The sequence below is a fragment of the Oncorhynchus tshawytscha genome, linkage group LG20, assembly GCF_018296145.1.
Source record: "Oncorhynchus tshawytscha isolate Ot180627B linkage group LG20, Otsh_v2.0, whole genome shotgun sequence".
NCBI lineage: Eukaryota > Metazoa > Chordata > Actinopteri > Salmoniformes > Salmonidae > Oncorhynchus > Oncorhynchus tshawytscha.
In genome coordinates, this window is record NC_056448.1 from 7,335,130 (window position 1) to 7,470,748 (window position 135,619).

The 135,619-nt window shown below is 43.1% G+C and overlaps 6 protein-coding genes across 14 annotated transcripts; 2 read left to right on the plus strand and 4 right to left on the minus strand.

Moving 5' to 3' along the window:
• The first annotated feature begins 8,793 nt into the window (after window positions 1-8,793).
• pcsk5a (proprotein convertase subtilisin/kexin type 5a) lies at window positions 8,794-49,990 on the plus strand. The gene is made up of 37 exons (XM_042302115.1): window positions 8,794-9,218; window positions 10,563-10,667; window positions 10,989-11,162; window positions 11,568-11,711; window positions 12,074-12,150; window positions 12,466-12,554; window positions 13,433-13,605; window positions 14,155-14,373; window positions 14,741-14,841; window positions 15,108-15,211; window positions 15,558-15,675; window positions 15,950-16,138; window positions 18,141-18,277; window positions 18,496-18,621; window positions 18,929-19,031; window positions 19,322-19,512; window positions 27,733-27,817; window positions 28,103-28,206; window positions 29,298-29,439; window positions 29,825-29,940; window positions 31,454-31,556; window positions 33,657-33,793; window positions 33,996-34,196; window positions 34,412-34,480; window positions 34,601-34,643; window positions 34,804-34,946; window positions 35,286-35,486; window positions 35,796-35,879; window positions 36,096-36,294; window positions 38,437-38,651; window positions 41,050-41,292; window positions 41,545-41,772; window positions 42,492-42,669; window positions 45,193-45,410; window positions 47,670-47,770; window positions 48,376-48,574; window positions 48,865-49,990. The coding sequence occupies exons 1-37, from the start codon at window positions 9,036-9,038 to the stop codon at window positions 49,305-49,307; spliced, it is 5,685 nt and encodes a 1,894-aa protein (XP_042158049.1). The 5' UTR covers window positions 8,794-9,035; the 3' UTR covers window positions 49,308-49,990.
• Window positions 49,991-50,207: 217 nt separating this feature from the next.
• Window positions 50,208-60,712, minus strand: LOC112219663 (protein prune homolog 2-like). 2 transcript variants are annotated; one of them, XM_024381125.2, is made up of 11 exons: window positions 60,242-60,712; window positions 59,085-59,141; window positions 58,485-58,694; window positions 57,742-57,906; window positions 57,296-57,398; window positions 54,252-54,383; window positions 53,946-54,032; window positions 52,519-52,617; window positions 52,318-52,356; window positions 51,785-51,832; window positions 50,208-51,538 (listed from the first exon to the last, which is right to left on the minus strand). In XM_024381125.2, the coding sequence occupies exons 2-11, from the start codon at window positions 59,137-59,139 to the stop codon at window positions 51,508-51,510; spliced, it is 969 nt and encodes a 322-aa protein (XP_024236893.1). In that variant the 5' UTR covers window positions 59,140-59,141; window positions 60,242-60,712; the 3' UTR covers window positions 50,208-51,507. The 2 variants fall into 2 exon arrangements, with proteins under 2 accessions (XP_024236893.1, XP_024236894.1); XM_024381126.2 differs by having other exon boundaries at window positions 51,781-51,832; window positions 60,242-60,710.
• A 4,176-nt stretch (window positions 60,713-64,888) lies between these two features.
• LOC112214472 (guanine nucleotide-binding protein subunit alpha-14-like) lies at window positions 64,889-75,975 on the minus strand. Its single transcript, XM_024373239.2, has 7 exons — window positions 75,462-75,975; window positions 70,212-70,396; window positions 69,915-70,069; window positions 68,652-68,780; window positions 68,261-68,390; window positions 67,953-68,106; window positions 64,889-65,624 (listed from the first exon to the last, which is right to left on the minus strand). The coding sequence occupies exons 1-7, from the start codon at window positions 75,580-75,582 to the stop codon at window positions 65,434-65,436; spliced, it is 1,065 nt and encodes a 354-aa protein (XP_024229007.1). The 5' UTR covers window positions 75,583-75,975; the 3' UTR covers window positions 64,889-65,433.
• Window positions 75,976-76,482: 507 nt separating this feature from the next.
• Window positions 76,483-84,098, minus strand: LOC112214471 (guanine nucleotide-binding protein G(q) subunit alpha-like). Of its 2 annotated transcripts, none has more exons than XM_024373238.2 (8): window positions 83,954-84,098; window positions 83,257-83,439; window positions 82,045-82,229; window positions 80,681-80,832; window positions 80,209-80,337; window positions 79,809-79,938; window positions 78,741-78,894; window positions 76,483-78,208 (listed from the first exon to the last, which is right to left on the minus strand). In XM_024373238.2, exons 2-8 carry the CDS (start codon window positions 83,390-83,392, stop codon window positions 78,018-78,020), a joined length of 1,077 nt encoding a protein of 358 aa, XP_024229006.1. In that variant the 5' UTR covers window positions 83,393-83,439; window positions 83,954-84,098; the 3' UTR covers window positions 76,483-78,017. The 2 variants fall into 2 exon arrangements, with proteins under 2 accessions (XP_024229006.1, XP_024229005.1); XM_024373237.2 differs by having other exon boundaries at window positions 83,760-84,095.
• Window positions 84,099-85,507: 1,409 nt separating this feature from the next.
• LOC112219660 (heterogeneous nuclear ribonucleoprotein K-like) lies at window positions 85,508-96,241 on the minus strand. 7 transcript variants are annotated; one of them, XM_024381117.2, is made up of 17 exons: window positions 96,084-96,200; window positions 94,634-94,717; window positions 94,178-94,287; window positions 93,771-93,868; window positions 93,577-93,633; window positions 90,973-91,016; window positions 89,833-89,905; window positions 89,598-89,705; window positions 89,227-89,355; window positions 88,664-88,974; window positions 88,327-88,380; window positions 87,824-87,866; window positions 87,294-87,309; window positions 87,062-87,094; window positions 86,862-86,929; window positions 86,388-86,634; window positions 85,508-86,265 (listed from the first exon to the last, which is right to left on the minus strand). In XM_024381117.2, the coding sequence occupies exons 2-16, from the start codon at window positions 94,636-94,638 to the stop codon at window positions 86,431-86,433; spliced, it is 1,353 nt and encodes a 450-aa protein (XP_024236885.1). In that variant the 5' UTR covers window positions 94,639-94,717; window positions 96,084-96,200; the 3' UTR covers window positions 85,508-86,265; window positions 86,388-86,430. The 7 variants fall into 7 exon arrangements, with proteins under 7 accessions (XP_024236885.1, XP_024236884.1, XP_024236882.1 ...); XM_024381116.2 differs by having other exon boundaries at window positions 87,824-87,863; window positions 89,598-89,711; XM_024381114.2 differs by having other exon boundaries at window positions 89,598-89,711; window positions 96,084-96,199.
• Window positions 96,242-103,388: 7,147 nt separating this feature from the next.
• On the plus strand, window positions 103,389-129,653 carry LOC112219765 (BDNF/NT-3 growth factors receptor-like). Its single transcript, XM_024381282.2, has 16 exons — window positions 103,389-103,649; window positions 108,944-109,018; window positions 109,128-109,199; window positions 111,099-111,167; window positions 111,380-111,540; window positions 111,793-111,929; window positions 112,857-112,989; window positions 113,400-113,711; window positions 120,060-120,094; window positions 120,203-120,302; window positions 120,537-120,725; window positions 121,205-121,335; window positions 121,665-121,837; window positions 124,450-124,690; window positions 128,616-128,774; window positions 129,436-129,653. Exons 1-16 carry the CDS (start codon window positions 103,444-103,446, stop codon window positions 129,619-129,621), a joined length of 2,379 nt encoding a protein of 792 aa, XP_024237050.2. The 5' UTR covers window positions 103,389-103,443; the 3' UTR covers window positions 129,622-129,653.
• The last annotated feature ends 5,966 nt before the right edge of the window (window positions 129,654-135,619 follow it).

Genomic DNA, 135,619 nt, shown 5'->3' on the forward strand with positions numbered 1-135,619 from the left:
TGCAGACCCACTTGTCCTGTACGCTCCGGGGCTCGTCTCACAAAATTAAGCCACAGCTGCTTGACGACTGCAAACGACCAAAAACACAGCAGATTCCTCGTTAGTGATGGTCTTCTCATCGTGACATATACAAAAAAAATATATATATATATTGTATATACAGTGGGGCAAAAAAGTATTTAGTCAGCCACCAATTGTGCAAGTTCTCCCACTTAAAAAGATGAGAGAGGCCTGTATTTCATCATATGTACACTTCAACTATGACAGACAAAATGAGAAAAGAAAATCCAGAAACTCACATTGTAAATCACATTGGATTTTTAATGAATTTATTTGCAAATTATGGTGGAAAATAAGTATTTGGTCAATAACAAAAGTTTATCTCAATATTTTGTTTAATACCCTTTGTTTGCAATGACAGAGGTCAAAGGTTTTCTGTAAGTCTTCACAAGGTTTTCACACACTGTTGCTGGTATTTTGGCCCATTCCTCCATGCAGATCTCCTCTATGGCAGTGATGTTTTGGGGCTGTTGCTGGGCAACACGGACTTTCAACTCCCTTCAAAGATTTTCTATGGGGTTGAGATCTGGAGACTGGCTAGGCCACTCCAGGACCTTGAAATGCTTCTTACGAAGCCACTCCTTCGTTGCCCGGGCGGTGTGTTTGGGATCATTGTCATGCTGAAAGACCCAGCCACGTTTCATCTTCAATGCCCTTGCTGATGGAAGGAGGTTTTCACTCAAAATCTCACGATACATGGCCCCATTCATTCTTTCCTTTACACGGATCAGTTGTCCTGGTCCCTTTGCAGAAAAACAGCCCCAAAGCATGATGTTTCCACCCCCATCCTTCACAGTAGGTATGGTGTTCTTTGGATGCAACTCAGCATTCTTTGTCCTCCAAACACAACGAGTTGAGTTTTTACCAAAAAGTTATATTTTGGTTTCATCTGACCATATGACATTCTCCCAATCTTCTTCTGGATCATCCAAATGCTCTCTAGCAAACTTCAGACGGGCCTGGACATGTACTGGCTTAAGCAGGGGGACACCTCTGGCACTGCAGGATTTGAGTCCCTGGCGGCATAGTGTGTTACTGATGGTAGGCTTTGTTACTTTGGTCCCAGCTCTCTGCAGGTCATTCACTAGGTCGACCCGTGTGGTTCTGGGATTTTTGCTCACCATTCTTGTGATCATTTTGACCCCACGGGGTGAGATCTTGCGTGGAGCCCCAGATCGAGGGAGATTATCAGTGGTCTTGTATGTCTTCCATTTCCTAATAATTGCTCCCACAGTTGATTTCTTCAAACCAAGCTGCTTACCTATTGCAGATTCAGTCTTCCCAGCCTGGTGCAGGTCTACAATTTTGTTTCTGGTGTCCCTTGACAGCTCTTTGGTCTTGGCCATAGTGGAGTGTGACTGTTTGAGGTTGTGGACAGGTATCTTTTATACTGATAACAAGTTCAAACAGGTGCCATTAATACAGGTAAGGAGTGGAGGACAGAGGAGCGTCTTAAAGAAGAAGTTTACAGGTCTGTGAGAGCCAGAAATCTTGCTTGTTTGTAGGTGACCAAATACTTATTTTCCACCATAATTTGCAAATAAATTCATAAAAAATCCCACAATGTGATTTTCTGGAATTTCTTTTCTCATTTTGTCTGTCATAGTTGAAGTGTACCTATGATGAAACTTACAGGCCTCTCCCATCTTTTTAAGTGGGAGAACTTGAACAATTGGTGGCTGACTAAATACTTTTTTACCCCACCGTATATACACTGCTCAAAGAAATAAAGGGAACACTAAAATAACACATCCTAGATCTGAATGTATGAAATATTCTTATTGAAAACTTTTTTCATTACATAGTTGAATGTGCTGACAACAAAATCACACAAAAATTATCAATGGAAATCAAATGCATCAACCCATGGAGGTCTGGATTTGGAGTCACACTCAAAATTAAAGTGGAAAACCACACTACAGGCTGATCCAACTTTGATGTAATGTCCTTGAAACAAGTCAAAATGAGGCTCAGTAGTGTGTGTGGTCTCCACGTGCCTGTATGACCTCCCTACAACGCCTGGGCATGCTCCTGATGAGGTGGCGGATGGTCTCCTGAGGGATCTCCTCCCAGACCTGGACTAAAGCATCCGCCAACTTCTGGACAGTCTGTGGTGCAGCGTGGCGTTGGTGGATGGAGCGAGACATGATGTCCCAGATGTGCTCAATTGGATTCAGGTCTGGGGAACGGGTGGGCCAGTCCATAGCATCAATGCCTTCCTCTTGCAGGAACTGCTGACACACTCCAGCCACAAGAGGTCTAGCATTGTCTTGCATTAGGAGGAACCCAGGGCCAACCGCACCAGCATATGGTCTCACAAGGGGTCTGAGGATCTCATCTCGGTGCCTAATGGCAGTCAGACTACCTCTGGCAAGCACATGGAGGGCTGTGCGGCCCCCAAAGAAATGTTCTCTGGCAAATGCCAAACGTCCTGCACGGTGTTGGGCTGTAAGCACAACCCCCACCTGTGGACGTCAGGCCCTCATACCACCCTCATGGAGTCTGTTTCTGACCGTTTGAGCAGACACATGCACATTTGTGGCCTGCTGGAGGTCATTTTGCAGGGCTCTGGCAGTACTGCTCCTTGCACAGAGGCGGAGGTAGCGGTCCTGCGGCTGGGTTGTTGCCCTCCTACAGCCTCCTCCACGTCTCCTGATGTACTGGCCTGTCTCCTGGTAGCGCCTCCATGCTCTGGACACTACGCTGACAGACACAGCAAACCTTCTTGCCACAGCTTGCATTGATGTGCCATCCTGGATGAGCTGCACTACCTGAGCCACTTGTATGGGTTGTAGACTCCGTCTCATGCTACCACTAGAGTGAAAGCACCGCCAGCTTTCAAAAGTGACCGAAACATCAGCCAGGAAGCATAGGAACTGAGAAGTGGTCTGTGGTCCCCACCTGCAGAACCACTCCTTTATTGGGGGTGTCTTGCTAATTGCCACCTGTTGTCTATTCCATTTGCACAACAGCATGTGACATTTATTGTCAATCAGTGTTGCTTCCTAAGTGAACAGTTTGATTTCACAGAAGTGTGATTGTCTTGGAGTTACATTGTGTTGTTTAAGTGTTCCCTTTATTTTTTTGAGCAGTGTATATTGTGTCAAAAGTCTGCATAAACGTTTGACAACAACAGTCATTTTGTTTTCTTCAAAATTGTATGCAATTGATTGGGAAAGGGGGATACATAGTCAGTTGTCCAACTGAATGCCTTCAACTGAAATGTGTCTTCCACATTTAACCCAACCCCTCTGAATCGGCACCCGGGAAACAGTGGTTTAACTGCTTTGCTCAGAGGCAGAGTGACAGATTTGTACCTTGTCAGCTCAGGGATTTGATCCACCAACCTTTCAGGTACTGGCCCAATGATCTAACCACTCAGCTACCTAGCCTTATTTTTTCTTGCAGTTTCCCAATACAGACAACACAGGAAGGAGAACGGAGTGTTTCGTTTGGGAACAGATGTTGTGTGGCAGATGTTGCAGAGACAGAATTGATTTTTCAAGGATTCACAGACACAACCAAACAGCCTAACTGTTTCAGGCTGCCACTCTGAACAGGTTTCAAGCAACATGCCCTCGTGTGTTGATAGATAGGACACTTGGTTGAACATTTGGAGAGAAAGCACTGCCAAGTTCTTGCTGGTGAGCACCTGGACATGGATCCTCACACACACACACAGAGTGACAAAGTCTCTCTCGCACACACACACACACACATTCTGGGACATTGCATCACACAGCCTAATTCAGTTCAGTAGAGGCCCGAGGCTCACCAACTGAACCCTGTATCCTGTTGTGCTCCAATGAGGTATATAAGTGGAAGTGCTTTTGCTGTGCAAGTATCATAGTCTTAAAAAAATATATAAACACACAAACACGCACAATCCCCCTCCCACACACACACACACACACAACCCCTCCAACATACACACCCCAAATGTATAGTGCTTCTCCCAGATGATATTACATGATCCCCCCCCAGAGCAACACAGTTGTTTCTCACCCACACATCCAGAGGCCTTTCCCCATCTCCCTTCCTTGGCTCTGTGTGAGGAGTGTAGAGTTGTCAGTCATTAATCCTGTACAGCAGTGAGCTGTAATCCTGATGACAGAGCAGGGATTACAGAACAGAGAAGAAGATCCGAGGTCCGCCTGGGAGGAAGGAACAAAAGGGAAAGAGAGGAAGACTGGCTCGGAATACATACAAATACACAGCCAGGTTGGACTGGGAAACGGTAAAGGTAACACATTTTGTCAGTGCTGCTGAACAGATAAGGGTGATTCACAAAAGCAGCTCCTCTCTCACATCAATTCGGCTCTGCTTTGTCGGTGTGAGTCTAAAGACAGATGTCAGAGTGTAGCGTTACAGTGGCTGAGAAGCAGTAGTGATGGGTTCAAATGGATGAACACGATGTCTGTTTCGAGACACTTCAAAGCGATGCCAGGGTCAAAGTTGGCCCACGCAACGCAATCCAATGCAATGCAGCTAATAGGCTTCACTGACAAATTCTTACCCGAGGCATCAACAAAAGTGCATGAAATCCATGTCTGCCCTTGTACGTGCTGAAGATGGATGCTATTATGAGTCATTAGCCAAAGCTGTTAAAGAATAGAGAAATGATGTCTCACTTTCTTATCAGATGACAACAAATATGGTCCTTCCACTGTACAGCCAATGTGATCCACTTAGACACTTAGACAGCTATACAAAGTATTGTTTGCCAAATGTCTACAAAATGATGAGGAGCAAGCTAGATGTCTTTTATTATTTCCTCACTAGTGCTTTGATTAAATACATCACTAACCTGTAATTCTGCACAAAGATTTTTCTCATTAAGCTGAAAGATGAGGACCCTGTATTGCCAACAATGGAGAGGGGAAACATTATATATTGAATAGTTTGCAGAAGAAAATGGGATTTCATGCAAGATTTGAGCACACACACACACACAAACACAAACACAGTGGAAATGGAAAATAAACTTTTCTTGCCTGCAGGGAGTTAAACATTGCCTCTGCACATCTCGTAGCTCGGCTGGCACAAAGTCATATTGAGGGATTTCAAAGGCAGAACCGCCGCACTTATCGGAGTGCCATCTACATGTGTAGTGCTGCTGCAGTGGCTATGTCACAGGGGAACAGTGAATAATGAATTAAGGACCTGCCAAGTTTGAGTCAATTCAGGCGCAGATTGGTTTAATAAAATATGAGCTAAATTCTCCCCCGCCACCCCCGACATCACCACAGTGAAGAAAGACCAGGGCATTAATCACTATATGTAAATAAAGCCCAGTTAAAGAGGCGCGGGGGGGGGGTATACAGAGTGATTTTTCTGGCTTCCATTATCAGGAGGAAAATGGGGTTGAGATATTTATTGTGCTGTGAAGTGTAATGAATAACTGTCCTAATCATAGGCCTAGACCTGCAGCCATTTGTCACAGTAGCTAGTTAGTTTAATTAGAGGGTTGTGGAGGTAAAGCAACCTGGCCTATAGCCTGTTTATTAGACTGCATAAATGGGAAGGGAAAGGGGATGTGTTCAAAATGAGGGCTAACCCAATTTCTTTCAGTAAGAGCTGTTATTGCTGGTAAAACAGCAGACCCGAAAACGCAATCTCAGACAGAGAAAGTCCCGTGGAACGCGTTCAAGCAATTGAACAATTCTAAGGTTTGAATAATAAGCAACAAATGCTGAAAACAAACCTAAAGACTTTCAGACTGTCAGAACTTCAAGATGTTTGTTTGCATTTGCATTGAACAACTACCCCCTTGGGACCTGTACTCTAGAGGTGCATTAGAGTTAGTATTAAAGAAAAACATTTTAACACCAAATAAATAGGTAGGAGGGCTGATGCCTGAGCTACCCTCGGGGTAGTCTAGGTGCTCAAGAATCCAGTTTGACAATTATTTCCAGGGGAATTTGCAGTTTGTTTGAGCTTAATTTTTCGAAACATCAAAGTCAGTCTCTCCAAGGACATGTTAGATAACTTCAAAGTCCTGTGACTGCTTGCCGAGAGGTGCTTTTTCTTTGTTTTCTTCAGCTTTCATCCAGTTTGTTTTCTTTCCAAAGTGAAATACTAGATAATAAAAACCATGTGCACAGTGCATCACCGACCCTTTTATTAAAATGTGCAATTCAAAAGGAATACATTTAACTGAATAAAGGGAATTCTATTACAACTATTACAACACGCTGCCTACATGATGTAGAAGTATAATGAATGATTCATATCAATAATAAATAATTAGACAAACTTGCAATGGCTCGATGATGAAAGAATATACACTGAACAAAAATATAAACGCAACATGCAACAATTTCAAAGAGTTTACTGAGTTAAGTAATTTAAGGAAAATCTGTCAATTGAAATAAATTCATTAGGCCCTTGCGCATGCACGCTGACTTCGGTCGCCAGCTGGATGGTGTTTCCTCTGACACGTTGGGGCAGATGGCTTCCGCGTTAAGCGAGCAGTGTGTCAAGAAGCAGTGTGGCAGAGTCGTGTTTCGGAGGATACATAGCTCTCGCCCTTCGCCTCTCCGGAGTCCCCGTATGGGAGTTGCAGCGATGGGACAAGACTGTAACTACCAATTGGATATCATGAAATTGAGAAAAAGGGGTAAAAAATAATATATATTTTTTTAAGTATCAGAAAACCGGGGATCAGAAAACCAGTCAGTATCTGGTGTGACCACCATTTGATCAGGCTATTGATTGTGGCCTGTGGAATGTTGTCCCACTCCACTTCAATGGCTGTGCAAAGTTGCTGGATATTGGTGGGAACTGGAACACTCTGTCGTACATGTCGATCCAGACCATCCCAAACATCCTCAATGGGTGACATGTCTGGTGAGTATGCAGGCCATGGAAGAACTGGGACATTTTTAGCTTCCAGGAATTGTATACAGATCCTTGCGACATGGGGCCTGTGCATTATCATGCTGAAACATGAGGTAATCGCGGCTGATGAATGGCACGACAATGAGCCTCAGGATCTCTGTCCATACAAATTGCCACTGATAAAATGAAATTGTGTTTGTTGTCCATAGCTTATGCCTGCCCATACCATAACCCCACCGCCACCATCGGGCACTCTGTTCACAATGTTGACAACAGCAAACCGCTCGCCAACACAACACCAGACACACTGTCTACCATCTGCCCAGTACAGTTGAAATTGGGATTAATCCGTGAAGAACACACTTCTCCAGCGTGCCAGTGGCCATCAAAGGTGAGCGTTTGCCCACTGAAGTTGGTTACGACGCTGAACTGTAGTAAGATCAAGACCCTGGTGAGGACAACAAGCACGCAGATAAGCTTCCCTGAGACGGTTTCCAGGCTGCATCACATCCGGCTGTGATTGGGAGTCCCATAAAGCGGTGCACAATTGGCCCAGTGTTGTCCGGGTTTGGCCAGGGAATGCTATTATTGTAAATAAGAATTTGTTCTTAACTGACTTGCCAAGTTATATAAAGGTTCCATTTTTTTTATTCAGTTGTGCAAACCCACAGTTTCATCATCTGTCCAGGTGGCTGGTCTCAGATGATCGCGCAGGTGAAGAAAACCCGATGTGGGCTGGCGCGGTTGCACGTGGTCTACGATTATAAGGCCGGTTGGACATAATGCCAAATTTTCTCAAACGAGGCGGCTTATGGTAGAGAAATTAACATTAAATTATCTGGCAACAGCTCTGGTGGACATTCAGTCAGGCATGCCAATTGCACTCTCCCTCTGTGGCATTGTGTGACAAAATTGCACACTTTAGAGTGACCTTTTATTGTCCCCAGCACAAGGTGAACCTGTGTAATGAATGTGCTGTTTAACCAGCTTCTTGATATGCCACACCTGTCAGGTGGATGGATTATCTCTGCAAAGGAAAAATGCTCACTAACAGGGATGTAAACAAATTTGTTCACAAAATTTGAGATAAATAAGCTTTTAATGCATATGGAACATTTCTGGGATCTTTTATGTAAGCTCATGAAACAAGGGACCAACACTTTACATGCTGCGTTTATATTTTTTTTATTCAGTATATATTTGATCAGAAAAACATTTAAAACATTATCACATTTTAGGAATGGATTGAGACTTCATTGTACTAGTGAATCTAATGTTCATTCAAAGGGTGTCAGGTCAAGGTATTGTACAGATAAATGGTGTTTTCAATGGATAAAAGATAGTTGAAGGGAATATTATTCACTGTATATCAGATGACTTCATACCTCAAAAGTGTACGCCAAAGATCCATATGCCACTGATGTGTAGATCCCAGTAAATGCTTTGCAATAAATCTGCAGGCCTCTGTCTTGAAGTGATCCTAAATGAATAGGAGGGATTGTCAATCTAATTAGGAACTCCGAGTCTGACATAATTACATTGTTAAAAAAAAACTCCCAAGGACAGTGGTGTCAACTCCTCACTAAGAAGGCTACTCATCTGCCACACAAAATAGCCTAGGCCTAATCATACGAGTTAACACTTCTCGGGGAGTAATTGAAATGAAAGTATACAGTCCACATGTCTCAGTCAGTAAATCCTTCATAGGATTTAAATCCTTCATAGGATTCTAGGCCATTACTAATGATGCATCAAGCATTTGTAAATGATATCATTTTTGTCAATCAAATCACTTTGTAAACATTGTGCAATATAGGCCTACAGTTTGACCAATAATAGGCCTATTTGATTTGTGTCACCAACGAGTGACTGAAAGGAGATACTACGGGGTCATTGAAGATGGCAATCTGATATCTAGGCTAGTCTGCATTGTAAATGAAGTTGGTCCTCACTGGTAGATTTCAACAGGGAAATGACATTTCTGCAGGACACGTTTTGAACGCAGTCATTCACCGATAATATTCTATTTTTTTACGAACATAGGTCTATCATAGTAAATTACAACTTCCTCGCCATGTGAAGGCGCTTCAGACGGTGAAAGAAGTCCGAGAGAACTTTTATAACTTTTGAGCGAGATGACACGGAATTTACCTCTTTCAACCGGAATGGTGGCTATTTTCGCTTTTGTTTGGATGGGGAGTCTCATGCCACTCTGTCAAACAATAATATACACAAATGACTGGGCGATCAGGATAGATGGGGCACCCGCCTCTGCAGACAGTATAGCGGAGAAATATGGATTTCACAATTTGGGCCAGGTAAATTCTCCAAGTTTGCATATGATCATTATACTTTTCTACTGTAGCCTACCTAATGTTTCCTTTGCAGAGACAAAGTTAGCATTCATGATTCGACTGCAATGCAAATGGGGAAAAACGTTACACCGGTCTATAGCCAAAGCCAAAGTGAAGTTTAGTGGGTCAACGGACTAAACTCCTGGTGACAGAATTAAGTTCACCGTTTAGTTTAGTCCGCTATTCTTCGGCCTAAACATGATATCTAACTTTACTTATGCACCATCATTACCTTTGTCAAATTGATACATAGCCTAAGTCTATTTTTATTAGCTGTTTCCTTTAAAGTACGCCTATTTTGGATGAAAGACGTTTTCTATCCCATGTGAATGACAAGCTTTTTGCATGAAATGCTGGATTGGATCTGAATCATTCACGGTTGTTTGGCTGGGGCAGACATCAGATTCGTTTCTGAGACTTCAAACAGTCATGTGGCCCCCATATCAAATTAGCCAAGTCATTGACCTTGTAGTGAGCACCCACATCAGACTATCTTCCTTATCAGAAGATGCAGGCCAAAAGCCCTATTTTCATATGACCCAGGCCTACATCTTTTCAGAGAGGAAAGGAAGGCTCAGGCTACAATTTGCCACCCTGGTTCAAGGAGAGATTGAGTTCAGTCACCTCACAACTCAGTAGTTCGATGTATGATATGGGACCAAGGAGTCATCATTTGAATGGGACCAAGGAGTCATAATTTCTACTCATGGATTACAACAGCAGTATGGTCCTAGATAGAATAGCCAAAGCACTACTCTTACTGTTTTGTCCTTCCCTCTATTAGCACCCTGATGGAAACATGGACTGTTTTGTGTAGCCTAGCCTAAATTCCATTCTGTTCAGGTCCAGGCACACATACGTAATGGTGGTATTATGATCAACCTGGGTGTCAGAAAGGAGTGTACCCACAGGGTATAGCCCAGCCCATGGCTCAGTACCTGGGGTTCAGGTTTCCCTGGCCTGAAAGTCTAGTAGGGGTGTAAAGTAACCTTCTCAATGACTGATGTCAATGACAGCTTCATAATTTATCAGCCATTTAGACATGGGGACACAGTTGAAAAAGCGGCAGATCTCGTTAGGATACATACACACGATTATACACGGCAGGTAGCCTAGTGTTAAGAGCATTGGGCCAGTAACCAAAAGGTTGCTGGATCGAATCCCTGAGCTGACAAGGTAAAAAAAATCTGTTCTGCCCCTGAACACGGCAGTTAACCCACTGTTCCCCGGTAGGCCGTCATTGTAAGAATTTGTTATTAACTGGCTTGCTTAGTTAACTTTTTAAAAATTGTTTCCTACTCTGCCCAGATTGGAGACTTGAACAACTTTTATAGTTTCCACCACAGTGGGACGGTGGAGCGGTCCACGTTGTCCAACAAAGACGTTACCGACCTCGTTGCCAAGGAGACCAAGGTACAGTAACTAGATCCCATTGGAGGTGTTATTGATACCCTCCTATATAATTTATTAGCTGCATGACATGCTGCACACACACGCACTCACACACACATGAACGAGCACACACACAAGCAAGCAGTCACGTGCACACAAAAGACATACTCAATTGATGTAAAAAACAAAAATCGATATGAATGTCATTTGACCTTTCACCTGTACGGGATTCACCAGACTCAGCAAACACGTGAAACACCACCTTGTACTGTCTACAGTGTGCATTCCATACTACTGTGAGTAGCCTACACCAGGAGTCCTATAACCTCTATTCCTCTGCAGGTGGTGTGGGTGCAGCAACAGGTGGTCCATTGGAGGACCAAGAGGAACTCCAGAGCCAGTCACATCTACTCCATTGACGTTCGGACGAAACACATTCACCCAGGCCCCATCCAACCTAACCAGACCCAGACACTGGTTTTCAATGATCCCCAGTGGTGCAGCTTGTGGTACATTGTGAGTATCTCTCAGCTGAGAGGGCACAGCTGCACCGCAGACATACAGTAATGGCCGCGTTCCAACACTTTTAAAATGCATCCTTTCTCTTACCTTGAGGTACCCACTAATCTGACATGACATGATTGATGAGAGCAATGTAAGCGAAACAGGTCAGTAATTACCTCAAGGAAGGAAGGAAGGAAGGAAGGAAGGATGAGTTTAAAAGGTATTTTTAAACAGGGTCAAACATACATTTACAAACATGCTACAGGTGTCTATGCAATACCCACATTTGCGCCATTGTTTTGTTTTGTGCTTTGCGAGGACACCTTGTAGTTATAACTATTATTAAAGTAATAGCTAATGATCCAAATAAACAAGTAAACATGACATGTGCTGATTCCCCCCCTCCCCCATCAACAGCACTGCAGTGAGGGCTCCCAGGGCTGTCCTTCCTACATGAACATCGAGGGGGCCTGGAGGAGAGGACACACAGGGAAGGGAGTGGTGGTGTCCATCTTGGATGACGGCATCGAGAGAGAGCATCCTGATCTCAGGCCAAATTTTGTAAGTGCCTCGGGAACCGTCTCTTCTGAAGACTTCACAAGGACATTTATTATAAGCAATTTGGCATATGTCCCGAATGTAAAAGTCCAGAGCTGAGACAATATGCAGTCAAAGCTCTTGGCCCGGAGCTTTTAAAGGTCAACGCAGAGTATTAAAATACAGGCTAAACGTCTTGTCCGCTTTAGTGTTCAGACACGCCTAGTTGATTTGTGAGTCAATAGGCTCTGACTGGTGGAGTATAGGCCAGACCAGGCTAGACCAGACCAGGCTAGACCAGACCAGGCTAGACCAGACCAGACTAGAAGACACTAAAGGCCAATTAGCCACTGACTTTTGTTTTTTTCTGTGTCACTGTATCTTAGGACCCCTTTGCCAGCTATGATTTCAATGGGAATGATGATGACCCCACGCCCAGATACGACTCTAGCAATGACAACAGGTTATTCTTATTTTCAATATACATATTGCTCATAGCTGGGGCTGTGAGTTTTTTCGTGGTAAGTTGATGTGGTCAGGAAAAACTCCAGGCCCTACTTATTGAGGCTTTTTGCAGAATCTTCGCCCATTTTATGAAGCAACTTACATTTTTCCCCACAATTACACTCATATATTATGTTAATATTATATGAATATGCATATTCACTTGTTTGAATGTGTCTATTCTTTGCCAGTTTGATGTTGTACGTATAGCCTGTCTCCTCATACATATGCAACTAAGCTAATGTGGTATACATTCCCTTTTTTTCCGGGTAAGCCATGGGACAAAATGTGCTGGGATGGTTGCCGCGGCAGCAAATAACTCTCAGTGCACTGTTGGAATCTCCTTCAATGCTCGGATAGGTGGTGAGTTTTGAGTTCTTTATTAGTCACGTTTATAAAAACATGAAATGCAGGGGACTCCCGAGCAGTCTAAGGCACTGCATCGCAGTGCTAGAGGCGATACTACAGAGCCGGGTTCGATCACGGGCGGTATCACAAACGGCCGTGATCGGGAGTCTCATAGGGCGGCGCACAATTGGCCCAGAGTCATCCGTGTTAGGGGAGGGTTTGGCCTGGGGGGGCTATACTTGGCTCATTGCACTCTAGCGACTCCTTGTGGCAGGCCGGCTGCCTGCATGCTGACTTCGGTCATCAGTTGAATAGTGTTTCCTCCGACACATCGGTGCGCCTGGCTTCCAGGTTAAGCTGGCAGGTGTTAAGAAGCGCGGTTAGGCCGAGCATGTTTTGGAGGACCCATGACTCGACCTTCCGAGCCGGTTGGGGAGCTGTAGAGATGAGACAAGATCGAAATTGGGGAGAAAAAGTTATTTAAAAAAAAATGTATCTCCTTGGTGCCAGCACATTAAATATGGACAAATACTGTATATTCAGTTCAAGTTCAGTTTTACAAATATTAAATAGAAGGTACATTGTACATTGAAGATGCATACATACTGTATGGTGCTGAAGGTCTCCTCTAAATCAGGCGGTCCCATAGAAATATAATCAAATCAAATCAAATTTATTTATATAGCCCTTCGTACATCAGCTGATATCTCAAAGTGCTATACAGAAACCCAGCCTAAAACCCCAAACAGCAAGCAATGCAGGTGTAGAAGCCCGGTGGCTAGGAAAAAGGAGAGGACAATAATCTCATTCTAGTCGGTCTATTCCTATGGGTGATCCATCCTATGTAGTGAATACTAAGGTTATGAAGGTCCATCCCACTCCCGTATCTGCAGGCATTCGTATGCTGGACGGAGATGTGACGGACATAGTAGAGGCCCAATCCCTGAGCTTCAGGCAGCAGCACATTGATATTTACTCTGCCAGCTGGGGGCCGGAGGATGATGGGAGGACTGTGGAAGGACCTGGTCCTCTGGCTCGCCTCGCATTAGACAACGGCATACGCACTGTGAGTGTGTCTGTCTAACTTCTCTGCGTCAGTACAGTCAAAAATGTATCCTCCACTATGTGTGTGTGCATGTGCATGTGCACATGTGTGTATACTTGTTTTTCTACCTTGAAAATAGGATTTTCAATGGTCAAACAATTTTGCTCCACAAAAAGTCCTGAAATCTCAAGAAAATAAAGCTGTCTGTCTGTCTGTCTGTCTGTCTGTCTGTCTGTCTGTCTGTCTGTCTGTCTGTCTGTCTGTCTGTCTGTCTGTCTGTCTTTGGCCTCAGGCTGTATGTTTACTTCTAGTGCTTATCTTTATCTTCATATCAATATGTAAATAACATACAAATATGAATCATTAGTGGCTCTTCACGCTTGGCATTAATCACAGGGGAGAAGGGTGCCCTTAGATCTAGGATCAGTTTGCACCCCCCCCTAATGTAAACCAACGGTGAAGGGAATACGCAAGAACAACCTTAGATCAGTGTCTAGAATCCAAATCCTATAAAACCTTGATGAAGGTAATTTGACCAAAACTACTACTCCCATGAACCCCCACTCCCAGGGAAGGAAGGGGCGTGGCTCCATCTTCGTGTGGGCGTCAGGTAACGGTGGGCGGAGCAGGGATCACTGCTCCTGTGACGGCTACACCAACAGCATCTACACCATCTCCATCAGCAGCACCACCCATAGCGGGGCCAGACCCGACTACCTGGAGCCATGCCCCTCGACACTGGCCTCCACCTACAGCTCCTTCTCCACCGACAGACAGGGAGCCAAGATGGTGAGTCAAGCTGTATATCGGCCCCAACCCGGCTATACGTGATGAGTACATTTAGATTTGACTTCATTATTTGATTTGATACAATAGCTGCATATGACAGTGATTTAAACCAGTGTCAAAGGTACAGCCACTTCAGCTCTTTTCAGCTGCAGCGCTTGTTTGTGAAAGGAAAGGATGGGGTGAATGTATCCATTCTTTTTTTAAATTTTGCTTCTTGACAGAATGTGTTTGTCGTTGTCACAGGGGAAATTAAATGACCTGAAAGTTACAAAGTGTATCTTTAAAGCCCCGTATGATGTTTATAAGGCATAATAGCACATCTACTGTACCATTTTGTAGTCACACAACAATACTTTCTATCTGGCAGGTAACATTGGACCTGAAACAAGGCTGTAGCAAGGAGCATTCTGGGACCTCAGTCTCCGCTCCAATGGCAGCAGGGGTCATCGCACTCGCCCTGGAGGCCAAGTAACCTACTTTCCTAGAGATATCATCACCGATATCTAAATCTAATGATAATATTATAGGTAACAAGGAGGTTTTCTTGACCACGTGACCTGACCAGGAACAGCTCTGGGCCCTAGTTAAAGGCTAAAACTTGGACTGGTCAGGTCACGTGGTCAAGAAAAACTCATGGCCCTAGTTATAAGCTATTGATAATGTTTTTGTAGTATTACTAAGATAATATGCTATATACAGTGTTGTTGACTTGTGTCTGTGGGACCCTGATCCAGCCCACTGCTGACTTGGAGGGACGTGCAGCACATTATTGTCAGAACGTCACAGGCCAGTCACCTGACCTCCCCTGACTGGCACACCAACGGAGCTGGATACCAGGGTATCTGATTTGATTGAATTTGCTTCCCATATCCTGTCCACAAATGAGTTTGTGTTTCCTTAACGCTTGGCTACAGAAAACTAAAAGGGCTTTCCTTCATTTATAATAATTTCCATTGACATCCAAAACACATACAAGGGAACAATTATTTATGTACCACTACACATCAAACGACAAACAACCACATTTAAGACATTCCTATCTAGATTGACCGACTAATTGCTAGATTGACCGACTAATTGCTTCATGGATGGCTTACTTAAGTCATCGATCCATTCATTTGTTTGTTTGTTTGTTAGTGTATTTGTTATTCCTTCTGTCCATTCATTCAATTATTAATTGGCAGTGAGCCACCTGTACGGCTTTGGGCTGCTGGATGCAGAGAGCATGGTGAAGGAGGCTGAGCGATGGAGACTGGTCCCCTCCCAGCATGTGTGTAAGGAGGCTCCTACCCAAGAGAGCAGGTACTTGACTGACTGCTTCCCACCATGGACACAATCCTCTATTCCCTTTGAAGCATATCCATCTATCCATCTCCACAGAGAATCCATCGGCATGGGAATTCCCTCACAATCTCTCTGTGTTTCGCTCGTACTTTCTCTCTCTTTCTCTGTATCTCTGTCCTTCTCTCTCACTCTCTCTCCCACATTCTCTTTCACCCCTCTTCCGCTCCCCTGTCCCCTCCTCTCTCTCTCTCTCTCTCTCTCTCTCTCTCTCTCTCTCTCTCTCACATTACAGAACCATTCCTCCAGGCCTTGTGCTGAGGTCTGTGTATGAGTCCACCGGCTGCTCCCATCATCCCCTGCAGCACATTGTTTATCTGGAACATGTAGTCATCCGTGTCACCATCACCCACAGTCACAGAGGTGACCTCTCCGTCACTCTCACGTCACCCGCTGGGACCAAGTCACAGCTACTGGCAAACAGGTAAGTCCCTTTTCACACTTCTGAGCCAAGACAAGATGAACTGTATTGCGCTGGCCTGGTTACACATCCACCATAGTTCCTGGAGCTGTGGAAAGGACCATGTGAAAAGGAACAAAGTACAGTTCAGGTTGGCATGATAGTGTGAAAAGGGTGTTGTGCTGTAGTACTCAATACAAGTGGGATTGGTCGCTTCACCCACTCTTAACACATTCAAAATATTTGTTGATGATAGAAACTGGCTGATGTGCCGAGTGACTTAAAGTGATAGTTCACCTCAAAGTTTTCTCACCAAAAAAGTGGTCTAATGTGGAGATAAGTCCATATCCCATCTGCATCCCTCAATGCTAAATGAATCGGAAACATAGGATCTACACAACAGAGGGCATGGGACGTGGACTATTGTGGACATTGGAGGACATTTTGGGACTGAAAACGTATCGATAAACTTTGGTTATGGAGAGAATCCAGAAATGACAGTGTGACATGGCTCTATCCTGTTGTATTTTGGTCCTGGTCAACATTTGCATTATATTACACTATGGTCGTGTTGTGGTCCTGGTCATAGTGGTCAATGTCTTTCAGAGGTCATTCGTAAAAATGCAAATAACTTCACAGGTCTTTATTGTAAAGGGTTTAAACACTGTTTCCCAATGAACCTTTCATGAACATGCACCTGCGGAACGGTCGTTAAGACACTAACAGCTTACAGACGGTAGGCAATTAAGGTCGTAGTTATGAAAACTGAAGACACTAAAGAGGCCTTTCTACTGGCTCAGAAAAACACCAACAGAAAGATGCCCAGGGTCCCTGCTCATCTGCGTGAACGTGCCTTAGGCATGCTGCAAGGAGGCATGAGGACTGCAGATGTGGCCAGGGCAATAAATTGCAATGTCTGTACTGTGAGGCGCTTAAGACAGCGCTACAGGGAGACAGGACGGACAGCTCGTCCTCGCAGTGGCAGACCACGTGTAACAACACCTGCACAGGATCAGTACATCCGAACATCACACCTGTGGGACAGGTACAGGATGACAACAACAACTGCCCGAGTTACACCAGGAGCGCACAATCTCTCCATCAGTGCTCAGACTGTCCGCAATAGGCTGAGAGATGCTAGACTGAGGGCTTGTAGGCCTGTTGTACTGTTGTAAGGCATGTCCTCACCAGACATCACCGGCAACAATGTCGCCTATGGGCCCAAACCCACCGTCCCTGGACCAGACAGGACTGGCAAAAAGTGCTCTTCTCTGATGAGTCGGATTCACGTTTATCGTCGAAGGAATGAGCGTTTTACCGAGGCCTGTACTCTGGGGAGGGATCGATTTGGAGGTGGCGGGTCCGTCATGGTCTGGGGCGGTGTGTCACAGCCTCATTGGACTGAGCTTGTTGTCATTGCAGGCAATCTCAACGCTGTGCGTTACAGGGAAGACATCCTCCTCCCTCATTTGGTACCTTCCCTGCAGGCTCATCCTGACATGACCCTCCAGCATGACAATGCCACCAGCCATACTGCTCGTTCTGTGCGTGATTTCCTGCAAGACAGGAATGTCAGTGTTCTGCCATGGCAAGCAAAGAACCCGGATCTCAATCCCATTGAGCACGTCTGGGACCTGTTGGATCGGAGGGCTAGGGCCATTCCCTCCAGAAATGTCCAGGAACTTGCAGGTGCCTTGGTTGAAGAGTGGGGTAACTCTCACAGCAAGAACTGGCACATCTGGTGCAGTCCATGAGGAGGAGATGCACTGCAGTACGTAATGCAGCTGGTGGCCACACCAGATACCGACTGTTATTTTGATTTTGACAACCCCCTCCAGGGACACATTATTCCATTTCTGTTAGTCACATGTCTGTGGATCTTGGTTCAGTTTACGTCTCAGTTGTTGAATCTTGTTATGTACACACAAATATTTACACATGTTTGCTGAAAATAAACGCAGTTGACAGTGAGAGGACGTTTCTTTTTTTGCTGAGTTTATTATACCGTGGTTGTATTTTGGTCCAGGCCTCTTGACCACTCCACTGAGGGCTTCCAGAGCTGGGAGTTCATGACCACTCACTGCTGGGGGGAGAAGGCATCAGGAGAGTGGAGTCTGGAGGTCCTGGATACTCCATCTCAACAAAGGGACAACAGTGAAACAGGTTTGCCATGCTATACTTTGACCATCATTCAATACCACAAGAATTATACCAGATATCAAATACTGTTACACATGAGTGGAGTCCTGATTTTTTTCCCCCTGATCACGTGACCTGACTAGGAAAGACTTGGGGACCTAGTTGATTTTGGTCAAGTCATGTAGTTAATAAAAACCTGATAACAAGTAGTTTTTTCTTCCTCTCTCTCCATTGATTTACAGGGGAATTGAGAGAGTGGTCTTTAGTGCTTTATGGCACCTCAGAGCAACCATACTCCATGCGGCGTGAGCAAGCCCGCTCGGCAGAGCTGCCAACTGACGGTGATGATCTCACTGAGGAATACAACGGTGATTCACTTTACCCGTTGTCACAGAGCAGCTTTGGAACAAGACGACATACAATTATCACACCCTTTTATAGCTTAGACACCGGAATCTAACTACTAATTGTGGCCTGTATCGAGCTCCATTTGTTTAACTAGTAGCCTACGTCAAAGCTAAGTCTTCAGGCTTCACCAAGTCTTAAGGGTTCCACCACTTTTGGTGTTTGTAAGAGATGCTTTCCCTATTCTGACTGTCTTGCTTTGTCAAATGAATTATTCCAGGCTATGAAAATGCATGATGAGAAATGTAAGTTTTGTTTCGTTCCTTCCAGGCCGATGTGACCCCGAGTGCAGTGAGGATGGCTGTGAGGGACCAGGCCCCCAGCAGTGTGTCACATGTCTACACCTCTTCCTCAAGTTCAAGAACAACAGCAGGTCAAGACTATTCACTCTAAATGTATAGGTTGGAGTCAGTGATGTTGTACTAGGTCTTCCACTCGTGCTTTAAATCATGGGCTGTCCGGCGGCTCATTATTACATATTTTACGAACCTCACTGTTGGCTGTTATCGAGTCACAGATGTTTCTCACAGTAGCCTTCCGGCTTTCCTGCTTTGAACTCTGTAGGACACACAGTTAACACATGCATTTAGTATGTGTCCCATGTGGAGACAATCCTAGTGTTGCACTAAACAATCAACAAGGCATGTGCTTTCTCTCTTACAGGACGTGTGTGTCTGTGTGCCCAGTGGGATTCTGGGGCGACCGGCGTCGCTGTAAGAAGTGTTTCTCCTCCTGTGAAATGTGCACGGGCAGCCGCAGTGACCAGTGTGCTACATGTCGCGCTGGACACTACCTGACCGAGGGAACCAATAGTTGCACGGCAAGCTGTGGTGACAATTATTACTTGGACCATGGTATGTCCCTGTGTGTTCCAAATGACACCCGAATGCCCAAGTAGTGCGCTACTTATGGCTAGACTCTCATAGAATATTGGTCCAAAATAATGCACTGTCTAGGGAATAGGATGCGATTCAGGATTTGCCCCCTACATTGTGAGGCATTCATCATCATTCTACGACAAACACACATCGACCTATATCGAATTTCATCTTAAAAACCTAAACACAATTTGAAGATGCGAAACAAAACCACTTTGTGTTCATCACAGAGGGACACACTTTATTGTAGATGTCAGGTGATAAATCGTGACGAATCGTTAGACTTGCTAGCCAACTCTGCAGTACGTTCACAGGGGGAAGGAGAAAACAATGAATTAGAGCAGTGCACCGGGAAATTTGTCGGATTTTCCCTGACCACTAGTTCTAAAAACAATAATTACAGTAATAAGGCAGCTGAACTCTTACAGCATGTTAATTGTAAAATTGATGGTTAGTATATGTGACCAACCAGCTCGATTTGGTCTTATGTAGACAACATTTGAAATTGTGTTTTTTACATTGGATAAAAGTATAGACTCGGAGCTAGAAAATTGTAGATTATACAGTACAGTTATGGAACAATGGGAAAGTAATTCTGCTTTGAAAGTTGATTCACTTGTAACACCACTTTTGAAAAAATGGCCTTTGAATGTTTAGGTACTTACTGGAGAGCTCTTGTTTGTCTACACCCATTCAGCATTGTTCATGCCCTCTTAAGCCTTAGCCCCACCCATCCCTTTAACAATTCACATGTGAGGCCATGTGCTAAACAAAGTGAATATGGTAGTGTACTAAACAACCAAAGATTTCAAGACTAAAGGCTGGTCTATACCTAATCTATCGACAGGTCTGTAGACATATGTCGCAGTGATATAAAATTTGTTGTTGTCGTTATGAGAAAGCATAAACACAACAACGTGGTCCAAAATAACATAGCTGGTGTATTTTAACACCAATAAACCCATCCGTTTAAAAATGTATTTGGTATATGTCAATCTAGCAAACTAGGCAACTAAAAGCAACTTTCTAAACAATGTTTTGGTTTGTTTCTAGCTTATTAGCTAGCTAACGTGAAGTTAGTGTCACGAATCCCGCTTCCTGAGTCTGTGTTTGCCTGTGTTTCTGTCCTGGAGTGTGTTTCCGGTGTCCTGGAACGCACCCTGTCTGGTTGCCAGGCGAATTAGCTTGTTGGGAGATCGATGTTCACCCGCACCTGTATCCCATCAGTAATCTGCACACCTGTCCTGATCAACACCTCTCCCCTTCAAAAGCTCTGACCTGACATCCATTCCCTGCCGGATCGGTAGCCATGAACATTACTCACCCGGATCATTTACCCCATTCCCGCCTGGTCGTCGGAGGATTCCGCTACCCCATTGGATCCACCTATTTACTCCCATCAACTCACCACCGCTGCCCGCTACGCCACCTGGATATATCTACCCATTCACATTCACTTGTAAATAAATACTCACCTTCTTCCTACTCTCCTTGTCCTGGTCTGCTTCTGGGTTCGATTTTGAAAGAACGTGACAGAACGATCCGGCCAAGGATGAACCCAGCGGACCTGGACTCCGTTTGCCATGCCATTACCCAGCAGGGGAAGACATTGGGACAACACAAGACGGCGCTACAGGAGATAGCGGGTTCAATCCAGAACTTATCTGCTAGCTTGACACAAATCCAGGATCAGCTCAGTTTGCCGGCGATTCATTCACCACCTGTTTCACCCATCTCACCTGCCGTGTCTGGTGCGGTTTCCTTCCGTGAACCCAAGGTACCGACGCCTGATAAATATGAAGGGGATTTGGGAAGATGCCGTTCTGTTCTTATGCAGTGTGGGTTAGTGTTTGATCTGCAGCCCCATTCTTACGCCACTGACAAGGCTAGGATAGCCTTTGTTATTGAACTGCTGCGTGGAAGAGCTCTGGAATGGGCTTCAGCCATTTGGGAACGACAGGAGACCTGCATGGCTTCATACCAGGAGTTCACGGGAGAGATGAGAAAGCTTTTTGACCATCCAGTCCGAGGTAAGGACGCAGCTAAACGTTTGTTCACTCTTCGCCAAGGAGCTCGCAGTGTGGCAGACTTTATGATCGAGTTCAGGACATTGTCTGTGGAGAGTGGTTGGAATGAGGAGTCACTACAAGCGGCTTTTTACCAGGGGTTGTCAGAGCAACTCAAGGACGAGATGATATCCTATCCAGAGCCTAGTGATCTAGACAGCTTGGTCACCTTAGCTATTCGGGTAGATAATAGAGTCCGAGAGAGAAGGAGGGAGAAGCAGTGGGGTCCATCTAATCAATCTGAGACTCGGTTACCATTCGGTCAGGAAGTGGACCAGAACGGGTTGATCATTTTCCTTCACACGGGATTAGTGGAGGAGTCCTGCCGCCAGATCCTGAACCTATGCAAGTTGGGCGGCACGGGTTAACTAAGGACGAGCGCCAACGTAGACGTGAGACCAACAGCTGCCTCTACTGTGGTAGCTCGGGACATTACATCTCCGTTTGTCCTCAGCGCCCGTTAAACTGCTCGGCTCGTTAAGTTTGGGAGGTTTGTTAGGGAGCCAGTTTCAACCTCTCAAGAGCCCTGTCAGACCTCGTTTTCCTGCTACCCTCATAAATAAGAATCAGAGTTTAGCGATTAACGCTTTCATCGATTCAGGTGCGATGACAGCTTCATTGATGCCGACTTAGTGGAACAGCTGGGGCTTTCCAAGGAGCAATTACCGGAAGCCATTGAAGCAACCACTCTGAACGGCAGTATTCTGGCACGGATCACTATGAGGACTGAACCGGTTAAGATGTTGTTGTCGGGGAATCATTCAGAGGTTATTTCTTTTTTCATTTTGCCTTCCCCCCATGTTCCTCTGGTTCTTGGATACCCCTGGCTAAGAGAACACAATCCTTCGTTCGATTGGGTGACTGGTAAGGTAACTAGTTGGATCATTGAGTGCCATGCTAACTGCCTCAGGACTGCCTGTTCTCATGTTGTCCCCAGTCGGGTCAGTGAGTCTGCTCCTCCTGATTTGTCCCTGGTTCCTGAAACATATCACGAGTTGGGTGAGGTGTTCAGTAAGCAGAAAGCTCAGTCACTTCCTCCCCACCGACCCTATGATTGTACAATTAAGCTGTTCCCTGGAGCTGCCTTTCCCAAGGGACGGTTATACAGTATTTCTCGACCTGAGCGGGAAGCCCTGGAGACCTACATAAAGGAGTCTTTTGCTGCAGGTCTCATTCGTCCCTCGTCATCACCCCTGGGAGCTGGATTTTTTTTTGTGAGTAAGAAGGATGGCTCTCTTCGACCGTGTATTGATTATCGGGGGTTGAATGATATTACGGTCAAGAACAAGTACCCCTTGCCCTTGATGAGCTCCGCTTTTGATTCTTTACAGAGTGCTACTGTGTTTACGAAGCTTGATCTACGCAATGCGTATCATCTGGTTCGGATCAAAGAGGGGGACGAGTGGTTGACTGGATTCAATACACCTATGGGACATTTCGAGTACCAGGTGATGCCGTTTGGACTTTCCAACGCTCCAGCAGTGTTCCAAGATTTGGTGAATGACGTGCTGAGGGATATGATCGGTCTGTTTGTGTTCGTTTACCTGGATGACATCCTGATTTTCTCCAAGGAGCTTTCCAGCTACATCCAGCATGTTAAGCAGGTCCTGCAGCGGTTATTGGAGAACCGTCTGTTTGTGAAGGCAGAGAAGTGTGATTTTCACGCCCACACTACATCCTTCCTCGGGTACATCATCTCCAGGGGTGAGATCAAGATGGACCAAGAGAAGGTTCGGGCGGTTCGGGATTGGGCCCGGCCCGGTACGAGATTGCAGCTCCAGAGATTCCTGGGATTTGCGAACTTCTATCGGAGGTTTATCCGTGATTACAGCCGGGTGGCCGCCCCTTTAACTGCTCTGACGTCTTGCACCAGAATTTTCTGTTGGACTCCTGAGGCAGACCGAGCATTTCTGAACTTGAAGAGCCGATTCACCAACGTGCCGATTCTCTCTCAACCTGACACTTCCCGTCAGTTTGTTGTTGAGGTGGACGCGTCTGATGTGGGGGTGGGCGCCATCCTGTCCCAGCGTAGCTCCACTGACGGTAAACTCCATCCCTGCGCCTTCTACTCTTGTCGTCTTTCACCAGCTGAGAGAAACTACGATGTGGGTAACCGGGAGCTTCTCGCTGTGAAGCTTGCCTTGGAGGAGTGGCGTCACTGGTTGGAGGGAGCGGAGCAACCGTTTGTGGTCTGGACTGACCACAAGAATCTGGATTACGTGCAATCGGCTAAACGTCTCAACTCCCGTCAGGCCAGGTGGGCTTTGTTTTTTGGACACTTCAATTTTTCCCTGACTTTCGACCTGGGTCGAAGAACGGCAAAGTGGACGCCCTGTCCCGGATGTTCTCCAAGACGGATGAGAGTGGGGCCAAGACTGAGACGATTCTTCCCCAGAACCTTGTCGTGGGAGCCGTTACATGGAGGATTGAGGAGGATGTGATGGCGGCCCTTCGGACGCAGCCCGGCCCCGGTAACGGTCCACCCGGTCGGTTGTTCGTGCCTGAGTCGGTCCGTTCTGCTGTTCTTCAGTGGTCCCACGCCAGCAAGATAGCTTGTCACCCTGGCGTTGCTCGGACTATGGCGCTACTGCGCAGACGATTTTGGTGGCCTGCCATGGGAGGAGATACCCGGAGGTTTGTTGCCGCATGTCCTGTTTGTGCTCAGAACAAAAGTACCAATCGGCCCAGCTCTGGGCTTCTTCACCCCCTACCTATTCCTCGGCGACCTTGGTCGCATCTGGCCCTGGATTTTGTCACGGGATTGCCCCCTTCTGTTGGGAACACGGTCATTCTGACCATTGTGGACAGATTCAGCAAGTTTGCTCATTTTGTCCCTCTCTCCAAGCTTCCATCTGCCACGGAGACGTCCGAGATCCTGGTTAGGGAGGTTTTCAGGGTCCACGGATTGCCCAGTGACATTGTTTCTGACCGTGGTCTTCAGTTTACCTCTGCTGTCTGGAGATCCTTCTGTTTGGCCATTGGAGCTACAGTCAGTCTCACTTCTGGATTTCACCCACAATCTAATGGTCAGGTGGAGAGAGCCAACCAGAAGATGGAGTCCACGCTGCGTTGTCTTGTCTCCTCTGATCCCACCTCTTGGTCATCTCAATTACCCTGGGTCGAGTATGCCCATAATACCCTTCCTTCATCTGCCACTGGGATGTCCCCCTTCCAATGCCTGTACGGATACCAACCTCCCTTGTTTCCTTCTCAGGAGAGGGATCTTTCGGTTCCTTCTGTCCAGGCCCACATTCGTCGTTGCCACCAGACCTGGCATCGGGCCAGGAAGGTCCTCCTTAGAGTTTCTGACCGGTATCAGATCCAGGCGAATCGTCGCCGTATTCCTGCTCCCGCTTATACCATCGGAGATAAGGTTTGGTTGGCTACACAGGATCTTCCTCTACGGACTGAGTCGAGGAAACTGCCACCAAAGTTCATTGGTCCGTTTGTGATGGAGAGAATCATTAACCCTGTTGTGGTCCGACTCAAATTGCCGGCAACGCTTCGAGTACACCCCACCTTTCATGTCTCCTGCCTCAAGCCGGTTCTCCTCAGTCCTCTGTTGCCCCCTCCTCCTCGTCCTCCTCCTCCTCGGATGATCGGAGGTGGTCCTGCCTACACGGTGCGCCGCATAATGGATTCCAGATGGCGGGGTCGAGGTTTCCAATATCTCGTGGATTGGGAAGGATATGGTCCAGAGGAGAGGAGTTGGATTCCTCGGCGTCAGATCCTTGATGACGACTTGCTTCGTGACTTCTACCGCCTCCACCCTGGCGCTCCAGGTAGTCCGCCCGGTGGCGTTCGTCGGAGGGGGGGTACTGTCACGAATCCCGCTTCCTGAGTCTGTGTTTGCCTGTGTTTCTGTCCTGGAGTGTGTTTCCGGTGTCCTGGAACGCACCCTGTCTGGTTGCCGGGCGAATTAGCTTGTTGGGAGATCGATGTTCACCCGCACCTGTATCCCATCAGTAATCTGCACAACTGTCCTGATCATCACCTCTCCCCTTCAAAAGCTCTGACCTGACATCCATTCCCTGCCGGATCGGTAGCCATGAACATTACTCACCCGGATCATTTACCCCATTCCCGCCTGGTCGTCGGAGGATTCCGCTACCCCATTGGATCCACCTATTTACTCCCATCAACTCACCACCGCTGCCCGCTACGCCACCTGGATATATCTACCCATTCACATTCACTTGTAAATAAATACTCACCTTCTTCCTACTCTCCTTGTCCTGGTCTGCTTCTGGGTTCGATTTTGAAAGAATGTGACAGTTAGCTGGCTAGCCAGTTAAAATAATGACCATATCATATAGTTGACAACGTCTTAACTTGATCTAATTTATATTTATTATTACAGGAAAATAAACTCACAAGTTAATGATGAGCTAATTACAAAAAATGGATTACGGTTGTGAGTGTGACGAAATAAAAGCAGGGCATTCTAACTGAGAATTTTTGAACTTGGAAACTGTCTCGTTGCCTAAACTTATATCCAAATTTGACTTTAGTGCAGGTGATGTTGTTCTTCATATTACCATCTCTGGTAAACACACACTATATCAAAAAAATCTAAGTTTATTTGTGACATGCCCAGGATACAGAAGGTGTAAACAGTACAGTGAAATGGTTACTTGCATTGTGGAGTATTTTGTTTCGTGAAATCTACATTGTACTATTTCTAATACTATTTACTATAGAATTGTATACTGGTACAAAAAGCGCATGCAAAACATATATATATTTTGTTATTTACTATTTATCTATCTGAGCTTTATAACTCATGAGGAAATGTTTAACATAGCCATCTACTTAACATTAACATTCAACAGGGTAGCCCTCGTTCCCGCATACGCATAGCGGCAGTAAGCAAGGGTGCTGAGGGTGCTGCAGAATCCTCTGATATATCAAAATCAAACATAAAAAATTTTTTTTAAATGTAAAAATCCATAAAATGTGTGAACTAGGCCTTTATTACTCCACCCACCTCGCATGACAAGAAGCTGCCCCCATCCCTCCCGCTGTTTGGGCAAAGCGTTTGCAAATGTTTTGTTGTTTGAGTGAGGGAAATTCTGTAAATTTTAAGAGGACTTTATGTATTTTGAAAGATGAGACGTTGAGGATTATAATAAATACTGCTTTGATGTCATAGAAGCAAGCTAAACACCCATGAATCAAAATGTGCACTTCACATTTCCATATCATATCGTTGTTATACCCTGGGTTGTTCTGAACCGAATGAGACTATTTTTGTCTGTTGTTATGAAAATTTGCTGCGTCACGCAACTGAATGCACTCCTTTCTATGCACACCAAAATTATGATCTGTTTGCCTGAATTGCATTTTGAAAGCCTAACACTGTAATATCGTACTCTCTAACTCAGCTAGTCATGTTGGCAATAGAACAAGCCTTCAAATGATGCCCACCTGAGCCAGATTGGGATTTATGAAGGACCATTTTTGGATTGTGTGATGGCTGTGATGGAGGATTGTGCTCCAACCAAATCGACTACAAGTGTGCTTGCTCTAGTTCCTCAACGGCACAGCTAGAAGAGCTCCAAAAACACCTTGTAGTTGAAGACTCTTCTTTGTGCACACTTTGGAGATGTGTGTGGCCACCTGGAGGCAACCAGTTTGACCTCTCACTTTAAACCCTTGTCATTTATTTGTTTTATGTTGCAATTCCCCAAATTCTCCAGTAATATTCTTCTCGTGTTACTGAAGGTATGCAGAATATTTTCAGATTTAATCAACAAATGCGGCAAAGTACGGTCAATGTAAACTAGAAATAAAATCAACAGTATTTTAGACTTGTCAGGTGAACTGTTGTGTCCTCACATTTTGGTCTAATAATGTTCCCATCATCTCCAAACGGTTCCCTTTTCAATTGCCAAGATTGTTAGGCACATGCTTTTCATATTTCTTATGTAAGAAACATTTCAATTTAGCCCCATCCATATAGGCCAATTCCCCCAAGTGTAAAGGGTTTTAAGGATATTATGCTGTATTGTTGTAAAAACCAAGCCAATGTCTCTACTGAATATGTGCTTAATGAACAATGCTTTTACTTCAACTGGAGTGGAATTATATTTGGCAGGTATGAATGCTTGCATTGTTGTTTTCCCCACAGATGCAAATATGTGCAGGAAGTGCAGTGAAAACTGCTTGAGATGCACCTCGGCGAACATCTGCACAGAATGCAAATCAGGCACAAGGTGAACCAATCCCTCTGATGACGCCCGAATTACCAACTCATGCATTTCTTCTCTGTACACAGTGATTCTCCATCTTCGCCACAGAGAATACTAATTTGCACACGCACACACATTCTAAATCTATTGCAACAAAGCAAACTCCTATTATAATGTTTGTTGTATTTTGCAGTGTTGAGAGTTATCAGATAAAACTTCTCAATGAGTGTGTGCGCTCTGGGTCGGAACACAGAGCCCAGATAATGATGAGTCTCTCTCTATCTCACTATCGATCTACACCCCCCCCAGTCTGTTGGGGAACCGCTGCCAGAGGAGCTGTGGACCAGGAAGTTACCACAACGAACAGGAGAGCACCTGCGAGCCCTGCCACGAGGCCTGTGCCACCTGTGCAGGTAAAGGGAGGGGTGACTTGGATCAAACCAAACAGGACCCTAAGCCATATATACAATGCTCAAAAAAATAAAGGGAACACTTAAACAACACAATGTAACTCCAAGTCAATCACACTTCTGTGAAATCAAACTGTCCACTTAGGAAGCAACACTGATTGACAATAAATGTCACATGCTGTTGTGCAAATGGAATAGACAACAGGTGGAAATTATAGGCAATTAGCAAGACACCCCCAATAAAGGAGTGGTTCTGCAGGTGGTGACTACAGACCACTTCTCAGTTCCTATGCTTCCTGGCTGATGTTCTGGTCATTTTTGAATGCTGGCGGTGCTTCCACTCTAGTGGTAGCATGGGACGGAGTCTACAACCCACACAAGTGGCTCAGGTAGTGCAGCTCATCCAGGATGGCACATCAATGCGAGCTGTGGTTTGCTGTGTCTGTCAGCGTAGTGTCCAGAGCATGGAGGCGCTACCAGGAGACAGGCCAGTACATCAGGAGACGTGGAGGAGGCCGTAGGAGGGCAAGAACCCAGCAGCAGGATCGCTACCTCCGCCTTTGTGCAAGGAGGAGCAGGAGGAGCACTAACAGAGCCCTGCAAAATGACCTCCAGCAGTCCACAAATGTGCATGTGTCTGCTCAAACGGTCAGAAACAGACTCCATGAGGGTGGTATGAGGGCACGACGTCCACAGGTGGGGGTTGTGCTCAAAGCCCAACACCGTGCAGGACGTTTGGCATTTGCCAGAGAACACCAAGATTGGCAAATTCGCCACTGGCGCCCTGTGCTCTTCACAGATGAAAGCAGGTTCACACTGAGCACATGTGACAGACGTGACAGTCTGGAGACGCCGTGGAGAACGTTCTGCTGCCTGCAATATCCTCCAGCATGACCGGTTTGGCGGTGGGTCAGTCATGGTGTGGGTTGGCATTTCTTTGGGGGGCCGCACAGCCCTCCATGTGCTCGCCAGAGGTAGCCTGACTGCCATTAGGTTCTTAACTGACTTGCCTAGTTAAATAAAGGTAAAATAAAAATAAAACATGGGTTACAGTGTGCGTCTGTTTGGATGTGTGCACATGTGTGTTATCACAGGTGCGGGCATTGAGGCGTGTAACCAGTGTGCTGATGGGTACCTGATGGAGGAGTGGAGGTGTGTTTCCTCCTGTAGTGTTGGCTTCTATGCCACGGAGAGCAGCCCACAGAAAACTAGTGATGGACCCAGGATATGCAAGAGGTGAGTGAGCTCTGTGTCTTGGTGTAGGTGGATTGTTCATTATTATTATGGCTGGCCTCATTCCAACATGTGTATAATAATAATTTGCTTGTGTTAATACACACGTGTGAATTGTCAGTGTGTTTTTTTTTGCATATTCCAACTCCCCCTGAGAGTGGGGTCACAGCCAGGGTCTGCCATTTTCCAAGGTGACCCCAGAGCAATTTAAGGTTGTGCCTTCCTCATGTGCACATTCACCGATTTTTCACCTTGGCGATTCGAACTAGTGACCTTTCTGTGTGTGTGTGTGTTTTATTGTGTGTTTGTGTGTGTGTTTGTGTCTGCCTATTTCTGTGCACATGTGTCTGTTTATGTAATCTCAGCCAGTCTGCTGGTACCTCCTCAGGTGTGATTCCAGCTGTCTCACCTGTGTGGGAGCGGGGAAGGGGAACTGCAGCAGCTGTGCTGGTGGATACAGTCTTATGGACAAAGTGTGTATGGTCAGCACCGTCTGTGGTGATGGTCAGTCAATCAATCACTCTCCTTAAACTCACTCGTACAACCCAGTGTCTATTCCAGGGGTGAAAGTAAGGCAGTACGGTCCGGTACGGCATCCTAGCAAAATAAATAGTGGGGGTACACCATACCTTAAAACGTGAGCCTATCACAATTATTAAAACAACATTTCAAGTAAACTTATCATTACTGCATGCCAGAGGCAGGAAAAATGAGCGAATGGACATGAAAATGTGTTGTGTAGCCTATGTTCCAAAATGCCATGTGGCTCCACGAGAACACAGACATTTTGCCATGGCAGAGATGAGTGGCCCACACCGAGACGCGCACGGACAGCAGTGGATGCATAAATTCTAGCCTAATGACATTCGCCAAATGTCATTACACTTTGTGGTGTTTTGTGTAACAGATGTCTCTTTCCATTCACCACTGTTTGGAGGCTGGAAATACACTACATGACCAAAAGTATGTGCTCGACGAACATCTCATTCCAAAATCATGGGCATTAATATGGAGTTGGTCCCCCCTTTGCTGTTATACAGTAACAGCATCCACTCTTCTGGGAAGGCATTCAACTAGATGTTGGAACTTTGCTGCGGGGACTTGCTTCCATTCAGCCACAAGAGCATTAGTGAGGTCGGGCGCTGATGTTTGGCGGTTAGGCCTGGCTCGCAGTCGGGCGTTCCAATTCATCACCAAAGGGATTCGATGGGGTTGAAGTCAGGGCTCTGTGTAAGCCAGTCAAGTTCACAGAATCATCTAGAATGTCATTGTATGCTATAGCGTTAAGATTTCCTTCCACTGGAACTAAGTGGCCTAGCGTTCTCCCGGCGTCCGCCAAACCCTGATTCGGGCGTTGGACTGCCAGATGGTGAAGCGTCACTCCACAGAATGTTTTCACTGCTCCAGAGTCCCATGGCGCCGAGCTTTACCCCACTCCAGCCGACGCTTGGCATTGCGCATGGTGATCTTAGGCTTGTGTGCAGCTGCTCAGCCATGGAAACCCATTTCATGAAGCTCCCGGCGAACAGTTCTTGTGCTGATGTTGCTTCCAGAGGCAGTTCGAAACTTGGTAGTGAGCTTTGCAACCGAGGACAGACGATGTTTACACTCTACGCACTTCAGCACTCCGCAGTCTTGTTCTGTGAGCTTGTGTGGCCTACCACTTCGCGGGTGAGCCATTGTTGCTCCTAGACGTTTCCACTTCACAATAACAGCACTTACAGCGACGAATGAATTCTACTTTCACCCCTGGTCTATTCAGATAGTGTATCATATAGCTACTGTGTTAGTGTAGGTCACACGTTATATTATTATTACAAAGTAACTATACATATAACTAATTAAACGTAATCTGATCAGTTTCCTTTCATTACAAATCAAATATAGTTGTATATGCCTCATCTGCAGTTGCTAGGTACAGCTGAATACTTACGTTCTGTATTAAAATATTACAGGGTAATTACATTGAATTAGTGCAACGTAAATGTAAAATGTTTTCTTTGTGTTTTGCATGCAGGAGAGTACCAGGATAGCCATGGGAAGTGCCATGCATGTGACGCCACGTGTCTGAAGTGTACAGGCCCAAAGTCCGAGGAATGTATCAGCTGTGGCCCCTCTAGGTAAGTCAAATCAAATCAAATCAAATTTATTTATATAGCCCTTCGTACATCAGCTGATATCTCAAAGTGCTGTACAGAAACCCAGCCTAAAACCCCAAACAGCAAGCAAGGCAGGTGTAGAAGCACGGTGGCTAGGAAAAACTCCCTAGAAAGGCCAAAACCTAGGAAGAAACCTAGAGAGGAACCAGGCTATGTGGGGTGGCCAGTCCTCTTCTGGCTGTGCCGGGTGGAGATTATAACAGAACATGGCCAAGATGTTCAAATGTTCATAAATGACCAGCATGGTCGAATAATAATAAGGCAGAACAGTCAGGTGGAAGTTGAAACTGGAGCAGCAGCATGGCCAGGTGGACTGGGGACAGCAAGGAGTCATCATGTCAGGTAGTCCTGGGGCATGGTCCTAGGGCTCAGGTCAGTTGAAACTGGAACAGCAGCATGGCCAGGTGGACTGGGGACAGCAAGGAGTCATCATGTCAGGTAGTCCTGGAGCTCAGGTCCTAGGGCTCAGGTCCTCCGAGAGAGAGAAAGAAAGAGAGAAGGAGAGAATTAGAGAACGCACACTTAGATTCACACAGGACACCGAATAGGACAGGAGAAGTACTCCAGATATAACAAACTGACCCCAGCCCCCCGACACATAAACTACTGCAGCATAAATACTGGAGGCTGAGACAGGAGGTAAGTCTATGGTGAGGACTGTATCAACTATGGCCCCTCTAGGTAAGTCTATGGTGAGGACTGTATCAACTATGGCCCCTCTAGGTAAGTCTATGGGGAGGACTATATCAGCTGTGAGCCTTCTAGGTAAGTCTATGGTGTCTATGTAAGGCCATGGCGAGGACTGGATCAACTATGGCCCCTCTAGGTGAGTCTGGTGAGGACTATAACAGCTGTGACCCCTCAAGTTAAATAGATTTCCATACAGGAAGAGATGGGGCGGAGCAGATTTCCCAAAAATGGAGCAGATTCTTATTTTCTCCGCCTTGGCTGAGTGGCTTTCACATGCATGAGCACCGCCGATCGCTCCGCCTGGATAGAAGTCCGCCCCCATCTAGCTGCATTGAAAATGAATGGCATCTCCTCTACCGCTTCATGTCTTTAGAGGGAAACTTTGGGATTTTGGCAATGACTCCCTCTATATACATCCCCACAGTTACAGTAGATTAACTCGTGGATGCCATTTTTATGTCACTGCGTCCAGTATGAAGGAAGTTAGAGGTATCATGCTAGCAGATACCCATAGACTTCCAGTCATTGTCATTACGCTAACGCTAGTTAGCAATGGCTCACAAAACTACCTCTTGACTTCCTTCATGCTGGACACAGACATAAAAATGGTATCGACTCACCTAGATGGGCAATAGTTGAGACAGTCCTCACCATAGTCTTACCTAGAGGCCTATAGTTGATACAGTCCTAACCATCGACTCACCTAGAAGGTTCACAGCTGATAGTCTTTACCATAGAATAACCAAGAGGGGCCATAGTTGATAAAGGGCTTCGTTGCCAAATCCCAAAGTATCCCTTTAATCTATGGTTAGGATTGTATCATCAGTGGTATCATCTGTGGCCCCTCTAGATGTGTCTATAGTCTGAGAAATATATAGATATACTGGAGCAGATGTCATAACAAAGAGGTTGATTCAGGTGATATACTGTACAGTTCAACCTTGGATATAAAATGCTCTCTTCCTATGTCATCCTGTCTGAGACACTTATTTTTACATATAAAAGGTGCATTCTGGTAACTGTACATTCACTTTTGGTAACACAAGGCAATTCAAAAACAGAATTAGCCTAGAGGCAACAAAAAAAAGAGCCAGCACTTTTTACAGGCAATGAAAGATTGCACTTTTTTTTAATCGATAGTGCGAGAATCTGGCCATTAAGCAGTTTTTCTACTTATTCAGAGTCAGATGGACTCGTGGTGGATACCATTTTTATGTCTCTGCGTGCAGTTTGAAGCAAGTTGGAGGTAGTTTCGCGAGCCAATGCTTACTGGCGACAGCGCAATGACTGGAAGTGTACAAGTACCGCTAGCATGCTCCACCGGAAGCACATGTAGTTTAATAGTTAGGTGCTGTTTCCTCATTGTCTCAGGTCTCTGGATCAGGGTTGCTGTGTGGCTCAGTGTGCCCGGGGGAAGTACCAGTCAGGTGGCCAGTGCCACCTGTGTGACCACACCTGTGCCATGTGCCTGGATGGAGGGCCTGCCAACTGCACGAGCTGTGACACCGGTGAGGGGAAGGGACACCTGTCATTCTAACTGACACAGTCCAGTGGACACGTGCTCTGGCTCTGGGGCAACAAACACATTGCACTTTATACCACTAAAAAAACTCTATTTTACGGTAATAGACTAATAGTGTGTTGTGTGTGTGTGTAACGATTGTGCGTCTGTCTGCCTGCCTGCCTGCCATCCATATGCGTTTCCCTCAGATAAATTCAACATGGACCGCTACTTGTACAAGGGGGGTTGTGTCGACGCTTGTCCGGAAGGACATTACCATACCCAGGAGAAGAGCTGCGAGGCCTGCCCCGACAACTGCAACCTCTGCTCCTCCGCCACACACTGCCTGCGCTGTAACTCCTCCTACTACACCACTGATGGAGTCTGCACCCGACTGGAGTGTGGAGAAGGTGACAGATATAGCCAGAATGTTGTGTTCTTATGTAATATCTGCCTCTACAGGTATGAACATGAAGAAGAAAAGTCTTTGAAGTATTTCTGTCTCCATAGAGAATTGTAATTCCCCCCCTATCTCTCTCTCTGACTCACTCTCTCTCTCGCTCTCTTTGTCTGGCTCCCCTCTATCTGTCTGTCTTTCTGTCTCTGCCCCTCTCTCCCTCTACAGGTGAGGTGGAGGATCCAGAGTATGATGACTGTATGGCCTGTGAGGAAGGCTGTAAGAAGTGTGTACTGTGTAAGTTAGTCTACCCATGTGAACCCCATCTATCTAACAGTTTGAACACAGTTGGCGAGGGCCACAGGGAGAGGAATAGGATGAGAAGATGTCTGAGTGTAGTTTTTCTCTATTCCTCAGATAACCCCAGGCATTGCCTATCCTGCACTGACGACTTTTACAAGTAAGCAGAGCAAGGAATAAAAATCTTGTTTTAATCTTAACGAACCCCCCTTAATTTATGGAATATCACCTCAATTGTCAATATCTCCGTGTGTGATATGTAAATGAATGGGTGACAGGGGAGGAAGACGAAACAAACCAACTTCTTGCATTGAGTTTAGATTCCAAGATGGCTGCTACAAGAACTGCCCAGCGAAGACGTTCAGCGTAGAGGAGGAGATGACCTGTGTGCCGTGTGATGAAAAGTGCGTCAGCTGTGACGAACATGAGTGCTACTGGTGTGAAACCGACCTCTTCTTATCAGGTAAGGGTTTGGTCGGTGTAACTGTGTGTGTGTGTGTGTGTGTGTGTGTGTGTGTGTGTGTGTGTGTGTGTGTGTGTGCTTGCGTGTGTTCTTGACATGTTTTAAAGTGTGCTCTGTTCCACCCAGAGGGGAAGAGTGTGTGTGTGAGTTGGGGTTTTGTGTGTGTGCTTGTTTGTGCGTGTGCTTGCGTGTGTGTGTTCTTATGTTTTAAAGTGTGCTCTGTTCCACCCAGAGGGGAAGTGTGTGTTGGGGGTTTGTGTGTGTGCTTGTTTGTGTGTGTGCGTGCTTGCGTGTGTGTGTGTTCTTGTTATGTTTTAAAGTGTGCTCTGTTCCACCCAGAGGGGAAGTGTGTGCCGGAGTGTCCGGACGGTTTCTACGGAGACGAAGACACCCAGGAGTGTGAAGAGTGTCACTCTGACTGTGTGACATGCAGCGGTCCCGACAGTGACGACTGTGTGTCGTGTGAGGAGGGGAAGAGCCGGGAAGAGGGGGAGTGTGTCTCTAAACAGGATTCCTGCCCTGTTAAGACCTTCCTCACTGGTGAGATTTAAAGGATCAATTTACCGAAAAATAGATGGATGTTACCACACTGTTATAGGGCGTACTTCAGAAATGTATTTCATTACACAAGTTATTGTTAGACGATTGCTAATGACCTTGGCACTTCACTTTACCCTGTGAGGGAGTTTGTTACATTAACATTGCACCTTGCTGCAGGAAAGCCATTTCGAAAATGTAACTTTTTAATCCCAACAACTTTAGTTGTAGGCTATGATTATTATGAGAATAAATCCCCTGGTACTGTATGATATTGACTTGTTTGGTGTTTTCTCGTGTTCTTCCCTGCAGGTGAAGGAGAGTGTGAGGCCTGCCATGCCTCCTGTGACTCGTGTTCAGGAGAGGAGAAGAGCCAGTGTAAAACCTGTGCGAAAGGTCTGCCTGACGATATTTCTGCCTGTCAATTTGTCAGAATGTGTGTAGTGTGTGCTCGTCTGTTTCCAGTGAGGTCGCCTTAAACCCTGCGAAAAAGAGAAAGATAAGCACATCCCACTGGTTCAGTTCTGGTCCTGATTGCAGACCGTGACAGTGTGCGTGCTTGCGTGTGCGTCTGTGTGTATTCTGACCGTATCCTTCCTGTGCTCTTCCCAGGGCGGTTCCTGTCAGCAGAGCAGGTGTGTGTGTTGAAGTGCCCAGCGAGCTCGTTCGCCGGCCGGCTGAGCGGTGTGTGTGAGCCGTGTCCTCGGGGGTGTGTGCAGTGTGTGGACGAGCATCGCTGCACCCGCTGTCAGGTGGTACGCAAGGCCCCGCTCTACCTGCAAGACGGACAGTGTGTTCGTCAATGCCAGAGGTCAGAGTTCATATGAGTATGGTAAAGGTGATCGCTCGGGATTTAGGCAAAGAGGCCCTTGATCTACTTAGTCAGATGAACTCGTGGATAGCATTTTTATGTAGTCTGTGGCTGCGAGTACGGAGCTTTTGCCCTCGTTCCCGCCCTTCTGGGAAACTGGGTCACGTTTCTGCGCCTGCGTTATTTTACGCACACTATGTAACTACTGTTCACACTCCCTTCATGTTTCTCTCTTTACTCTTCTGAACCGTGATGACGTAGCCTATGTCTCTGCCTCGTATTTCTGAACAGCGGAAACAATAACCCTGCAGCGAGATGAACAAACGTTCCCAAACATACATATTATGAAGGCTATACAACCTCATCCTGTCCGCTGTGACAGGTATTGCAGTTGCACAAGCAGCATACAGTCCCTACACGTTGCATTGGCGCAAAACCAATCAGTGTTTTGTGTGAGGGTGTAGGGTCATCTTTATAGTTGCTGCCATATCGTAGCCACCAGACAGAGTTCCTGAAAAAAGAGCACTGCTACTTAGACTGCCTGTCTGCCTCCTGCTTAGCCAATGCGTGCAATGATGATGAAAAATGAACATTTATATCGCTGCTTAGACTTCGTGTCTGTGTCTTGCTGGTGTTTGATATGCTGTCTAGACAGCGGCATGCAACTTCCTGCTTGAGTTTTGTGTTTGGGGCAAAAAAAAACTATCTGTGTCTTAACCATGCAGAGGCCCTACTAACTGCTATTATGCTTCTCAATGATCATGCAAGTACTGCACGACTTGGATACCTAGCTGTTCAACTAGGCAGCCGTTCCAGGCAGCCGAGCGTCTATACGGACTGGTAACCAGAGTCTGACAATGGGCGAGTTCATTTTGCGTCGCCCGGTGCACTATAACACCCCTCTTGAAGAAAGAACATGAAAACCATAGGGATGGTGCCAGGTTTCCTCCTGACCTGACCAAAGAGTTCAATCGTGGTTCTTATGGTCTGAGAGTCCTTTAGGTGCCTTTTTGCAAACTCCAAGCGGGCTGTCATGTGCCTTTTACTGAGGAGTGGCTTCCGTCTAGCCACTCTACCATGCCTGATTGGTGGAGTGCTGCAGAGATGGTTGTCCTTCTACACAGAGGAACTCTGGTGCTCTGTCAGTGACCATCAGGTTCTTGGTCACTTCCCTGACCAAGACCCTTCTCCCCCGATTGCTCAGTTTGTCCGAGCGGCCAGCTGTAGGTAGAGTCTTGGTGGTTCCAAACTTCTTCCATTTAAGAATGATGGAGGCCACTATTTACTTGGGGACCTTCAATGCTGCAGAAATGTTTTGGTACACTTCCCCAGATCTGTGCCTCGACACAATCCTGTCTCGGAGCTCTACAGACAATTTCTTCAACCCCTATTGACAGATGTGTGCCAATCAATTGAATTTACCACAGGTTTACTCCAACCAAGTTGTAGAAACATTTCAAGGATGATCAATGGAAACAGGATATACCTGAGCTCAATTTCGAGTCTCATAGCAAAGGGTCTGAATACTTTATTTTTTATTTTTTTCATTTGACAAACATTTCTAAAAACCTGTTTTCACGTTGTCATTATGGGGTATTATGTGTAGATTGATTTTAGAATAAGGCTGTAATGTAACATTTTTTTTCCATCTTTAATCCTGCTCCTAGAAACTCCCAGGGTCTGCAGGTTTCTGTTCCAACCCAGGGCTCATACACCATTTTGATCATGATTCATTGCTCCTCTCCCCACACATCATTGCTGTGGAAAATGATGATATATTGTATGACATGGTTATGTATTCACCTCTTTATCTAAATGGCGTATATACCTTTCATTTGACAGAACTGGAGTGCCTGCTGAACTCTACTGTACCTACTTAAACCCTCTCAGTTGTCATGACAGCTTTCCCGGAGATGCTCTTCTCCATCACAATGTCGTGGATTGACTCCAATTGCTCACTCCCCCTTGTGGATTTAGAAGCTTTGGATTGGTCTAGGCAATTTACACCATACTTCTACCACCAGTCCACGAGATGGAGTGAACGAGTGCACACTTTGGGGAGAAGGGTAGAGAATGATCCCGGGAACCCCAGTGTGCAACTTAACGTCCTCTCTGCTGTGCTCTCCCACTGTGTACTTTTAGTGGGTATGCAGCGGGCCAGGTGTGTCGCGGCTGTGCGACAGGCTGTGCCTCCTGTGAGAGAAATTCCACCCACTGTCTGAGCTGTGTGGAGCCCTTCCTTCTGTACCAACACCAGTGTGTGGAGGCCTGCCCCCCTGCACACACGCTCAGAGACGGGGAGTGTCAGCACTGTCCCACAGCCTGCCAGGAATGTAGCCCCAACAGAGAGTGCACAGGTGAGACACACACAGACAAGAGTAGTGATGGCATATTTGTCATTTATTAAGGATCCCAATTACAGGCCTACTCTTCCTGGTGTCCAGCAACATTAAGGCAGTTATGTACCATTTCAATATGACATGACATTGCATTTCGTGACACTTTTCACAACATATAAAGTGTGTTCCCTCAGGCCACTACTCTACTATCACATATCTACAGTCTATGTGTACGTGGGTGTAGAGGGCGTCTTATCATGTGTATGTGTGTCTCTTCACAGTCTCCGCCGTTCCATAAGGTGTATATTTCTATATGTTTAAAAAAAAAATGTATTCTACTGCTTGTGGGATAGAGTTCCATGTAGCCATGGCACTATGTAGTAATGTGTGCCTCCCATAATCTGTTCTGGACTGTTCTGTTCTGCTCTGGTGGCATGTCTTTGTGGGGTACTCATGGGGTGTCTGAGCTGTGTGCTAGTAGTTTAGACAGCTCGGTGCATTCAGCATGTCAACACTTCTTACAAGAAAACAAGTAGTGATGAAGTCAATCTCTCCTCCACTTACATGCATATTTACATGCATGTTGTTAATATTAGCTCTCTGTGTACATTTAAGGGGCAGTCCTGCTGCCCTGTTCTGAGCCAATTTTTCGAGGTCCCTCTTTGTGGCACCTGACCACACGACTGAACAGCACACCAGGTGTGACAAAACTAGAGCCCGTAGGACCTGCCTTGTTGATAGTGTTGTTAAAAAGGACAGACTTGACCATGACAGTTTACAATCTAGGGTTTCTCCAAGCACTTTAGTCACCTCAAATTGCTAAATTTCCACATGATTTATTACAAGATTTAGTTGAGGTTTAGGGTTTAGTGAATGATTTGTCTCAAATACAATGCTTTTAGTTTTTTAAATATGTATTCCTTGCCACCCATTCTGAAACGAACTGCAGCTCTTTGATAAGGGTTGCAGTGATTTCACTCACTGCAGTAGCTGATGTGTATAGTGTTGTCGTCCGCATACATAGACACACTGGCTTTACTCAAGGCCAGTGGCATGTCATCAGTAAAGATTGAAAAAAGTAAGGGGCCTAGACAGCTGCCCTGGGGAATTCCTGATTCTACCTGGATTATGTTGGAGAGGCTTCCATTCAAGAACACCCTCTGTGTTCTGTTAGACCGGTAACTCTTTATCCACAATATAGCAGGGGGGTGTAAAGCCGTAACAAATACGTTTTTCCATCAGCAGACTATGATCGATAATGTCAAAAGCCACACTGAAGTGTAACGAAACGGCTCCTACAATCTTTTTATCTTCAATTTCTCTCAGCCAATCATCAGTAATTTGTGTAAATGCTGTGCTTCTAAATGTTTTTCCCTATAAGCATGCTGACATTTTTTTCACCACTTACACACTCACTTTGCAGAATTTTAAATGCTTGTCTTTCATAATTTGATCAGTTATAGTGGCAGCGTTTGTTGCTGGCATGCCATGCCTAAATTTGCTAATCTTGCCAATAAAAAAAAACGAATGAAAGTAAATGCCTGAATGATGAAATGGAGTTGAGTTTGCCTTTTTGCCCCAAATTTAATTTAAGGTGCTCCAAAAAGCTTTTTACTATCATTCTTTATATCATGTATCTTTGTTTCATAGTATAGTTTCTTCTTTTTATTCAGTTTAGTCACAGGACTTCTCAATTTGCAGTACGTTTGCCAATCGGTTGTGCAGCCAGACTTATTTGCCATTCCTTTTGCTTCATCCCTCTCAACCATAACATTTTTCAATTCCTCATCAATCCAAGGGGATTTAAAGGTTTTTAGCCATTTTCTTCATGGGTGCATGCTTATTAGTAACTTCAATAAGCAATTTCATAAATGTGTCAAGTGCAGCGTCTGGTTGCTCCGGATTACACACCATCAACAACATAGGTATCACTACAAAACGTCTCCTATGACCTCTTATACACTATATCCAGCTTTTGGAACTTTGGGTTTCCTAGATATGGCTACTATATTGTGATCACTACATCCAATGGATTTGGATACTGCTTTAAAGCACATTTCTACAGCATTAGTAAAGATGTGATCAATATATGTTGATGATTTAATTCCGGTGCTGTTTGTAACTACCCTGGTAGGTTGACTGATAACCTGGACCAGGTTGCAGACACCAGTTACAGTTTGAAGCAGCTTGATGAAAGCCAGTCAATATTTAAATCACCCAGAAAATATACCTCTCTGTTGATGTCACATACGTTATCCAGATAAAGGGCAAAGAGAGAGAAATAAATATAAAAATCAATAGGTAGCCAGACAGGGAACAAGAAATTCCCTATCTTAATCCATCAGTCTCCTTTCTCTCTCTCCCTCATTTCTCTCTCTCCCTCTCTTCATTCCTCCCTCCCTCACCTCCTTCCCAGGCTGTGAGGAGTACCACTTCCTCTACGAGGGCCGCTGTGTGACGGACTGTCCCGAGAGGTTCTTCCAGGACTCTGAGCAGGGCGTGTGTGTCCGCTGTCACCCTGACTGTGCCCAGTGTGACGGTCCGGATGGGGACGACTGTGACTCTTGTGCAGACCCAGAGGCCACCCTACACAACGGAGCCTGTCTGCCAAACTGCCCCTCCCACACCTACAGGGACAGCAGGACTGGACAGTGCAAAGGTGAGGAGGCTTGGATCTTGACACAGTGGTTCCCAAGCATTTTAGGACTGAGATCCCCTGAAACCCTTTGAAAGTTTAATGTGACCCACCATATAAAGAAAGCCAACCATAAGGGGAAAAAGTATGCACTTCTCCAGTGTACTATAGGTCATCTAGACTCTTGACTAGGTCATCTAGATTCCATGCAACCCAGTGCTGTGACGTATCTGGTTTCTGTGTGATATCTCGTTTCTCTGTGTCAACTTTTTCCAGACTGTGATGGCTCCTGTCTTACGTGCTCGGGGCCCCACGCTGGCTCCTGCTCCAGCTGCAGAGAGGGCCAGAGACTGGACGCCCACGGGCAGTGTGACCCCCTGGTTAACAGGTGCACCCCCCGCCACTACACTGGAGAATGCCACCCATGCCACAAGTACTGCCAGCAGTGCAACGGGCCGGGCAAGAGCCACTGTCTGAGCTGCAACCAGAACCATTTTATACTGAGTGAGTGGAGTCATTCTCATTCCTCAACCCTTGATCATACAGTGTTACGCTAGCTGTGGATAAGACCATGCTAAGTGCAATGCTAAGAATAGAAGAGAAGAGGAAAAAACAGTCACTGAAAGTCGTTTTTGGTTTAGAACAGGGGTGACAAACTCATTTTGTCGTGGTGGCCGCATTCGGTTTTCATTGGGGTCCGGAGGGCGACAGTGATAATGTGTTATATTTTCTTGCCGTCAAAATTGGCTAAAAAATAGTCTTCTATCCATCGTTCTTGGAATTTTTAATGCTCCCCCGGCTGTCTAGTAATTATTAGCATGCTGGACAGTCAAGAAACTGTTTGAATATAGGTCCATTATCATTTCTACTCAGTTTCGATTTGGTTTTAGTCTTCTTAAAGTAAAGTATATTGAGTTAGTCCCCCCCTATTTTCTGCTCAAACCCCTGCCGGCCAGATTAGACCCTGTGTATGACACCTCTGGTTTAGATGTTTAATTCATGAGTAGCAGTAGCAAATTTAACAAACAGACACTTTTCCATGCCAGCCGTCATGATTGGAAATGGTTAATTTTGCCTGAGCCACCATTTCATGTTGTGTGTGTGTGTGTGTGTGTGTGTGTGTGTGTGTGTGTGTGTGTGTGTGTGTGTGTGTGTGTGTGTGTGTGTGTGTGTGTGTGTGTGTGTGTGTGTGTGTGTGTGTGTGTGTGTGTGTGTGTGTGTAGATGGTACCTGTATGGAATTCTGTCCTACTGGGTTCTACCAAGATGAGTCAAGCCAGAGATGTGAAGGCTGCCACCCAGCCTGTCTCACCTGCATGGGCAGACACAGCCACGAGTGTCTCAGTTGCAAGGACCACCTATTCAGAGAGGGCAAGGAGTGTGTGGACACCTGCCAACCAAGGTTAAATTATAGTGTTGTTATTTAGTTGTCACTTTGACTTTGGAAGATAATGTTATGATATGGTTGCTTAGTTATTTGATCCATTTTTATTTGATCCAAAACAACTTATATTATTTATGACAGTTCTATAATTTATGAACAGTTAACATTAACTCCAGTATATGTGGCTCATGTACAGCAACTCACAAACACAACATTTTAGTGTTGTGTCACCATGCTCCGTCGGACCAATGGAGTCTGGGCAGACCATCCATCATATTGTGTTGTTTCACTCGCACTCGTGTCTTCTGTGCTGTTTAATATATTGAGACCTCAGACAACAGGTACAGTCCATTGAATAACAATGGAGCTCACAACTGAGATTGAAATGGCCTTTCATATGGCCTGATAAATTCTAAGTAGACCAGATAGTATTTGAGCAGGAGTGATTGAGACGGTTACATGTAATGTGCTGTTCAATTGATGCTCAGTTTAAATATCTCAAAGAGGCTACAAAAGGCACACAAATGGTAAAAACTCATATTTATTGCTGTGACGTTTCCCAAACACACACCTACAAGCATTGGGACACACCACTGACAGTGCATTCACAAAGTATTCAAACCCCTTGACTTTTTCCACATTTTGTTACGTTACATACAGCCTTATTCTAAAATGTATTAAATCGTTTTTTTCACTTCTCAATTTACACACAACACCTCAATAATGACAAAGCAAAAACAGGTTTTTAGAAAATGTTTTAAAAATATAAAACTGAAATATCACATTTACATATGTATTCAGACCCTTCACTCAGTACTTTGTTGAAGCACCTTTGGCAGCGATTACAGCCTCGAGTCTTCTTGGACTGTATTTGGGGAGTTTCTCCCATTCTTCTCTGCAGATCGTCTCAAGCTCTTGTCAGGTTGGATGGGGAGTTTCACTGCACAGCTATTTTCAGGTCTCTCCAGAAATGTTAGATCGGTTTCAAGTTTGGGCTCTGTCTGGGTCACTCAAGGACATTCAGAGACTTGTCCCGAAGCCACTCCTGTGTTGTCTTGGCTGTGTGCTTGCGGTCGTGGTCTTTGCCCCCAGTCTGAGGTCCTGAGCACTCTGGAGCAGATTTTTATCAAGGTTCTCTCTGTACTTTGTTCCGTCCATCTTTCCCTCGATCCTGACTAGTCTCCCAGTCCCTGCTGTTGAAAAACATCCCCACAGCATGATGCTGTCACCACCATGCTTCACCGTAGGGATGATGCCAGGTTTTCTCCAGACGTGATGCTTGGCATTCAGGCCAAAGAGTTCAATCCTGGTTTCATCAGACCAGAGAATCTTGTTTCTCAAGGTCTGAGTCCTTTAGGTGCCTTTTGGAAAACTCCAAACAGGCTGTCATTGGTCTTTTACTGAGGAGTGGCTTCCGTCTGGTCACTCTACCATCAAGGCCTGATTGGTGGAGAGCTGCAGAGATGGTTGTCCTGGAAGGTTCTCCCATCTCCACAGAGGAACTCTGGAGCTCTGTCAGATTGACCATCGGGTTCTTGGTCACCTCCCTGACCAAGGCCCTTCTCCCTCGATTACTCAGTGTGGCCGATCGGCCAGCTCTAGGAAGAGTTTTGGTGGTTCCAAACTTCTTCCATTTATGAATGATGGAGGCCACTGTGTTCTTCAGGACCTTCAATGCTGCAGAAATGTTTTGGCACCCTTCCTTAGATCTGGACACAATCCTGTCTCTCATGGCTTAGGTTTTTAGCTCTGATATGAACTGTCAACTGTCGGACCTTATATAGACAGATGTGTGCCAATCAATTCAATTTACCACAGGTGGACTCCAATAACGTTGTAGAAACATCTCAAGGATGATCAATGGAAACAGGATGCTCCTGAGCTTGAGTATTTGTTTTTAATTTTAATACATTTGGAAAAAATCTAAACTTGTTTTCGCTTTGTCATTATGGTATATTGTGTGTAGATTGATGAGGGGAAACATTTATTTAATACATTTTAGAATAAGGCTGTAATGTAACAAAATGTGGACAAAGGGGTCTGAATACTTTCCTTATGTCAGTTAAGATGGTGTCCTATGGAGACATAACATGCACAGTTTGAGCTACTCCAGGAAGTAACCTTGCAGGCTAGCTAAGTGCTGCCATTTCTCATTGAGTAACTCCAATTGAAGTCGGACCAGTGTACTGCAGGCTGCCATTAGCAACTAAATTAGCCTGTAACTTCTACTGTGTGGGATTTTAAAATAATCGGTTCAAGGACATACATCTGGCGTATTAGAAGCAAATATTGGTACCATGATTGTCTTAAAAAAACACACATTTCCCACACAGACACCTAGAAACAGTGACACACATCCACATATACACACACACATACACACACACACACACACACACACACACACACACACACACACACACACACACACACCAATAAATAGACAGTCCCACACACACACACAAAGCCCTTCTAAACATCCACACATCCCTACACACCGTCAATGATGGGTGTCCCTGTCTGACTTGCACTGTCTCGCAGTCACTATGGAAACATGACCTCGAGGACGTGTGAGAGGTGTGACCCAAGCTGCGGTGAGTGTTCCGGGGGCAGGGCTGATGGCTGTCTGAACTGTGCAGATGGACTGCTCTACCTGAGGAAACAGGGACACTGTCACTCCAGCTGTCCCCAGGGCCACTATCAGGACAGCCAGCACCACACCTGTGAGCCCTGTCACTCGAGCTGCAGAACCTGCTCAGGTAGGGAGGACAAGAGACGTGTGTGTGTGTGTGTGTGCGTGCGTGCGTCTGTCTGTCTGTCTGTCTGTCTGTCTGTCTGTCTGTCTGTCTGTCTGTCTGTCTGTCTGTCTGTCTGTCTGTCTGTCTGTCTGTCTGTCTGTCTGAGTCTCATTTTTTCACAGTTGGATCACAAGATACTTTAAAACCCAGTCAATACTTGTTACCATAATCATGAAGGGGCTGTTTCCCGGACCTGGACCCAGATTAAGCCTATTCCAGGACTGAAAGGTACTTTCTATGGAGATTTTTCATTGAGTATGCATTTTAGTCCAGAATTAGCCTTAATCTGGTCTGGGAAAAGTACATTGATCTGTTTTTGGCATTCACAAGTGATTGAATATCGACCTATTCCTAAAACAGAGAACGACGAGACAGATTTCCCAGTTAGCACATCTGATTCCTTAGAAGTTGTGGGAACGTATGTTTTTCGTTTCCCATTGGTTCTGGGAACAAAGCCATAAGTTTCCTGACCGGTAAAACAAAACGTTCTGAGAACGGAAGTGAACATTTTTTCCCTGTTTTGGGAACGTACATTTTTAGGTTGCAGGGGGGTTCTGAGAATGTTTCACTATCGATCCCAACACCTTTCCTGGGACGTTTTTTTAATGTTCTGAGAATGGAAATTGTAGGTGATTTTAAGGTATTTAAATTACGTTCTGAGAACGTTTCAATAACACTGTTAGCTTAGTTTGGGTTAATTGTTTTAACCTCCAAGCACAGGTGGGACACATGAAAATGTGTTTGCTTAGGCATTAATCATGCAAACACATTTATTTTTTCACTGTGGCACAGTGTCAGTGAAATTCAAACTTTTGATCTTCTGTTCTGTATCCAGTCAGTAGAATTTTTTTTTTTTTACTCATTCAAAGCTGTTAAATTTAGCCTATTCAAATAGACCCCATTTTCAACGGAAACAAGCGCTCCTTAAGAATTTGGTTGATGATTCTTAAAGTGTTCTTTGAATCTTACTAATGTTTTCTTGTGTTTTTTTTTTATGGAAAGTTTTCTTAATGTTCTGGGAACATGACTTTAACTAGAACCACGAGGAAACCTGCAGAAAACATTATGCTAAAGTACTGAAATTCCCAACCAGCTCTCACAGTCTCCGAGTTCACATTCTTCACATTTTGAAGTTGTTCCAAACTTCACATTTCTCAGTGTTTTTAAGGTTACATTTAGACATTAACTCTGAATGGTTAAGGTAAGGGTTAAGGTTTGGGATAGGCTAAAACCAAACATTAAAACAACTTGGTATCACTGGATTCAAACATGCAATCTTTGGCACCAGAGACAGATGCTTAGGCATTAACTCCAAATGTTTTAAGGTTAGGGTTAAGTTTAGGTATTTACGCCAAAATCTTAAGGTTAGGCATTCATTCTGAATTGTTAAGGTTTGGGATAGGCTTAAAACACATCTCAAAAACAACTTTCTATCGCAGGATTCGAACGTGCAACCTTTGGAACCAAAGGCAGATGCTTGGAACCAAAGGCAGATGCTTACGCCCATCTGCCATCCCCGCCCACAATGCCCTAGCAAAACCATAATCTACTTGAAAGTAACAGAGTTCACTAATGCCCCTAGTGGCCGGTTTCCACGTCATTCCCCGACATCTTCAGACATGGATGGACGTTGAATACTGATTTGTGTGGCCCGACTGGAAATTCCCGCAGAAGAAAGTTGTTTCTTAATAATCTTTGAATGTTCTGAGAACAAGGCTTTAAATAGAACCATGAGGAAACCTGTAGAAAACATTATCCAGAAAGATTGAAATTCCCTCAGGAGAATGAACATTCTCTGAACTATTTGACAACATTCCCTAGTGTCAAACCATTGGGAGAATGTTCTTAGAACATGACCAAAATTGAAATGAAACGTAACCGCGTTTGAACTTTTTAAGAAAAATCTGTTAAAGTAATGAAATACCAAGAACATTTTTGTTTTTGTCACGTTTTTGTCAAACGTGTTGAGAAGCCAAGCATCTATCCTGTATCATTCCCGGAAAGTTGTGAGAAAGGTTGTATGCAAAATAACCATAGGACAACCACACTCTCACAACCCCTAAGAAACATATGGTTCTCAGAATGTTATCTGTTAGCTGAGTTGTGTCTTTAAATTGACTAACTATATCCAACAGGAAGAAAAAAAACTATGCACTGGAATGTCATGCCACCTACGCTACAGTCCAAGTGCCCAACAATGTAATTGTCCCATATTTCCAGGAAAAGGATCTCAGGCGTGTGACTTGTGTCACATGGGCTACACGCTGACAGACGGAATGTGTGAGTCCCACTGCAACATGGGTCAATACCCCGTGCTACAGGTAACCAAGAATACCCATTACTCACCACTCACCATCTCTGTACTGTATAATGTGCTTCATGTTAGTCACACATGTCAGGCTTGACACACTCCCTGATGTCAATGAGTCACAAATAGAGTTACACACGTCCTGATGTCAATACAGAAATGAGTGCAGTGTTAAATGACTGATTTAACTTAAACGTGTTTGATCGATAGTTGTTAGTGTTGTTTGGCTGGAGAACGGTACCTCGTTACCGGGTAGAAATGTGCCCCTAGTTAAAAGGCAGGTTTGTGGCTCTCAAGGACCTGTGCTCTGCACCCTTGACTTAACTTACCTTGTCCTTTCACATCTGCACATGTGCATTATAGCATGTAGCGGGGATAGGAGTTAGAGGTGGGGCCTGTGTGCTGATTCCTCACGTCTTCTCTCCTTGACTCCTTCTCAAAACACATTGGAGAAGGTCCAAGGGGATAAATATTCCGAGGAGGAGGAGTCAGGGAGAGAGGACACAAGGATAGAGAATTGAGACTCACCCCGTTTCTTTTGTCGAGGGATCAAGGAAAATACTTTTGAGATTCACCCTGTTTGTGTGAGAGCCTGTCCACTTGTGGTCTTCTGGCCAGGATTGTGAGGACTGTGACGGTTCCTGTCTGGACTGTCGCGGACCTGGTCCATACAACTGCACCATTTGTCCTGCCCATGCCATCCTCACAGCCGGGGGACGCTGTCTGCTCTGCTGTCAGAACGACATGCTAGTAGAGGGGGATTCCGAAGCGCAGCAGCAGCAGCAGCAAGAATGCTGCAACTGCACTGAGACAAGAGGTGGGCTCAGGGCTCTGTTCCAATATACAGACCAGCATACCAGAGTTCAAATACTATAACATTCAAAGTACTTTAGCTGTGCTTGATTGAACTTACCTGGTGCTGTCGAACCGATAGAAAAGTGCAAACCTCACCTATCTGGCAATCCAGCCATAGTTAAAGCAAACACTAAAAGGATTTGAATGATTTTATTTAAACCCAGGTCTGGAATGAATTTATAGTAACAGGTATCATGTTCATGTATTCACCCACCCGATCACATGTCTGTTGTCTTTCTCTCCGGTCTACAGGGGAGTGCGTCCTCAGCACTAACCTGGCCTTCCGCAATGATGAAGAGGAGTCAGCCGGGAACATGGCGCTCTTCATCATCACCTCCATCCTACTGCTGCTGGGCCTTGGTACCATTGTCTTCCTCATCCGACGCTCCCGCTCCAAGAGCCCCTCCCTCCCCGACCCCATCACGGCCCCCCGTGGCTACGAGAAGCTGGGTGGCGGGCATCATAATACCACATCCGCCGGGCACGCCAGTTCCAGCGGGCATTTCCGTGAGGCCCAGTTGGTGGATCTCACTGAGCGCTACGGGAATAAGGATGAGGAAGATGAGGACGAAGATGAGGACATTGTGTACATGGGTCAGGATGGAACGGTCTACAGGAAGTTCAGGTACGGACAGCCAGGGAATGATAATGACGACGAGCTGGAGTACGATGATGAGAGCTATACATTTCGCTGATGAGTGATTTTATACTTTTTCTACAGTTCTACCTCTTTCTTCCTTTTTCTCTCTACCTCTTTATTTTCTCTCTCTCTCTGACTAGATCTTTCCCTCTGGGCTTGCATCCATTTTATTTGTCCTCCTTTGATATTCAGTTAAAACAAGAATGAATAGCTATTTCATACTGAGGGGTGTTTAAAACAAATGCTGTTCATTCACAAAACTGTATGTTCTAGTCAAAGACCAGTTATTTTGAACATTTATGGGAAATGTATATTTTATTTTGTTGTGTCTTTTGGTTTATTTTGTGTGTGGCTTCAACCATGAAGCCTGTAAAACAATATCCTATTTGTCGTAAAAATTGGTTTCAAAATGGTGTTACTCCTCTTTGTAATTGTGGTGGTTTTGAAGTTTAATACGGGCTCTATTCAGTCTGGAATCGATGAAGCGTTACAGATTGCACAAAATAAATGTTAAGGTAATTTCCGATTGAGCCGACATATGCAGCGTTTACCCTGAACGCAGTCTCCGCTAACTCGGGAACATTGCCTTTAAATTTAAACCCAGCTGTAACGCTGATGGAGTGGAGTCCTAACACTTTCAGAGCTATGGTTTTGCCACTTGTCTTTTGTATAATTACTTTGCAGTCATTGACTTTTGATTAGCAAATATTGTGTTGTTATTCAAATAAAGTTTAATTGAATTTGAAGAAATGATATGCGATAACACTAATAGAGACACAAATGTGTCGCATTGATACGGCACCAAAAGAAAGAAAACGGGACAACCTGTACTTATTCAATAAGAAATGCTCATTTTCATTGCACACCCTAATGAATACGACCCTGGTGTTGTGGTAGAAAGGTCAATGGCATAGATGGATAGATGGAACGTGAGGGAAAAGCACAGGAGCAATGCTCGGAGTAAAAGTTGTATTTATTGATATAGTGTTCCATCATATAACACATTTTACACACAATGTAGAAGAGCCCTGGGTCAAAGAGCCACCGAGCATCTGAGGAAGCATGCATTGAAACACGCACACACACTGACACACACAGTACGCGATATTGTGCTTTACACAGAGACCCCCGCTTCTCTCTCTCTGTCCTCCTCTTGAGGTCATATCCTGTTTGGTGCAGAGACAAGAGCCCTAGATGGTGAACATGTAGGATGTCTGACGGAAACACACTGACAGGACACACGCACACACACATACACACACACACACACACACACATCACACTCGACTCTCACAGGACCAGTCATCTGAAAAGACATGCTCTCACAATGTAATGATAGCTTGTTTTCACACATTCACTTAGTTACACACAAATATAATTCATTATATTTCCGTGGTTACTCTTGTCATCCACTGTTCGTCAGATTGATTCAAAGTGAAAACATCTAGGGATTTATCTGTCCAACACTCTCATCAAGATCCAAATGATTTTCAGATGTAAAAAAAGATCGATGAGACGCGTTACTTGGTCGTTTCCTAAGGGGACTCGGATTTTAGCATGTCATAGATATGTGAGATTGATTTTGACGTACCGTCATTGATGTGATGTCTCAAGGACATAATGACTTGTCTAAATCCAAGATGGACAATATTAGTGCTTCACCGCTTCTCATGCATTATTACCAAAGTACAACATTAAAACTTTGAATGGACGTGTGTACTGCACTGTGAGTGACCCACATCATATTTATGTCCTTCACAAACTATCATGGTAATGTGGATTTACTGTCAAGTATCCCAGTAGTCTCATCGTGGGGATTATTAATACTGGTCCTGGGCAACCTGCATGAGTGCACATTTTTGTTCCAACCCAGCACTAACACACCCGATTATTCAACTCATCATCAAGACCATGGTGTGCTACCAGGTACGTTAGTGCTGGGAAGAAACAAAACAGTGCAACCTGTGGGTCCCAAAGACCAGCATTAAGAAACCCCACATGCTCATCTCTGGTCTGTCAGAGGTGTTGTAGATGGATTTTACAGTGGTCTTCATAGGATCTACGTCTGAGTACTAACAGGGAATATGGCGAGTCTTCATAGTCGATTCCACGTCACACAAACACACAGGAATATACCTTACAGTACATCTGTTTTTACTGCATCCAGCACACAAGACAATCATGAGTTTTCAAACAACGTGACATTCCATTTCGAGACGAGCATTCATTTCCACCGTTGTTGAATGCCACTTTGTCTAGGAGTTGTTCGCGTTGGTTTTATCGGCTCTGCAGAGGAAGAGACGCCAAGGAAAGGAGAGGCATTAATGTTAGAGTATGCATCCCACGTGGGACCCTATTCCCCTCTATAGTGCCCTACTTTTGATCAGGTCCTGGTAGTGTGTTATATATTGAATAGGGTGCCGTATGGGATAGACTGTTGGAATGTTTACATGAAGGACAGACAAGCCAGACAAGGCCATCTCTCTTCAGACTGCACTTAAACAAGTAGCTTTAGTGGTCTTACTTACTCACTCAGGTTTCCCCGGCGTCGGCTCGGGTCCCTGGAGGAAACTGCTCACTCTGCAGAAGAAAGGAAGAGAAAGAATAAACGTCAGACGGGAATCTACGGTGCAGTGGTAAATATGTTGTGGGCTACATATTGAATCGATGGTATGTATGTGTCTTTTGTCAGGAAGGCAGAGCCAAATATGGTCAAATGAGTATGTTTCTCATTGGAATTCTACATCATGTTCTCAGACTTGTCTCATTTACCATCCGTGATATATCACCATTATTAATCATATGATCGTAATCTATGGTTTGTTGATGTGGATGACAAATGCGCTGCGAGGTGCATTTATCACATTTTCATATAATTGCATTATGAAAGTGGTCAGAGCAAAACCCACAGCAGTGGAGTAGGCTCTCATCCAACATAAAAGCATTTCTGATCTTAAACAGGATCATTTGATAAATGGGAGTCTGGCTAAGAGAGAACAGAAGTGGGGATACATAGTTTCTGTTTCTGCAGCCATATAGTAATGAGGGACAAAATCTATGCTTACGTTGAGCTCACCGCCGCTTCCTTCAGCTCCTCGTCAAGACTGGGGATGAGAGTTGACAACAGAAGATAAATTGAGAGTCAGTTACAGGTCACAGGAGAGGAGGGGATATGGAATGATATGGAAGAGGGGGAGAGGAAGGGAATGGAAGGCGAGGAGGGGAGAGGAGGATGAAAGGGAGTGGGGGGGGTGGACTGGGCTCACCTAATGATGCACTCTGGGATGTGGACGTGTTCCATGGGGAAGAGTTCCTGCAGCTCAGCCAGGCTGTTCACATACTTGATCTTATTGCTGAACTTGGTGCTGTGACAAAACAAGATATACATCGCTGTGAAAAAAGTATTTTCCCCCTTTCTAATTTTCTCTACTTTGCATATTTTTGATACTGAATGTTATCAGGTCTTCAACCAAAACCTATTATTCTGTTGAAGGGAACCTGAGTAAACAAATAACACAACAATTACATGCTTACTTCGTTTATTTCATAAACAAAGTTATGCAACACCCAATGCCCCTGTGTGAAAAAAGTAATTGCCCCCTTACACTGACTGGTTGTGCCACCTTTAGCTGCAATGACTCCAACCACACACTCCCTGTAGCTGTTGATCAGTCTCTCAGGTCGCTGTGGAGGACTTATGGCCCGCTCTTCCAGGCAGAACTGCTTTAACTCAGCGACGTTTGTGGATTTTCAAGCACGGTTGCATTAAGTCTATCTTTAATTCTGTGAATAACACTTGTATCTTTTATCAATATTTCTGCAAAATCACCGGATGTTTTGGAATCAAAACATTACTGCACGTAACGCGCAGTAACACGTAAACTGAGATTTTTGGATATAAATATGCACATTATCGAACAAAACATACATGTATTGTGTAACATGATGTCCTATGAGTGTCATCTGATGAAGATCATCAAAGGTTAGTGATTAATTTTATCTATATTTCTGCTTTTTGTGACTCCTATGTTTGACTGGACTTGTTAATGTGTGAAAGTTACATATTTCGACAAAATATTTTTGAATTTCACGCACTGCCTTTTCAGTGGAATGTTGTCGAGAGGTTCCGCTAGCGGAACGCCTGCACTAGAAAGGTTAAGGCAAGTCGTCCAGGCCCTGAGGCGGCAAAGCAACCCCAAACCATCACACTACCACCACCATGCTTGACCATTGGTATAAGGTTCTTACTGTGAAATGCAGTGTTTGGTTTCCAACAGGCAATAATGGGACCTATGTCAAAAAAATGGGACCCAGGCCATCCGTCTGTGATCTGAAGCTGAAGTCATGCAGCAAGACAATGATTCAAAACACACAATCAGGTCGACATTAACTCTTTTTTTTTTTAAGCAACAAATTTTAAGTTTTGGAATGGCCTCGTCAAAGTCCAGACCTAATCCCAATTGAGATGTTGAGGCAGGACTTGAAACGAGCAGTTCATGCTTGAAAACCCCCAAATGTTACTGAGTCAAAGCGGTTCTGCATGCAAGAGTGGGCAAAATAAATTCTCCACAGCAATGTGAGAGACTGATCAACAATAAATTACAGTCATGTATGCTACATTTCAATCCCTGTGTAATGAAATATGCTCAGAGATTTCTTTACTTAGAACAGAGTCATTCATGTGTGTGTTTACCTGATGAAGGGCCGAGTGAGGGCTAGTATGGTCCGTATAAACCAGGACGGGTGGACGATGATGAAGGATTTCAAATTCTTCCTGAGCCTGAAACCAAACATTCATCAACATTCTTATATTGAGTACATTTGTGTGATGTGGCATGCTACAATGTTATTACAGTTGACCACATGGGAAATAATTACACGTAAATCCTTTCACATATTACCCTGTGGGCCTGACTATCCCCCCTCCCCCTCACACTTTTTCCATACAACAACAAAAAATCCATCAACTCATCCATAAATCAACCATATGTCAAATGACCTCCTGTCAATCATCTGGTAACACTTCTTGAGCCAGCCCAGTCCAGGCATCCTCCTGTGGGGCGTGGCTCCGTTCAAGTAGATGATCATATAGTCTTCTGCCACCATCAGCTCCAACGTGCTGATCACATACCTGAAGGCAGGATATACAGTAGGGGAGGTACACGTCAATCATGAACCGAGTGTATGATTTAGAACGCGTACAGGTAAAAGGTAAAGAGACGAGCATCATGGTGAATGATTGCGCTACATGGGTTAGATTAGAACCTTATCGCCGTTTAACCCTGTGAGACCCAGGCATAGATCCAAATGAAGAACAACATATTACCCTTCAGAAATACTTGTAATAGGCTTCTGATTATGAAAATAATATATTTGACATTTTCTGGAAACATTGCAAAAATGCAACATTGGGCTTCAATGTTAGGGAAAATGTGTGTTGGAATTATTTTTTTTAATTGATCAACTCAACCAATTTTATATGTTTCTATTTTGTTGTCAAGAACATATTTTTTGAAAGGATCAACTATGTTGTGGGTTTTCTATGTATGGAGAACATCTAACTTACTTGTAGTAATATTTGGTTGTCCTTTCTGGCTTCATTTCGAGAGGTCCTATCTTACTACTTTACCATAAAATAGATGGTCATCAATGGCAGTATTCTAATCTCATAAACCACACATATATATATATATATATATATATATATATATTTTTTTTTTTTTTTTTAAGTATTTATTTTAATGTGTAGAGGGGAGATCAAAGTTAGTCTTGAAGTATTTGGTTGTCCATATTTGCAGAATTTGGAAGGAAAACAATCTCTCTAACTTGTCTATCAATATATGAATGTGGCCCAATGTCTGTTTGGCAACCCTTTAAGCCCAATGTTGTGTTTCTGCAACACTTACAAAACCACCTCTAGCTCATAATCTTTGTTTCTCAATTTCTTTTTTCTATATAATCATTACATCTTAGAGAAATCAAGGGAAAAAAGTTATGTACTTGCATGGATGACTTACACCATATGCTTTTGTAGGGGACCAGTGTGGTCTCAGGCGAGTGGACAGTTTTCTAATGTTTCAGAAGCTACTGATCAAATCTAATGTTATTTGTCACATGCAACGGGTGTAGACTTAATCGTGAAATGCTTACTTACAAGCACTTCCCAACGATGCAGAGTTAATAATAAAATCGGACCCTTTTTTGTTTCCGCCTAAAATGACATATCCAAATCTAACTGCCGTAGCTCAGGCCCTGAAGCGAAGATATGCATATTCTTAATATCATTTGAAAGGAAACACTTTGAAGTTTGTGGAAATGTGAAATGAATGTAGGAGAATATAACACATTCAGATCTGGTAAAAGAAAATACAAAGAAAACAAACTGAAACTTTGCAGTGTATGTGCAAAGTTTCAGACTGATCCAATGAACTGTTGCATTTATGTTCAAAATGTTGTATCAAGACCACCCAAATGTGCCTAATTGGTTTATTAATAACTTTTCAAGTTCATAACTGTGCACTCTCCTCAAGCAATAGTATGGTATTATTTCACTGTAATAGCTACTGTAAATTGGACAGTGCAGTTAGATTAACAAGAATTTAAGCTTTCTGCCAATATCAGATATGTCTATGTCCTGGGAAATTGTCTTGTTACTTACAACCTCATGCTGAACCGAGTGTATGATTATAGCTTACGTATGTATGATTATAGCTTAGCATTATAGCTTACGTTAACTCAACCGTCCCGTGGGGGACCCATCGATCCTGAAGAAGTTTGTAAAAAGTTATAATAACAATAAAAATAGTACCATGAGGAATAAAATGCACAAGAATCAAGCTACATACAGGGAGTACAATTACCAGATCAATATGTAGAGGTATGAGGTATTTGTGGTAGATATGTACATACAGGCAAGGTAAAGTGACTAGGCATTAGGATAGATAATAATAAGAGTAAAATAAATAACAGAGTATCAGCAGCAGCATGTGTGCTTGTGTGCGTATGCATATATATATATATATATATATATATATATATATATATATATATATATATATATATATATATATATATATATATATATATATATATATATATATATATATGAATGTGTGTGAGAGTGTCAGTGTAGTGTGAGTGTGTATTTAAGAAATAAAGCATGGGGGTGTGGTATATGGCCAATATACCACGCCTAAGGGCTGTTCTTATGTACGAAGCAACACGGAGTGCTAGGACACAGTCCTTAGCCGTGATATATTGGCCATATATCACAAACCCCCAAGGTTCCTTATTGCTATTATAAATTAGTTACCAACATAATTAAAAACAGTAAAAAATAAATGTTTTGTCATACCCTTGCTATACGGTCTATACTGTCAGCCAATCAGCATTCAGGGCTCGAAACACCCAGTTTATAAGTAGTGTTTATACAGTCTTTGTGAGTGTGCATAGAGTCAGTGCAGATAGTCTGGGTAACCATTAATGAACTAATTAGCAGTCTTGTGGCCAGGTGAAGCTGGTTGAGAGAATGCCAAGTGTGCAAAGCGGTCATCAAGGCAAAGGGTGGCTACTTTAAAGAATCTCAAATATAAAATATATTTTGATTTGTTTAACACTTTTTTGGTTACTTCATGTTTCCATATGTGTTATTTCATAGTTTTGATGTCTTCACTATTATTATATACAATGTAGAAAATAGTAAAAATAAAGAAAAACACTTGAATGAGTAGGTGTGTCCAAACTTTTGACTGGTACTGTGCATCTGGGTCTAAGAAGATGCACTATGTAGTGTCTGACATTATTTTTTTTAGTTTAGGAACGGTACAGGATGCAATTTAGGAAAAGTTGTATTTATACAATGATGGGTCTCGCAGGGTTAAGGGATTTGGGGGGGATACAGACAGACTTAAGAACATGCAATATATCCTTTAAGAACTTTTCAATGAAAGGTGTACTTGTCAGGGGTAAGTTGTAGGGTTCAGACCAGGAAATAGATTCAAGTCAGGAGCTCTGAGGATGAGGAGGATTCTAGGTGTAACTCACAGGAAGAGATGCTCCATGATTTCATGGTAGTCCTCACTGTCGCTGTCAGGGAGGAAACACGCTGCAAACACTATGATGGCGTTCACTCCATTTCCATAGTACCCTGATGAAGGAAACCCAAAACTTGTAAAGAAATATTCACATATGACCCACACCACAACAGTTTATAAGAGCGCCCTGTCGAGAGGCTTGGTGCTGTGGTGTGGTGTTTGGCTGTTTCCTTTTTCTGTTTGTTTGTTTTTCTCTGTCGTCTGCCATCAGTAAATATCACTGTGTGTCTGATTAGCCCTTTTAATGTATTATCCTGCAATTAAGCCCTATTACGTTCCATGAGATTAAAATATATTTTGTATGGAAGACGCCATCAAGAGAAAGGAGGCAAGAGAAGGTCTATAAAATCAAATAAAGGTATAAAACGGAGAACAACGACCAGAACTGTCCTGTACCTCCATGGGAGATAACTCTCTGGTAGGGCTCAATGATCTTCATGTTAATGCGGTGTTCCTGCTCTCCGATGACCACTGCCCTACACAGATTCCCATCCTGACGCTCCTCCTCCGTGCTACATGTGGGAATCGGCTTGCACATCTCCTTCTCCCCTGTTGGGGGTTCTGGTTTGGGGCAAAAGGCAGAAACACAGCTATTACAAAAACCAGATGCACTATAAATTGATTTCTAATCTACACAGCAGAAATATGATTACAGAGAAATTAAGTATAAGAAATAACATTTTCATTGAAGTTCCAGCTTCCAAGGGGCGTAATATCTTATTTAGTGTATTAGTCTGTGTTTGAAATAGCCCTACATAAGTGCACTATAGCGGCCCATTTGGGACGTACTCCTAAACCAGGGGTACTCAAGTACTATTTGAGAACGTCCGGTGACACAAATGTCCTATGTGGCAAAGGTCTGGATGGATTTGGTCATTTATCAACATAACAAACCTCAACCTCGAAACCGATTTCTCTCCCCTCTTGTTGGCGGAGAGAAAATGTTGCAATTTTAAAGCTAATTCCCCGTAATTCTACACATTTTGCATGTATTTTGTGTGTTAATGTGATACTAGGGTCGAAGCCCAACCGAGTAAAAAAATTAAAAAGTGGGTGTCGGGACCCGCGGTCCGTATTGACCCCATTCTGCGTTCAGATCCGGACCGCGGTCTGAGTATGGAGGTCCTAGACTGACTAACCATCCCAGTCCAGCTCATTGTCGGTGTAGTCCAGATAGTCTGCGTCATCGGGCGTGTCCAGGTCGTCCACGTTAATGTCAAGGTCGTCGGGCGTCTCTAGGGCGTCGTCCTCGCTCTGGTCCAATGAGAGGCTGATACATGGGGCGGAGAGCTTCTTCCTCTGGGACGGGCCACCTGGAGCACCCTGCAGGGGCAGTGAATTGGGAGGGGCTAGAGGGAGGGAAGGGGAGGAGTCAGTGGAAATGTTAGAAGGCTCTATATATATATATATATGAAGCCTTCTAACATTTGCTGACTCTCCATACTCTCCATGGAGTGTAGGGTTATGGCATTTTGACTAGTTGTCCTCTTAAAAGCTACCAACCTGTGCTAAAGATGAAAAACAGTTGGACCTTAACATGATATAGCTGTAAGTAGCTTATGTGTACGTATTATGAATGAGTTAATGCCTGTGTGAGTAACTAACCTCATCATGGTGCTGCATGTGAATGTGAGAGTGTGTCTAATTAACTGACAGCTTAGTTCTGCAGGCAGCCGCAGAGTAATGACGGCATAACAACCCCTCATCCCATACGGAGTTGCCGGTGGTTTGAGGCTCACCTGGTCTGCCCTCGGCCCCCTCGGAGGTCGTCTTACTGTGAGACGCCAGGTCCATCCCTTCATCACCCAGGGGGACATTAAGACAACACATAGCAGACCAGTGACACACTGAATACAGACCCAATAAACACAGGAGAGGCAAGTGTGTGTGTGTGTGCGTGTGCGCGTGTTTGCATGCGGTTCGCACCACAAGGAACGAATAGAATTTTAACTTTGACAGGTTACACAGACACAATCCCCCCTACTGTGGTCCTTCAACCTCTACATTGCTGTGGAGAATCATCATACACAACAGTCCCTAATCTAGGACTCAATACAGCGTACCAGTGAGAGCCTGACTGTGTTTTGTGTTAGTCTGTTCATATACACACACACACACACACACAGAAATGAGTGAACTCAGTTGGCAGTATTGTACAGTACACAGTCACATGCAAGCCATTTCCTACAGGCACACTGTCAGGACTGTGTCTCTATCATTGCTGCCGGGATGATTTCAATGACCACAGCAGAGGGGGAGAGAGGGAGAGGGAGGGCAGTGGGAGGAGTGTTGAGGATAAAGGTCATCAGATCTCTCCGCTGTGAATAATCCATCTATTCTAGCAGGAGGCGGAGAGATGGATGGGGAGGGAAGAGGGTAAGGCTGTTACAGCATCAGCAGCCCCTTCTCTCTCTCTCTCTCCTCCGTCTCTCATCTGCTGACTCAAATGTCCACACGCTTACTCGAGCACAGATTGAGCACAGATGTAAGTAAACCAACCGACACGTGCACTCACGCACATTAAAATGATCCTGGTTTATTTTTCAGATGGGAGAAGACAAATCTGATTGCATTAGCAAATACAACAAAAAGAAAAACGCTGATCAGAATAGCTGATTTCTGAACAGCAATGATGAATTACATAAGCTTCTGCTGATGCTGAATCACACACACAGACACACACGCGTGCATGCATACGATAGGTATAACAAGATCGGCATCAGCTGCTTTACTCCAGGGAGGATGCTGAGCCACCTCATACATAGTGCAGTACAGGACCACAGTGCTGATGACAGCAGCCCCTCCCTCTCCATTATCTCTTCCTGTCTCTAGAAAATAAATACGTCTCTCTTCTCCTTTTTCTTTATTTTTCATCACATTAAATCCATCTACTCACCACTACTGGGGCACAGGAATCTCTGTCCTTCTCTGTCTTAGAGCATGGATATATTTCAGCTGTATCTCACACTTTTTCTCTCTTCCTCCCAGGCTCTTGATAGAGATGCTCAGCTTAGAAAAAGCTAACAGCTTCCACCATTTTGTGGTCACATGACCCTGGCTTGCTCCAAATAAGTCCAATCACCTGCTACAGCTCTGTGCAGCAGCTGGCTCTGGCAGTGCAGCTGTGAGTGTTATTATTTGAGGCCAACTGAGAGGAGATGTGTAAAATTTGGACAGCTGAAAGAGGTTTTATTATCACTCAGGGCTAAAAGAGAAACAATGAGTTGAAAGGAAGCTAATGAATACAGTAGAATTACAATGAATTCCTTGCCAGTACTATTTACAAGACATTCAATATACAGTGCATTAGGAAAGTATCCAGACCCCTGGAATTTTACATCCTTATTCTAAAATTGATTAAATTGTTTTTCATCCCCCTCATCAATCGACACACTCCATAATGATAAAGCAAAATTAGTTTTTTAGAAATGTTAGCAAATGTATTAAAAACAACAAAAAAAAGGAATTTCACATTTACATACGCTAGCTACCGTATCAAAACTTTGGGGTCACTTAGAAATGTCTTTGTTTTTGAAAGAAAAGCACATTTTTTGTCTATTAAAATAACATCAAATTGATCAGAAATACAGTGTAGACATTGTTAATGTTGTAAATAACTATTGTAGTTGGAAATGACACATTTTTTATTGAATATCTCCATAGGCGTTCAGAGGCCCATTATCAGCAACCATCACTCCTCTGTTCCAATGGCACATTGTGTTAACTAATCCAAGTTTATAATTTTAAACGGTTAATAGATCATTAGAAAACCCTTTTGCAATTATGTTAGCACAGCTGAAAACTGTTGTTCTGATTTAAAGAAGCAATAAAACAGTCATTATTTAGACTACTTGAGTATCTGGAGCATCTGCATTTGTGGGTTCGATTACAGGCTCAAAATGGCCAGAAACAAAGACTTTTCTTTGAAACAAAGATCTCGTACAAAGCTGTGTACTACTCCCTTCACAGAACAGCGCAAACTGGCCCTAACCAGAATAGAAAGTGGAGTAGGAGGCCCCGGTGCACAACTGAGCAAGTGGACAAGTACATTAGTGTCTAGTTTGAGAAACAGATGCCTCACAAGTCCTCAACTGGAAGCTTCATTAAATAGTACCCACAAAACACCAGTCTCAACGTCAACAGTGAAGAGGCAATTCCAGGATGCTGCCGACTCCAGGATGCTGATACAACAACTTAGACATAAACTGAAAAAGTTCCACAGATATGTGACTAACAGATATGGAATAATGTGTCCCTGAAAAAGGGGGGTGGGGGGGGGTCAAAATCAAAAGTAACAGTCAGTATCTGGTGTGGCCACCAGCTGCATTAATTACTGAATTGAATCTCCCCCTCATGGACTGCACTAGATTTGCCTGTTCTTGCTGTGAGATGTCACCCCACTCTTCCACCAAGGCACCTGCAAGTTCCCGGACATTTCTCGGGGGAATGGCCCTAGCCCTCACCCTCCAATCCAACAGGTCTCAGGCGTGCTCAATGGGATTGATATCCGGGCTCTTCGCTAGCTATGGCAGAACATTGACATTCCTGTCTTGCAGGAAATCACGCACAGAACGAGCAGTATGGCTTGTGGCATTGTCATGCTGGAGGGTCATGTCAGGATGAGCCTGCAGGAAGGGTACCACATGAGGGAGGAGGATGTCTTCCCTGTAACGCACAGCGTTGAGATTGCCTGCAATGACAACAAGCTTCCGATGATGCTGTGACACACCGCCCCAGACCATGACGGACCCTCCACTTCCAAATCGATCCCGCTCCAGAGTACAGGCCTCGGTGTAATGCTCATTCCTTTGATGATAAACGCGAATCCGACCATCCCCCCTGGTGAGACAAAACCGCGACTCGTCAGTGAAGAGCACTTTTTGCCAGTCCTGTCTGGTCCAGCGATGGTGGGTTTGTTGCCTATGGTGAGGAGATGCCTTACAACAGGCCTACAAGCCCTCAGTCCAGCCTCTCTCAGCCTATTGTGGATAGTCTGAGCACTGATGGAGGGATTGTGAGTTCCTGGTGTAACTCGGGCAGTTGTTGTTGCCATCCTGTACCTGTCCCGCAGGTGCGATGTTCGGATGTACAGATCCTGTACAGGTGTTGTTACACGTGGTCTGCCACTGTGAGGACGAACCGCTGTCCGTCCTGTCTTCCTTTAGCGCTGTCTAAGGCATCTCGCAGTACGGACATTGCAATTTATTGCCCTGGCCACATCTGCAGTCCTCATGCCTCCTTGCAGCATTCCTAATGCACGTTCATGCAGATGAGCAGGGACCCTGAGCGTCTTTCTTCTGGTGTTCTTCAGTCAGTAGAAAGGCCTCTTTAGTGTCCTAAGTTTTCATAACTGTGACCTTAATTGCCTACCATCTGTTAGGGTCTTAACAACCGTTCCACAGGTGCATGTCCATTAATTGTTTATTGTTCATTGAACAAGCATGGGAAATAGTGTTTAACCCCTTTACAATGAAGATCTGTGAAGTTATTTGGATTTTTACAAAATACCTTTGAAAGACAGGGTCCTGAAGAAGGGATGTTTCTTTTTTTGCTGAGTTTATTTCAGAGGCATAATCAATCAATGTACATGCAAAAACATAGTTGTTGACATAAGCAATAAAAAAAATCAGCCTTCAATATAGCATGCTGGGAAATATGATATTGATGGGCGTGGTTTTGGTTTAATACTGGTTATTTACACCAACACTTACAACGTTAATTTAACACCTGAATCAACACTAGAAATGTAACACTGAAAAATCAACACTAGGTAACACTATCTAATATTCTGTGCATTAAATAGTCGCACACACTGGTTAGTAAACCATAAACCTTCCTTCTACATGGTTGGAACACCTTTCCCTGTGGAGATCCTCTTTGGACGGGTGCATGTTTGTTTGCTCAGTCACTCACCTCTGTTATTGGTCTCAGTCTCACCAGTTAAACGGGAAGAGGGTGAGAAAGGAGCTTTACCTGTTTGGCACAAAGTTCGTTGCCACAACGTCCTGCCACCGCCACACCTGCGTGTGTGTGTACGCAAGTGGGTGTGTGCAAAAAAGGGAGTGTCAGACAAAGAACTGGGAGTACTGTATACAGTAATTAATTAACACACAATCTGGGTTATTCACAAAGCAAATAATGAGGTGACTGGCAATATTCAATATTATAACCCTTCCATTATATACAGTTGAAGTCGGAAGTTTACATGCACCTTAGCCAAATACATTAAACTCAGTTTTTCACAATTCCTGACATGTAATCCTAGTAAAGATTCCCTGTCTTAGGTCAGTTAGGATCACCACTTTATTTTAAGATTGTGATATGTCAGAATAATAGTAGTGAGAATGATTTATTTCAGCTTTTATTTCTTTCATCACATTCCCAGTGTGTCAGAAGTTTACATACACTCAATAAGCATTTGGTAGCATTGCCTTTAAATTGCTTAACTTGGGTCAAACGCTTCAGGTAGCCTTCCACAAGCTTTCCACAATAAGTCGGGTGAATTTTGGCCAACTCCTCCTGACAGAGCTGGTGTAATGGCCACTCCAATACCTTGACTTTGTTGTCCGTAACCATTTTGCCACAACTTTGGAAGTATGCTTGGGGTCATTGTCCATTTGGAAGACTCATTTGCGACCAAGCATTAACTTCCTGACTGATGTCTTGAGATGTTGCTTCAATATATCCACATAATTTTCCTGCCTCATTATGCCATCTATTTTGAAAAGTACATCAGTCCCTCCTGCAGCAAAGCACCCCCACAACATGATGCTGCCACCCTCGTGCTTCACGGTTGGGATGGTGTTCTTCGGCTGCAAGCCTCCCCATTTTTCCTCCAAACATAACAATGGTCATTATGGCCAAACAGTTCTATTTTTGTTTCATCAGACCAGAGGACATTTCTCCAAAAAGTACCATCTTTGTCCCCATGTGCAGTTGCAAACCGTGGTCTGGCTTTTTTATGGCGGTCTTGGAGCAGTGGCTTCTTCCTTGCTGAGCGGCATTTCAGGTTATGTTGATATAGGACTCATTTTACTGTGGAAATACACTTTTGTACCTGTTTCCTCCAGCATCTTCACAAGGTCCTTTGCTGTTGTTCTGGGATTGATTTGCACTTTTCACACCATAGGACCTTCATCTCTAGGAGACAGAATGCGTCTACTTCCTGAGAGGTATGAGGGCTGCGTGGTCCCATGGTGTTTATACTTGCGTACTATTGTTTGTACAGATGAACGTGGTACCTTCAGGCGTTTGGAAATTGCTCCCAAGGATGAACCAGACTTGTGGAGGTCTCAAAAATGTGTCATGCACAAAGTAGATGTCTTAACCGACTTGCCAAAATTATAGTTGGTTAACAAGAAATTTATGGAGTGGTTGAAAAACGAGTTTTAATGACTCCAACCTAAGTGTATGTAAACTTCCGACTTCAACTGTATTATATTACATAGGCTATCATAAACTATTACTGTATTAAACCATGCATTATTTCTCTATTTCTATCTCTGTCCTGTCTGAAATGAGTATGACAGAACTCTCCAAAAGGTAGATTTGAATGATTTATTGCTAACACACACATTAACAAACTACAACAAACTAGTGACCGCTCCAGAATCCTTTGAATGACTAGAGTTAATCATTAATTTAAAGTTTTAAAAAGACCTAAAAATAAGGAAAGTGTAAATCATGAAACATATATATGAAACACACACATGACATTACAACACAAATATAAACCAAGGAACTCTTAATGGCAGGAACCCCAGGCAGAGATTCAGGGTCCACAACATTCCTCAGGGTATTTCTCTCATCAGTAGTTATGTCATACAGATGGGATAGTCTACTGATACCATCCATCTTGTAACATGGAAGATGTTCAGGAGTTGTTACGATTCTAACGTTTTGAAATTATTATATTAAAACAATTCTGATGTGCTTCTGTTGGTGCTATGACTGTGATCCCTGGCTTTGTTATCGTAAAAAAAAGCATATAATTCAAGACCACAGTTACTTAAATGTCTGTACCAAAACTGTAAATCGAAAGTGAAATTGCACCATATACAGATCTGAAATCACACGAGTCCTAAACCCCTAACCCAGGTTGTACTTAGTCATGTTTTCTCTGAAGATGGTGTCTTTGACTGCTTTGAAGACAACTCTGATGTTTTCTGTGTCCGTTGCACAGGTGAAGTGGTTGTACAGGGATTTGTGACGCCCTATATGTTGCTCTTTGTACATATTCAGGATGAACTTCTTAGCAGACTCTGCATCTTTCCGGGGACCTTTTTAAAGAAGAAATGTATGAAAAAAATAACGTAAGTAAAATACACTAGGGGCTCTATTTTCATCTGGCATTAAGACGCCGCTAGTGTTCAAACACACGTTTGTTGGCAATTTCAATCTGTTGCTGGCTGGCTGGCTTGGTTAAAGCCAGTGCTCTGCTATTTTCAAACTGTTGCACAACGATTGATAATTGACCTGTCTTATATCAGCTCACTTGCACTCAGATGGGAGGGGTGGAAATATTTCAGATGTGTCCATAAAAACATGATCCGAAGTGCTAATTTCAGGCATCGCAGGTAGGGATATTTAAGACCAACCAAAAGTTGGTTTTAGCTGTAATGCGGTTGGTTACGGCATTCATTTTGAAACCAGAAACAGAGTCTACCCAGCCGTGATGCACACTGCCCATATGCGCATGGAAAAACAGTAACATGCTTTTGGTGCCTGTATAGTTCGTATTTAGAAACATAAAAACATATGTTTTGTCCCTGTTTTGTTTGATTAAAAACCAAACATTTCCTCCCCTCCTCTCAATGAAGGCCGTTTTTTGTCCTGCCCAATGCAATTCCCAAGTAGTCAAGACTGTTGATAAACTGTTTGGCTCTTTAGACCACTTGGAAATACATCTCTTAGCAAACTGTTGGAAACAATTGTTTGACCAAATACAATACTATTTCTCTGTAAACAAATTAACAACAGACTTTCAGCATGCTTATAGAGAAGGGCATTCAACATGTACTGCACTAACACAAATGACTGATGATTGGTTGAAAGAAATTGATAATAAGAAGATTGTGGGAGCTGTACTGTTAGATTTCAGTGCAGCCTTTTATATTATTGACCATAACCTGTTGTTGAAAAAACGTATCGCTATGGCTTTTCAACCTCTGCCATATAATGTGTATTCAGAGCTATCTATCTAATAGAACTCAAAGGGTTTTCTTTAATGGAAGCTTCTCTAATGTCAAACATGTAAAGTGTGGTGTACCACAGGGCAGCTCTCTAGGCCCTCTACTCTTTTCTATGTTTTACCAATGACCTGCTACTGGCATTAAACAAAGCATGTGTAGCCATGTATGGTGATGATTCAACCATATACGCATCAGCAACTACAGCTAATGAAGTCACTGAAACCCTTAACAAAGAGTTGCAGTCTGTTTTGGAATAGATGGCCAGTAATAAACTGGTCTTGAACATCTCCAAAACTAAGAGCATTGTATTTGGTACAAATCATTCCTTAAGTGCTAGACCTCAGCTGAATCTGGTAATGAATGGTGTGGCTGTTGAACAAGTTGAGGAGACTAAATTACTTGGCATTACCTTAGATTGTTAACTGTCATGGTCAAAACATATAGATTCAATGGTTGTAAAGATGGGGAGAGGTCTAGCCGTAATAAAGAGATGCTCTGCTTTTTTGACACCACATTCCAAAAAGCAAGTTCTGCAGGCTCTAGTTTTGTCTAATCTTAATTATTGTCCAGTCGTGTGGTCCAGTGCTGCAAGGAAAGACCTAGTTGAGCTGTAGCTGGCCCAGAACAGAGCGACACGTTTTGCTCTTAATTGTAATCAGAGCGCTGATATAAATACTTTGCATGCCAGTCTCTCTTGGCTAAGAGTTGAGGAGACTGACTGCATCACTTTTATTTTTGTAAGAAACATTAATGTGTTGAAAATCTCAAATTGTTTCCATAGTAAACATACACACAGCTCTGACACACGTATCCCACCAGACATGCCACCATGTTACAGGCCTCTCTTATCTTTTTAAGTGGGAGAACTTGCACAATTGGTGTCTGACTAAATACTTTTTTGCCCCACTGTATAAAATACAAAGAAGAAGAAGAAGCCTAAAGGAGGAGAGATTACTAGAAACGATGCTTATGCTTTTCGACCTGTCCCCAAATGAATATAGTTGGTTCAGATTTTGTTTTGATATTTCAACCTGCGTGTCCTGATGGCGTCTGGTGTGGGTGGACAAAATCAACACGCGCATGAGCGGTGTGGTCAGCATCTCAGGTTTGTTAAACTAGAGCCTTAGGAATCATTTCATGCAGCCTATAATCCAGTTAGATTTGGGGTCAATTCCAGTTCCTGTTGCTTGATTTGAATATGGATTTTTTTTTTATAGGAATGAACTCCAATTCACTGGAATTTAGATGGAATTAATCACAACTATGAATGCGACAGATAGATGATATTCACACACATATCAAGGCATGACTAACAATAGTGCTTAGGGAAGTCGTCTGTAAGGTTGGAGTAGCCTATAGCTTATACACACATACATGTATAACTAACCAGTGTACTAACTAGTCTAGTGTACTAACCTGTGAATGCTGGGAAGTAGTCTGCCAGGTTGGAGTGGTAAATCTTTTCCTCTAGAAGATCAGCTTTGTTTAGGAAGAGGATGATGGAGGATTCCTGGAACCAGGGGTATGTGATGATGGTTGTAAACAGGGCTTTGCTCTCCTCTAGTCGATTCTGGAAGGGAAAGAAATCCACACTCCATCACATATAAAGAGAAAAACTTTGACACTCGCCTACTGTTGTGTGAAGATACAGCTACATTTCTGTTTGTTAGTGGTAGAATAGTGAGACTTAAGAGGCTCTTTCGAGTCAAAGTGTTTATCCTCACCACGTTGGCACTCTCATAGAGGACCTGGTCGTATTCACTGAGGGCCACCAGGAAGATGATGGAGGTGACCCTCTCAAAACAGTGGATCCACTTCCTCCTCTCTGACCTTTGACCTCCCACATCCACCAGCCTGATCAAGACAACATGGGGAAAATGTCAAATGACACTCTATTCCCCCTATAAGGCACACCTTGTAGGGTGTCATTTGAAATGCTGACATGGGAATACTTGCATTCCTCATTTCCTCCACCCTTCCTCGAAGTAATCACTGATCTAACATGACTAAATAAGTAGAAGCTAGGGTTCTACAGGACATAGACAACTACAGGACATAGCTTTCACAGATCCAAATTTACAAGGCTCTGACACCGTTACTCCAATGGACATTTACCTGAAGATGACAGTCTTGAGGTCAAAGGGGTACTCTATGATGCCTGTGGTGGGGACCCTGACCCTCAGGATGTCCTGCAGGGTGGGTAGGTATGAGGGGGCAGTGATTCTGTCCAGATCACTCAGGTAACTGACATGAAAATAACAATAAAATGAATTGGCAATGGCACATACTTTGCTAAACACCCTAGCTAGATACCTGACTTATTGTGGAATGCGTATTAATATCTATCTTTATATATATATATATATATACTACCGTTCAAAAGTTTGGGGTCACTTAGAAATGTCCTTGTTTTCCATGAAAACATACATGAAATGAGTTGCAAAATGAATAGGAAATATAGTCAAGATGTTGACAATGTTATAAATAATGATTTTTAATTTAAATAATTGTGTCCTTCAAGCTTTGCTTTCTTCAAATAATCCTCAATTTGCAACAATTATAGCCTTGCAGACCTTTGGCATTCTAGTTGTCAATTTGTTGAGGTAATCTCAAGAGATTTCACCCCATGCTTCCTGAAGCTCATCGCACAAGTTGGATTGGCTTGATGGGCGCTTCATACGGTCAAGCTGCTCCCACAACAGCTCAATAGGGTTGAGATCCAGTGACTGTGCTGGCCACTCCATTATAGACAGAATACCAGCTGACTGCTTCTTCCCTAAATAGTTGTCCTTTTGTAGGAGGAAATTGGGTCCAATTAAGCGCCGTCCACAGGGTATGGCATGGCGTTGCAAAATGGAGTGATAGCCTTCCTTCTTCAAGATCCCTTATACCCTGTACAAATCTCTCACTTTACCACCACCAAAGACCATCAGACCATCCCAGACCCAGACCATCGCATTGCCTTCCACCATGCTTGACAGATGGCATCAAGCACTCCTCCAGCATCTTTCCATTTTTTCTGCATCTCACAAATGTTCTTCTTTGTGATCCAACACCGCAAACTTAGATTTGTCTGTCCATTTCACTTTTTTTCCAATCTTCCTCTGTCCAGTGTCTGTGTTCTTTTGACCATCTTAATATTTTATTTTTAATTGGCCAGGAAAACAAGGAAATTTCTAAGTGACCCAAAACGTTTGAACAGTAGTCTATCTATCTCTATCTATCTAGCTATCTATATATGCTTGGTCTAAGAAAATCGATAAACATGACAAATCTCACTATTTGGCAAAATCAGGAAGCTGGGACTTGTTAGGTGTACATTTATGTCTACCTTAGCTTAGTCTGAGTAAGTCAGTAAAGACTATAGGTAAATCTCACTATTTGGTAGAGTCAGAGAGCTGGTACTCTCGCTTGCGCTCGTAGCACTTCTGAATTCCCTGGTCGCTCCACAGTCTCCTGATGGCATCCACCTGCCATGGCTCCAGTATGGTCACTAGATCTGCCTTCACCATGCTCAGTCTGTCTGCATGGCTCTAGAACACACACACACAGACAGCTTCAGACATGGCAATAAAAACCCATTCACCGAGTAGATGTTCCAGGAAATGGATATTGTGAACCAACAAGCCAATTTATAACACAAGCTGCCATTGAATCTGTTGACAAGCTGCTTACAATGTTCTGGTGATCTTTAAAATCAATCTGTAGGGTCTTCATGGCTTGGATCATGTTCTGAACAGCATTGACGATGTTCTGGTAAACCAGCCTGGTGAAGCCTCGCTTGTCTGCATCCGAGTAGCCTGTCCCATGGATGATCCTCATCTGTTTGATGAAGGTGCTCTTTCCACTCTCACCAGTCCCTGGAAAAGGAGAGACATTCGTCTGTGTATGGGTGTGTACGTACAATATATATGTGTGTGTGTGTGTGTGTGTGTGTGCAACATGTGGGTGTATGTTACTGTTATCCTTGTCACATCGCGCACTATCGGCTCCTGTGGCGGGCCGGGCGCAGTGCACGCTGACCAGGTCGCTTGGTGTACGGTGTTTCCTCCGACACATTGGTGCAGCTGGCTTCCAGGTTGGATGTGCGCTGTGTTAAGAAGCAGTGCGGCTTGTGTTTCGGAGGACGCATGGCTCTCAACCTTCATCTCTCCCGAGCCCGTACGGGAGTTGTAACGATGAGATAAGACAGTAACTACTAATAATTGGATACCACGAAATTGGAGAGAAAAATGGGGTAAAAAAAAAAAGACAAGGTGAGACCTTTCTTCAATGTAATGCTTAACGCGTCCTAAAATAGCCTAAGAACAATCCATTTTTTGATATTAAGTAGTAAATTGACTTTTGCAGTAGTGCAGTAGGCCTTCATATAGCTATTACAATCATTTTTTACATTTTTAAATTGAAGTTAACGACACCGGGCCAGTTATGCGCCACCCAATCACAGTCGGGATGTGATACAACCTGGATTCAAACCAGATACTGCAGTGACGCCTCTTGCATTGAGATTCAGTGTCTTAAACCACTGCGCCACTCTGGATTCCGGAGGGTGTGGTTAGTCATTATTTAACTGTGAGAAATTCGGACAGTATAATCACTCTCTTGTTGACCTACTAGCCTCATGACTGTTGCATTCAACTGCAAACCGGGACCAACTACTGCCACACGTCAACATACCGCACATATCCATATCTGCTGATCAGGGAGTGAAAATGTGCTAGATGTTCTTTCCCAGTGCGGATAGAAGCGAGATGCAGGTGACTCAGCTAATAGATACGTGTAATGATAGGATGGGAGACTTTTAATAGGTGCTTCTTGGTCATAGGTACTCTCCAAGTAGCTTGTTCGATGAATGATAAGGACCACTCACCAATCAGTAGACGACACATTCGCACACATTTTGCACAGTACATTGAAACTACATCATTCTGAGATACACAGTAATATCAATAAAATGTAGCCCACTGTTATTCTGCCTGACTGTAATTACTCTGCCAATAATACTTATGGTATTCCTGATCTTTTTCCCGGGCTGAAAATCACCAAGGCAAACGGTGTAGCCTTGTTCTGAGTGTCAGCTCAATCGCTCACTGGTTCAACAGGTTTCCGTCAAATATGTGGAGAATGGGGTTTAGAGTGACTCATACCTATTTAGCTGTCTAGGCGTTCTACAGAAAACAGCTATGATGGAAACAGAGAGACATAAAACGTGTCCTGTCAGGGTAGCAGTAGCTATAACATAGAGGTGATACACTGACTAGATATTGAACTAATTTCTAAAGAATTAAATGTATCATTTCTAAATAAGGTAAATTAGAGGCTACGTTGTTTCTTTCAAATATAGAGTAGGCTACCTTACAGTAGGCCTATATTTAAGCAATAAGGTGGCCAATATACCATGGCTAAGGCCTGTTCTTATGCACGATGCAACGCGGAGTGCCTGGATACAGCCCTTAGCCGTGGTATATTGGCCATACACCAAAAAACCCTGAGGTGCCTTATTGCTATTATAAACTGGTTACCAACATAATTAGAGCAGTAGAGAAAAATGTTTTGTCATACTGTTGGTATATGGTCTGATATACAACGGTTGTCAGTCAATCAGCATTCAGGGCTCAAACCACCCAGGTTATTATTTTGGGCTCCCGACTGGCGCAGCAGTCTAATGCACTGCATCTCAGTGCTGGAGACGTCACTACAGACCCTGGTTTGATCCCGAGCTGTATCCCAAGCTGTGATCGGGAGTCCCATAGGGCGGCGCACAATTGGCTCAGCGTTATCCAGGTTAGGGCGGCAGGTAGCCTAGTGGTTAGAGCGCTGGGCCACAGTAACCGAAAGGTTGCTAGATCAAATCCCTGAGCTGACAAGGTAAAAATCTGTCATTCTGCGCCTGAACAAGGCAGTTAACCAACTGTTCCTAGGCTGTCATAGTACATAAGAATTTGTTCTTATCTGACTTTCCTAGTTAAATTAATATAAACATTAATATGGTGGATTACCAAACTATGAAATTGTTTTGTTCATCCATGATTTCAAGTTAGCTATTATTGACCGATTAAATGGTATGTAAGGACCCAAAATGTTGTTGCCATCATTGTAAGCTTGCCATACACACACTGTACGATACATTTATTAAACATAAGAATGAGTGTGAGTTTTTGTCACAACCCGGCTCGTGCGAAGTGACAAAAAGCTCTTATAGGACCAGGGGACAAATAATAATATAATAATAATCAATAATTTTGCTCTTTATTTAGCTATCTTACAAATAAAACTTTATTTGTTCATCGAAAATAGTGAATAACTCAGGTTAATGAGAAGTGTGTGCTTGAAAGGATGCACATAACTCTGCAATGTTGGGTTGTATTGGAGAGAGCCTCAGTCTTAAATCATTTTCCACACAGTCTGTGCCTGTATTTAGTTTTCATGCTAGTGAGGGCGTAGAATCCACTCTCCCATAGGTACGTGGTTGCAAAGGGCATTAGTGTCTTAACAGCACGATTTGCCAAGGCAGGATACTCTGCCCAATCCAGAAATCTGTCAGTGGCTTCTGATTAAATTCAATTTTCACAGAACCACTTTTTGCAATTTCGATTAGGCTCACTTGTTCAGATATTGATAGAGGACTGGAGGCAGGGGATGAAAGGGATAACGAATCCAGTTGTTTGTGTCATCTGTTTCGGGGAAAGTACCTGCTTAATTGCGCACCAAACTCACTCAGGTGCTTCACTATATCACATTTGACATTGTCGGTAAGCTTGAGTTCATTTGTACACAAAAAAAATCATATGATGATGGAAAGACCTGTGTGTTGTCCTTGGTAATGCAGGCAGAGAAGAGCTCCAACTTCTTATTCATAGCCTCTATTTTGTCCCGCACATTGAATATAGTTGCGGAAAGTCCCTGTAATCCTAGATTCAGGCGAGAAAAAACATCACCCAGATTGGCTCATCATCATGCAAGTTGTCAGACAAGTGAAAATTATGGTCAGTAAAGAAAACTTTAAGATCATCCCTCAAATTCAAAAAAATGTGTCAATACTTTGCCCCTTGATAACCAGCGCACTTCTGTATGTTGTAAAAGCGTTACGTGGTCGCTGCCCATATCATTGCAAAGTGCAGAAAATACACGAGAGTTCAGTGGCCTTGCTTTAACAAAGTTAACCATTTTCAATGTAGTGTCCAAAACGTCTTTCAAGCTGTCAGGCATTCCCTTGGCAGCAAGAGCCTCTCGGTGGATGCTGCATTGTACCCAAGTGGCATCGGGAGCAACTGCTTGCATGTGCGTTACCACTCCACTATGTCTCCCTGTCATGGCTTTTGCACCATCAGTACAGATACCAACACATCTTGACCACCAAAGTCCATTTGATGTCACAAAGCTATCCAGTACTTTAAATATATCCTCTCCTATTGTCCTGGTTTGCAGAAGAGGATGTCTTCCTTAATTAACCCCCAATAAACGTGACGGACATACACCAGGAGCTGAGCCAGGCCCGCCACGTCTGTTGACTCATCCAGCTGTAACGCATAGAATTCACTGGCTTGTATGCGAAGCAGTAATTGTTTCAAAACATCTCCTGCCATGTCACTGATGTGTCATGAAACAGTGTTGTTTGATGAAGTCATTGTATAGTTTATTTTGCCATTTCCTCCAGTATTGTCCCAGCCATTTCCGCGGCAGCAGGAATAATTAAATCCTCCACAATAGTATGGCGCTTGCCTGTCCTAGCCACTCGGTAGCTCACCATATAAGACACTTCTAGCCATGTCTTATTAATGGTATCTGTTGCTACTCGAAAGTCATCTAATTCTCGCTCAAAAAACGCCTATGGCTTATTTTTCAAATTGCCATGTTTTGTTTCTAAATGTCGGAGCAAGAGTGAAGGTTTCATTGAGTTGTGAGATAGTACTTATGCACATACAACACACTGTGGCTGAAGAAAGGCACTGCTCCCAATATAAGTGAACCACAAATCAATGTAGTTCTCATCATATTTGTGCCTCTTCGATGGTCCAACGTCTATGTCTGTTGTTCGGTGCTTTCCAGGGTAAGGGGGCAGTAGCTCTTTGGCTGCATCAGATTCCTAAAGTGTCCATGCTAGCTGGGCTAACAACAAATGTAGAATTACTGATGCTAGCATTGGATGTGCTCGTGGAAGCAGAACAATTTGTGTAGTCGAAAGTGGCAGGTGTAGTACTGCTGGTAGTAGCAGTACTACCCGTAGAGCTGGTATGTGTCTCTATGGACGCAGGCCTCACTTTTTTTAACCACTTACCAATTTTCGAACAATCTGAAAGAGCAGCAGGAACGTTTGGCAACATGGAATTAGTGGAATTCCCGCGAGAGAGTAACAGTTGATGTGATTGGATGTTAATTATTGTTATTGTTAATTATTTGACTTGGCAACATGTATTTATATTGTTATTTCGCTGTTTAATTTGTATTTATTTTTGGCAGTGAAGCGAGGCTACTCAGGCGAGAAAAAAACCTCACCCGAGTGTATAGCCCCGTTGGAAAATATAAATGGACTGTTTGAAAATATGAAGGAAAAAAAGAACGATACTTTTGGGGGGTTTAAAAAAAAATGTGAATCACATTTTTATTTCATCACATTTTTATTTGGCGTACCCCCGACGGCATTGCGTACCCCAGTTTGGGAATACCTGATCTATAGCCAGGTTTACACTAACGCGCATCGCACAGAGGAGGGTGGTACGGCTATACCACTTGAGGAAAGACACATTTTCATTAGCAAGATCCAAATAATTGTTGGAAACGCTATCTATGCTATTCCTATAACAATTATTTGATGTCATAACTCGGTCAACATGAATTAGCCTAGTTGAATAGGCACACCAAGCGCAAAAGTTGTAGGTCCCGCTGAATGACCAATTACCCATGATAGCATACGCCATGACTCACCTAAAAGCAACAACTTTTTCTCCCGGTGAAATTCATTTTTTTCCCGGCGAAGCTGTCTCTCAATCTCCTGGTGTATCCTTAGTCTCTCCGAGTCTTCAGCTGACATACAGCATTCGCCCATATTGGTGCTGTGTTGTAGCTGTCCGTATTTCAGGTGAGGTAGATGGATAAATGATTTATATTCCAACCGACCTCCCTGAGAGAGAACGTCCTCTCTCTCGTAACAGGTGGACTTTCAAAATTCAGAAGTCATTCTACCTGTATGAAGAGCTGAGCGGTCTGACCGGGTCGCATTCCTACCGTGCAGGTAAAGCCAGTGAGTTAAGGTGAGGTAAATTACCGAAGCTACATTCTCTAATTAGGCCTATACTGTCTGGGTTAGTAAACGAAACCTGGAGTAGTGTGTAAACTAAACCCGCCCACAAAAAGTTATGTTGTATTTCTTTATAATTTGACCACTATGTCGCATGTATTCTGTGCCAAGTAGGGAAGGTTTCTCACCAGTGCCACACAGGCTGGGTTGATCTGTTGCTATTTGAAACACATTGGGTTTATAGGCGTGTGTGTGCCTGCCAGTTGAACAATGAAACAAGGACATCATAAAAGGAGTAGCCTAGCCCTACTACAGGAAAGTGTTACTATGATAGCAGCCACCCGGGTCTCCTTGGTGCAAATAATATGAAGCTGACACACACATCCTATAGGCCTACACTCATGTCCCTGTCAATGTGAACCACATTGTATCCACAACAGAAAATATGCTCTCTAAATCAGTAGCAGTACATTTCTCCCTGCAGCCATGCTGTCTTTGACCAGATGGATATCACTGAAAGGATTAGAGTGCATTAACTCTCACAGATGAGCTGGGAGAGAAGGCAGGCAGACATTAAAACCCATGACAAACAATGAGTGGCAGTGTAATCCTCCAACACCATCTATGGCATTCCCTCTATGCCATAGATTCTGTGGCAATCATCACACAAATATACACCGTAGTGCAAAAAAAACACAGAGAAAGATGTTGCGCAAATTGGAATGATTTATTCCATCACAATTTCAAAACATGTACATTGCTCCAAAAATAATTTGACAAAAAAGCAAAATATATATGCTTTATTTTCAACCGACTTTAAAAATGGCACGTAACGACAGATTGATTGACACAAATGAAATAGTGCAGAGAACCTTCTGATTAGTATTTATTTGTACTCTCATATTACATATATGATTCAAGAAATGAACGCATGTGTTCAAAGCAGGTCATTGGACCCAACGTTCTCATTCAGCAGGTAAGAATTACAACACTTTTCATTTTACGGGACCTTGAAACAAGAGAACACACAGGAAGTCACTGTACCAGTTTGTATTTACAAAGTGCAATATATATATATATATATATATATATATATATATATCTCGAGAGAGAGCGCGAGAGAGACACACACAATATGGGGAATCATTTTCAGCCCTTTTCACAAAGGATCTTGAAACCAGAGAGTGACTCAATAACGCTAATCAAAGTTGTCCCTGAACTGAAACTGTGCCAAAGCAATACAGTACATCTCCACTGAGAATACAAAGGACCGACAAAAAGCAATGTTACGGATCAACGATAGACCTTGTCTAAGTGGATAACATTCCCTTATTGGATGAGGAACAGTATCATGATGCTCTGTTTAGCGGGGGCAAATATAGTTATGTTATAACACTGGTAGTTGACGTATACAGTATTACAACTGCAAAGTGTTGATAGTCAAACACATTTCAGCTAAAAATGTGGTGGTACCGCTTCAGATTTCACACTTCAGTACAGGCTATTCAGTCAATAGAGGTAATACTATTTTGGCAACACATAAGCCCCACTTACAATGTATACACCAATAGGAAAACAAAATGTGTCAATTGTGCAAATAATACCTGTATGCTAGGTTACACGTCCTAGGTGATGATTATGATTGTTTATTCTATCCTCTGACCCAGAGAATGACTACTCATTTAAATACGTAAACAATGTATAGACTGCGACTGTGACCCACTGGAGGATATTAGGTGAAGAGCTGTATAGCAGTTATCTAAATGTCAACCAGACATTCTCTGACAAGAGAGCCATGGGTCAACAGTCCTCAGAGAGACAGGTGGCGCATCAAAGCACTTTAACTCTCATCTGAAGTGTGTTTACACTGTTATAAATGTGTTTTGAATGGTTTACAAAGATTTCCTAATAACTCTCAATGTACACCAGAATCATCTTTCCTCAAAAAGGCACCGTATTATTCATCATCATGACACACCTCGTGAACAAAATCAAAGATGCCCGTTTAAAACAAAATGCAGGGGTGAGCAGTTGAAATCCATTGGAAATAATCCAGCCATTTATGGAAATGCTCTGTAGATGCAGTCTTCAACTCCCATTGTGGGTAGTAGGGTTTCAGCGTAGTGGAAGACAACCAGTCATACTGAAGAAGTTTGTACTATGGCTCCGGGGGCCCTGGTCTCTTGCTGCAGCTGTTGGAGCAGATTGCATTAAAAGTCTGTAAATGCTGTCGACGGGAGTCTTTAAACCAGGTTGTACTCCTTGAGATTCAGCTGCAGGATGAAGTCCTTGACAGCGGCAAAGACGAATCGAATGTTCTCCGTGTCGGTGGCACAGGTGAAGTGGGAATAGATGATTTTATCGCTATCTGGATTCAGGTCCACAAACATCTTCAAGATGAATTCTCTTCCTGCCTGTGGGTCCCGCTGGGGTCCTGAGAGGAGGAGATACGATTAGTTATGATGCATGAAATTATGACAGATGCTTTTTTTTTTTTACTATTATATCGGTCTAAAGCGATACATATTAAATATTGTTTCATTTCCGGTTAATGGAACAAGGTATTGGCCCAACAGGACTGAAGAGGATGGTCTTTGAAAGTGTACGGCCCACCGATTGCCTTAACTGGAACAGTGTGTGTGCTGTTTGAGGTTTAAACATGATTGTTTGTGAATGTCCTTCTGTGGCCACAGAAGAGTTTGCAAATTGCACCTTCAAGGATAGATTATAGGCCATAAGGGGCAAGGTCATGTAAATGATGTTAGACGGCTACATCGTATATACAATACTTTATGGTGAGTATGCTATTAATAGGGTTTATTTAGGGTGTTTTTATCTATACACTATATCAGTAATACGATCACTGAATGCTAATCCATTTTGCATTGGTAGCTTATGATCGCATTTAGCTGGTCCATGAAAATGAAGCTCTTGTCATTAGGTCCATGAAAAGAAGGACTTCTTACCATCATATTCAGGGAAGTAATCCACCAGATGTGAGAACAAGATTTTCTCCTGCAATAAGTCAATCTTATTTAAGAATAGTATGATTGAGGAATCTTTAAACCATGGGTAGGTTATTATTGTCCTGAACAATGCTTTGCTTTCCTCCATTCGATTCTGTGTAAAGAAAATGAACACACACACAATGTTAAAGAGACTACTGGTATTTGAACTCATTTCTATTCTTATTCCATCAAGGTGGTGTTGGACCCACTGATCTACACAGTCAGTGTGGACAATTACTTTGCAGTGATTGTGCATGATGCAAATACTGTGCAACAGCCAGGCTTCGAGTGTGTTCCAATATTTGTTACAGTGACTGAAGGGCTCCCCCTGCAGGTGAACACTGAGCAAAAACCCTGAGTTGGTCAAAGTCCAGTTCAAGTAGTAGGTGTGTTACAAAAAAAAAATTCAAACAGTGCAGAGGGTATTCTCAACAACAAAGAATTTCTCAAGAGAACATGTAGGCTGGTCCCAGATCTGTATGTGCATTTAGCCAACTCCTACAACTATCGGAGTTGTCGTGCAACAACAGTCAGAGGGGTTGGCTAAAGTAGAGATCTGGGAGCAGGCAAGGTCCAACGCCAACCCTATGAATGAGTATGAATGGAGATCAGCTGGGGGGGGGTTGGGGAAATCTGGGTCATCTTCACATAACAGGTTTGTGGCTTATTAAACATTAGCGCTGGAACAATGTGTCTCTGTGTTAGGACTGACTGATTGATTGTCTTTCTCGGTTGATCCTCTCCTCCACTAGAACAGAGCCAGTCATAGAGAGATAGCAAGAGGCAGAGAGTTTGTCCAACTTTCTAGTAAGATGTCATGCTTCTGCCTCTTAGCAGTCCATCTACCCCATTCACGAGTTCAAGCATTACAGTTGGTTAGCACAGTTTAAAATGGTCAATATTTAGCTGACTATCATTGGTCGGCATTATCCGGGAGGCTCCAACATGGCTGCCGTGGACTGATACAATGTCCTCTAAGAACATCATAATGCTTTGGACTGTTGAAACCGCAATGGCCAAACTCACCTCGTTGTCAGACTCTACCAGGACCTGGTCGTATTCACTGAGAGCCACCAGGAACATGATGGAGGTGACATTCTCAAAGCAGTGGATCCATTTCCGCCTCTCGGACCTCTGACCACCCACATCCACCATCCTGAGAACAGCAGCACAGCACGATGAGGTTTAGGGGAAAACGCTCAACAAGCAGGTATAGAGAATACAGAGTAAACTCTTTTTCTAATGGGTTATGATGAGTTATTAAAATGCCATTACTATGTACTGAACTGTAAAGCATGGAACAATGTCAATTTGTATTTGAGTAAATCAAAATGATGCCTCTGATAACAGTTTAATCTTCTAGGATAATCTTGATTACTCGTGTTCACCAGACAGGGAGACGGTAGTAGGCTATGTGGATGTTTACCTGAAGACCACACTCTGGAGATCAAAGGGGTACTCGATGATGCCTGTGGTGGGGACCCGGACCCTGAGCACATCCTGCTGGGTCGGCACATAAGATGACTCAGCTATACGGTCCAGTGAATTCAGGTAGCTGAAAGGGCATGAGAGGGCTGGGGTTAGTATCATTATTATTCTGTTTACAGTTCTGTTACTCATTATATCACTTCTCAGAAAAACACAGAGGTCATAAGATATGTAATCTTTCACCCGAGTATCACAATAGGAAGCAATCTGGTCATTGGACCTCTTCATTGCTTACCTAAATCTGCACAGCCTGTTATGTATGAGAATGAGATGTTTCTTAACATAACTGGTATTGGACACAGGGGAAACTATTTGGCAAGAGTTAGGGAGTAGTTATTTACTGGTCTCTGTGTCTAGTCACTGTTTGGCAGTCTAGACTAGAGGCGGGTAATGGTGACTGCTTTACTCACTATTTGGCAGAGTCTGAGAGCTGGTATTCCCTCTTGCGATCATAGCATTCCTGGATCCCTGGGTCATTCCATAGACTCTTAATGGCGTCAATGTACGGATTTGTAAACGTGATCTTCTCCACGTCCACTTCAATGACAATATTTGCATGGCCCTGAAAAAGGTGAGAGAAAGACAAAGAGAAGGGGAAAGAGATCATTACTTGAGAGACGTAGAGAGGCATTTGTCTGAGTGATCACATTCTTGTAAATGGCAGGCAAGGGATTGTGTTAGCTTGGCCCCAAACCTATCTAGAATTGAAATGGGTGTTAGTGTGAGGCAGGCAGCACATAGCAGTGAATTTGTATGATTATTATATGGAGGTTTTGCGGGATAGAAAGGTCAGCAAAGTATATTTGTCTCTCTCGTGGAGATTCCCTACTTTATGTGTGGGCCAACAGTCAATCATGTGTACCTTTTACAAGACCTTGTCTGTCATCCTGCTCAGTAAACTAATGACATCACCAACTAGGCAGAAAGTAAACAAAGTTACATATATCATAATGGCATCAACTAACCCCTTTACTACAAGCCTCATAGAGCCTCTAGAAACGAATAAAAGGTCTGAACAAACATGGGCCTGGCCATTACAGCTAGGGTCGGGAGTTTTTTCTGACAATGTGACCTGCCAGAAAGCCCCTAGACGAGGGGTCTTCAACCTTTTCTTGCCCAGGAACTCCCACCCAGCCAAACCGGCGGCCCAGGGACCCCGATCATACGTTAGAAATATGTTTCATGTTTTATAATAAGGTGAATGATAATGGCAAGGAGAATTAATCAACATTTTTAAATGAATAGACATGGTAGATAGTTATTCATTATTTTGCAGCGATTGGTGCTCACAGGTACTTTTTAACAGACTATGTCAGGTACTCCAGTGAGTGTAAATAGCTCCAATGAATGTAATTCGCTCAATATTAGGAATTAAGAACTAAAGTTATCATTAGAAATAAGATAGTCTCCTATTTTATACTGTAGGTATGTAATTCAAAATGTGTTTAGTATGTGATTGCTAGCGATATTCATAAAAACTTTGGGGGGAATATACTTTTTATGTTTTTATTTTTGGGACCTCATGCAGTACCTCCGCAGACCCCTAGTGGTCCGCAGACCCGAGGTTGAATATCCCTGCTCTAGACTAGAGGCTATGACTAATGCTCATAGTTTTTCCAGGTGAGATTACAAGGTGTCAAGGTCTAGAAAAACACAGGTCCATAAAATGTATTATGGTGCAAAAACTCCTCACCAACAGACTTGTGGGCGACCAACACCAAATGTTGACAATAAACGGGAAAAGTCGGTATACAATAAACAACAAAAGGGTTACCTGGTTGCCTTCACACTTGTAGAGGATCTGCAGGGTCTCCATAGCATGGATCATGGTCTGCATGGCAGTGAAGATGTTCTGGTACACCAGCTTGGTGAAGCCTCGCTTGTCGTCCTCAGAGTAGCCCGTCCCATGGATGATCCTCATCTGCTTGATGAAGGTGCTCTTCCCACTCTCACCAGTCCCTGGGGAGAAAAAAAGCTCGGAGATGAACTCAGTTTCACTTTTAAATCCCTACTTTTAAACACCATTAATGTGTGCAGTGGCTCTGTTCTCACTAACCCACACAGTAGCCGGAGGTTGCTGATGAAAGTGAGGCACATTTTAAGCTTATAATAGTGTCATCTTTATATTGTTAATTTCATGAATAAGTTAAATTTAGATTAAAGCAATTGCAATTTGTCACCTGCTATGGAAGAGAGGGACTGTGTTGGCCATTAAATGTTGATACAAAAGTGTTGGAGGGTTTGGCTACTGTGTGTGCATTGTATGTACAGTATGCCACTGGAATAGATTTCTGATCTACTCATTTAAATGGGTGGTGATCCATGACAAGAGTCGATGATTTCTAAGAAATGTGTCCCCCTCTGCAATTTAACAACCTAGTGTTTATTGTAGCAATTGTAACACTTCCTTAGTTGCCTAACAAACTATATTGGCCCATTTGCTGTCAGCATTCTTTCATTAAGTTATCATTTATTTGACTCCCAGCAAGCTGAGCTGGTTGTGTTTATTTATTTATCCGTTATTTTACCAGGTAAGTTGACTGAGAACATGTTCTCATTTACAGCAACGACCTGGGGAATAGTTACAGGGGAGAGGAGGGGGTGAATGTGCCAATTGTAAACTGGGGATTATTAGGTGACCATGATGGTTTGAGGGCCAGATTGGGAATTTAGCCAGGACACCGGGGTTAACACCCCTACTCTTGCAATAAGTGCCATGGGGTCTTTAGTGACTTCAGAGAGTCAGGACATATTCAAGTTATATAAACATCAAAGAGTACTAAAGGCAATGCACAACAATAAACATAGTTTTTCTTGGCAATATCTAATTTGAATATAAATTAAAATTGCCAAGTGTATTATCGGCGTGTACATTGAAATAACAGAGCCAACCGTGTAACAATGATAGTCATACAATGTATCATTATTTTAAACATTGTTTCAATGTCATATCAGTGCTTTGAGTGGGATTCAGAACTTAGTTTACCGAGAAGTAACAGCTTGAACTCGCGGTTCGAGTCTTTCTTGTCCCGGCGAAGCTGCCTTTCGATCTCGTCGTTGATCCGCCGAGCCTCCTTTCCCTCTTCGCTGAGGCAACAGGCCCCTATGGAGTTCAAAGTCATGACTCCCTTGAAAACACTTTGGCTACTTTTGGGTCGAAGAGGTAAACCTATATTCCCAAAGTGAAAGAAAACAATTATAATTTTTAAAGATATTTATATTTCTAAAAATACTTCCCTCAGCACAGCCTGAATGTTCAGTACAGTGCCGTACAGACTAGGCAGTAAAAGCCAAGCGCAATAATAACGCAAATGCAATTCCCAGATTTAAAAAAAAAAAAAAAAAAAAAAAAAAAACCTTTGGCAGAAATAGACCACGTTCTTTTCTTTTTATATAAACTGCGGTCCTCCAAAGAAATGCAGTAGCAGCCAAATTGGGTAGCAGTCAATCTGTGGTAGAATGAATAATTAAATACCAGCACATCTTTACCTCCAAATGTTGAACTCCGGGCGTGGTGGGTGACTATGGCGGACTTTTACTCCATATCGCCACAAATGTATAAAAAACTAAATTCCATTATTGCACGGGAATATCAAAAAAAGTATCTCATGCCACAATATGGTGCGTTTGAATTTGTCTTCTTGAAAATAGTCTAACTTTGCTATAAAAAAATATATTCTCACCTTTGCTTGTCCAATCTTATAATTTCATGATGTACAGAATACAGGCTACTCTGTAACCTATGTGAACCTAGCAGCAAAAATGCAAGAGCCTTCCAAATAAAAGTGCTCCACACAGAAAAGTACATGTAAAACATTTTTCTTCATACACCCTCTTCATTCTTCAACTTCATCACTCATCCTAGTCTTTATTTGCATTTTCCCACATCATGCTAATCTACATCGTAATCATCTTCACCAAATTTAAAAAGTGTTGGCCCATGAGAGTGAAGGAGGGTCGGACAGTCTCTCGTAGTAGAGGACTCTTATTTTGACACAATTCTAGCCATTCTTGCTGCAGCTGCCGTGTTGTGCTGGCGTAACGCAACTACACTCAAGACCCGATCCATGTGACGTTAGGAGAGGGTGTGTTTAGATGGGAAAGGCTCATGAGGGCATGTCGCGCCAGCACGTTACTATAACCAGGTTTCCATCCAACAATTTTACGAGTGTAAAGTATGTCTGATAAAACATTTCCCGATAGGCCAGATAACAGCACATTTTTCGGTAAACTTTCCAAATGTCGACAACAAACACCAGACGGTCGATAAAATGAATGATGCGAGAAATGGCGATGGTACGCCTTGGCTTTATACGGAAATATTGATATACGAATCATATCGACGTAAACTTAGTTATACGATATGTTGTGTGGTCCTCCCACCACGACTCTGAAAAAAATGCAGTTTAGGCTACAGATTAAGTTACATATGTGTTATTAACTTCACAAGGTGGTGAAAGTGCACGCCGTGATCGATGCTACTTTCCAATAAATATCGAGCGTCTTATTCTGGAGAATTGATCGAGGCTTGGCTGCCTTTTGAATATATAGAATATTCTCATGTAGGCTATCCTACCCGCACCGTATTTGCTAGCTGTTGATTAAAGCGCATGTGGCAAGACCACGGTGCGCATTCGCAATAGGCCTACAACACAAACCATCAGTAGAGGTAAACACGATAGAAATGTAACTTGTATTCTGTACATAAGCAAAAGTTATGTAAACTACGTCATCACGCACAGCCTTTTAATCCGCAACAGGTCAATATCATTGAAATGTCTCAGGTGGGGAAAATGTACAATTGTTTTTATGCGGATTTTAGAATATTGACATGAAAATCTGTCGCAAATTGGATGGAAACCTAGCTGGCAAATAAAAACGGTGGGCAGTCCACCACCTACATATATTGGATTTAAGAATAGGCCTATGGGCTAATTTGACCAATCTTAAAAATATCATTAGGCTCCATGTTATTGCCTACTGTATGTTGACCATACAGAACTTAAATTTGATGTCACATTGTTGCACATTAATCTTAAACTGCATTGAAGTGTTAGTCGGAATAGGGAAATGTCAGACTTGCTAACTGGTTGTAGTTATACACGTGCAGCGTTCAGAGAATCAGCAAGTCGGAAATGTCCAAGTTTCGACTAGCAAGTAAACAGTTCATTTGTAATTATGATGCGTTAGCCCTACATGTCATAATTGTTTATGCCTGCCCCCCACCACACGTTCAGTAAAAGGTGGCACAGATTTTATTACTCAGACTTCCAGCAGATACTACAGACAGGGGTAGAGCGAACATGCCACTCATATGGACAGAAAGGCTACATTTCCCTTGCAAACTGACTGGCGTCTACAAAGATCCCATCTAAAATGTAACAAATGCTTACAAACTGACTCGAAAGCAAGTCTAAATCCCTATGAGTGGCTTGTTAAACATCTGAAATCAGGTAGAAAACTTACACTGAAATTAAATCAACAGTACTTTTCCTTTTGGCCCCATCAGATAACCAACAAAATAAAACAATCTTAGCACTTATTCATCCTATGAAATGATTACTGTATATTTCAGTTTTTATACAGCACCTAGTCTTTCAGTTAAAAAAAAAATAAGCAAAAAGAACCTACATTTATTTTTTTTAATCATAAAATGTTCCTTACAAAACAAGATTACATTCTGCATGCTGTACTGACTGGGGGGAGGAGTGGCTCAGGGGAGGCGGAGAGAGAACACATGAGTTTACTCCAAGTACAGAACAGCACAAGAATCCAGAAAAAAAACAAGCAGCGCAAAAAATAACAGGGATTCATTCGACAGCTTTGAGAGAATTTCCAAACTTCTTCTAATTAAAAGATGGTATGTTAAATGACCGGGGGAGAGCACATCTACCCAAAGCAGGGGAATGTTGGCTCTGATGGAGAGAATGCGCATGGCAGTTTGGCTTCACTCCACTTTCCTGTTTAGAAGAACCGACCAGAGTACTGCTTCACACTGCAACACAAAACAGTGGAAAAGTGAATAAAGGAAACCCAGGAATAATTTCTAAAACTCCATTTATGTTCAATTTCATTTCCATTAGTCATGAACAACTATTTTTTTTCTTCCTTGATTACCACTGATAGGTGACGGGTTGAATAGGTTTCCACCATACTGCTTTCACCGGAGAAGAGGAAAGGGTGCTAGCACGTGCCTGTTCTGCAGTAGATACTGGGCGTTCTGGATCTGGTCCTGTGTTCCATTGATGGTGATGATGCGGTCCTCTGAGCCCTCTAGTGGCTCGTCTATCTTGATGGACGCTCCCGACTCGTGACGGATCTGCTTGATCCGCTGGCCGCCCTTCCCGATGATGGAGCCGGCCAGCTACGACAAGTGAGGAGCCAGGGTTACTTTTCCCCAACAATGTGATTGGCACAATGACAACCAGGTATAGGGGCAATTTCAACAATGTATGAATAGAGGTTTATGTGAGGAGTTTCTGATCAATTGGAAATAATCTCAACTCTTTTTTCTCCAGTACATATTTTATGGAAGTGTGTGTGTGTGGTGGTAAGATTATGCTTGGGACTGCTATTTGATCCTTTACTCACATCTTTGGGGATGGTCACTTGTGTTGTGATGACGGGACCCCCGATGTCACTGTATGACCCTCGGCCACCTGGAGAGACCAAGAGATATCATTTAGAATTTATCCACTGTTGTGGGGAAAGTCTTCCCTTTATAAAAACGACAACAAAATACAGAAGCAACAAAATGAGACATGACACAAATGTGATCCTTTTTCACTCACCAGACTGAAAGGGCTCCCACGAGGAATTGTTGTCTTTGAAAAGATGGAGGAAAAGAACAACAATACGTCACATTGTGGCTGACAGACTACATAGACCAACAGGGTGACAAAGGACAGGGGGAGAGCTGGTGGTGCTTACTGGACAGAAAGGTCTTTACCCCGACCTAAGAGACATTCAAACAGGGTAGAGACTACCATGACCAAAAGTAAATGTGGAAGAGAGGAGACTCACCACCATATCCGCCACTCTGTATTCAGCAGGACATGGGGAAGAGAGAAAGACAAAATGAGAAGCTTATTACAACACTGAAACCTACATCAAGTCAATACTAGTTTACATTTAAGATTGAGCTCCATAATTTGCGCATATGAATCTTAGCTGCCCTATTCATTTTCAACTATGTACATTATTGGTACGACCCTACCAACCCTGCCCGGAAATCGCTTTGGTTTCACCTCAAGTTCATTTGTTAGTTTAGCAGCTCCAGACTATGTACTCAGCTGCTCCTTGGTAACCAAGGAGACAACTGTTGCCAGGCAACAAGAGGCCTAACCAGTGCGCTCGCTCGTTGAAGACCAGCACCACAGTGTCCAAACCACAGTGCTTTCACTAGAACAGGAAAACAATATCAATCCATTTCCATAAGTAGAGTAGCTACTGTGTCGACTTGCCTACTATTATAACACCAGGCAATTGACAGACTAACTCGCTCTACCATGCGTAAACCCTTATCCAAACACATAAATGCTGAGTTCACTCACCATGCTGTTGTAGCGGTCTCCTGGTCTTCCTCTCCTGTCGCTGCTTCGATAAGATGGGAGGTTGTCAGGGTTAACATGGCATGAGATGGAGAGGGTTCAGTTTACCACCTTTAGTGGACAGACAGTGTCCCCCAAACCAACGGGCTGACAAGTCTATACAACACAAGTGTGACAAGTCCTTCTTGGCTTGTCGTTTAGCCACCCGAGAGTGTGAAGAGCCACAACAACTTGTTTTGGAATCAGTATTCATTGGTGGACACCGATGCAGATGTGGTGTTCATATAGTCATCCACTTATAGGAAAAGAGGTCATGTTGACAGAATAGCTACTGTGCCATGGTTAAAATCATATTGACGCCCATTAAATCAACAGAAGAGTAAACCCAACATTTTCAACTCCACAGCCGAGAGCACCATTCTCCAAAAAACTATGCTGATTTGGAGAAGTGGAAAAGTTTCACCCTAACCACTTTGCAGTTGCTGCCTTTTACACAAATGACTTACTTTGGTCTGTCGTCCATGTTGCCGTGATAACTCTGGTGGGAGAACCGGTCCCCTCTGCAAACAAACAACACGGGCAACATGACTCAGTGGAACTGAGAACTTAAAGATTACTTTAAGGACTAGTCTAATAGTATGACTTAGGTCCATATGATCGCGTTAACATAGGAGAAATCTCTGAGATTATGTATATGGCTAACAGTAGTGGGGAAGCTGTGACACTTACACACAGGGAAAGTACACGGTTAGATTTTTTTTACTGAGTAACTGAATGTGATAAAAGAGGTATCCATAAACAAACAAGTCAATGAAAGAACAAAAAGGAAGCTAAGCTCCTTACCCTCCTCTTGGGGGTGGTGGTGGGGGGAGGGGCAGGTTTCGAGCCCGGCTCCCTCCACGCCCTCCTCTACCTGGCAGGGGAGGGGGCGGTCCCCGACGAGGGCTCATGTCGTCATAGTCCCGTCTGGAGGGGGGCATAGGTCGGCCCCCGCGGCCGGGGGGCATGCGTTCAAAGCCCCCCCTGCCCCGCATGGGGAAGCCCCCCATGGGCCGCCGGCCCCGCTCTTCGTAAATCATGGTGAAGCCGCCGTAGTCATACGTCTCGTCGTAGAAGTTGGGGTCATAGGGCTGGGCGCGCCCTTTGATAGGAGCCTACAGAAAGATGGATAATACTATTGAGATGCTATATGTATGTAGCCCTGTGAAGAAATGTAGCTCTGAAATGACTACAATGTCCACAACTGTTGTAAATGGAATAGGTAAAACAAAACAAAAAAAGTGTCTGCTGTTAAAATCGGTACAATTCTAGTATAAGTGACTGACTTTCAGTGAGTTTCCATGTTTAGACACTGGTGATGGGTGAGTGTGTTGTGGTCACTGGCTCAGAACTGAACTCTCACCCACCTCAGATACCAAGTCCAGGATAACTTTGATGCATTCAACAACACGGTCTGGCTTCCCTCCAACCAGAACCACACGGTCAGTGGACTGAGGACAGCACTCCTGGAACAGCTTGATGGTGGTCTGGGTGTTCTGGTGGAGACAGAGGAAGCTCAGCATGAAATACACCCACACAATGCCAAATGTTCAAAATGGGTTTGACTCTTCTTCAGCTTTGAGCATGAAATAATATACATCTTCCAATACACATCTAAGGACAAGTTGGCAACAACGATTAAGGACTGATCAAGCACATGCACTCTACATGGACTGAGTCAAGTCAGCATTTTGAAACCAGTGGTGTACACATGACAGACAACAAGATCCCATCTTACCTCTCTTAACTCCTTTATCTTGGCACCTTTCACCCCGATGATTCCCCCAGCCAAACTCTGATGGATCAGCAAACGCAGCTCGCAGTCAAAATCAATCCCGTTATAATGCTGGTACTAGGAAAAAACAGGTACAGATCAGTCAGGTCAAATACGGCCTTTAACTCTCGACTGAGGATCCGGAAAAATACAAACCTACACATGTACTGTATGTCTTTGGAGGCCGCGGGGGACTCACCTCTTCCAGAGTAGGGATGATCTTCAGCAGAATCTCTCCGATAGTGTCAATATCTGCACTCACACTCAGGATCCTGTTAGGGAATGGCATGTGGCCACAGGTAATGAGGCAAAACAGAAAGAAAAGAAAAAACAGAAGTAAAAGAAAACTTACTTCAAGACTAACACTCACGTGAAGGTCACACAAAGAGTTAAAAAAACTAAAAGCAAAGGAAGAAGAGGACTGCTGTATACTGTACATCTTTTGGCTTTCCCTGAAATACGAGCAACTTGACATGCACTCGCTTATCTCACATTCAACAAAGAAAGACAGGAAGATTGGAATGGGGCAGGTTTGGCAGGGCGTTAGATTACAACGTGAGGCACAAGGCTGGCCACAGTCAGGGGGGGGAGAGAGAAGCCTTCTTTTAACCATCATGTGCAGCAATTTAAAAAAGATAGAATAAACTCGCCATCACAATCTTGAAACTTCTCATAGAGACAGGGGTCGGGGTAGAACAGAAACAAATAAAGAAAGCAGGGGGTGGGGGGATGCGAGTGGTAACCACTAGGTGGCGGACAGGAGCGGGGGGGATGAGAGGTTTGGCAGGCAGTCTGGACCGATGGGGGCCTGAGAGAAACCAAACAGGGAGATGCAGCACAAGGGGGAAAAAAGAGACGACAGTGATGAGTGACAGAGTGGGCGGAGCTTGAGCGCTCAGATCATGAACAGTGATGTTGAGAACAGTGGGGTGGGGGAGGGGCGCAGGGGGTAGGGGGGAGCAAGGTGGGCCAGAAGGACAGAGCGAGAAATATCATTGGCTTTCCTTTCCACAGTTCAAGACGAATAATATCACAGCAAGGAAACATCCAACAGTTCAACAAGAACTACTGAAAGTGGAGGATTATTATTTTGAAATCTCCCCGTAAGGGACAAGTGACTTCATTTGTAGTGACAAAAAAAGGTCCAAATTAAATGGAAATACCTAAATGTGGGGGGAGAAGACAGAAAAATTCAATGGAACAATACACGTCTCCTGATAAAGGGGAAGGGGAGGGGTTCTATATGTAAAAAAATGTTAAAATGAAACAGAAGGCAGGTTATCAAAGACATGTTTCTCTGTTCTAATCAGGCAGTGAGGCAATAACTGGTGGGACATACCGCTCTGGGCCACTGCTGTCAGGGACTGATACACTGGCATTGTACTGCATTGGCCGTGGAGGTTGGCATTGGGCAAGGGCATTCAATCACATGATGTCAAGTAAGGTGCCCGTTTAAGGAGGGGCACGTTTGTGGGCGGGCGGCGGGGTGGGGCGGGGCCAACCGGGGTGTCAGGTGGGCGGGCGTTCAGGGGCGGAGGTTGGGCCAACGTCAAGGTGGGCAACGCAGGAGGGGCATGTCGATCCAGTACATGGGCAACGGAGGAAGGTGGCCAAAAATAAAAAAGTAAAGGAGAGGGAAGAGGGGGAGAAGGAATACATTTTAATTGAATACACGCTATACTCCATCACTATACTGCTTTAAAAAAAGAAAAAAAGAACAACGGCGACTAGACTGAGCCAGCTCTAACAAACAACACACTGTTAGCTAAATGGACTGCATGGCTAGAGGTTGTAACAGACTATAGGTCCGCTCAGGCTTTGAGACACCAGTTGAAGGGACATCGCCACAGTCCGGTATAGTTTCAAGGCTGTAAGGGGCATTAGAAATCACATTCAGAGTTCAGTAGGGAGGATCGTTTCCTTTTATCTGAACCATGAGAATGCCCCAACGACCCTCGACCCCAAATCTGGTCCAATCGAGCCAAACCATGTCTGTCCACATGAGCCAACCTATAGATGTGCCATTTGGGAAAGCGAGAATCTGACTACTATATAAAATAAAGCTGCAGTTGTACCTCCAACTTTCAGACATGCACCATTTGACCAATCAAGTCAAACAATGACAGTCAGTCTATAGATGGGAGATTACTTTTATCAGAGGAAAACCATTTAATTACAGGGATCACATTTGTTTAATAGGGCTCGTTAGGGTTGTCATTAGAAATGGGGTTGCTGGATACCATAATGTCTATGAAAATGTTAGATATACAACATCAATTATTAGTGATGGGAGAAAAGAAAAAAAAGTTACATATCTATACATATACAGTGCACCCAGAAAGTATTCAAAACCGTAGACTCTTTCCACATTATTACATTACTGCCTTATTCTAAAATGTATCAACACACAATACCCATAATGACAAAGCGAAAACAGGCTTAGACATTTTTGCAAATGTATCAAATATAAAAAACAAAAATCTTATTTACATAAGTATTCAGACCCTCTGCTATGAAACTCAGAATTGAGCTCAGGTGCATTCTGTTTCCATTGATCATCCTTGAGATGTTTCTACAACTTGATTGGAGTCCACCTGTGGTAAATTCAATTGATTGGACATGATTTGGAAAGGCTCACACCTGTCTATATAAGGTCCCACAGTTGACAGTGTATGTCAGAGAAAAAAACCAAGCCAGGAGGTTGAAGAAATGGTCTATAGAGCACCAAGACAGGACTGTGTCGAGGCACAGATCTGGGGAAGGCTACCAAAACAATTCTGCAGCACTAAAGGACCCCATGAACACCGTGGCCTCCATCATTCTTAAATGGAAGAAGTTTGAAACCACCAAGACTCTTCTTGGTGACTTAAATGGTGACCCAAAACCCGATGGTCACTGACAGAGCTCCAGAGTCCAGAGATGGGAGAAACTTCCAGAAGGACAGCCATCTCTGCAGCACCACCAATCAGGCCTTTACGGTGAAGTGGCCAGACAGAAGCCACTCTTCAGTAAAAGGCACATGACAGCCCGCTTGGAGTTTGCCAAAAGGCACCTAAAGGAACTCTCAGAACATGAGAAACAAGACTCTTTGGCCTTGAATGAAAGGCATCACATCAGGAAGAAACTTGGTACTATCCCTACGGTGGAGCATGGGGGTGGCAGCATCATACTGTGGGGATGTTTTTCAGCAGCAGGGACTGGGAGACAGATCCTTGATGAAAACCTGCTCCAGAGTGCTAAGGACCTCCGACTGGGGCGAATGTTCACCTTCCAACAGGACAATGACCTTAAGCACACAGCCAAGACAACGCAGGAAATACAGGTGTGCCAAGCTGGTAGTGTTATACCCAAGAAGACTCAAGGCTGTAATTGCTGCTGAAGGTGCTTCAACAAAGTAGTGATCTGAAGGGTCTGAATACTTATAAATGTGATTTCAGTTTAAATTTGCAAACATTTAAACTCTGTTTGCTTTGTCATTTTAGGGGGGTTAATCCAGTTTAGAATAAGGCTGTAAATCTAACAATGGAAGTCAAGGGGTCTGAATACTTTCCAAATGCATTGTACATATTTATTTGCTACTGTAGGTAGCATTAGGTCACGCTAGTCTGCTGTGCCAAAACTCTGGTATTTCATCCTATAGGTTGTTCTCCAATTTAAGTAGTAAGCCAGCAACTTTATTTCCCTGAGTGATCAAAACTCATCCTTATGCTCCCCTTTGTCTCTGCAGCAGACATGGTGAACAATAATACATTTGGAACGTCCAATCGCAATACACATAGAATTCTCACAATCATGAGAATCGCAATACATATTGTATTGGCACCCAAGTATTGTGATATCGTATCCTGAGGTCCCTAGCAATTCTCAGTCCTAATAATTATAGCTTCACAGCAAATCCCCTAGTCGAGGAAAAGATTTGATGATGCCAATTCTGTATACTCACGTCTGTGCGTAAGGCTTTTATATTCTTGCCACCCTTTCCGATAACGGCGCCAGCATTCTGAGGGGAAACGAGGGTTTTACTTAGGGACAGAATAATGGGTCAGATTGAATGATAGACACAAAACAGCGGACTATCAGGAATTTCTGATTTTTAAAAGGAATAGGCCTAAAATCCCATTTCTGTTACAGGCTTACTTTGCTCTGCAGCAGTACCCGCAGCTCAACCATCTCGTCTGTGTTGCGAGAGCGCTTGAAGGCCTGCTCCTCGTCCATGTCCTCGGCAGGGCGTTTACCTGATGGGAGAAACCTGGAGCGTTAGCCTGATGCTACACTGTGCCCTATACATGTTCCAGCCAGGCAACAGCATACACCCAGCATGTGTTCAGCCCCTACCACTCCCCTTCCTGGATCAAAACTGGGCAGAACTGTTCCCAAAACAGCAGTGAATTGGACAACAACAAAAAAACATGGCCATCTGACATGCAGTCATGGTGCCAGCATGCAGCTATACCAGTAGTCCCTTCTGTAAAGACTGACAACACTGCTTTTCTCCAATAGTTGATATGTCTGAGTGCACTGACAGAATAGCCTTCATGTCTTACCGTTAGTGTCAGTGTTGCTGAACGTGGTCTCTTCTTCCTGCTGCTCGATTTCTGTCTCCATTGTCTTGCACCAGCGGTGAAATGTGAACAGGCTCCTCTCTGTGGATCTGCTGTGGGGAGGCAACAATAGAAATAAGACCATGCCTCTTGAAGACTGAGGATTTGTCAGACAAGACTTCACCAATCCTGTCACTAATCAAACCTGTTGCCTTGCCCCTGCGTACAACTAAAATTATCCCAAAGGCTGGCAGATCAGTTGTCATCTTACCGTCCAAATGCATTGTATGCATCCGGCAATACATTCTTATCCCTCATGGACCGTTTCTTACCTACAACATTCTCAATTCAGACAGCATAGGCTTTGATTTCCTCCTAGCTAAATTATAATCCTGAATGTTCTGTATCACGTTGCAGCAGTCTTTCCCCCCCCACACCTAACCTAATGCAGTGCTGTACCTCATTAGTGGAAACCAAGACTCTCTGGGCGGGTCTGCTGGTTTGGACTAGCAGAAGTTACTTTTCGTAGCAGGTGAGGAAACCCTTATGGAGAAGGTTAGGAGAATTAGTGGCAGGTTGAGACGATTAAGATTATGGTTAGGAAAAGGGTTAGCTAAAATTGTCCCGGACTCAACATATCTAGTTACATCCAGGACTGCCTTGAGAACAGTCTTGGTTTCCACTAATGCGACAATGCCAACTGAACAGGCTTGCTTAAAATGAACTGACCCCCTGGTCTGAGTTTAAACCCGATTAGCTGAACGTGATTGAAAACATCCGGCATTGGCTTTTAGCCACTCCAGTAGCAGCGTGGTGGGAAAGGAAAGTACACATTTTCCCCCGTTTTTAATTTTATGCACAGAGGATATGAATGTATTGCCGGCTGCATACAATGCATTTGGATGGTAAGATGGCACAACTTAATATCGCCATCTGCCGGTCTTTAGGCTACTTTAATTCATTATTGCTGTGCCACAGAATACACAAGTGTACTTACTATACTGTAATTTAACGTAAAACATCAAATCACCGCCCTAAATACGAGTGGTTGCCACTTGATGACATAGCTAAATGTAATGTTAACGGGTCTAAAATTAACACTACAGTCGCCCGACAATGTGTAGGGGGTAGTTTGCCACCTCATTGTAACGAGCTAGATAAGTTACTTCTGGTGTGGGTGTTGCGTAAGAAAGGGATGCATTAGCAAGTTAACGTCTGCTTAATACTGATGTGGACAAGCTAGTTAACATTAGCCAGTCAATGACCTAATGCGTGGCAACCCTGGAAGTAATCTAGCTAGTAACGTTAGCTTGCCACCCAACTAGATTACTTGGTAGCTCTGAAGGCCTATATTAGCTAGCTACTTCTGCACAAACGCATGTACAGTAACGCGTTATCTAGCGCATTTTTTGTTGTCAAGAAGTCAGCTGTTATGTTTCTGTTAACGTTGTCTGAACCTGTTATCTGGATAACGTTAACCAGGTAGTTATGATTATTGGCTAAATCCATATGTGTAACGTTACATGCGCTGTATGTAAGCTAGGCGAGTTAGCAAGCTAGCTAATTCACGCTAGTTAGCCACCTACAGTATAAAACGAAGGCCCTTTTGCATAGCTAAACGTTAGCTTGAGGAATGACTGACCACGTTAGCTACACTTTTCTCAACGGAGGTAACGGCAAACGTTTGGGTAACTAAATTAACTAGGCTCGACTCCTAGCTAGCTAATATTAGCGATACAGTTCGAGGCGTGTCCCCAAATCAGCCCAAAACTGATGTAATTCCCCATTGACAGATTAAAATGTAAAATAAATAACGTTAACTAACAAACAGCCTCAAATAATTGAACGCGAACCACTAACCTATTTTGATTTTTTTTTTTTTTTTTAGCTAAACTAATATGAAACAAACCTGCAGCCAAACCGTGTTCTTCACAGCCAATTTTTGTCCTGAAATTGGTTGAACAATCTTCCCATTACAGTCGGCCGCAAAATAGGGCGTCTGTCTTCTTTCACTGATTGGAGAGTGCAGATTCGAGATAACAAAATATTGTGCCGAGATTGGATAAATCAGCTGTCTTTCAAAATCAACACGTCTTCAAAGAAATGTGGGCTGCGTTTAGACAGGCAGCCTAATTCTGATATTTTGTTCCAATCGTTGTCATAGTAGCCTAGGCTATGTCTAATTAAATTGTATTTGTCACGTGCTTCGTAGACTAACAGTTAAATGTTTACTTAGGGGTCCTTTTCCAACAATGCAGTTAAACAGAAAAAAATAGGCTTTTATTTTATTTTATTTTATTTAACCAGGTAGGCTAGTTGAGAACAAGTTCTCATTTGCAACTGCGACCTGGCCAAGATAAAGCAAAACAGTTCGACACATTCAACAACACAGAGTTACATATGGAATAAACAAACACAATCAATAATACAGTAGAAAAAGTCTATATACAACATGTGCAAATGAGGTAGGTTAATGGAGGTAAGGCAATAAATAGGCCATGGTGGCGAAGTAATTACAATATAGTAAATAAACACTGGAATGATAGAATGTGCAGAAGATGAATGTGCAAGTAGAGATATTGTGGTGCAAAGGAGCAAGATAAATACAGTATGTGGATGAGGTAGTTGGATGGGCTATTTACAGATGGTCTACGTACAGGTGCAGGGATCTGTGAGCTGCTCTGACACCTGGTGCTTAAAGCTAGTGAGGGAGATCTCCAGCTTTAGTGATTTTTGCAACTGGTGACACAAGAAATAACTCCACAGTAAATAACAATAATGAGTGGGAAAAAACATACAGGGAGTAACTGTACCGAGTCGATGTGCAGGGGTATGAGATAGTATGTACATAGAAGGGGTAAAGTGTGTGTGTGTTTCCCAAAACACTGCAGCTCAGTGCAAGAGGCATCACTGCAGTACCTGGTTCGAATCTAGGCTGCATCACATCCGGCCGTGATTTGGAATCCCATAGGGCGGCACACAATTGGCCCAGTGCCGTCCGGGTTTGGCCAGGGTAGGCGGTCACTGTAAATAAGAATTTGTTCTTAATAACTGACTTGCCTCGTTAAATCGAGGTTCAATGTCAAAATAAATTAAGATTTATTTGACTATGCAAGTAAAAAAGAAATTGTGTTTAACTGACAATGACTGCCTAACCCGAAAAACGCTGGGCCAATTGTGCGACCGCCCTATGGGACTCCCAATCACGGCCAGTTGTGATACAGCCTGGAATTGAACTAGGGTGATGCCTCTAGCACTGAGTGGTACTGCTGCTCCACTCGGGAGCCCAAGTTGGGGTGTCATGTTGGGGAGTGTGTGGGTAGAATCCAGTGTGCGCAGTTAGTGCAAAAAAGTGTATGTGTTGGTGTCCGTGTAAGCGTGTGTGGGCAGAGTGTGTGTGTGCATAGTCAGTGCAAGAGCAAAAAGGGTTAATGCAGTTAGTCCAGGTAGCCATTTGATTAGCTATTTAGCAGCCATATTTAGCAGTCTTATGGCATGGGGGGTTAGAAGCTGTTCAGGCTCCTGTTGGTTCCAGACTTGATGCACTGGTACAATATTTTGAGCCTTCCTCTGACACCGTCTGATATAGAGGGTCTGGATGGCCGGTAGCTCGGCCCCAGTGATGTACTCACCACCCTCTGTAGCGCCTTGCAAGTCAAGATGCTCTCAATGGTGCAGCTGCATAACTATTTGAGGGCCCATGCTGAATCTTTACAGAATCTTGAAGGGGAAGAGGCACTGTTGTACCATCTTCACAACTGTGTGGATGTGAGGACCAAGTTAATTCCTTAGTGATGTGGACACAGGAACTTGAGGCTCTCGGCTAGGCTGTCGTGAGTGAACAGGGAGTACACGAGAAGACTAAGCACACCCCTGAAGGGACCACGTGTTAATGGTCAGCATGGTGGATGTGTTGCCTACGGTCACTGCCTGGGGGGCAGCCCGTCAGGAAGTCCAGGATCCAGTTGCAGAGGGAGGTGTTCAGTCCCAGGGCCCTGAGTTTGGTAGGGACTTTGGTGTTGAATGCTGAGCTATAGTCAATTAACAGCATTCTTACATGGGCATTCCTTTTGTCATGTGAGTGAGAGCAGTGTGGAGTGCAATAGAGATTGCGTCATCTGTTGGCACTGGATGTGAATTTCAGTGGGTCCAGTATGTCTTTTTATGGCTATAGATGTGAGTGCTATGGGTCGAAGGTCATTTAGGCAGGGACTCTGGTGGTCTGTTTGAAACAAATTGGTATTACTGACTGGGTCAGGGATAGGTTAAAAATGACAGTGAAGACACTTGCCAGCTGGTCAGCGCATGCTACCCGTCTTGGTATTCCACCGTGGCTTTGCGGATGTTAACCTGTTTTAAAGGTGTTACTCACATCGGCAATGGAGAGTGAGATCACACAGTCGTCCGGAACAGCTGGTGCACTCATGCATGGGTCAGTGTTTGCCTTTACGTGAGCATAGAAGGCATTTAGCTCATCTAGTAGGCTTGCATGACTGGGTTTCCATTTGTAATCCTTGACAGTTTGCAAACCCTGCCATATTCGTTGCGCATCAGAGCTGGTGTAGTAGATTTCGATCTTAGTACTGTATTGACACGTTGCCTGTTTGATGGCTCGTCTGAGATCTTAGCAGGATTTCTTATGAGCGTCCGGATTAGTGTCCTGCTCCTTGAAGACGGCAGCTATAGCTCATTGCAGATGTTGCATGTAATCCATGGCTTCTGGTTGGGGCATGTACGGTCACTGTGGGGACGACGTCATCGATGCACTTATTAATGAAGGCAGTGACTGATGTGGTAAACTCCTCAATGTCACTAGTTGCACAGGTGACATGCTGGTAAAAATGAGTTAAAACGGATTTCAGTTGCCTGCATTAAAATCCCCGGCCACAAGAAACGCAGCATCTGGATGTGCATGCTCTTGTTTGCTTATGGCCCTATACAGCCTGCTGAGTGTGGTCTTAGTACCAGCATCGGTTTGTGGTGGTAAATAGACGGATATGAAAAGTATAGATTAAAACTCTTGGTAAATAGTATGGTCTGCAGAATGTCCAGACCTGTAGACTCTTTGAAGTAGAAATGGTCATCCAAATTGATGATGGTGACCGCTGTTCTGATGTCCAGAAGCTGTTTTCAGTCATAGGAAATTATGGTTGCGACAATATACAGTGGGGCTAAAAAGTATATAGTCAGCCACCAATTGTGCAAGTTCTCCCACTTAAAAAGATGAGAGAGGCCTGTAATTTTCATCATAGGTACACTTCAACTATGACAGACAAAATGTGAAAAAAAATCCAGAAAATCACATTGTAGGATTTTTTTAAAATGAATTTATTTGCAAATTATGGTGGAAAATAAACTTTTGTTATTGACCAAGTACTTATCTCAATACTTTGTTATATACCCTTTGTTGGCAATGACAGAGGTCAAATGTCTTCAAGGTTTTCACACACTGTTGCTGGTATTTTGGCCCATTCCTCCATGCAGATCTCCTCTAGAGTAGTGATGTTTTGGGGCTGTTACTGGGCAACACGGACTTTCAACTCCCTCCAAATATTTTCTATGGGGTTGAGATCTGGAGACTGGCTAGGCCACTCCAGGACCATGAAATACTTCTTACGAAGCCATTCCTTCATTGCTCGGGCAGTGTGTTTGGGATCATTGTCATGCTGAAAGACCAAGCCACGTTTCATCTTCAATGCCCTTTCTGATGGAAGGAGGTTTTCACTCAAAATCTCACGATACATGGCTCCATTCATTCTTTCCTTTACACAGATCAGTCGTCCTGGTCCCTTTGCAGAAAAACAGCCCCAAAGCATGATGTTTCCACCCCCATGCTTCACAGTAGGTATGGTGTTCTTTGATGCAACTCAGCATTCTTTGTCCCCCAAACACGACGAGTTGAGTTTTTACCAAAAAGTTATATTTTGGTTTCATCTGACCACATGACAATATGACATTCTCCCAATCTTCTGGATCATCCAAATGCTCTCTAGCAAACTTCAGACTGGCCTGGACATGTACTGGCTTAAGCAGGGGGACACCTCTGGCACTGCAGGATTTTGAGTCCCTGGCGGCGTAGTGTGTTACTGATGGTAAGGCTTTGTTACTTTGGTCCCAGCTCTCTGCAGGTCATTCAATAGGTCCCCCCGTGTGGTTCTGGGATTTTTGCTCACTGTTCTTGTGATCATTTTGACCCCACGGGGTGAGATCTTGCGTGGAGCCCCAGATCAAGGGAGATTATCAGGTGTCTTGTATGTCTTCCATTTCCTAATAATTGCTCCCACAGTTGATTTCTTCAAACCAAACTTCTTACCTATTGCAGATTCAGTCTTCCCAGCCTGGTGCAGGTCTACAATTTTGTTTCTGGTGTCCTTTGACAGCTCTTTGGTCTTGGCCATAGTGGAGTTTGGAGTGGGACTGTTTGAGGTTGTGGACAGGTGTCTTTTACACTGATAACAAGTTCAAACAGGTGCCATTAATACAGGTAACAGAGGAGCCTCTTAAAGAAGTTACAGGTCTGTGAGTACCAGAAATCTTGCTTGTTTGTAGGTGACCAAATACTTATATTCCACCATAATTTGCAAATAAATTCATTAAAAATCCTACAATGTGATTTTTCTGGATTTCTTTTCTCTCATTTTGTCTGTCATAGTTGAAGTGTACCTATGATGAAAATTACAGGCCTCTCATCTTGCACAATTGGTGGCTGACTAAATACTTTTTTGCCCCACTGTATACAAAGAAAGTTCAAATCCGCTTGAAAAACACACAACATAGCAGAATTGGTCAGGAGCTGCAGCACCATGTGGTGGTCATCATTGCAATGATCAGTGGTGTAAAGTACTTAAGTAAAAATGCTTGTCAGTACTATTAGATTTTTGGGGTATCTTTACTTTACTATTCTACTTTACTATTAATGTTTTTGACAACTTTTGGCGAGGCGGTCTAAGGCACTGCATCTGTGTTAGAGGTGTCACTACAGACCCTAGTTCGATTCAAGGCTATATCACAACCGGCTGTGATTGGGAGTCCCATAGGGCGGCGCACAATTGGCTCAACTTCATTAGCGTTTGGCCGGGTAGGCTGTCATTGTAAATAAGAATTTGTTCTTTACAGACTTGCCTAGTTAAAATAAATATTTGAGCAATTACTTTTACTTTTTGATACTTAAATATATTTTAAAACCAAATACTTTTCTTACTGGGTGACCTTTCTCCTGTTTTTTATTTATTTTTAAGGTATCTTTTACTCACGTTTGAAAATTGGGTACTTTTTCTACCATTGGCAATGATTCAGAAAAAAAAACAAAGTAGCCTAACGTCTGTTTTCAAAATGTAGCAAGCTAATGGTGCAGACATCAAATTACATTGGTTTTCATTTCAATGTAACAATTGCTATTGGGTACATTGCTAAATCCGCATTAATCAGAATTATGCCCTCTGCTCCTCCTTGTGGAGCAAAAATGCTAACTTGCCCTGTTATTGGTAATGATGAGAGGTTAGCATGTCTTGGGGGCAAATACTACATTTTAATACACTATGCATTTGTCCAAATACTTGACACCTTCAAATGTGGGGACTACAGAATAAATATAAAGTTGCATTCATTTCTAAAATGTAAAACATATGTATACAAATACCTTTAAAATAAATAGTGACATTCTGTACTGCCACCTCATATAAATCATTTGATCTCAAATCCAAAATGCTGGAGCATAGAGCCAAATTAAGTTTTAGCTTCACTTTCCAATAAGTATGGCGTGTATGGGTAAATCACAAATTGATACTATCCTATTTCTATGAATATTCTTCATGTTCCATGTGATTTTTTAAGCTGAGGTACAGGGGTAGAAAACGAATTGCACATGGTTGCAATGTTTATTCAGTTGATTTTCTTTCATTGTCATAAGAACATGAATTTATTAAAGCTCACATGTTTTAAATGATCTCATTTCAATAGCCATTGATATCTGACATTTCCTTCACTTGCTTATTGTGATATTTATGGAATCATTAAAGGACCTTGTCAAAATTATTACACTTATCCCTCAGAGATACAATTTTCCCACAACATCACGGCACCTGTGTGTGTTTACACCTGGTATGAAAATAACCGTGTTATGTGCCAGGACTCTTCTTGCCCATGACCTTTGTCTGCAGCAGATTTACTAGTCCTCAAATTGAAAAGATCCTAGAGGAAAAAGTTGAACTGAGCATAATTACATATTTTTTAAATAATCTATCCAAGTTAGCTATTATAATAGCAATTTTTTTCGTAAATGGATGCATATTTAATCTTATGACCTTCCAATAGCTGACATATCCACATATGATTTTTTTTTTAAACCATATGCTAAACATAGCTTTGAAAAATTACGACAATTTCGATTGAAGCTACAGTATTTCGGTCTTGTTTTTCCTCGGATGGAAGACCCATTTGAAGCACACACAAATATATTATTTAATTATTTGCAGCCCGTCTTGTGCGTCAAACTGCACGTCACACTCGTAATGGCCATCCATGGAGCTGTGGTATTGTTGGAAAAAGCACTCTGTAGGTCTATAGACCGAGGTTGTCCGTATGCAGAATAAAATTGGCACATCAAACATTACAAATAGAGGTAATATAATTCAATTTTAACCAACTATTAAGCCTTCTATCATCTATTTTTCAGAATGTGTACGATAAGCATGCAAATATATAGCTATTGAATAGTCATAACACTGATAAATGTTGATAAACTGTCAGCCAAATATCTCTGTATAAACGCAATTCCAACGATGACTGGCGGAGATGCGCTCTCCCACAGCGGTAATCAATAGGCGAATGCAGGTACCCTGCCTCCTCGCATACGCACTCTGTTGATACATCACCACGCATTCTGACTCCACCGTGCAGTCTCTTATTTCCATCACTACTGCATATGAAGAAGAATCACAAGGATAACGGGTTTCTCCCTCAACATCTGGAGCGCCACGTTTTACCACGCAGAGACAGACGCTCTGCCTCCGAGAAAGAGACGGGTGAGACTGAGGACGGAGAACTTGACACCTTGCTTCACCGCATCGATATGCGGTAGTGTGATACCAATTCTGCGGAGACGTAGGGCCATTCCATGGCATCCTAATATTACATTGAGGGATTGCGCATTCGTGATCAAAGGCAGCCTCGTTAGTGGTGCCGAACGGATTAAATTGGCTATAGGACGGGGGAAATTAATAATATCCATATTTGATCAATACCGACCGTGAGATATCGTTGGACCTGCAATGGACTCCAACGTACGGGAATATGGAATGGCTCGCTTGGGAATCTTTATGGTTTTGATGGGACTGTGGCGGGTTAGCGCTGCTTGCCCTGCGTTCTGCACTTGCAGCATCTCAAGGATTGCTTGTATCGATCCTGAACCAGGGATCGAGGATTTCCCTATCCTTACGTTAGATGACATAGAAATGGACATCAACATCACCGATATGTAAGTATCGATTAATTAAAATAAATGGCTACGCCATTGCAGCCATGGCAAACCTACAATGAACGGTTCCTGTTTTTAAGCAGAACAATGTCAGATTGCTCAAACAAATAAATACAAAAACATCTGAAGTGTATTACAAAATAAGGTGTATTTACTTTGCCATACTATTTAGGCTGTTCATCTCTCATGTTTTCCGTTTCATATGGAGTCTACCCTAAGCAACAATAAATTAAAAAAATAAGTAGGCTATAGCTTCAGCATATAATAGTGTAGGATAATTCTCATGCTGGGGGGGGTTCGAGCGTGCGTGTCAGGTGGTGGGGGCACGAGTTGTTGGAAAATTTGGAATAGGCTATTTTCCTCTAGAAACCAGGCCCTGGCAGGGATAGTGGTAATGATATTTCGTGGGGATAATGGCATGATGGCTGATGTGGCTCCAACATGCAGAGACCTGGGGGAAGCAAGTAAAAACACGAAGGAAAACAATGTCAGATAAATTAGCCAAATCACGATTATAATGGGCTAGCCAATGTAACAGACTCGGGACTATGTCGCCCCCACAAAATACCAATCGTAGCAATCAGTGCCGCCCGAAGTGGTTCTTGTAAATATCAAAACACGTTAGCACACCGTCACAGTGGTATCTGTATAAAACACAGGTTTAAAGCCATTTATTAGGTTTAGGCTACAATTGTTGAAGTGCCAGAGCTGGACTGGATGAGTTTATTTGATAGACAATAAACAGACAATTCATGTGCGGAGAAAAAAATGCATTACCACTGCATGTTGTTGGTGATAAGTGTTACTCTAGTTCATCAGGCCTATTAGCTAACGCAGCATATGTTTAGATTTACCATATTTCAGTGCAGTAGGCCTATTGCATATATCCATAAGGTGCATAGTATTGTGCCTGAAACCTATATTGCTCCTGGGCAAATGCAGATAGTGAGATAACTAACACCATCAGCATGCAGGGGCCATAGCCTACATCTAGACAGGGTGGTGTTGTACTTAACTGTCTTCTCATACCATCCATAGCTTAATCAAAGGTAAACCTTAATTGATGATGGTCTACTGGCCTATTACTTTGTCATGCAAAGCATTTTCATTAATTATTAAGAATATTTAACATTAATAATTCATTCTAAACATACGTATATGAATATTACATGAACAACCATCACCCATCCAGGTGTTGTTTACTCTAGTGTAGAGAGATTTTTTATTTATTTTTTATTTCACCTTTATTTAACCAGGTAGGCTAGTTGAGAACAAGTTCTCATTTGCAACTGCGACCTGGCCAAGATAAAGCATAGCAGTGTGAGCAGAGAACACAGAGTTACACATGGAATAAACAATTAACAAGTCAATAACACAGTAGAAAACAAAGGGGGGAGTCTATATACAATGTGTGCAAAAGGCATGAGGAGGTAGGCGAATAATTGCAATTTTGCAGATTAACACTGGAGTGATAAATGATCAGATGGTCATGTACAGGTAGAGATATTGGTGTGCAAAAGAGCAGAAAAGTAAATAAATAAAAACAGTATGGGGATGAGGTAGGTGAAAATGGGTGGGCTATTTACCAATAGACTATGTACAGCTGCAGCGATCGGTTAGCTGCTCAGATAGCTGATGTTTGAAGTTGGTGAGGGAGATAAAAGTCTCCAACTTCAGCGATTTTTGCAATTCGTTCCAGTCACAGGCAGCAGAGTACTGGAACGAAAGGCGGCCAAATGAGGTGTTGGCTTTAGGGATGATCAGTGAGATACACCTGCTGGAGCGCGTGCTACGGATGGGTGTTGCCATCGTGACCAGTGAACTGAGATAAGGCGGAGCTTTACCTAGCATGGACTTGTAGATGACCTGGAGCCAGTGGGTCTGGCGACGAATATGTAACGAGGGCCAGCCGACTAGAGCATACAGGTCGCAGTGGTGGGTGGTATAAGGTGCTTTAGTGACAAAACGGATGGCACTGTGATAGACTGCATCCAGTTTGCTGAGTAGAGTGTTGGAAGCCATTTTGTAGATGACATCGCCGAAGTCGAGGATCGGTAGGATAGTCAGTTTTACTAGGGTAAGCTTGGCGGCGTGAGTGAAGGAGGCTTTGTTGCCGAATAGAAAGCCAACTCTTGATTTGATTTTCGATTGGAGATGTTTGATATGAGTCTGGAAGGAGAGTTTGCAGTCTAGCCAGACACCTAGGTACTTATAGATGTCCACATATTCAAGGTCGGAACCATCCAGGGTGGTGATGCTAGTCGGGCATGCGGGTGCAGGCAGCGATCGGTTGAAAAGCATGCATTTGGTTTTACTAGCGTTTAAGAGCAGTTGGAGGCCACGGAAGGAGTGTTGTATGGCATTGAAGCTTGTTTGGAGGTTAGATAGCACAGTGTCCAATGACGGGCCGAAAGTATATAGAATGGTGTCGTCTGCGTAGAGGTGGATCAGGGAATCGCCCGCAGCAAGAGCAACATCATTGATATATACAGAGAAAAGAGTCGGCCCGAGAATTGAACCCTGTGACACCCCCATAGAGACTGCCAGAGGACCGGACAGCATGCCCTCCGATTTGACACACTGAACTCTGTCTGCAAAGTAATTGGTGAACCAGGCAAGGCAGTCATCCGAAAAACCGAGGCTACTGAGTCTGCCGATAAGAACATGGTGATGGTGATTGACAATGTCGAAAGCCTTGGCAAGGTCAATGAAGACGGCTGCACAGTACTGTCTTTTATCGATGGCGGTTATGATATCGTTTAGTACCTTGAGTGTGGCTGAGGTGCACCCGTGACCGGCTCGGAAACCAGATTGCACAGCGGAGAAGGTACGGTGGGATTCGAGATGGTCAGTGACCTGTTTGTTGACTTGGCTTTCGAAGACCTTAGGCAGGGCAGGATGGATATAGGTCTGTAACAGTTTGGGTCCAGGGTGTCTCCCCCTTTGAAGAGGGGGATGACTGCGGCAGCTTTCCAATCCTTGGGGATCTCAGACGATATGAAAGAGAGGTTGAACAGGCTGGTAATAGGGGTTGCGACAATGGCGGCGGAAAGTTTCAGAAATAGGGGGTCCAGATTGTCAAGCCCAGCTAATTTGTACGGGTCCAGGTTTTGCAGCTCTTTCAGAACATCTGCTATCTGGATTTGGGTAAAGGAGAACCTGGAGAGGCTTGGGCGAGGAGCTGCCGGGGCGGAGCTGTTGGCCGAGGTTGGAGTAGCCAGGCGGAAGGCATGGCCAGCCGTTGAGAAATGCTTATTGAAGTTTTCGATAATCATGGATTTATCGGTGGTGACCGTGTTACCTAGCCTCAGTGCAGTGGGCAGCTGGGAGGAGGTGCTCTTGTTCTCCATGGACTTCACAGTGTCCCAGAACTTTTTGGAGTTGGAGCTACAGGATGCAAACTTCTGCCTGAAGAAGCTGGCCTTAGCTTTCCTGACTGACTGCGTGTATTGGTTCCGGACTTCCCTGAACAGTTGCATATCCCGGGGACTATTCGATGCTATTGCAGTCCGCCACAGGATGTTTTTGTGCTGGTCGAGGGCAGTCAGGTCTGGGGTGAACCAAGGACTGTATCTGTTCTTAGTTCTGCATTTTTTGAACGGAGCATGCTTATCTAAAATGGTGAGGAAGTTACTTTTAAAGAATGACCAGGCATCCTCAACTGACGGGATGAGGTCAATGTCCTTCCAGGATACCCGGGCCAGGTCGATTAGAAAGGCCTGCTCACAGAAGTGTTTTAGGGAGCGTTTGACAGTGATGAGGGGTGGTCGTTTGACTGCGGCTCCGTAGCGGATACAGGCAATGAGGCAGTGATCGCTGAGATCCTGGTTGAAGACAGCGGAGGTGTATTTGGAGGGCCAGTTGGTCAGGATGACGTCTATGAGGGTGCCCTTGTTTACAGAGTTAGGGTTGTACCTGGTGGGTTCCTTGATGATTTGTGTGAGATTGAGGGCATCTAGCTTAGATTGTAGGACTGGCGGGGTGTTAAGCATATCCCAGTTTAGGTCACCTAACAGAACAAACTCTGAGGCTAGATGGGGGCGATCAATTCACAAATGGTGTCCAGGGCACAGCTGGGAGCTGAGGGGGTCGGTAGCAGGCGGCAACAGTGAGAGACTTATTTCTGGAGAGAGTAATTTTCAAAATTAGTAGTTCGAACTGTTTGGGTATGGACCTGGAAAGTATGACATTACTTTGCAGGCTATCTCTGCAGTAGACTGCAACTCCTCCCCCTTTGGCAGTTCTATCTTGACGGAAGATGTTATAGTTGGGTATGGAAATCTCTGAAGTTTTGGTGGCCTTCCTGAGCCAGGATTCAGACACAGCAAGGACATCAGGGTTAGCAGAGTGTGCTAGAGCAGTGAGTAAAACAAACTTAGGGAGGAGGCTTCTGATGTTGACATGCATGAAACCAAGGCTTTTTCGATCACAGAAGTCAACAAATGAGGGTGCCTGGGGACATGCAGGGCCTGGGTTTACCTCCACATCACCCGTGGAACAGAGAAGGAGTAGTATGAGGGTGCGGCTAAAGGCTATCAAAACTGGTCGCCTAGAGCGTTGGGGACAGAGAATAAGAGGAGCAGGTTTCTGGGCATGGTAGAATATATTCAGGACATAATGCGCAGACAGGGGTATGGTGGGGTGCGGGTACAGCGGAGGTAAGCCCAGGCACTGGGTGATGATGAGAGAGGTTGTATCTCTGGACATGCTGGTTGTAATGGGTGAGGTCACCGCATGTGTGGGAGGTGGGACAAAGGAGTTATCAGGGGTATGAAGAGTAGAACTAGGGGCTCCATTGTGAACTAGAACAATGATAACTAACCTGAGCAACAGTATACAAGGCATATTGACATTTGAGAGAGACATACAGCGAGGCATACAGTAATCACAGGTGTTGAATTGGGAAAGCTAGCTAAAACAGTAGGTGAGACAACAGCTAATCAGCTAGCACAACAACAGCAGGTAAAATGGCGTTGACTAGGCAACGGGGCCGACAGATAAAACATAAACAAGCAGAATGGAGTACCGTGATTAATGGACAGTCCAGAGTGCATCAGCTATGTAGCCAAGAGATCAGTGTCCAGATATCAATCACCTTAGCTTTTCTAATCAGTAGATATTAGCTGAGTGTCCAAAGAGACACCAGTTTGTACCGCTATCAAATCTATCATGAAGAGAAGCTACAGATTCCCTCAAAACAGTTCAGAAACCTGTGAAACTGCCAAAAATGGACATGATGGCCAAATACTGTATTTCCATTATGTTTGTAATTGTTTTGTATTGAACTTTTACAGATACATTGCAAATCAAAACAGACTATTTGACATCAATGATAACAGCTTGAAGTACTACTCAAATCTCAGAAATCTGTAAGTATTAGTATTATGCGAGGTTATGATCCAGACTATGTTATGGTTGCACTATATTGATATGTAATTGTGACTAAAATTAACACATTCACTCCCCCACTCCGAACAGAACTGTGACAAATACCAGATTGACTTCTATCTCATCACAGGCCTTTTTCAACAATACAAGACTTCAATATCTGTAAGTACTGTATAGTCTTTGATTCATTTTCTGTTTGGTGTTGTTCTTATCTTTCTCCTCACAGATGTAGCTAATGTACTTTCAAAGAGCAAATGTAGGGCCCCCAAGCCAATCACAAACAATTAAGCCCAATTCATATTATAGACTATGTAGATTCTTACGTATGTAGGATCTTAATTTGGATCTTAATTTAGATATTTTTTTGCTGAGAATGTTCCTACACAGCAGGAAATGCAAATTTTGTCACGTATTTGAGTTTTAAACAGGCTTCTAAACGGTGTGTTTCCCACTTTGAAACTTGATTTGCCCTAATGAAAAATGTATCAACCCCTACAAAAATGTCCATTAATTACAATCCACATAATCATGAACATTTCCTGTCGCTGAAGGATTATTCTCCTGCTGTAGCTAACTGTCTCAAATGAAGATTCTACATCTGTACTAACCTTACAGTGAAGCCTTGCAGTCAACACTTCTAAACGTGGTAATTCTTATCCAAATCTGCATGGATTGGCATGATAATGTCGCCTATAGTCAAGGGAGCTGGTTCAAGCGCATACAGTTTAGCCTCATGGCTGGGTAGCGGGACGACACGCTCAGCAAACAGTGAGGAGCAGTTAATGATCTGACCATATGTTTTTGTTAATGCATAGTTAAAAGGTGCTTGGTGCAAAACCAGTGAAAGTGAAAATAGAGCAAGCATTCTGTTCCAACGTCCAGCATTCTGTCACATACGTTTTCATTTGAGTTTAATCACACACACACACACACACACACACACACACACACACACACACACACACACACACACACACACACACACACACACACACACACACACACACACACACACACACACACACACACACACTGATTTTGGATTGAGTTCAGTACATACAGGTAACTGCCAACAGACAGGAAACTCGGGTAAATGAGGGATACAAAAGTACATTGAAAGCAGGCGCTTCCACACAAGTGCGGTTCCTAAGTTAATTAAGCAACTGACATCCCATCATGCTTAGGGTCATGTATAAGTGCCCAATTGCCCAGTATTTAGGCTACCATGGCTAGAAGGAGGTCTGTGACTTTGAAAGAGGGGTCTCAAATGTGCATAGGGGGTTTAAATGGTTGTGTGTGTGTGTGTGTGTGTGTGTGTGTGTGTGTGTGTGTGTGTGTGTGTGTGTGTGTGTGTGTGTGTGTGTGTCACCAGATCTCAATCTGGTGACACAGACGTATGGGAGATTCTGGAGTGGCACCTGGTGTTTTTAATCACCATCAACAAAACACCAAATTATGGAATTTCTCGTGGAAAATGGTGTCACATCCATCCAGTAGAGTTCCAGACAGTGCTTGACTTGGGCAGGAGCCCACCGGAGCAGAGTACCGGCACCTCAAATGCTCTACTGCTTGAGCTCCTGTTCCTCTTATAGAATATTAACTCAAAAGTATTATGGAGCTCCTGCAACGAATTGTAAACAATACCGGCACCTATTTCAGTCCAAGTCAAGCACTGGTTCCAGACACTTGTAGAATCTATGTCAAGGCGCATAGGAGCTGTTCTGGCATCTCGTGGTGGCCCAATGCCATATTTGTATTTTTATTTAACCTTTATTTAACTAGGCAAGTCAGTTAAGAACAAATTCTAATTTACAATTACGGCCTAGGGACAGTGGGTTAACTGCCTCGTCAGATTTTTACCTTGTCAGCTCAGGGATTCGATCTAGCAACCCTCCGGTTACTGGCCCAACGCTCTAACCAGTAGGCTACCTGCCGCCCCAAAGATACTTTATGTTGGTGTTTCCTTTATTTTTGAAGTTACCTGTACATTGATAACATTAGTTATGTCATTCTGACCTACAATAGTTGGTTTATTGTAACATTTATTATTTTGACTCGTAGGAATCTGAGAGACAATAACTTGTCAACACTCTCTTGGAAAACATTCCAAAACTTAAACATGACATCTTTGTAAGTACCTATCCCTATTTACTATTTTATGTCATGTAATTCTTATTTTAAAGTGCCATGTCTATGAGTGTGTGTGTGTGTGTGTATGTGTGTGTGTGTGTGTGTGTGTGTGTGTGTGTGTGTGTGTGTGTGTGTGTGTGTGTGTGTGTGTGTGTGTGTGTGTGTGTGTGTGTGTGTGTGTGTGTGTTAATGCTCTGGTTTTTTTTCAACAGTCCTCTCCTGTCTGGTAACCCTCTGAAGTGTGTATGTGAGAACATGTGGATCAAACTGAGGCTGCAAGAGGACACTGACAGTACAGAGAGTCAAGAGCTGAAATGCATAGATGACAGAGCAGTGAGGAGGGCCATCTCCAGATTCACTCCCCCTGATTGTGGTAATGTCAACCCCAGAGAAAGACAGACATACAGATGGGGAACTACACTAAACATGTTGTGACAAAGCAGAGAGAGAGAAAGCTTGTGTATGTGTGGAACATTGAGGAGCATACTAGAATGCCAGTGTATTGCTTTGACTTTTCTTTTCAAATAGTCAGTAAACAGCATGAAGTAGAAATCAAGTGAAGGTCACTTAGGTGCAACTTGTAACGCAAAACAACATTGTTAAAGGTTCTGTTTACATTTTACAGAGGCTCCCGCAGTGGAGGTCAGTCCCTCTATCATCAAAATGACGGAGGGAAGTGATGTCAGAGCAGTGTGCAGTGCAACAGGGTCTCCTGCCCCTGATATCTTGTGGAATATTGACAGTTTGTTTACCATCACTAAGGTAAGATGATGATCTTTGTTTTGGTATATTATGACACAACCCTCTAACTATTACTAGGGCTAGGAGTTGTTCCTGATGAGGTCATGTGGGCAGGGAAAAACTCTTGGCTTTGTATATTATTCACTTTTCTCAACTGACACCTTAACACTCACAAAAAAATTACCCCCCAATTTCGATCTTGTCTCATCGCTGCAACTCCCCAATGGACTCAGGAGGCAAAGGTCAAGTCCCACGTCCTCAGAAACATGACCCTCCAAACCGCGCATCTTAACCCGGAAGCCAGCCGCACCAATGTGTCGGAGGAAACACTGTTCAACTGGCGACCGAGGTCAGCCTTCAGGCGCCCGGCCTACCACAAGGAGTCGTTAGAGCGCGATGAGCCAAGTAAAATCTAATTTTATTCGTCACTCACGCGTGTTTATCAGATGTTATTGCAGGTGTAGCGAACTGCCCCCCGGCCAAACCCTCCCCTAACCTTGACGACGCTGGGCCAATTGTGCGCCACCCTATGGGACTCCCGATCATGGCTGGTTGCGATACAGTCCAGGATTGAACCCGGGTCTGTATTGACGCCACTAGCACTGCAGCGCCTTAGACTGCTGCGCCACTCGGGAGGCCCCATAGCACTCAATTTTATGTTAGTTTTTCTTCTTTTTTTTAACCTGAAACTTGTCAAGTTTTTACATTTCAATACGTAAATAACAATATCATTTTATTAATATAATAACAGCACATTACTCCATACTTTTAGGTGTTTTATAACATACAGTGGTAAATATTTTAGCTCCAGATGTTTCACTATGATCACAATGATTTGTTATTAACTGTATTGACTGTGTAATACATGTTACTATTACTAATAATGCTAAAGCTAATAATGCTTATTGCTCATCATGACAATGCTAATATTGCTAAATGTATTTACAGATCAATGCCTTGGAGCTGGAGAGCAATCTGACACTGTTAGGTCTCTCGCCTTCGGACAACGGCAGAGTGATCACTTGCAATGTTGAGAACGTAGTCGGCCAAACCGAGGCTTACCTCCAACTCAACATCCTCTGTAAGGACGTGTTCTGTTGTGTTGCGTGCCTATACAATTTTTTGTTTATTTTATTCTGCCACTGTGGTTGCAAAATGTAAAATGCCATTTTCACTGATTCTACAGTGTAATTTTATCCGGGATCTGTAGCATCCTACATTCTGAAAGACCACCTCTGGTGGTTCTGTGTCCTTACTGAAATGATAATATTGCTCAACAATCTGATTGACTCTACATGTCTCCTGTCACCTTGCCATACTGTACTCCTCCTTCTGTTTAGCTCCTGGTTGCCCTCAATGCCGTACCATACTCTCCCTCCTGTCTAGCCCCCTTACCCTAGTATCCCACTGCATTCTTCCAGTCCCCCTTCCTCATGTCTAGCACCCACTCCCAGTACCCTGTGACTATTCTTCCTGTTGTCTCTGTGTCAGTTCGCCCCACTATCCTGGAGCTGCTGGAGCCATTGCGCCTCCACCACTGGTGTATCCCCTTCAGTGTGACCGGAAACCCCAAGCCCGAGCTACGGTGGTACCACAAGGACCAAGAGCTCCACGAACAGGAGTACATCAAGACCGAGATCCACGAGAGCACAGGGAGCGTTCACCACGGCTGCCTGAAGCTTGTCAACCCGACTCACATCCACAACGGGCAGTATACGCTGGTGGTCAGGAACGAGTACGGGGAGGATCGTAAAGAAATCGACGCCCACTTCCTGCTCCCGCCAGACCCAGACTACGATACAGGTCTCACTTCAGTTTAGTTTATAGTTACTGTAATTTGATATAAGATGTTATAATCTATATGTAAGTTGTTTTTAGACTCTCTGAAAAAAAATCTGTGCTATGTAGAACCTTCTAGGACCATAGAAAAGGTTAAAAATAGAACCATTTCAAGTCAAATAAAACTCTTTTTGGTTCCAAATGGCACCAATTCAAGAGTTCTATTTGGAACCAGAGGTTCTATGTGGAACCAAAAATGGTTCTATATGACCTGAAAATTTTAACTTTTTTTCAGAGGTTTCCTTTCCTGAATAAATGGTTCAACATATAAGATTTTTTTTCTGAGAATATTGTTTTTTTTTTTGTGTAGCATGGTATGTGTAATGGATGTTTATGAATAACATGTACATTCCCTTTTTCACTTATTTCAGAACCGCCATATACCTACCCTTGTAAGTATTTCTTAAGACATTGCAATTCTGCAAAGAATTACAATTCTAAAACGTGCCGTTACGAAGACACGTGTGTATGTGTTTTTCTCTTGACATGACGTTAAATAACTGTCCAGTGTTTCCAGATTTCTATGATATATGATCTATAAATAGTTACAATATGAGGGAAATAGATTTCCTTCCAAAAAATGTTCAATTAAGAATGTTAAAAAGCAGCTTTTCTGTGTTGGAATGGTGTGGGCATACCTCAACAACAGAATGGTGTGGGCGTATACCAATCATAAAAAATATTCACGCAAGTAGACCACCGATTGGCCTTCATGCAATCATCCTCTGAGGATATTGCAATTTTTTTTAAACGGTCTGTTTGACATTGTTTGAGGTGGGTCCCCAAATTATGCTTTGGCAACATACGGTATGAGTATAGCACGAGTCAACAACATTATTTAGGTATGAGTTAACAGAATATTAACTTTTTAAAAGTGAGATTTTCACTGGAGAGAGACTTTTAATTTTAAACATCCAACACAGCCATTTATTTTAGTTATCTCAATATCAAATCATTTTGGGATACAATTAAGTACCTTACTGTGAATGTTTAAATTGTCAAAAAGAAACAAACATTGCTCTTTGCTAAGAAGCTATTTCTCAAGCAAGAATTTTGTGGGGACTGTCTGGGAGTGGTCTGAGTGGGGAGGGGAAAACTGAAAGCTAGCTGTTATTGATAGAGGTTTGGAACTGTTTCTTATTGGTCTATTAACTAATTTATCACTTGGTGATGTCACCAGTCAGGCCAACACTCCATCCCACAAAACAGTCAAAAAATCACAGGTGGTCTTTTCAAACAGCTCTTAGACTAAAAGGTCATTATCATAAATGTCACAATTTTACAGTATTTTTCCAATATGTGTGTGTGTGTGTGTGTGTGTGTGTGTGTGTGTGTGTGTGTGTACAGTGCATTCTGAAAGTATTCAGACCCCTTGACTTTCTCCACATTCTGTTACATTACAACCTTGTTCTAAAAATTATGAGGAAATGTTTTGATTATTCAATCTACACACAATATCCCATAATGACAAAGTGAAAACAGGTTTCTAGAAATTTTAGCAAATTTATTTAAAAAACAGACACCTTATTCACAAATATTCAGACCCTTTGACATGAGACTTGAAATAGAGCTCAGGTGCATCCTGTTTCCATTGATCATCCTTGAGATGCTTCTACAACTTGATTGGAGTCCACCTGTGGTCAATTCAATTGATTGGACATGATTTGGAAAGACACACACCTATCTATATAAGTTCCCACAGTTAACAGTGCATGTCAGAGCAAAAACCAAGCCATGAGGTCGAACAAATTGTCCCTTGAGCTCCAAGACAGGATTCTGTCAAGGCACATATCTGGGGAAGGGTACCAAAACATTTCTGCAGCATTGAAGGTCCCCAAGAACAGTGGCCTCCATCAATCTTAAATGGAATAAGTTTAGAAACACCAAGACTCTTCCTGGAGCTGGCCGCCCGGCCAAGCTGAGCAATCGGGGGAGAAGGGCCTTGGTCAGGGATGAGACCAAGAACCCGATGGTCACTCTGACAGAGCTCCATAAGTTCCTCTGTGCAATGGGAGAAGCGTCCAGATGGACAGCTATCCCTGCAGCACTCCACCAATCAGGCCTTTATGGTAGTGGCCAGGTGGACGCCACTCCTCAGTAAAAGGCACATGACAGCCTGCTTGGAGATTGCCAAAAGGGAAAGGCACCTAAAGGACTCTGACCATGAGAAACAAAATTCTCCGGTCTGATGAAACCAAGAATGAACTCTTTGGCTGAATGCCAACCGTCACGTCTGGAGGAAACCAGGCACCGCTCTCCTGGCCAATACCATCCCTACGGTGAAGCATGGTAGTAGCAGCATCATGCTGTGGGGATCTTTTTCAGCAGCAGGGACTGGGGGACTCGTCAGGATTGAGGGATGGAGCAAAGTAAACCTGCTCCAGAGGGCTCAAGACCTCAGACTGGGGCAAAGGTTCACCTTCCAACAGGACAACGACCCTAAGCACACAGCCAAGACAACACAGGAGTGGCTTCGGGACAAGTCTCTGAATGCCCTTGAGTGGCCCAGCCAGATCTCTGGAGAAACCTGAAAATAACTTTGCGTCGACGCTCCCCATCCAACCTGACTGAGCTTGAGCGGATCTGCAGAGAAGAATGGGAGAGACTCCCCGAATACAGGTGTGTCAAGCTTGTAGCATCATACCCAAGAAGTCTCGAGGCTGTAATCGCTGCCAAATGTGCTTCAACAAAGGGTCTGAATACTTATGTGAATTTTCAAAAATATCTAAACCTGTTTTTGCTTTGTCATTATGGGGTATTGTGTGTAGATTGATGAGAAAAACAATTTAATCACTTTTAGAAGAAGGCTGTAACGTAACAAAATGTGGAAAAAGTGAAGGGGTCTGAATACTTTCCGAATGCCCTGTATGTATAAAATACAGGAAAATGTTGTTTTTGACTGCACTGGGCCCTAAATACTTTAGGAATAATGACAGATTGATGATCCTGCCTTGTTATTTTCCTTTCCTCTGTCCACTGCTCTTCCTGTGCTGTGGGATGTCATCACCCTGCTGCATTTCAGACACCACTGGTATGTGCTTGAAGTATGAAATCCTGAGGGAATGTATTGGGTTTGGGGGAAAATCCAGGGTGGCCCAAAAGCTAATAGGGGATAGACAAGCATAATCCATAGCAAAACCTTTGACTGGACAAAATTGCAATTTCTGGGCCCTGTCTATTACATGCCTTCAGAAAGTATTCATACCCCTTGACTTATTCCACATTTTGTTGTTACAGCCTGAATTCAAAATGGATATCAAAGTGAAAACATGTTTATTGAAATTGAAATACAGAAAGATTTCATTTATGTAAGTATTCACACCCCTGAGTCTATACTTTGTAGAAGTCCTTCTGGGGATTGTGCAACATTTCCCATTACTCTTTAAAAAAAATCTTCAATTTGTCAAATTGGTTGCTGATCTAGATCTTGAAGTAATTTATGTTAAAAAAATAACATGGCTAAAGAGCAACAGTAAAATAACAGTAGCGAGGCTATATACAGGGGATACTGGTACAGAGTCAATGTACGGGAGCACCGGTTAGTCAAGGTAATATGTACATGTATGTAGAGTTAAAATTCACTGTCTTCTTAGTAAGCAACTCCAGTGTAAATTTGGCCTTGTGTTTAAGTTATTGTCCTACTGAAGAAAGAAAAAACAGGCCACCACAATTACAAGCATACCCATAACATGATGAAGCCACCACTATGCTTGAGAATATGGAGACTAGTACTAAATAATGTGTTGTATTAGATTTGCCCCAAACATAACACTTTGTATTTAGGACAAAAGTGTATTGCTTTGTTAAATGTTTTGCAGTATTACTTTAGTTCCTTGTTGCAAACGGGATGCATGTTTTGGAATATTTTTATTCTGTACAGGCTTCCTTCTTTTCACTCTGTCAATTAGGTTAGTATTGTGGAGTAACTATAATGTTGTTGATCCATCCTCAAACTATGTACAGTGAGGGAAAAAGGTATTTGAACCCCTGCTGATTTTGTACATTTGCCCACTGACAAAGAAATGATCAGTCTATAATTTTAATGGTAGGTTTATTTGAACAGTGAGAGACAGAATAACAACAAAAAAATCCATAAAAACGCATGTCAAAAATGTTATAAATTGATTTGTATTTTAATGAGGGAAATCAGTATTTGACCCCTCTGCAAAACACGACTTAGTACTTGGTGGCAAAACCCTTGTTGGCAATCAGAGGTCAGATGTTTCTTGTAGTTGGCCACCAGGTTTACACACATCTCAGGAGGGATTTGGTCCCACTTCTCTTTGCAGATCTTCTCCAAGTCATTAAGGTTTCGAGGCTAACGTTTGGCAACTCAAACCTTCAGATTCCTCCACAGATTATCTATGGGATTAAGGTCTGGAGACTGGCTAGGCCACTCCAGGACCTTAATGTGCTTCTTCTTGAGCCACTCCTTTATTGCCTTGGCTATGTGTTTTGGGTCATTGTCATGCTGGAATACCTATCCACGACCCATTTTCAATGCCCTGGCTGAGGGAAGGAGGTTCTCACCCAAGACTTGACGGGACATGGCCCCTTCCATCGTCCCTTTGATGCGGTGAAGTTGTCCTGTCCCCTTAGCAGAAAAACACCCTAAAAACACAAATAATGTTTCCACCTCCATGTTTGACGGTGTGGATGGTGTTCTTGGGGTCATAGGCAGCATTCCTCCTCCTCCAAACACGGCGAGTTGAGTTGATGCCTAAGAGCTCCATTTTGGTCTCATCTGACCACAACACTTTCACCCAGTTGTCCTCTGAATCATTCAGATGTTCATTGGCAAACTTCAGACGGGCATGTATAAGTGCTTTCTTGAGCAGGGGAACCTTGCGGGCGCTGCAGGATTTCTGTCCTTCACGACGTAGTGTGTTACCAATTCTTTTTTTGGTGAGAGTGGTACCAGCTGCCTTGAGATCATTGACAAGATCCTCCCGTGTAGTTCTGGGCTGATTCCTCACCGTTCTCATGATCATTGCAACTCCACGAGGTGAGATCTTGCATGGAGCCCCAGGCCGAGGGATATTGACAATTATTTTGTGTTCCTTCCATTTGTGAATAATTGCACCAACTGTTGTCACCTTCTCACCAAGCTGCTTGGCGATGGTCTTGTAGCCCATTCCAGCCTTGTGTAGGTCGATTATCTTTTCCCTGACATCCTTGGAGAGCTCTTTGGTAATGGTGGAGAGTTTGGAATCTGATTGCTTCTGTGGACTCCCTTTCAGTGTGCTCCTAATCTCAGCTCGTTACCTGTATAAAAGACACCTGGGAGCCAGAAATCTTTCTGATTGAGAGGGGGTCAAATACTTATTTCCCTCATTAAAATGTAAATCAATGTATAACATTTTTGACAGGCGTTTTTCTGGATTATTTTGTTGTTATTCTGTCTCACTGTTCAAATAAACCTACCATTAACATTTATAGACTGATCATTTATTTGTCAGTGGGCAAACGTACAAAATCAGCAGGGGATCAAATACTTTTTCCCCTCACTGTAACTGTTTTAAAGTCACTATTGGCCTCATGGTGAAATCCCTGAGTGGTTTCCTTCCTTTCTGGCAACTGAGTTAGGAAGGACACCTGTATCTTTGTAGTGACTGGGTGTATTGATACACCATCCAAAGTGTAATTAATCACTTCACCAAGCTCAAAGGGATATTCAATGTCTGCTTTTTTTTTACCCATCTACCAATAGGTGCCCTTCTTTGCGAGGCATTGGAAGACCCCCCTGGTCGTTGTGGTTGAATCTGTGTTTGAAATTCACTGCTGAGGAACCTTACTGATAATTGTCTGTGTGGGGTAAAGAGATGAGGTAGTCATTCAAAAATCATGTTAAACAGTATTGCGCACAAGGCGAGTCCATGCAACTTATTATGTGACTTGTTAAGCACCTGAACTTATTTAGGCTTGCCGTAACAAAGGGTTTGAAAACTCATTGACAAGACATTTCAGCTTCAAGTTTTTTATTCATTTGTAAAACTTTTGAAAAAAAACTCCACTTTGACATTGTGTGTTGGTGTGTAGGCCAAAAAAATCTAAATGTAATCAATTTTAAATTCAGGCTGTAACACAACCAAACATGGAAAAAGTCAAGGGGTGGGAATACTTTCTGAAGGCACTGTAGCTGTCTGGTTACATCACAACCAGACAGTATTTTTAGCGTTTGAAAAAATCTAAGGTAATTTTAAGGTGAGAGAAGAAATCAGATGAAATTAGATCATGTAATTTAATGTTTGTATGTTTAATGCTGTTTCATTCTGTTTTAAATATGTCCTGTGCTTGTTCTTTTTGTCTCAGACTTACCACTACCCCCAATAGAGGACAGTGTTGCAGTAAGTTAACGTACACATCATAATTTGTCATGTGTGGTTATGTGCATACTATAATGTTGTGCGCTGTTATTGGTAAGTATTTTGCATTGTTGAATGGTGTTGTTCCAGGTGTACATAGTGGTGGGGATCGCTGGCGTGGCATTAATTGGATGTGTCCTGATGGTGATCATTCTGAAATACGGAAGAAACTCAAAGTTTGGGATGAAGGGTAAAGCTTTTCTTTTTAATCTTAGTATAGTCATTTTTCAAACCAGTATTGAGACTTGCAGGCCTCCCATTTGGATAACAATGAACATCTTGTTTTAGGTGCATATTTCTACAGTTTTAATTCCATTTAACCCCACCACATTTCAGCTTATGTTCGGCGACATAATAACATACAGAAGTCAATCACTCCTCTCATAATTGTATTTCCTCCCACTGGGGCCCTCCCCTTCCTCAGGCTCCTCCTCGGTCATCAGTAACGACGATGACTCCGCCAGTCCTCTTCATCACGTCTCCAATGGCAACAACACCCCGTCGTCCTCAGAGATGGGCCACGATGCGGTGATCATTGGAATGACAAAGATCCCTGTCATCGAGAACCCACAGTATTTCCGCCAATCTGGCAGCATGCTGAAATCGGACACGTGTGAGTTACCGTGGTGCGGAGGTCTGCTGGTGTTGTTACCCGGTCTTTTTCTGATAAATCCATGACAGGGCCACTGCGACTGGATGGACTTCATGGCGATGACTTTGGCTGACCTCTTGCCGGATGACTTGCAGTTAATGCTGTAATATCAGACTGTATGGCACAGAGGATGTCACTAGACAGACACACACATCTGACTATTTCACTTGTATCCCTGTGAGAAATGTAGTTCTGTAATGGCTACAATGTCCATACTCGTCCGACAAGCGACCAGAATATTACAGTTTCACTGTTTTTCCTCTATACAGTAGTAGACTAGGGCTGTTAACTTTAGTGTATGTAATGTGTAGGGCCAGGAGTTTTTCCTGGCCACTTGACCTGACTAATTCTAACTAGGGGCCGAGAGTTTTTCCTGGTCAGTTCACACGATGTTCAGGAAAAACTGTGATAGCCTTACATCTGTCTCTTTTACATCCCAGTTGTCCAGCACATCAAGAGACACAACATTGTGCTGAAGCGTGAGCTAGGAGAGGGGGCCTTTGGGAAGGTGTTCCTGGCTGAGTGCTACAACCTGATCCCAGATCAGGACAAGATCCTGGTGGCTGTCAAGGTAAAGTATGGCCATCTATGCATGCCATTTCAAACAATCAACACACACTTTAGTCCTGGCTTTGATTTTTTTTTTCTCAAAGGACAGCTTTAAATATAAACTATTTAGCTGTTTGTCCTTTTCCCATATATGAGGATTGTATGTACATTGTTTTGGATAATAACATGGCAAACAAGTATATTAGGATTTAATCGAATTTTGTAGGAAGGAGACTTTGAAACCATCAACAATATCATCAATCAATGTTTAAATGATGGTGTGCGTGCGTGCGTGTGTGCGTGTGTGTGTGTGTGTGTGTGCACATGCACATGCATCCCTGTCCTCCTCAGACGTTGAAAGAGGCCAGCGAGAGCGGCCGAGCCGACTTCCACCGGGAAGCGGAGCTACTGACCAACCTGCAGCATGAGCACATCGTTACCTTCTATGGCGTGTGTGTGGAGAGTGACCCGCTCATCATGGTGTTCGAGTACATGAAGCACGGCGACCTCAACAAGTTCCTCAGGTATTGTCGTGTGTCCCAATGTCTTTGTGCGTGTGATTTACATTTGCCAATTCACGTGTACTGTATTAAAGTACTAACCGACGTAAATACTCCATGTGTGCAATGTGTATGTTTTGTGTCTGTTTTTATCCTTTTACTGTAAGCCAGAGCGCCAAAGACACATTTACATTCTGTGCAAATTTAATGCATAATAACGGTGTCTAATCTAATCAGTCATGAAAGGCTATGGGGGATTTTGGCACATACATACAGTACCAGTCAAAAGTTTGGACACCTACACATTCAATAGTTTTCCTTTATTTTTTTCTATTTTTTTCTACATTGCAGAATAATAGTGAAGACATCAAACTATGAAATAACACATATGGAATAATGTGGTAACCAAAAAAGTGTTAAACAAATCAAAATATATTTAACATGTTAGAGTCTTCAAAGTAGCCACCCTTTGCCTTGATGACAGCTTTGCATACTCTTTGCATTCTCTCAACCAGCTTCACGAGGTAGTCACCTGGAATGCATTTCAATTAACAGGTGTGCCTTGTTAAAATATAATTTGTGGAATTTCTTTCCTTCTTAATGCATTTGAGCCAATCAATTGTGTTGTGACAAGGTAGGGGTAGAATACAGAAGATGGTCGAATTGCTGCAAAGAAACCCCTACTAAAGGACACCAATAATAAGAAGAGACTTGCTTGGGCCAAGAAACACGAGCAATGGACATTAGACCGGTGGAAATCTGTCCTTTGGTCTGATGAGTCCAAATTTGAGATTTGGACTCATCAGAAAGAAAACCGCCGTTTCTTTGTGAGACAGAGTAGGTGAGCGGATGATCTCCGCATGTGTGGTTCCCGCCGTGAAACATGGTGGAGGAGGTGTGATGGTGTGGGGGTGATTGCTGGTAACACTGTCTGATTTATTTAGAATTCAAGGCACACTTAACTTCTTGACTCACCCATCCCGTTAGCGGGATCATTTTCGTCAACATCCGCTGAATTGCAGCGCGCCAAATTCAAATTAAATTACTAAAAATATTTAATTTTCATGAAATCACAAGTGCATTATAGCAAAACACAGCTTAGCTTGTTGTTAATCCACCTGGCGTGTCAGATTTCAAAAAAGCTTTTCGGCGAAAGCATACCAAGCGTTTATGTAAGGAGATCTCTCTCAGCAGACAAAACATTACAAACAGCTAGCAGCAAAGTACATTGGTCACGAAAGTCAGAAAAGCAATAAAATTAATCGCTTACCTTTGATGATCTTCGGATGTTTGCACTCACGAGACTCCCAGTTACACAATAAATGTTCCTTTTGTTCCATAAAGATTATTTTTATATCCAAAATACATCCATTTGGTTGGCGCGTTATGTTGAGAAATCCACAGACTCAAGCGATCACGATGGGGCAGACGAAAATAGTATCTGTAAAGTCCATAGAAACATGTCAAACGTTTTTTATAATCAATCCTCAGGTTCTTTTTACAATATATAATCGATAATATTTCAACCGGACTGTAGCTTTTTCAATAGGAGTGAGAGAGAAAATGTCTGCTCCAAGCTGCTCGCGCATGCGAAACGCTGCTGGCACCCAGCCACCCACTGACGAGATGTGACCTTTCTCGCTAATTTTTCAGAATAAAAGCCTGAAACTATGTCTAAAGACTGTTCAGACCATGTGGAAGCCATAGGAAAATTAATCTGGTTGATATCCCTTTAAATGGAGGGAAGGCATGCAATGGAACAGAGAGGTTTCAGGACAAACAGCACTTCCTGGTTGGATTTTCCTGAGGTTTTCGCCTGCAATATCAGTTCTCTTATACTCACAGACAATATTTTGACCGTTTTGGAAACCTTAGATTGTCTATCCTAATCTGACAATTATATGCATATTCTAGATTCTGGGCCTGAGAAATAGGCAGTTTCATTTGGGTACATTTTTCATCCAAACATCAAATTACTGCCCACTACACTCAACAAGTTAACCAGTTAACCTCTGCAGCAATAAGCCATCCCATATGGTTTGCGCTTAGTGGGACTATCATTTTATTTTCAACAAGACAATGAACCAACACACCTCCAGGCTGTGTAATGGCTATTTGACTAACAAGGAGAGTGGAGGTCAGATGACCTAGCCTCCACAATCACCCGACCTCAACCCAAGTGAGATGGTTTGGGATGAGTTGGATCACAGTGTGAAGGAAAAGCAGCCAACAAGTGCTCAGCATATGTGGGCACTCCTTCAAGACTGTTGGAAAGCATTCCAGGTGAAGCTGGTTGAGAGAATGCCAAGAGTGTGCGAAGGGTGGCTACTTTGAAGAATCTAAAATACGAAATGATTTTGATTTGTTTTAACACTTTTTGGGATACTAAATGATTCCATATGTGTTATTTCATTTTTTTATGTCTTCACTATTAATAGTAAAAATAAAGAAAAACACTTGAATGAGTAGGTGTGTCCAAACTTTTCACTAGTACTGTATGTAAGTGTGATACTTTATTTGAATTGAAACTGGGTAACTGCAATGGAAGCGAATGAGTTTGCACTTATCTGATTAAGTCCTCTTTGTAGTCAATTTCAGATAACTATAGTGTTTGACCCACCTGTGTTTTGGTGTAGGTCCCATGGTCCTGACGCAGTGCTGATGGCTGATGGGCAGCACAGCCTGATGGTGGAGCTGACCCAGTCCCAGATGCTGCATATCGCCCAGCAGATCGCTGCAGGCATGGTCTACCTGGCCTCCCAGCACTTTGTCCACAGAGACCTGGCCACACGCAACTGTCTGGTGGGAGAGAACCTGCTGGTCAAGATTGGGGACTTTGGCATGTCCAGGGATGTGTACAGTACCGACTACTACAGAGTGAGTCTGTGGGCACACACACACACACACACACACACACGCACGCAAAACAGAAAGACAGGAATACACTCATGTGTAATTAGAATTTGGTTTTGGTTTGTAACAGCCATGCTGTTACAGCAATAATTTTAACCAGCAATTTTTAGAATCTATTTTTAATGCCATTTAAATGCAAATTCTATAATATGCATAGAATTGCTGTTTCCATGGTAATAGGGGGCAACAGTGCAAAATGCACTGGCAGTTTCTTTTTCATACTTGACATTGCATTTATGCCGTGATGCAAATTTAGCCTTGAATTCTCTATTTTAAGGCCTTTTCAGAGGCAAGCTACTGCTCTTAAAATACCTAGATTCATGAACACGCTTCTCCTTATCACCCCCCGTTCTATCCAGTATCTAACCTAGTTCTTATAAAATGAGTGAGGGAAAACATTGTCTACCTTAGCAGGTAGCCTGGTAGCCTAACCTGTTTCTGCTTTACCCAACTCCTTTGTTGTTGTTATGCCAAATTGGCATGATATTGGCTACTTAAAGCACAAACAGATTGGGCTAACAGGCTAACTGCTATCTGCTACTGTCTAGCTTTTACTAGAACAGTATAGACAACACTACAGGAATTAATGTGATTTCATGTCTGCATGGGCCCAATAATATTTTGGCCATCTCAGGTTGATCTGACAATTCTCACATAGAAACTTAATTGGGAGGACGGATGTTTGATATTCTTTTTACATTTGTGTAAGAAACCATTTTTTTGAAAATCATAATGAAAGTGTCCATTTTAGGCCCTTTTTAGACCTATACATGCCCCTTGTCAGACTTAATGATCCGTGAACCGTACATGATACAGATAACACCTTGGTGTCATTATCCTCCTAATAGTGTGCTCATTTTGAGACGTATTGTTTTTAACAATATATTCTACAAGTACATCACATTTCTAAAGTGGACTCTCTGCTACTTTCAAAGTTATGATACATTTTATGAGCACCATCAACACAGTGAATGGGGAAATGGATTCAAAGGGAACTCCCTCTGCTGGTGATTTGCTGAATGTGCAATCCTACAGGAGGGCTGTGATACAATGTCAATTTCTTTGTATAAAATTGATAATTTCTTCAAAAGTACCAGAGAGCCCACTCTGGGAAGTTGATGTTTGAATAGTATATTGTTCCAAACATTGTCTAAATATAAGCTAAATCAAAAAGGCTACTTTTGAGATTTTTTATGTTGAATAAATGAATGGGTATTTTATTTCAGACCATAGACATACTCCATGTTTTAGAGCACACATTATAAGGAGTAAAATGACAAGACGCTTCACAAATTATTTGTTTCTTACAGGAGGCATGTATAGGTCTAAAAAGGGCCTAAAACGGCTGCTTTCATCATTTATATACAGTACCAGTCAAAGGCTTGGACACACCTACTCATTCAAGGGTTTTTCTTTATTTGTACTATTTTCTACCTTGTAGAATTATTATGAAGACATCAAAATTATGAAATAACACATATGGAATCATGTAGTAACCAAAAAAGTGTTAAACGAATCAACATATATTTGAGATTCTTCAAAGTAGCCACCCTTTACTTGATGACAGCTTTGCACACTCTTGGCATTCTCTCAACCAGCTTCATGAGGTAGTCACTTGGAATGCATTTCAATTAACAGGTGTGCCTTGTTAATTTGTGGAATTTCTTTCCTTAATGCGTTTGAGTCAATCAGTTATGTTGTGACAGGGTAGGGGGGTATACAGAAGATGGCCCTATTTGGTAAAATACCAAGTTCATATTATGGCAAGAACAGCTCAAATAAGCAGAGAGAAATTACAGTCCATCATTACTTTAAGACATGAAGATCAGTCAATGTGAAACATTTCAAAGAACTTTGAAAGTTTCTTCAAGTGCAGTCACAAAAACCATCAAGCGCTATGATGAAACTGGCTTTCATGAGGACCACCACAGAAAAGGAAGACTGCAAAGGATGTTCATAAGAGTTGGCCTGCCTCAGAAATTGCAGCACAAATAAATCTTTCAGAGTTCAAGTAACAGACACATCTCAATTGTTCAGAGGAGACTGTGTGAATCAAGCCTTCATGGTTAAATTGCTGCAAGGAAACCACTACTAAAGGCCACCAATAATAAGAAGAGACTTGCTAGGGCCAAGAAACACGCGCAATGGACGTTAGACCAGAGGAAATATGTCCTTTGGTCTGAGTCCAAATTTGAGATTTTTGGTTCCAAATGCCATGTCTTTGAGACTCATAGTAAGTGAACAGATCTCTGCATGTGTGGTTCCCACTGTGAAGCATGGAGGAGGTGTGATGATGTGGGGGTGCTTTGCTGGTGACACTGTCTGTGATTTATTTAGAAATCAAGGCACACTTAACCAGCATGGCTACCACAGCATTCTGCAGCGATACGCCATCCCATCTGGTTTGCACTTAGTGGGACTATCAATTGTTTTTCAACAGGACAATGACCCAACACACCTCCAGGTTGTGTAAGAGCTATTTGATCAAGGAGTGTGCTGGAGTACTGCATCAGATGACCTGGCCTCCACAATCACCCGACCTCAACCCAGTTGAAATGGTTTAGGATGAGTTGGACCGCAGAGTGAAGGAAAAGCAGCCAACGAGTGCTCAGCATATGTGGGAACTCCTTCAAGACTGTTGGAATAGCATTCCAGGTGAAATCTGGTTGAGAGAATGCCAAGAGTGCACAAAGCCGTCAAGGCAATGGGTGGCTACTTTGAAGAATCTAAATGATAAGATATATTTTGATTTATTAAACACTTTTTTGGTTACTATATGATTCCATATGTTATTTCATAGTTTTGATGTCTTCTATTATTCTACAATGTAGAAAATAGTAAAAATAAATTAAAATCTGTCAATTGGCACGTGTGTTTTTCTGTTGCTCATTAGAAAAACACAATTTCATTTTCAAGATTTCATGTTTGTCCCCCATGAGACACTGTAGACGCAGAAGAAGTCTATTTAATTTCCTCATAATCCTCAGAATGAATCTAAAATAACTCAAGAAATCTGTAATTAATTTAGATGTTTTTGCAGAGGTTTTAGTTGCGCAATTTTACATCGAACTAAGGTGTTTGGTGCAGTATTTCTGAAGTAACGCACGGTTGTTCCAAACTCCATTTAAGGCGAGACTGACTTTATGACCATAATTATCCTATTTACACTTTGTAGTCAATTTTGACACTAGAATAACTGTTTCTGACTCAAATCGATGCCATCTAGGCCATTTTCAAAGGGATTTGTTGCTTTTTAAAGGCAGTCGCTCAGATTTGGCCTTTAGATCCAGACTTGTTCTGTGTCCCAATCAGCCCCAGGCCTGGGGTCTATGTAGACTACAGTGCCCTCTGCTGCTTCCTGGCCCTCCCTCGGGAGAATCAATGCAAAACAGATGAATGCAACTGAGACCCCCCCCACCCTCCCCACCCCCACCCCACCCCCTCCAATGCCCACTCACTAATACACAGTATCCACTATTGTGATCATATAGGAAGACCAACGATGCAGCTGAACAGCAATTGGGTCAACACGTGGAAACATTTGCCAGTTATTGTGAACTGACAATCATGTCAATATCAGACAAGGCCTAACAGTACCAATACAGGCAAAACATGTTGGGTTTTAATACCTTTTTTAAATATCTCATAATATTGATTTCCATGACAACTGTAGGCCCAGCCAAAACACATTTGTGTACATGACCTTTAAACAAATGTTAATGGGCTTTAATAGTATGTTGGTTACTGACCTGACTGACAACACCTTTCCATCTAACCCTGTTTTTTGGTCCGTTTCTTTACTTCACTCCCGTTCATTCCACTCCCGTTCATTTGACCTTCTCTGTGGTTTTCCTGGATGGTTCCTGATGGATCCTTTGTCTGTTTCCAGGTGGGGGGTCACACCATGCTGCCCATCCGCTGGATGCCTCCAGAGAGCATCATGTATCGGAGGTTCACCACGGAGAGTGATGTCTGGAGTCTCGGCGTGGTCCTCTGGGAGATCTTCACCTATGGGAAGCAGCCCTGGTACCAGCTCTCCAACAATGAGGTCAGTAGTCTCTTATCACAGACAGCAGCACTCTTGAGATTTGGTTCTGGGTTCCGAGATTACAAGGTTTTAGACATAAACTCAAACCTTTCCTACAGTAGATTGACTACACTGGTATCATAGCACTTGAGCTCCAATGAGATTTATTGTCAACTTCAAATACATCAGTCTTCTGTAAGTCTCCATTTTGCTAATCTTTGTTGCAGTATATCACATTTGTATTGTCCATATACATTGACTGTACAAAACATTAGGAACACCTGCTCTTTCAATGACACGGCGTGACCAGGTGAATCCAGGTGAAAGCTAGGATCCCTTATTGATGTCACATGTTAAGGCCACTTCAGTCAGTGTAGATGAAGGGCAGGAGACGGGGTAAAGAAGGGGGAGGGGTTGCAACGCAACATTAGGAAGGTGTTCCTAATGTTTTATTCTCTGTGTCGATTTTTATGCGTTATGAATATACATTTCCTGGAAATCTATTAGATGAAACCAAGGCTAACATGTCTGAGTCTAAAAAAACATATCACCTTGGTAAACCTCACTTTGTTTAGATGCTGTTACCATGTGAGCGATGGCTTCCTTAATTGCCCCTGAGGGAATAAATCAAGTTGAATTGGACTGAATTTCAATTGCATTGTGGTGGGTACCCTTTATGCAGGTGATCGAGTGTATCACCCAGGGGCGCGTGCTGCAGCGGCCGCGTTCCTGTCCAAAGGAGGTGTACGACCTGATGCTGGGATGCTGGCAGAGAGAATCCTACATGAGACTGAACATCAAGGAGATCCACAGCCTGCTCCAGAGCCTGGCCAAGGCCTCGCCTGTCTACCTGGATATACTGGGCTGAGTGAGTCTGGGCAGGTGTTTGGGTGGGGGTGAGGGGGAGTTGCGTGTGTGCGTGTGTGTGCGTGTGTGTGCGCGCGCATGTGTGAGCATATGTGTTTGCGTGTGTGCGTGTGTGCGTGTGGTGTGTGTGTGTGTGTGTGTGTGTGGTGCGGGTGCGGGTGTGGGTGCGTGTGTGTGTGTGTGTGTGTGTGTGTGTGTGTGTGTGTGTGTGTGTGTGTGTGTGTGTGTGTGTGTGTGTGTGTGTGTGTGTGCGCGCACGCGCGCGCGCATGTGTGAGCATATGTGTTTGCGTGTGTGCCCGACTGTGCTGACTGTGCTTCTGCCTCCTCATCACATAGAGAAAAGCCTTAAATTTGATTAACTTTTCCTTTCCTTCTCCATTTGATGATACTCTTAGGACCAGTTTCTCAAACCCAGATTAAAATAATCCAGGAGTAGGCCCAATTCTGATTTAGTTCATCAAGAGCTAAAAATTATTTAATGAATATCTATTAACCTTGAATTACATAATGCTGGACTGTGACGGGAACTTTTTAAATGAAGTTTAACCATAGTCCAACAATAATTGAGGCCATGTCCATGAAACCAAATGATCAGTAATCTTGATTAAATTGTAATCTGGGTCTGCGAAACAAATCTTAACTGTGTTATTGTACTCTTCTTGTACACTGTAATTGCTGGGGATGAACAAAGGGAAAATGACTGTGTCAAAATGATCATGGACAATGTATGGACACGTGCCAACATGGATAGAGCTTTTCCTTGTTCCTACTAACACGAGGAACATCTCATGTGGAGCGACATATAAAGTCGAAGTAATATTTATTTATTTTTAAACCCATTGCAATGAAGTAAGGCTTACCGCTTATATAAGTGTGATGGACTATTTTTATGATGTGAGAACTTTCTTATTGATGTCAGGTGCTTTTTGACTCTGTTGTTTTCATGTTGCCACTTTGCATTTTGATTGGTGACTGAATTCTGTCACCATGGCCAACCAGTCCGGAGCTGTGGAGTTGATTATTATGGTACTTGAAGGGTACCTCTTAGGACTTATAATGACTTCATATCACATTAATAACCCATATATACCACAGTAAAATAAATAAAAAATACATCCATTCATGAAATGCTTATGTACTGCTCATATATGGTTATTCATGTGTTATAAAGTCTATGTAGGTACCCTCAGTCTAGAGAGAACAAGAGCCATCCATCCACACAACACAACACCGTTAAACCCCTGAGTGTTGCTATACATATACATATGTGCATATTACAAAAACACTTTTAAATGTTATAAAAATAAGGATTTACCTTTTAAAACATTTGGGCATTCTCTATGCCATATTTATAATTCATTTTTTCAGAATGATTTTCTTTTTTTAAATGAATATTTCAGGTTGTGGTTCATTATCAGTGGTATTTTCTATCTGATTCTATTTTGCTAGATACTGACATTGTCCATTTCCATGTAGAAGGTCTTTGTGTTTTTGAATGTGGTTAGTATGCACTACACATGTCACAATCTTGATTGGATAACTAAAGCACAGTGATTAAGGACCGTCCCAGCATTAAGTTGGAAGAGGGAGGAATTTGAGTTGCCTCAACTCAAAGCAGTAAGAAAGTTGACCATACTGTAGCATAGAATAACATTGTCACTTTGTTTTGTCATTTGTGAAGAGCACATTCACCAGCAATGGCTTAGAGAGACCATCATTTTATCCTCTACCGTATAAATCTATTGGAGGCCCAGAACTCTACTACACTGTTTGTTTTGCATTTTTGAAGGCAGCTTTATAAATGCTGTCGATGTTGTTGAGGTCGACGTTGATAAGATGTTTCAGTATATTGAAGCTAATAGGAAATTATGGATTTAGCCTTTAAGGATATTTGATTCATTTCAGCTGTATTTGTGGCGAATCAACATTGACACTGCTTTAGTTTTCACACTAGAGTTAGAAAACATCACTGGTAAAATGCCCCTATACAGCGATTTATGCACTTAAATTACTAATTGACTTGTTTACGTTATGTACTGTGTAGCATATTATTTGGAACCAGGGTGTGAAATTCTGTGATCTTATATTGATTGATATACAGTACCAGTCAAAAGTTGACACACCTACTCATTCAAGGGTTTTTCTTTATTTTCTACAATGTAGAATAATAGTGAAGACGTGAACTATGGAATCATGTAGTAACCAAAATAGTGTTAAACAAATCAAAATACATTTTAGATTCTTCGAAGAAGCCACCCTTTGCCTTGATGACAGCTTTGCAAACTCTTGGCATTCTCTCAAACAGCTTCACCTGGAAGGCTTTTCCAACAGTCTTGAAGGAGTTCCCACATATGCTGAGCACTTGTTGGATGCTTTTCCTTCACTCTGCGGTCCAACTCATCCCAAACCATCTCGATTTGGTTGAGGTCGGGTGATTGTGGAGGCCAGGTCATCTGATGCAGTACTCCAGCACTCTCCTTCTTGATCAAATAGCCCTTACACAACCTGGAGGTGTGTTGGGTCATTGTCCTGTTGAAAAACAAATGATTGTCCCACTAAGTGCAAACCAGATGGGATCGCTGCAGAATGCTGTGGTAGCCATGCTGGTTAAGTGTGCCTTTGAATTCTAAATAAATCACTGACAGTGTTACCAGCAAAGCACCCCCACATCATCACACCTCCTCCATGATTCACAGTGGGAACCACACATGCAAAACTCATCTGTTCACCTACTATGTGTCTCACAAAGGCCTGATTCACGCAGTCTCCTCTGAACAGTTGATGTGTCTGCTACTGGAGCTCTGTGAAGCATTTATTTGGGTTGTAATTTCTGAGCCTGGTAACTAATGAACTTATCCTCTGCAGCAGAGGTAACTCTGGGACTTCCTTTCCTGTGACGGTCCTCATGAGAGCCAGTTTCATCACAGCGCTTGATGGTTTTTGTGACTGCACTTGAAGAAAGTTTCAAGGTTCTTTTGAAATTTTACTCATAGACTGACCTTCATGTCTTAAGGTAATGATGGACTGTCGTTTCTCTTTGCTTATTTGAGCTGTTCTTGCCATAATATGGACTTGGTATTTTACCAAATAGGGCTATCTTCTGTATACCACCCCTACCTTGTCACAACACAACTGATTAGCTCAAACGCATTAAGGAAAGATATTCCACAAATGAACTTTTAACAAGGCACACCTGTTAATTGAAATGCATTCCAGGTGACTACCTCATGAAGCTGTTTGAGAGAATGCCAAGACTGCAAAGCTGTCATCAAGCAAATGGTGGATACTTTAAAGAATCTCAAATATAAAAATATATTTAGATTTTGTTTAACAGTTTTGGTTACTACCTGATTCCATATGTTTTAATGTCTTCACTATTATTTTTAAAATAAAGAACAACCCTGGAATGAGTAGGTGTGTCAACTTTTTCACATCATGAACAGATTCTATCAGGAATGTGACGACTTGATAACTCTGGCAGAGATTAATCAGATTATTTGACAGGGAAGAGGACCTAAGACAGTGCCTTCAGAAAGTATTCATACCCTTTGACTTATTCCATACTTTGTTGTTACAGTCTGAATTCAAAATTGATCAAATATTTTTTTCCTCACCCATCTACACACAATAGCCCATAATGACAAAGTGAAAACATGTTTTTTTGACATTCTTGCAAATTTATTGAAAATTCAATACAGAAATCTAATTCCCATAAGTATTCACACCGCTGAGTCAAATCACCTTTGGCAGCGATTACCACTGTGAATCTTTCTAGGTACGTGTTTTATTTTATTTTATTTTTTAGCTTTGCACACCGGGGTTGTACAATATTTCCCCATTTTATTATTTTAAAAATTCTTCAAGCTCTGTCATATTGGTTGTTGATTGTTGCAAGACAACCATTTTCAGGTCTTCCATAGATTTTCAAGTAGAATGAATGGCCACTCAGGAACATTCACTGTCTTCTCCAGTGTAGATTTGGCCTTGTGTTTTAGGTTATTGTCCTGGTGAACGGTGAATTAATCTCCGTGTCTGGTGGAAAGCAGACTGAATGAGGTTTTCCACTAGGATTTTGCCTATGCTTAGCTCCATTCCATTTTTTTTATCCTGAAAAAGTGGTACTCAGTAATGTGTTGTAACATAACAAACAAACAAACATAACACTTTGTATTCAGGACAAAAAGTTAATTGTTTTGCAACATTTTTTGCAGTATTACTTTAATGCCGTGTTGCAAACAGGATGCATGTTTTGTAGTATTTTTATTCTGTACAGGCTTCCTTTTCACTCTATCAATTAGGTAAGTAGTGTGGAGTAACTATAATGTTGTTGATCCATCCTCAGTTTTCTCCTATCACAGCCACTCTGTAACTGTTTTAAAGTCACCATTGGCCTCGTGGTGAAATCCCTGAGTGGTTTCCTTCCTCTCTGGCAACTGAGTTAGAAAGGAAGCCTGCATCTTTGTCATGACTGGGTGTATTGATACACTATCCAAAGTGTAATTAATAACTTCACCATGGATATTCAATGTCTGCTTTTTTTATTTTATTTTATTTTTTACACATCTTACCAACAGCTGCCCTTTGTGAGGCTTGTAAAAATGTCAAAAATGTCACTCTGACATTATGGGGTATTGTGTGTAGGCCGGGTACAAAACATTTAAATATAATCAATAATAAATTCAGGCTGTAACACAACAAAATGTGGAAAAAAATCAAGGGGTGTGAATACTTTCTGATGGCACGGTACATAGCATTATACAACGGGTGGGTCTAATCCTGAATGCTGATTGGTTAAAACCGTGTTCCAGCCGGTGTTTATTCAACAAATTTCCACCGGCTAAATCTATGAAGTCAAACTGCCTATTATACTCTGTTCCATTTGACTGCGCAATCCACTGTCTCAACAGCCCAGCCTGGTAATTTATAAACTTGATCTCCACTATAAAAAGCATCTAGATGTTATCTCACATTTCTTTTAGACTAATATTGCATTGTTTTCAACAGCGGATAGTTGTATAAACCTTGCTGTCTGTCTCTCCAACATTTGCAACATTGTTTCAATATTCAAATTCGATCTGCTGTCCCATGGTAATGAACGAGTCGGAACAAGACAGACAGGCAGTCAGCATTTCTCAGCCAGTCGAAATCAATAATCAGCTGGCATAATTTGTGTGTATATATATATATATATATATATATATATATATATATATATATATATATAAGAGACAGACACGTTTAGCAGAGCACTGTGACAACATTTAAAAAAACATTATATATATATATAAACAATTTAAAGCGGAGTCGCGCATCATTAGCTCATTGTTATGTATGTATCGAAATAAATGTCACCAGAAAACAGTTTATGCAAATGCAGCTACTTTGCTGTTATTCTGGCTGGACTTTTTTGACATGACCGTAAAATAGCCGTAGTTGGCTAAGCTAGCAAGCAAGGGATAAGTACGTTATCTGCCAGTATGACAATGGAACATTTAGAACAAACGACTGGGTCGCTTATATAGATAGATACAGAACAAAAAGACTGAATGACTGGGTCGCGTCTCTAGCAGCCCTAGTTTTGTGTCAAAGGATGAAATGTTATGAATAAATTAATCAAAATAACATTTTGAATGAAAATATGGCAATCATTATTTTTATATGTTGGTAACCCATTGTATAAAAGTGATAATTCCCTTGAAGCCGGTGTTTGGAGGATATATATGTAACACCCATGCCAATATATCCTCTAAACACCGGCGTCACAGGCATTATCACTTCAATGTACCAGGTCGGTGTCGGGACCATTAGTGGTGGTGGTGGGGGACTGCTGTTGGTTGTCAAAATTAATCTCTCCAGTTACACAGTTACAAACGCTTTTGAAAAATTGTATTGAGTAAATGTATTTATTGGTTTCTTTTCCTTTTGATAAGAGATAAAAATGTGATTAATTGAAGGTTATTTGTTTTTGTAAAAAAAAAATCAAAATTGACACATTTT

Excerpts from the sequence above, each read along its gene's own strand:
- pcsk5a (XM_042302115.1), top strand. The coding sequence starts at position 9,036 with ATGACACGGAATTTACCTCTTTCAACCGGAATGGTGGCTATTTTCGCT. Across the intron at positions 11,712-12,073 it reads CTGATCTCAGGCCAAATTTT|GACCCCTTTGCCAGCTATGA; the intron begins GTAAGTGCCTCG and ends ACTGTATCTTAG. Across the intron at positions 45,411-47,669 it reads GAGCTGCAGAACCTGCTCAG|GAAAAGGATCTCAGGCGTGT; the intron begins GTAGGGAGGACA and ends CCATATTTCCAG.
- LOC112219663 (XM_024381125.2), bottom strand. The coding sequence starts at position 59,139 with ATGGACCTGGCGTCTCACAGTAAGACGACCTCCGAGGGGGCCGAGGGC. Across the intron at positions 57,907-58,484 it reads CAATGAGCTGGACTGGGATG|AACCCCCAACAGGGGAGAAG; the intron begins GTTAGTCAGTCT and ends GCCCCAAACCAG. Across the intron at positions 52,357-52,518 it reads ATCCCAGAGTGCATCATTAG|TCTTGACGAGGAGCTGAAGG; the intron begins GTGAGCCCAGTC and ends TCTCATCCCCAG.
- LOC112214472 (XM_024373239.2), bottom strand. The coding sequence starts at position 75,582 with ATGGGCGAATGCTGTATGTCAGCTGAAGACTCGGAGAGACTAAGGATA. Across the intron at positions 70,070-70,211 it reads TTAAAGATCACCAGAACATT|AGCCATGCAGACAGACTGAG; the intron begins GTAAGCAGCTTG and ends TGTGTGTTCTAG. Across the intron at positions 68,781-69,914 it reads CTCTCTGACTCTACCAAATA|TTACCTGAGTGATCTGGACA; the intron begins GTGAGATTTACC and ends TTTTCATGTCAG.
- LOC112214471 (XM_024373238.2), bottom strand. The coding sequence starts at position 83,392 with ATGACTTTGAACTCCATAGGGGCCTGTTGCCTCAGCGAAGAGGGAAAG. Across the intron at positions 82,230-83,256 it reads GTTCAAGCTGTTACTTCTCG|GGACTGGTGAGAGTGGGAAG; the intron begins GTAAACTAAGTT and ends TTTTCTCCCCAG. Across the intron at positions 80,833-82,044 it reads ACAAGTGTGAAGGCAACCAG|GGCCATGCAAATATTGTCAT; the intron begins GTAACCCTTTTG and ends CACCTTTTTCAG.
- LOC112219660 (XM_024381114.2), bottom strand. Across the intron at positions 89,906-90,972 it reads GACAGCAGTGGCCCAGAGCG|GATCCTGAGTGTGAGTGCAG; the intron begins GTATGTCCCACC and ends ATTCCCTAACAG. Across the intron at positions 86,635-86,861 it reads AAGTGACCATCCCCAAAGAT|CTGGCCGGCTCCATCATCGG; the intron begins GTGAGTAAAGGA and ends CACTTGTCGTAG.
- LOC112219765 (XM_024381282.2), top strand. The coding sequence starts at position 103,444 with ATGGACTCCAACGTACGGGAATATGGAATGGCTCGCTTGGGAATCTTT. Across the intron at positions 113,712-120,059 it reads AGACCCAGACTACGATACAG|ACTTACCACTACCCCCAATA; the intron begins GTCTCACTTCAG and ends TTTTTGTCTCAG. Across the intron at positions 120,726-121,204 it reads CATGCTGAAATCGGACACGT|TTGTCCAGCACATCAAGAGA; the intron begins GTGAGTTACCGT and ends TTTACATCCCAG.